We start from the raw sequence: 144179 nt of genomic DNA, 5'->3' as shown, positions 1-144179 counted from the left end.
ACCCATGACTCCAGCTGCATATGTAGCAGAAGATGGCCTTATCTGGCATCAATGGGAGGGGAATCCCTTGGTCCTGTGAAGGCTCGATGCCTCAGTGTAGGAAAATGCTCGGGTGCTGAAGCGAGAGGGGATGGGTGAGTGAAGGAGCACCCTCATAGAAGTAGGGGACACTGGGGATGATTGGGGGGGCAGGATAGGGGGTTTAACTGGGAAAGATAACATTTGAAATGTAAATAAGCAAAATAACCAATAAAATTTTTAAAATGCTAAACAAGACGTAAACTGGATCACCTACCCCCAGTAAGAGTGGAGAAGGACACAAAGTATCAACCTCAGAAACACAAGAGGGAAACTGAAGGGCAGCGCACATAATCCTAACACCTGAGAGGCAGAAACAGGAGGATCACAAGTTCAGGGCCAGTTTCTGATGTTGGAAAACCTTGTCTCAGAAGCAACAACAACAAACCAAAGCAAAGGGGAAGAAAAGCATGAAGAGGAATCCAGCACTACTACGACCCCACAGACAACTGAAGCTCCTGAGTGTTAAAAACAACCCGAGATACACACATCTAGTCACCCTTTCGGAAACACGAATTCTTTTGAAAACCCCATGCTACTAAAATCCATTTCAATTGAAGTAGGCAGCCTGAATATTCCTGCAACCAGAGAGTCTGGATTGACAGTGTAACATTCTCCAGGAGAAAAGCCTAGGCATCGAACATTTCACAACAGAATGATCCCCAGTGTTTAAAGGAACAACCGCCCTCTCTTGGGAACACAGAATTCCTCAGCACATGGAGATCCCTGGTTGTGCCAACTGGACTGACAGCTCATTCCCCTCCCCATGCCGCACCTCATACAGTAGTGTTTCCTGGGCCCCTCCTGCTGTGCAAGTGTTCTGCTCAGTGCCCTGGTCTTTCCCTCTCTAGCTCCTTCACTGCTTTGCTCTCTTGCTTCCTCCCTTCCTCCCTCTCTCCCTCCTTCCCAACCTCCCTCCCTATTAAGTTTGCACCTACAAACCTGTAAGTTCCTCTGCAGGCTACTAGCAAATAAGATCCAAGCAAAGAAAAAGACACGTAACCAATTGAGACATGCTCAAATTTTAAAGTTGTCATGGGAATTTACTGCATTTATAAGGTTAAGGAAGAAACAAATATGTTTATTATCAGTTGATGTAGAAAAAACATCTGACAACATTCAACATCTATTCATGATGAAAACTCAATGCATGTGCATACAAGAACTTCTTCCACCTGTGAAGGGCTTCTACAAAAAGCCTACCAATTGTGTATGTGCATGTGTGTGTGTATGTATGTATGTATATATGTATGTATGTACCACAGGTAAGATAGTCATATTTCATAAAGCTGATAAAAGTAACAGATGCTCATATTTTATAAAACTGAAATAAAGCTTTTTGGACCCGATGAATTGTGTGGATCAGGCATTTTCAAATTAATACAATACTCACTTCCTTTTTCCCAAAATACTATAATATTGTCTTCTAACAACCATGGTTTTTGGTTTAAAAAGAATGTCAAGTTTCAAAGTACAGTTTGTTCTACTTTTTTTTTTTTTTTTTTTTTTTTTTTTTTTTGAGACAGGGTTTCTCTGTAGCCCTGGCTGTCCTGGAACTCACTCTGTAGACCAGGCTGGCCTCGAACTCAGAAACCCACCTGCCTCTGCCTCCCAAGTGCTGGGGTTAAAGGCGTGCACCACCACTGCCCTTTAAACTCCTTTCTAGTTACAAAATAACAGCTCATTAACAGCATGGCTCTCAATGCAGTTAATTACAAAGAAAGCAACGTCCTGGAAAGCTGCTTCAGAGTTTTACTGTAAGCATATGTAATATGCCACATCCCAAGTCACTTTGTAACTTATGAGTATACGGAAAGATCCTATAACTGTGTTACTTTTGAATGAAATAACACATGCATTTTAGACATGCTTTCTTTATTAAATGCAGTGTCAGTGAAAAACATTTATTTCTCAAAGAATCCTACTTATTTATGTGGGACATTTGGGAGATGGAGGCTCAGTTTATCTCACCAGCCTCTCTTAATTCAACACACACAGCAATGACTAAATTACCAGCACCACGCAAAATTTTCCAAACAAATACAAGAAAAACAATGCTTTTATTTCTTATCTCTTTTTAAAAATGATATATTTTCTCTTTCTTTTAGAATATAAACTTACTAAGAGTCAAAATTATAAGAACAATATAAAGAATTGATATCGATTCTATTTTGACCTTTCTGAAAATGTTGATGTTTACTATCTTAGAGTCAAAGTGTGGAGGTGGTGTTTTCTTTTAGATAGAATTTAAATATATAGCTCAGCCTATTCAGAATCCACCTGCTGATATTACAGGTATATCTCATATTGTACCATCTTTCATACTCCTGAGATAAGGCCTTTTAAAAGTAATTAAAATAAGGTTATATGGGGGAATCCTAATTAAATATGACCTGGATTCTCATAAGGAAATTTAAAATAGACATGTGGGTACACAGAAGACAAGGTGTAGTCATGAGAAAATGACCTTTGTTTTGTTATGGTAACCATCACAAGAGAATACAGGGAGTTTTTAGCTTTATCTTTAATGAGGATTAAAAACCACTTAAAGTATAGTCGACACTAAGGAGAAGACGGGCACTTAAGTATTTGTTTCATTTGTTAGAACACTCAACATTAAGCCTGGTATGATGATACACATGAGAGACAGAGGCAGGCGAATCAGGAGGTAGAGATTTGTGACTGGTTGTGAGTTAGTATGTGAATCCTAGGAACCCAGCGCCCGTCTCCTCTGCAAGAACAAGTGTTCTTAACCACTGAGCCACCTCTCTGGGCCCAATAAGTACAATCTTACAATGTGTGTTCAGTAAATCTTGTGGAATGACTCAAACATTGACACATGTAATTAGTGAATGTGATATGAACCTATGATGTATAAACTTCCTGAAAAGGTTATCACACAGTTTTCACATCTTGGGAATATTTCTTAATGCTACGAATATGTCTGTAAATCTGCCCTTGTTCCTTTGTGATAAAAACCAATTGATTTCCAGAAGGAGCTTTATGAAAATGCTTATTGGGTGTTCATCAGAGGATAAACTCCACCAATGGGCTGATGTGATCAGAACCAGGAACTCGGTGATGAGGGAGGAAAAAAGAGTGACGTCTCATATTACCAGTGTTCAGCACCTCAGGTTAATTATTTATTTCTAACTTACAGTGGTGCATTATCAACTTCATAGTGATACCATATTAAGAATGTATGAGAAGACAATGTAGTAAGTGCTCAAATGTGAGGCGAACTTTCAATTATTCAGTAACAGAAATGAGTAATGCAGATAAGTGGGTAGGAATGCATTATACAGCTTGCACGGGATCTACAAAGATCAGGTAAAATACTGGCTAATTAACATTTCTTCAGCTAAATAATTGCCTGGATATTTTCAAAGTGGGAAAAAAAAACTCTGCAAATTCTAAAACTTTAATGGGGAGAAATTACTCCCCAGAACAATTATAAGTTTAAAAAAGAGTCTTGGTCTGTGAGACAGAGACAGGCTGATGTTTCACAGATAGGATGTTAGCTCCTTCGGTTTATCATTCTCTTCTCCACTGACCTTGAGACAACAGCTCTCTGACTTCAAGTTATAAATTTGCTATCACCCATTGGGGAATTTTGGGGCATTCCAGTTCAATGTAGGATCAGTTTCAAAACTTCTACCTCTGCATTTCTCATGGTTCCAGTGCAGTTGAGCTAGGAAAATTAGTTTCCATTAATACCTTCTCTGGCAGTAAACATTTATCTCTTGAATATACTTCAAGCAGACATTGTGAATCTATTTTAGACATATAAAGTGACAACTCAAATTTGTTTTCTGTTTAATAAAGACTATATGAAAATATATTTCTACATCCACTTCTGCTTATTATAAATATAATCTTCAGCCTTCCTAATTTTGTAGATCAGGCTGGCCTTGAACTTGTAGAGATGCCTGCCTCTGCCTCTCTAGAGCTAGGATTAAAGAAGTGTACTACTACATCGGACATGAACTTTGGGTTTGTTGTCGATTGATTATTACAATGCTTCTGCAGGCAAGCAGGGCTTCAATCACCCTATAGCTAAGATTCACAAATCTAGTTCCAGAGGATCTGATGCCCTCTTCTGACCTCCACAGGTACCAGTCATGGACATGGCGCATTTATATACGTGCAGGCAAAACACCCATACACATATAATTAATCAATTAAATACTTTGTTTTTCAGAAAGGAAGAGAGAGAGTAAGTATTGGCTACCATTGGCTGACATGTTGACGTTGGGTGAAGGACTGGGGCAGCATGGTTGTGTAATGATTAGCTGAGAAGGAAGAGGAAGAAGAAAGGGGAATGCTTAGAGAGAACACAGTCTCACGGGGTTACTGTGTTTAGTAGTGTGTAACAGACAACTGCTTTCCTTAGGAGAAAGGGTGAAACCAGTTACTGAATAGCAGTTGTACCACTCAAAGGTGTGGCTGCTTTGGTTTTCTGTTGTATTCTGAGCAAGTGAGCAGTGTGTCTAGAATAAGAACACCTTTCTAAAAAGTGTTTGTGTGTGTAACAGTGGAGAGGGGTGGTAGTAGTGCGAGCTTGCCCCAACATATGGAGGTCACTTTTTCTTCTACCTGTGGGTCCCAGGGATTGAATTTTGGTTATCTGGGTTGGTGGCAAATACCTTTCCTACAACAAAATTCCCAACCAGCTATGGGATGGCCAAACGTGCTAAGCCAGCATGGCAGGGCACCAACAATACCCACAGCTTCCCTGGATTATACAGTCATGACCAACTGGTCATTGAGAAGTATGAAGCAGATTACAGATAACATAAGAAGTCACCATTCACTTTCCACCCAGGGTTTGGATACAGTGGTAGCAGAAACCTAATTTGGCATAATCAGAACGAAATCACAGTTGTGACATCTGGCAAATACAACTTTATTATGGTCCGATTCCTATTCACTACCAGACACTTAGCTTTTGGCTAGTATATCAGTAGCAGAAACCTTCTCTCCAGTCTCCATACCCTCCCTCACTTTAAAAAAGAAAAACCTGCTAACATGTTTTGGGTCCAAGAATTATATTAGAAAAGAATCAGCTATTCAAAAACAAAACAAAAAACAAAACAAAACAAAACCAGGTAACTAGATGAATTCATCTTGCAGTGAATATCAGAAGAGATCAATACCAAAATGTAGATGAGAATGCAAAAAAGAAGAAAAAAGGTTTTAAACTAGAAACAGCAAATGAGAAGTGAGAGATCAATTTCTTCCTATTTTAAACAATGAGGCAGGAAAACCCCAGACTGGAAAGATGCCCAGAAACAAGAGAGCTGGAAGAGCAGTCTTATCGCCATTTGTTAGAGCAGCATTAAATATAAACACCACATTTACAAGGAAGAATCATGAAGGACACCGAACTGTGATTCTATTGTCACGTCATTTGAGTTGACATAACAAATGAGGAATTTCCCTTCGATTGCCTTCTATGTATGTTTATTCAGTCATAAGGCTTCTGTAGTAATTAATACCAGGCACAGAATGTGAGGGTCAGAAAATCTGTTTACTTTAAGAAGCTCTTACCCTGGGGTCCTTAGACAAATTCAGAGGATCTTGGAACTTGTTTGGGTGAAAAACATTACATAATTGTTTTCAGTAACAGTTGGCTGAAATTCAGATACTCCTTTCCGTATGAATATTGGCAAATATCTTAGTCTCTTTGACTTTGCCACCATAGAAATCACAGATGTTTTCATATTATGGTGAATGCATTGGAGATATCTCAAAGCATTATTTAATTTTGTCACCCAGTCGGAAACACTCTGTATTTAATCTCCCCCTCCTGTTTGCTATAGATTCACGCAAACATGGTGGATGGCTAAGCAAAGAGGGACACAGGGCCACCAGATGGTCATTCTGTAAAACTTCATCATACAATTTTAACTCAAACAGATTTAGGGGATTTGGATACTTACATCTCGTGCCACCCAATTCGTATGCTGAAATTCTACTTCCTGGAAGTGAGGATAGAGGACCAGTAAGATGGCTCAGCATGAATGGCCCCACGGGTGCATATGTGTGAATGCTTAGTTACCAGGGAATGGCACTATGTGTTGGAAGAAGTGACTCTTTATGGGTGGGCTTTGGGGCTCCAAAAGCTCAAGTCAATACCCCAGCTTTGGAGTTCCAGCCAGTACCCCATCTCTCTTCTCTCCCCCTACATCCTTTTTCTCAGCTATGAATTCAGCACCTTGCTTACTGCCATGCTCCCTACCATGATGATAATCAACTAAGTCTCTGAAACTCTATGCAGGCCTTCCATTAAATGCTTCATTTCCTAAGAGTTGCCTCAGTCTTAGTGTCTCTTCACAGCAGTACAACAGTGACTAAGACACCATGCATGACTGATGACCTGGGTTTGACCCCCCAGAATCCACAGTTGGAGAAGAGAACTGACTCCCTCAAGTTGGCCTCTGAACTCAGCACATCTGTACCTGCGCGGGCACGCACACGCGCGCACACACACACACACACACACACACACACACACACACACACATTTTTAAATGACTTTTCCTCTTTATTCAATCCCCTCAATCCCCACAATCCCCACATACAGCGACATATAGGAAATATATATGATAGGGGATTCTTATTGTGGCAACTTAGCCATTTGGCAACCTGATCTGAAAGTTCCAGCCTCTAAAACTGCATTCCCCACAGTTCTAAACACTCAGCATAGATGAATTTCTTATGGCTTCCCAAACTAACTAAACAGTATTCTTTGAGAGAATTTATCCATTTCTTATGCAAACTTTAATTACATCTATGATAATATATCTTTAAGATATATTATCATATATATATGCACTCTAATCTGGGAGACATTCCTGAAACATCCTGCCCCAACACCCTCCTCCCCCACAGGCCAGGACCCCAGCAAGCCCAGCAACCATGAGCTCTGCCCCACCCTATTGGCCTTCCATCTTCTTTCCAGCCCACACCTCCACCTGCAGTCAGGAATCTACCTTTCCTACTACAGAAAGCCCTAGATATCCTAACACATCTGAAGAGCATATTATAGCTTTAAATCTCATCTCATGAAGATGATAGAGACCTTTAAAGAGGATACAAATAAATCCTTTAAAGAAATACAGAGCACTGCAGCACCGGGGTCCCTGGCCCGGGGGAGTCTCCGGACACCTGCAAGAACCCACACAGGATCCGCCACGGGATCCTAAGACCTCTGGTGAGTGGAACACAGCTCCTGCTCCAATCCAATCGCACAGGACCTGAGACTGCATTAATTAATGAAGCAGGTAACCCGGCCTGATACGGGGCACAAGTCCCTTCTGGCCAGCCCACTGCAGCACCGGGGTCCCTGGCCCGGGGGAGTCTCCGGATACCCGCAAGGACCCACACAGGATCCGCCATGGGATCCTAAGTCCTCTGGTGAGTGGAACACAACTACTGCCAGGAGGCAGGTTCAAACACCAGATATCTGGGCCCCTTCCCTGCAAGAGGAGAGCTTGCATGCAGAGAGTACTCTGACCACTGAAACTAAGGATAGAGCTAGTCTCCCAGGTCTGCTGATAGAGGCTAACATAATCACCTGAGGAACAAGCTCTAACCAGAGACAACTATAACAACTAGCTCCAGAGAATACAAGATGGCAAAAGGCAAACGTAAGAATCCTACTAACAGAAATCAAGACCGCTCACCATCATCAGAACGCAGCACTCCCACGCCACCTAGTCCTGGGCACCCCAACACAACTAAAAAGCTAGACCAGGATTTAAAAGCATATCTCATGATGATGGTAGAGGACATCAAGAAGGACTTTAATAACTCAAAGAAATACAGGAGAACACTGCTAAAGAGTTACAAGTCCTTAAAGAAAAACAGGAAAACACAACCAAACAGGTAGAAGTCCTTATAGAAAAACAGGAAAACACATCCAAACAGGTGATGGAAATGAACAAAACCATACTAGACATAAAAAGGGAAGTAGACACAATAAAGAAAACCCAAAGTGAGGCAATGCTGGAGATAGAAACCCTAAGGAAAGAAATCTGGGACCATAGATGCAAGCATCAGCAACAGAATACAAGAGATGGAAGAGAGAATCTCAGGTGCAGAAGATTCCATAGAGAACATCGGCACAACAATCAAAGATAATACAAAACGCAAAAAGATTCTAACTCAAAATATCCAGGAAATCCAGGACACAATGAGAAGACCAAACCTACGGATAATAGGAGTTGATGAGAATGAAGATTTTCAACTTAAAGGGCCGGCAACTATCTTCAACAAAATTATAGAAGAAAACTTCCTAAACCTAAAGAATGACATGCCCATGAACATACAAGAAGCCTACAGAACTCCAAATAGACTGGACCAAAAAAGAAATTCCTCCCGACACATAATAATCAGAACAACAAATGCACTAAATAAAGAGAGAATATTAAAAGCAGTAAGGGAGAAAGGTCAAGTAACATATAAAGGCAGACCTATCAGAATTACACCAGATTTTTCATCAGAGACTATGAAAGCCAGAAGAGCCTGGACAGATGTTATACAGACACTAAGAGAACACAAATGCCAGCCAAGGCTACTATACCTGGCCAAACTCTCAATTACCATAGATGGAGAAACCAAAGTATTCCAAGACAAAACCAAATTCACACATTATCTTTCCATGAATCCAGCCCTTCAAAGGATAATAACAGAAAAGAAGCAATACAAGGACGGAAATCACGCCCTAGAACAAGCAAGAAAGTAATCCCTCAACAAACCAAAAAGAAGAGAGCCACAAGAACAGAATGCCAACTCTAACAACAAAAATAAAAAGAAGCAACAATTACTTTTCCTTAATATCTCTTAATATCAATGGACTCAATTCCCCAATAAAAAGACAGAGACTAACAGACTGGCTGCACAAACAGGACCCAACATTCTGCTGCTTACAGGAAACCCATCTCAGGGAAAAAGACAGACACTACCTCAGAGTAAAAGGCTGGAAAACAATTTTCCAAGCAAATGGTCTGAAGAAACAAGCTGAAGTAGCCATTCTAATATCGGATAAAATCGACTTCCAACCCAAAGTTATCAAAAAAGACAAAGAGGGACACTTCATACTCATCAAAGGTAAAATCCTCCAAGAGGAACTCTCAATTCTGAATATCTACACTCCAAATGCAAGGGCAGCCACATTCATTAAAGACACTTTAGTAAAGCTCAAAGCACATATTGCACCTCACACAATAATAGTGGGAGACTTCAACACACCACTTTCATCAATGGACAGATCGTGGAAACAGAAACTAAACAGGGACACAGTGAAACTAACAGAAGTTATGAAACAAATAGATCTGACAGATATCTACAGAACATTTTATCCTAAAACAAAAGGATATACCTTCTTCTCAGCACCTCACAGGACCTTCTCCAAAATTGACCATATAATTGGTCAAAAAACAGGCCTCAACAGATACAAAAATATTGAAATTGTCCCATGCATCCTATCAGACCACCATGGCCTAAGGCTGATCTTCAATAACATAAATAATGGAAAGCCAACATTCACGTGGAAACTGAACAATACTCTTCTCAATGATACCTTGGTCAAGGAAGGAATAAAGAAAGAAATTAAAGACTTTTTAGAGTTTAATGAAAATGAAGCCACAACATACCCAAACCTATGGGACACAATGAAAGCATTTCTAAGAGGGAAACTCATAGCTCTGAGTGCCTCCAAGAAGAAACAGGAGAGAGCACATACTAGCAGCTTGACAACACATCTAAAAGCTCTAGAAAAAAAGGAAGCAAATTCACCCAAGAGGAGTAGACGGCAGGAAATAATCAAACTCAGGGGTGAAATCAACCAAGTGGAAACAAGAAGAACTATTCAAAGAATTAACCAAACGAGGAGTTGGTTCTTTGAGAAAATCAACAAGATAGATAAACCCTTAGCTAGACTCACTAGAGGGCACAGGGACAAAATCCTAATTAACAAAATCAGAAATGAAAAGGGAGACATAACAACAGATCCTGAAGAAATCCAAAACACCATCAGATCCTTCTACAAAAGGCTATACTCAACAAAATTGAAAAACCTGGATGAAATGGACAAATTTCTGGACAGATACCAGGTACCAAAGTTGAATCAGGATCAAGTTGACCATCTAAACAGTCCCATATCCCCTAAAGAAATAGAAGCAGTTATTAATAGTCTCCCAGCCAAAAAAAGCCCAGGACCAGACGGGTTTAGTGCAGAGTTCTATCAGACCTTCAAAGAAGATCTAATTCCAGTTCTGCACAAACTTTTTCACAAGATAGAGGTAGAAGGTACTCTACCCAACTCATTTTATGAAGCCACTATTACTCTGATACCTAAACCACAGAAAGATCCAACAAAGATAGAGAACTTCAGACCAATTTCTCTCATGAATATCAATGCAAAAATCCTCAATAAAATTCTCGCTAACCGAATCCAAGAACACATTAAAGCAATCATCCATCCTGACCAAGTAGGTTTTATTCCAGGGATGCAGGGATGGTTTAATATACGAAAATCCATCAATGTAATCCAAAAAACCACATGATCATCTTGTTAGATGCGGAAAAAGCATTCGACAAGATCCAACACCCATTCATAATAAAAGTCTTGGAAAGATCAGGAAATCAAGGCCCATACCTAAACATGATAAAAGCAATCTACAGCAAACCAGTAGCCAACATCAAAGTAAATTCTGAGAAGCTTGAAGCAATCCCACTAAAATCAGGGACTAGACAAGGCTGCCCACTTTCTCCCTACCTCTTCAACATAGTACTTGAAGTCCTAGCCAGAGCAACTCGACAACAAAAGGAGATCAAGGGGATACAAATTGGAAAAGATAAAGTCAAAATAGCACTTTTTGCAGATGATATGATAGCATATATACGTGACCCTAAAAATTCCACCAGAGAACTCCTAAGCCTGATAAACAGCTTCGGTGAAGTAGCTGGATATAAAATTAACTCAAACAAGCCAATGGCCTTTCTCTACACAAAGAATAAACAGGCTGAGAAAGAAATTAGGGAAACAACACCTTTCTCAAAAGTCACAAATAATATAAAATATTTCCGCGTGACTCTAACTAAGGAAGTGAAAGATCTGTATGATAAAAACTTCATGTCCCTGAAGAAAGAAATTAAAGAAAATCTCAGAAGATGGAAAGATCTCCCATGCTCATGGATTGGCAGGATCACAATTGTAAAAATGGCTATCTTGCCAAAAGCAATCTACAGATTCAACGCAATCCCCATTGTTGGGAGCCGCGCCCACATTCGCCGTTACAAGATGGCGCTGACAGCTGTGTTCTAAGTGGTAAACAAATAATCTGCGCATGTGCCGAGGGTGGTTCTCCACTCCATGTGCTCTGCCTTCCCCGTGACGTCAACTCGGCCGATGGGCTGCAGCCAATCAGGGAGTGACACGTCCTAGGCGAAGGATAATTCTCCTTAATAGGGACGGGGTTTCGTTTTCTCTCGCTCTTGCTTCTTACACTCTTGCTCCTGAAGATGTAAGCAATAAAGTTTTGCCGCAGAAGATTCTGGTTTGCCGTGTTCTTCCTGGCCGGGCGTGAGAACGCGTTTAATAAGAATTGGTGCTGAAATCCGGGACGAGAAATTCCGGGACGAGAAAAAATCCGGGAAGAAAAAACCCGGGAGGAAACTCGGGACGGGAGTTTCACTGGCGCAAGGAAGATCCCTCATTCCAGAACCAGAACTGCGGGTCGCGGTAATAAAGGTTCCCGTAAAGCAGACTGTTAAGAAGGATTCAACTGTATGAATTCAGAACTTTTCAGCTGGGGAACGAGAGTACCAGTGAGTACAGCTTTACGAGGTAAGTCTGATCTTGAACTTTCTAAGGAAATTCAAGACAGTCTATCAGAAGTAAAGTGGAATATGTTTGGCCTTGAATTTTTTCTGGTGTTAGGAGCCCTTTTGTTCCTTTTCACATGTTATCAAGTGATTAAGATAGGGCTGAAAATTCTAGAGGAAATTCAGGACAAGCTATCAGAAGTAAAGCGGGGAGAGAGAGTAGGAACAAAGAGGAAATATGGTACACAAAATAAGTATACAGGCCTTTCCAAGGGTCTTGAACCCGAGGAAAAGTTAAGGTTAGGTAGGAATACCTGGAGAGAGATTAGAAGAAAAAGAGGAAAAAGGGAAAAGAAGAAAGATCAATTAGCGGAGGTCTCTAGGAAAAGGAGCCTGTGCTCATCGCTGGATGGGCTCGGGGAGCCAGCTCTTGGTAGCTCTGAATCAGATGATGAATTCTCCTCTGAAGAAACAGACTGGGAGGAAGAAGCAGCTCATTATGAGAAAAAAGGGTACCAGCCAGGTAAAGTGCTAGCTAATCAGTTAAGGAAGCCAAAAGCGGCTGGCGAAGGCCAGTTTGCTGATTGGCCTCAGGGCAGTCGGCTTCAAGGTCCGCCCTATGCGGAGTCCCCGCCCTGCGTAGTGCGTCAGCCCTGCGCAGAGAGGCAGTGCGCAGAGAGGCAGTGCGCAGACTCATTCATTCCCAGAGAGGAACAAAGGAAAATACAACAGGCATTTCCGGTCTTTGAAGGAGCCGAGGGTGGGCGTGTCCACGCTCCGGTAGAATACTTACAAATTAAAGAAATTGCCGAGTCGGTCCGTAAATACGGAACCAATGCTAATTTTATCTTGGTGCAGTTAGACAGGCTCGCCGGCATGGCACTAACTCCTGCCGACTGGCAAACGGTTGTAAAAGCCGCTCTCCCTAGTATGGGCAAATATATGGAATGGAGAGCTCTTTGGCATGAAACTGCACAAGCGCAGGCCCGAGCAAACGCAGCTGCTTTGACTCCAGAGCAGAGAGATTGGACTTTTGACTTGTTAACGGGTCAGGGAGCTTATTCTGCTGATCAAACAAACTACCATTGGGGAGCTTATGCCCAAGTTTCCTCCACGGCTATTAGGGCCTGGAAGGCGCTCTCCCGAGCAGGTGAAACCACTGGTCAATTAACAAAAGTTGTCCAGGGACCTCAGGAATCCTTCTCAGATTTTGTGGCCAGAATGACAGAGGCAACAGAGCGTATTTTTGGAGATTCAGAGCAAGCCGCGCCTCTGGTAGAACAGCTAATCTATGAGCAAGCCACAAAGGAGTGCCGAGCGGCCATAGCCCCAAGAAAGAACAAAGGCTTACAAGACTGGCTCAGGGTCTGTCGAGAGCTTGGGGGACCTCTCACCAATGCAGGCTTAGCGGCCGCCATCCTCCAATCTCAGAACCGCTCCATGAGCAGAAATGATCAGAGGACATGTTTTAATTGCGGAAAGCCTGGGCATTTTAAGAAAGATTGCAGAGCTCCAGATAAACAGGGGGGGACTCTCACTCTTTGCTCTAAGTGTGGCAAGGGTTATCATAGAGCTGACCAGTGTCGCTCTGTGAGGGATATAAAGGGCAGAGTCCTTCCCCCACCTGATAGTCAATCAGCTTATGTGCCAAAAAACGGGTCATCGGGCCCTCGGTCCCAGGGCCCTCAAAGATATGGGAACCGGTTTGTCAGGACCCAGGAAGCAGTCAGAGAGGCGACCCAGGAAGACCCACAAGGGTGGACCTGCGTGCCGCCTCCGACTTCCTACTAATGCCTCAAATGAGTATTCAGCCGGTGCCGGTGGAGCCTATACCATCCTTGCCCCCGGGAAACATGGGCCTTATTCTCGGCCGGGGTTCACTCACCTTGCAGGGCTTAGTAGTCCACCCTGGAGTTATGGATTGTCAACATTCCCCTGAAATACAGGTCCTGTGCTCAAGCCCTAAAGGCGTTTTTTCTATTAGTAAAGGAGATAGGATAGCTCAGCTGCTGCTCCTCCCTGATAATACCAGGGAGAAATCTGCAGGACCTGAGATAAAGAAAATGGGCTCCTCAGGAAATGATTCTGCCTATTTGGTTGTATCTTTAAATGATAGACCTAAGCTCCGCCTTAAGATTAACGGAAAAGAGTTTGAAGGCATCCTTGATACCGGAGCAGATAAAAGTATAATCTCTACACATTGGTGGCCCAAAGCATGGCCCACCACAGAGTCATCTCATTCATTACAGGGCCTAGGATATCAATCATGTCCCACTATAAGCTCCATTGCCTTGACGTGGGAATCCTCTGAAGGACAGCAAGGGAAATTCATACCTTATGTGCTCCCACTCCCGGTTAACCTCTGGGGAAGGGATATTATGCAGCATTTGGGCCTTATTTTGTCCAATGAAAACGCCCCATCGGGAGGGTATTCAGCTAAAGCAAAAAATATCATGGCAAAGATGGGTTATAAAGAAGGAAAAGGGTTAGGACATCAAGAACAGGGAATGTCCAATAGTCCTACTATGTGTCAACTTTATGTGCAAGAAGCTCTTTTGCCAGTGAGGGAACAATTCCCCTCTTTAATTTTGCTCCTTTACATGGATGACATCCTCCTGTGCCATAAAGACCTTACCATGCTACAAAAGGCATATCCTTTTCTACTTAAAACTTTAAGTCAGTGGGGTTTACAGATAGCCACAGAAAAGGTCCAAATTTCTGATACAGGACAATTCTTGGGCTCTGTGGTGTCCCCAGATAAGATTGTGCCCCAAAAGGTAGAGATAAGAAGAGATCACCTCCATACCTTAAATGATTTTCAAAAGCTGTTGGGAGATATTAATTGGCTCAGACCTTTTTTAAAGATTCCTTCCGCTGAGTTAAGGCCTTTGTTTGGTATTTTAGAAGGAGATCCTCATATCTCCTCCCCTAGGACTCTTACTCTAGCTGCTAACCAGGCCTTACAAAAAGTGGAAAAAGCCTTACAGAATGCACAATTACAACGTATTGAGGATTCGCAGCCTTTCAGTTTGTGTGTCTTTAAGACAGCACAATTGCCAACCGCAGTTTTGTGGCAGAATGGGCCATTGTTGTGGATCCATCCAAACGTATCCCCAGCTAAAATAATAGATTGGTATCCTGATGCAATTGCACAGCTTGCCCTTAAAGGTCTAAAAGCAGCAATCACCCACTTTGGGCGAAGTCCATATCTTTTAATTGTACCTTATACCGCTGCACAGGTTCAAACCTTGGCAGCCACATCTAATGATTGGGCAGTTTTAGTTACCTCCTTTTCAGGAAAAATAGATAACCATTATCCAAAACATCCAATCTTACAGTTTGCCCAAAATCAATCTGTTGTGTTTCCACAAATAACAGTAAGAAACCCACTTAAAAATGGGATTGTGGTATATACTGATGGATCAAAAACTGGCATAGGTGCCTATGTGGCTAATGGTAAAGTGGTATCCAAACAGTATAATGAAATTTCACCTCAAGTGGTAGAATGTTTAGTGGTTTTAGAAGTTTTAAAAACCTTTTTAGAACCCCTTAATATTGTGTCAGATTCCTGTTATGTGGTTAATGCAGTAAATCTTTTAGAAGTGGCTGGAGTGATTAAGCCTTCCAGTAGAGTTGCCAATATTTTTCAGCAGATACAATTAGTTTTGTTATCTAGAAGATCTCCTGTTTATATTACTCATGTTAGAGCCCATTCAGGCCTACCTGGCCCCATGGCTCTGGGAAATGATTTGGCAGATAAGGCCACTAAAGTGGTGGCTGCTGCCCTATCATCCCCGGTAGAGGCTGCAAGAAATTTTCATAACAATTTTCATGTGACGGCTGAAACATTACGCAGTCGTTTCTCCTTGACAAGAAAAGAAGCCCGTGACATTGTTACTCAATGTCAAAGCTGCTGTGAGTTCTTGCCAGTTCCTCATGTGGGAATTAACCCACGCGGTATTCGACCTCTACAGGTCTGGCAAATGGATGTTACACATGTTTCTTCCTTTGGAAAACTTCAATATCTCCATGTGTCCATTGACACATGTTCTGGCATCATGTTTGCTTCTCCGTTAACCGGAGAAAAAGCCTCACATGTGATTCAACATTGTCTTGAGGCATGGAGTGCTTGGGGGAAACCCAGACTCCTTAAGACTGATAATGGACCAGCTTATACATCTCAAAAATTCCAGCAGTTCTGCCGTCAGATGGATGTGACCCACCTGACTGGACTTCCATACAACCCTCAAGGACAGGGTATTGTTGAGCGTGCGCATCGCACCCTCAAATCCTATCTATTAAAACAGAAGAGGGGAATTGAAGAGATTTTACCCCGAGCACCAAGAGTGTCTGTGTCTTTGGCACTCTTTACACTCAATTTTTTAAATATTGATGCTCATGGCCATACTGCGGCTGAACGTCATTGTTCAGAGCCAGATAGGCCCAATGAGATGGTTAAATGGAAAAATGTCCTTGATAATAAATGGTATGGCCCGGATCCTATTTTGATAAGATCCAGGGGAGCGGTCTGTGTTTTCCCACAGAATGAAGACAACCCATTTTGGATACCAGAAAGACTCACCCGAAAAATCCAGACTGACCAAGGGAATACTGATGTCCCTCGTCTTGGTGATGTCCAGGGCGTCAATAATAAAAAGAGAGCAGCGTTGGGGGATAATGTCGACATTTCCACTCCCAATGACGGTGATGTATAATGCTCAAGTATTCTCTTGCTTTTTTACCACTAACTAGGAACTGGGTTTAGCCTTAATTCAGACAGCCTTGGCTCTGTCTGGACAGGTCCAGACGACTGACACCATTAACACTTTGTCAGCCTCAGTGACTACAGTCATAGATAAACAGGCCTCAGCTAATGTCAAGATACAGAGAGGTCTCATGCTGGTTAATCAACTCATAGATCTTGTCCAGATACAACTAGATGTATTATGACAAATAACTCAGCTGGGATGTGAACAAAAGTTTCCGGGATTGTGTGTTATTTCCATTCAGTATGTTAAATTTACTAGGGCAGCTAATTTGTCAAAAAGTCTTTTTCAGTATATGTTACAGAATTGGATGGCTGAATTTGAACAGATCCCTTCGGGAATTGAGACTTCAGGTCAACTCCACGCGCTTGGACCTGTCCCTGACCAAAGGATTACCCAATTGGATCTCCTCAGCATTTTCTTTCTTTAAAAAATGGGTGGGATTAATATTATTTGGAGATACACTTTGCTGTGGATTAGTGTTGCTTCTTTGATTGGTCTGTAAGCTTAAGGCCCAAACTAGGAGAGACAAGGTGGTTATTGCCCAGGCGCTTGCAGGACTAGAACATGGAGCTTCCCCTGATATATCTATGCTTAGGCAATAGGTCGCTGGCCACTCAGCTCTTATATCCCATGAGGCTAGTCTCATTGCACGGGATAGAGTGAGTGTGCTTCAGCAGCCCGAGAGAGTTGCACGGCTAAGCACTGCAGTAGAAAGGCTCTGCGGCATATATGAGCCTATTCTAGGGAGACATGTCATCTTTCAAGAAGGTTGAGTGTCCAAGTGTCCTTCTCTCCAGGCAAAACGACACGGGAGCAGGTCAGGGTTGCTCTGGGTAAAAGCCTGTGAGCCTAAGAGCTAATCCTGTACATGGCTCCTTTACCTACACACTGGGGATTTGACCTCTATCTCCACTCTCATTAATATGGGTGGCCTATTTGCTCTTATTAAAAGGAAAGGGGGAGATGTTGGGAGCCGCGCCCACATTCGCCGTTACAAGATGGCGCTGACAGCTGTGTTCTAAGTGGTAAACAAATAATCTGCGCATGTGCCGAGGGTGGTTCTCCACTCCATGTGCTCTGCCTTCCCCGTGACGTCAACTCGGCCGATGGGCTGCAGCCAATCAGGGAGTGACACGACCTAGGCGAAGGATAATTCTCCTTAATAGGGACGGGGTTTCGTTTTCTCTCGCTCTTGCTTCTTACACTCTTGCTCCTGAAGATGTAAGCAATAAAGTTTTGCCGCAGAAGATTCTGGTTTGCCGTGTTCTTCCTGGCCGGGCGTGAGAACGCGTTTAATAACACCCCATCAAAATTCCAACTCAATTCTTCAACGAATTAGAAAGAGCAATCCTCAAATTCGTCTGGAATGACAAAAAACCTAGGATAGCAAAAACTCTTCTCAAGGATAAAAGAACCTCTGGTGGAATCAGCATGCCTGACCTAAAGCTGTACTACAGAGCAATTGTGATTAAAAACTGCATGGTACTGGTATAGTGACAGACAAGTAGACCAATGGAATAGAATTGAAGACCCAGAAATGAACCCACACACCTATGGTCACTTGATCTTCGACAAGGGAGCTAAAACCATCCAGTGGAAGAAAGACAGCATTTTCAACAAATGGTGCTGGTACAACTGGCGGTTATCATGTAGAAGAATGCGAATTGATCCATTCCTATCTCCTTTTGCTAAGGTCAAATCTAAGTGGATCAAGGAACTCCACATAAAACCAGAGACACTGAAACTTATAGAGGAGAAAGTGGGGAAAAGCCTTGAAGATATGGGCACAGGGGAAAAATTCCTGAATAGAGCAGCAATGGCTTGTGCTGTAAGATCGAGGATTGACAAATGGGACCTCATGAAACTGCAAAGCTTCTGCAAGGCAAAAGGCACCGTCAATAAGACAAAAAGGCCACCAACAGATTGGGAAAGGATCTTTACCTATCCTAAATCAGATAGGGGACTAATATCCAATATATATATATATAAAGAACTCAAGAAGGTAGACTCCAGAAAATCAAATAACCCCATTAAAAATGGGGCTCAGAGCTAAACAAAGAATTCTCACCTGAGGAATACTGAATGCCTGAGAAGCACCTGAAAAAATGTTCAGCATCCTTAACCATCAGGGAAATGCAAATCAAAACAACCCTGAGATTCCATCTCACACCAGTCAGAATGGCTAAGATCAAAAATTCAGGTGACAGCAGATGCTGTCGAGGATGTGGAGAAAGAGAAACACTCCTCCATTGTTGGTTGGATTGCAAGCTTGTACAACCACTCTGGAAATCAGTCTGGCAGTTCCTCAGAAAATTGGACATAGTACTACCAGAGGATCCTGCAATACCTCTCCTGGGCATATATCCAGAAGATGTCCCAACTGGTAAGAAGGACACATGCTCCACTATGTTCATAGCAGCCTTATTTATAATAGCCAGAAGCTGGAAAGAACCTAGATGTCCCTCAACAGAGGAATGGATACAAAAAATGTGGTACATCTACACAATGGAGTACTACTCAGCTATTAAAAAGAATGAATTTATGAAATTCCTAGGCAAATGGTTGGACCTGGAGGGCATCATCCTGAGTGAGGTAACCCAATCACAAAAGAACTCAAATGAAATGTATTCACTGATAAGTGGATATTAGCCCAGAAACTTAGTATAGCGAGATATAAGGTACAATATGCAAAACACATGAAACTGAAGAAGAACGAAGACCAAAGTGTGGACACTTTGCTCCTTCTTAGAATTGGAAACAATCACCCATGTAAAGAGTTACAGAGACAAAGTTTGGAGCTGAGACAAAAGGATGGTCCATCTAGAGACCGTCATATCCAGGGATCCATCCCATAATTATCCTCCAAGCGATGACACCATTGCATACACTAGCAAGCCTTTGTTGCAAGGACGGTGATATAGCTGTCTCTTGTGAGACTAGGCCGGGGCCTAGCAAACACAGAAGTGGATGCTCACAGTCAACTATTGGATGGATCACAGGGCCCCCAATGGAGGAGCCAGAGAAAGTACCCAAGGAGCTAAAGGGATCTGCAACCCTACAGGTGGAACAACTTTATGATCTAACCAGTACCCCAGAGCTCTTGACTCTAGCTGCATATGTATCAAAAGATGGCCTAGTCGGCCATCACTGGAAAGAGTCCCATTGGTCAGGCAAACTTTATATGCCCCAGTACAGGGGAACGCCAGGGCCAAAAAATGGGAATGGGTGGGTAGGGGAGGGGGGTGGGGGGGACTTTTGGGATAGCATTGGAAATGTAATTGAGGAAAATACGTAATAAAAAAAGAAGAAATACAGAAAAATACAACTAAGCAGGTGAAGAAAATGAATAAAACAGTGCAAGATCTAAAACAAAAAAAAAAAAAAATAGAAATAGAAACAATTTAAAAAAGAAAACAGAAGCAATCCTGGAGATGGAAAACCTAGGAACCAGAACAGGAACTACACATGCAAGCATCACCAACAGAACACAAGAGATGGAAAAGAGAATTTCAGACATAGAAGATACCACAGAAGATGCTAATACAAAGAAAACACCAAATATAAAACATTTCTAACTCATAACATCCAGGAAAATTCAGGACACTAGAAAAAGACAAAGCCTAAGAATAATAGGAATGGAAGAGGGTGAAGATTCCTTGTTCAAAGAGCCAGAAAACATCTTTGACAAAGTCATAGAAGAAAACTTCTCTATCATAAAGAAAGAGGTGGCTGTAAACATACAGGAAGCTTACAGAACACCAGATAGACTGGGCCAGAAAAGAAATAATAATCTCTCACATAATAATCAAAACACTAAATGTACAGAAGAAATAAAGAATATTAAAACCCAAGGGGAAGTGGCTAAGAATCACATAAAGGCAGACCTTTCAGAATTAACCCTGATGTCTCAACAGAGACTCTAAAAGCTAGAAGATCCTAAACAGGTCTTGCAGACCCGAAGAGACCACAGATGCCAGCCCAGGATGCTATACCCAGCAAAACTTTCAATCACCATAGATGGAGAAACCAAGATATTCCATAACAAAGCCAAGTTTAAACAATACCTTTGTACTAATTCACCCCTGCAAGGATACTGGAAGGAAAACTGCAACAAAAGAGGATAATTACATCCAAGAAAACACAAGGAATTAATCATCTCACAGCAAGCCAAAAGAAGAGAATCATATACACATACTATCACCATCAACACCAAAATAACAGTGTGCTGGCTGGTTTCGTATGTCAACCTGACACAGCTGGAATTATCACAGAGAAAGGAGCTTCAGTTGAGGAAGTGCCTCCATGAGATCCAGCTGTAAGGCATTTTCTCAATTAGTGATCAAGGGGAAAAGACCCCTTGTAGGTGGGACCATCTCTGGGCTGGCAGTCTTGGGTTCTGTAAGAGAGCAGGCTGAGCAAGCCAGGGGAAGCAAGCCAGTAAAGGACATCCCTCCATGGCCTCTGCATCAGCTCCTGCTTTCTGACCTGCTTGAGGTCCAGTCCTGACTTCCTTGATGATGAACAGCAGTATGGAAGTGTAGGCCGAATAAACCCTTTCCTCCCCAACTTGCTTCTTGGTCATGATGTTTGTGCAGGAATAGAAACCCTGACTAAGACAAACAGAAACTAACAATCATTGGATATTAATATCTCTCAATGTCAATGGACTCAATTCCCCCAATAAAATGACATAGGCTAACAGACTGGATACATAAACAAGATCCATCATTCTGCTACATAAAAGAAACACACGTCAGTAACAAGGCTCAGAGTAAAGGGCTAGAAAAAGGTTTTCCAAGTAAACAGACCCAAGAAACAAACTGGAGTAGCCATTCTAATATCTAGTAAAATAGACTTTAAACCAAAAGTAACCATAAGAGATGAGGAAGGACACCTCAAACTCAAAGGAAAAACCCACCAGGAGGAAGTCTTAATTCTGAACATCTATGCCTCAAGTGCAAGGGCACCTACATTCACGAAACATTTCTAAAGCTCAAGTCACACACTGAATCCAACACAATAATACTGGGTAAAAGTGGTCTTTCCGCTTTTACCAGTAGACAGGTCATCAAAACAGAACCTAAGTAGAAAAACAATGAAACTAACATGTTATTAACTAAATCGATCTAACAGATATCTACAGAACCTTTCACCTTTTACATAAACGTTCTCTCAGCACCACATGAAACCCCCAAAATTGACCATATAATCAGGCACAAAGCAAGCCTCAACAGATACAAATAGATTGAAATAACACTGCGCGTATTATCAGATCATCATGGATTAAGGCTGGACTTAAAAAACAAAACAGAAACAACCAAAAGCCAGCACACTCATGGAAACTGAACAACTCCCTACTCAATGATCATTTGGTCAGGGAAGAAATAAAGAGATTGGGGCTGGAGAGATGGCTCAGTAGTTAGGAGCACTGACTACTCTTCCAAAGAGCCTGAGTTCAATTCTCAGCAACCACATGGTGGCTCTCAACCATCTGTAATGGGATCGGATTCCCTTTTCTGGTGTGTCCAAAGACAACTACTGTGTACTTATATACATAAAATAAATAAGTATTTTAAAAAGGAAAAGGAAATCAAAGACTTTCTAGAATTCAATGAAAATGAAGGTACAACCTACCCAAACTTATGGGACACAATGAAAGCAGTTTAAGAGGAAAGTTTATTAAGGCATTAAGTGCCTTCATGAAGAAATTGGAAAGATCTCATTGTATTAGGGTTCTCTAGAGTCATAGAACTTATGGATAGTCTCTATATAGTAATTTATTGATGACTGACAGTCTGCAGCCCAATTCCCAACAATGGTTCAGTAGTAGCTGTGAATGGAAGTCCAAGGATCTAGCAGTTACTCAGTCTCACACAGCAAGCAGGCGAAGGAGCAAGAGCAAGACTCCCTTCTTCCAATGTCCTTATATTGTCTCCAGCAGAAGGTGTAGCCCAGTTTAAAGGTGTGTTCCACCACACCTTTAATCCCAGATGACCTTGAACTCGGAGATTTAATCTTCTGGAATCCATAGCCACTATGCCTCAAGATCTCCATACCAAGATCCAGATCAGAAACTTCTATCTCCCAGCCTCCAGATAAGAGTCACTGGTGAGCCTTCCAATTCTGGATTGTAGTTCATTCCAAATATAGTCAAGTTGACAACCAGGAATAGCCACTACACTCCTACTAGCAACATAACAACACAGCTGAAAGCTCTAGAACAAAAAGAAGCAAACATACCCAAGAGGAGTAGATGGTGGGAAATAATAAACTTGGGGCTGAAATCAGTCAATTAGAAACAAAGAGAAGGACACAAAGAATCAACAAAACCAAGAGCTGGTCCTTTATGGAAAAGTCAACAGATAGAGAAATCCTTAGCCAAACTAACTAAAAAGAACAGACAGGATCCAAAGATTTGCAAAACCAGAAATGAAAAGGGAGAAACAACAACACACTGAGAAAAAAAAATCATCAGATCCTACTACAAAAGGTTATATTCCACAAAATTGGAAAATCTAAACAAAATGGATGATTTTCTAAACAGAGACCACTTACCAAAGTTAAATCAAAATCAGGAAAACTATCTAAACAGTTCTGTAACCCCCTAAGGAAATAGAAGCAGTCATTAAAGTCTCCCAACCAAAAACAAAAAAAAACAAGAAAAAAAAAACAAACCCTGGATTGGATGCCCACCCCCCACCCCCACCCCCACCCCCCGGGGCCTACTGATACATAATGTATCAAAGGTCTGACTATGTGCTTCATACTTAGAATCAGTGTTTTTTTTTTTTCCTCCAATTTTTTATTAGGTATTTACTTCATTTACATTTCAAATGCTATCCTGAAAGTCCCCTATACCCTCTCCCCCACCCCCTTACCCACCCACTCCCACTTCTTGGCCCTGGTGTTTACCCTGTACAGAGGCATTTAAAGTTTGCAAGACCAAGGGCCCTCTCTTCCCAATGATGGTGGACTAGGCCATCTTCTGCTAAAAATGCAGCTAGGGTCACGAGCTCTGGGGGTACTAGTTAGTTCATATTGTTGTTCCAACTATAGGGTTGCAGATCCCTTCAGCTCCTTGAGTACTTTCTCTAGCTCCTCCATTGGGGGCCCTGTGTTCCATCTGATAGCTGACTGTGAGCATCCACTTCTGTGTTTGCCAGGCACTGTTTGTGTTTGCCTCACAAGAGACAGCTATATCAGGGTCCCTTCAGCAAAATCTTGCTGGCGTATGCAATAGTGTCTGCGTTTGGTGGCTGATTATGGGATGGATCCCTGGGTGGGGCAGTACTTGGATGGTCCATGGGTTGGATGGTTTTAGTGCATAATTCTATCAAATTTTCAAAGAAGGCCTAGTACCAGCACTCCACAAACTAAGTCAACAAAATAGAAATAGAAAGAGCACCTAATTCATTCTGAGGCCACAGTCACCTGGATACCTAAGCCACACAAAGACCCAACAAAGAAAGAGAACTTTAAACCAACTTCATTTATGAACATAGATGCAAAAATACTCAATAAAATTCTCACAAACTGAATCTAAGAACACATCAAAAACATCATTCACCATAAAGTTGGCTTCAGGGATGCAGGGATGGTTTAATATAGGGAAATCTATCAATGTAATCAACTATATAAACAAACTAAAAAAAAAAAATCACATGTCCCTCAACTGAAGAATTAATACAGAAATTGTGGTTCACAATGGAATACTATTCAGCTATTAAAAACAAGAACATCATGAATTTTGCAGGGAAATGATGGAACTAGAAAATATCCTGGAGTTTGATCCCCAGCACCCATGTAAATGCTGGGCCTGGTGGCGGCGCACGGGGCAGCAGAGACAGATACCGATGGCAACGGATACATCAGCTACAATGAGCTGCGTCACTTGTTCAAGGCCGCCTGCTGGCCTCTGCCTGGGTACCGAGTGAGAGAAATTGCAGAAACCTGATGGCCACAGGTGATCTGGACCAAGATAGAAAGATAAAGCTTTGATGAGTTTATCAAGGTCTTCCATGGCTTAAAAAGCACCGAGGTTGCCAAAACCTTCCAAAAAAGCTATCAACAAGAAAAAAGATCTGTGCAATTGGCGGCACCTCTGAGCAGTCTAGTGTTGGTACCCAGCACTCTTATTCAGAGGAAGAAAAGTATGCCTTAGTCAACTGGATAAACAAAGCCCTGGAGAATGATCTCGACTGCCGGCACGTCATCCCCATGAACCCCAACACCGACGATCTCTTCAATGCTGTAGGCGTTGGCATAGTTCTTTGTAAAATGATCAACCTGTCCGTGCCAGACACAATTGACGAGAGAACGATCAACAAGAAAAAGCTCACACCGTTCACCATTCGGGAAAACTTGAACTTGACTCTGAACTCTGCCTTGGCCATCGGGTGCCACGTGGTTAATATAGGGGCCGAGGACCTGAAGGAGGGCAAGCCTTACCTGGTCCTGGGACTTCTGTGGCAAGTCATCAAGATTGGGTTGTTTGTTGACATTGAACTCAGCAGAAATGAAGCTCTGATTGCTCTTTTGAGAGAAGGAGAGAGCCTAGAGGATTTGATGAAGTTGTCTCCTGAAGAATTCCTGCTGCAGTGGGCTAACTACCACCTAGAAAACGCAGGCTGCACCAAAATCACCAACTTCAGCACGACATCAAGGACTCCAAAGCTTATTACCACCTGCTCGAGCAAGTGGCTCCAAAAGGAGATGAAGAAGGGATCCCGGCTGTTGTGATTGACACATCAGGACTGAAGAAGGATGACATCCAGAGTGCAGAGCGCATGCTGCAACAGGCGGAGAGGCTGGGCTGCCGGCAGTTTGTCACAGCTACTGATGTTGTCCGAGGGAACCCCAAGTTGAACCTGGTCTTCATTGCCAACCTCTTTAACAAATACCCTGCCTTACATAAACCAGAGAACCAGGACATTGACTGGGGGGCTCTCGAAGAGCGGACGTTGAGGAACTGGGAGTTAACCCTCAAGTCAATCATTTGTACAGCGACTTATCAGATGCCTTAGACATCTTCCAGCTCTATGAAAAGATCAAAGTCCCTGCTGACTAGAACAGAGTAAACAAGCCTCCATACCCCAAGCTGGGGGGCAATGTGAAAAAGCTGGAGAACTGTAATTAATTATGCAGTGGGATCTGGTGAAGAATCAAGCTAAATTCTCCCTGGTTGGCATCGCAGGACAAGACCTCAATGAAGGAAACCACACTCTCACGCTGGTATTGGTTTGGCAGCTCATGAGAAGGTACACACTGGATATCCTGGAAGATATCGGAAGTGGTCAGAAGGTCAATGATGACATTGTCAACTGGGTGAATACGACCTTGAAGGAGGCGCAGAAAAGCTCGTCCATTGATAGCTTCAAGGACCCAAAGATCAGTACCAGCCTCCTGGTTCTGGATCTCATTGATGCCATTCAGCCAGGTTCCATAAACTATGACCTTCTAAAGACAGAAAACCTGGATGATGAAGAGAAACTCAACAATGCAAAGTATGCCATCTCTATGGCCAGAAAAATCGGAGCAAGGGTGTATGCCCTCCCAGAAGACCTGGTTGAAGTGAACCCCAAAATGGTCATGACAGTGTTTGCCTGCCTCATGGGGATGAAGAGAGTGTAAGTCCCAGAGGAGTAAGCCAGAAATCAACACAGACAAGCCTGAGGGGTCAGCACATGGTGCTCCCAGTATGCAGAGGACCATTCAAGCCATTGCAAAGTCCTGAACCTTGAAGTCATTATTTGAAATTCACATATTTCTTCAACCAAGTAGCTTCTGCTATAATTAGTAATACATGCTTCTCTTTTGTTGTTTTTTTTTTTCCAGAAGATGTACTTGCCTACAGATTATTTTTTTTATTCTTTGAAACTCTACCAGGAAAAAAAAAAAAAGAGTTAAAAAGAAGTTATTTCCAGATGCTCCCCCCTCCCCTCCCCCCTTGCTTTCACTGGTAGTCAAGGATATAAACTACAGTGTTCTTAAGGGTTGCCTGATCTCTTGAGCCAGCTTGATCTAGCTGCTCTTGGCCTTGTTCAGACTGAGGACCTAGAAGAGATCATCAAACTTGCCTTAAATAAACCCTCTCAACTAGAGGTCAACACTGGGTGGGCACAGCCCGTCCTTGCATCTCCTTCTACCAGTCTGTGTCCCTGGGAGTTTGCTCCATTCCCCTCAGAACCGTTATACCTGCTCTGTGGTCCCCGGTTTTGTTTTGTTTTGTTTTTTGCCAGCCTTGTCTCTAGGCTACCGGAGTATCTGACAAATAGTCAAGAGTCTCTCTGGGAGACTGCAACACTGGGGACTCAAGGAAAGTGTAATAGAGAGTAGAACCACTAGGGGGCAGCATGGTGGGACCACGAAGCATCTACCTTTCTGAGTGCCTTTAACCCCACTTGTTAGAGAGCTGCTTATCTTGGTGTTGACAAAATGCCTGATGATTGTTGGAAGCAATCCTGCTCAACTTCATTTGCTTTTAGACATCGGCATATCTGATTGCTGTCCAGCCATATTACCAAGTCTCACTTTGCTGGTACTACGGAAGCTTTTTGCCACCCTAAAATTCCTGGAATTGGGGCATTGATATGTGCCAATAATCTATGTCCCTGCCTCACCCAAATGCTTACACGGGCCCATACACACATGTAGCTGGATGTCGAGAGTAGAATGTTGACGAGGAACTGGCTGGAATTTAGAACAAAGAGGACAGTATGAATTTGAATAGCTCCCACTAGATAAGCAATTTCCACGAAAACCTACCAAAAGCTAAAAAGCCACAGAGCTTCGTGAATCAAAACGAGACTCCCTCTACATTAGTGAAAGGCTTACCGCCATAGCCTCTTCCTTAGGGGTGGAAGGATGTAATGGAACATTGTTGTCTTCCAAAGACAAATGCAGGGCCTCTCAGCTCCCTTCCCTAACAGTGGGCTCAGGAAACCAATAGATGACTGTTTCCAGCTCCCAAGCAGTATTCCTGCTGCATCGGATGCTAGGTGTTTGGCTGTGACTTTAGTCTGAACTTCGTGTAGCCTTGGATGATGTTTGTCCATCTGCCTCCACGAAAGAGGGATGTTATTATTGCTTTAATGGAAAATGAAAATAAATCATGTTTAAAAAAATCTTTCCGAATAAAATGTCCCCAATTCTGGTTGTTAAAAAAAAAAGAAGAAGAAGAGGAAGAAAGAAAAAGAAAAAAAATATATCATCCTGGTTTAGGTAACCCAGACCCAAAAAGACATCCACGGAATGTACTCACTGATAAGTGGATATTAGCCATAAAAGTACAAGTTACCAATGATAGACCCCACAGACCCAAAGAAGTTAAACAAGAAGAAAGGCCTAAGCAAGGATGCTTGAATCACACTTAGAAGGGAAAATAACATAGTCATAGAGGCAGATGGAGGGAGGGAACTGGGTGTGAGTGGAGATGGGGCATGGAGAGGTCAGGATCAGGTGTGGAGAGAGGGCCAGAGGGCCAGGAGAATGAATGAAAATCTGGGTGGCAGGATGGTGGAAGTCTCTAAGAAGCACCAGAGACCTGGGATGGGGGAGGCTCCCAGGAGTCAATGTGGGTGACCCGAGCTGAGATATCTAACAGTGGAGACATGAAACCAGGAGAGGCCACCCCCCTGTAGCCAGGCAGGACCTCCAGTGGAGAGACAGGGATACCTATCCACCCACAAAACTTTCCACCCTAAATTTGTCCTGTCTAAAAGTAATAGAGGGACAAAGATGGAGCTGAGACTGAATATTGGCCAACCAATAACTGGCTGAACTTAAGGCCCATTCCATGGACAAGCACCAGTCCCTGACATTATTAATAATATTCTGTTATGCTTGCACACAGAAGCCTCTCATAAGTGTGCCCTGAGAGGCTCTACCCAGCAGTTGACTGAGACAGATGCAAGGACCCTCAGCCAAACACTGGATAGAGGTTGGGGACTCTTATGGAAGAGTTGGGGGAAGTATTGAAGGCCAACAAAGTCTTAGGAGCCCTCAGAGACTGATCCACCAACCAAAAGAGCATACATGGGCTGGACTTAGCCTCACATCCCTCCCCTCCCCCGCCCCCTGTTCTGTGTTCCAGCACATAGGGCTCAAGTGGAAGAGGATGTGCCTAACCCTGCAGAGACTTGATGTGCCAGGGTGGGGGCGGACACACAGGGAGTTTCTCACCCTCTCAGAGGAGAAGGGGATGGGGAATGGAGGGATGGACTCTAGGAGGAGGGACAGAGGCCAGGGCAGTCATCATGGGGAGTGGGGCGCAGGGAGAGAAATAGAGAAAGGTTGCTCAAAGAAAGAAGAGATGGAGAAGGAGAGAACAGAGACCAAAATGTCTGGATTATATAGGGAAGAGTCTCTGGGGAAAGGAAGTCTAGACTCTGGGCTGGAAAGTTCAGGGTGGAGGGCAGGGTATATCTGGCAGGGACTGAGGAATCTGGGAGAACCTGGAGCCCAGGTGTACTGGCTGGTTTTGTGTCAACTTGACACAGCTGGAGTTATCACAGAGAAAGGAGCTTCAGTTGAGGAAATGCCTCCATGAGATCCAACTGTAACACATTGTCTCAATTAGTGATCAAGGGGGAAAGGCCCCTTGTGGGTGGTGCCATCTCTGGGCTGGTAGTCTTGGTTCTATAAGAGAGCAGGTTGAGCAAGCCAGGGGAGGCAAGCCAGTAAGGAACATCCCTCCATGGCCACTGCATCAGCTCCTGCTTCCTGACCTGCTTGAGTTCTAGTCCTGCATCCTTTGATAAGCTGAATAAACCCTTTTCTCTCCAACCTGCTTCTTGGTCATGATGTTTATGCAGGAATAGAAACCCTGACTAAGACACCAGGTCTGCTTTGATATATAAAATATGCACCCCAGTTCTCTTGTCCAAGGGTCTGAAACCAATCAATTACCTTTAACAAGGTCCCCTACTTCATATGACATAACATTTACCATTTCTTACATAAACTTCAGTAATTTTTAATATTGCATCAAATGCAACCAGCTATCACCATAAGTCACCTTTTCCTCCTCATGGGTATCGCTGTTTTTAACTGTTAGGAATATAAAGTGCACAGAGACCACCACCTTACTCCTGTGGTATACCCAAAGCTGTGCCCACAGCTTGTAACTGGAATCTGATCAGAAACAAGCAGGAAAACCTACATTTGAGGGTCACACCTTTAAAATAATTGTCCCATACACTTCAATGTCAGCTTTTACGGACTATAATAAAGTTCTTGGCTCTCCTTAATATAAGAAAGAAAATTGACTTGAAAGATGAACATACATGATCGTGACTTTCTTTGGCTGTATTTGCCACTGTCAGAACCATCAGTGAAATCTGCAGCAAGGTTGTTCATATGTGGTAGTTCTGTATCGGTGTTGATCACAACGCTTTTATAAGAGTGATGTAGTTACAGAAGAAGCTGTCCTTGGTTTTAGCAAATGTCCACTGAGCCAGGTAGCAGTGAAAAAGCATCATATCTACAATTTTCTCTTAAATGGTTCTTAGATATGTACGCGCACACACACACACACTCACACACACAGAGGGAGAGAGAGGTGAGAGAAAGAAAATGAATGAATGCAAGAAAAACAAAGAAGTCTGCAAATGCAACAAAAGTTACCATTGGGAATCTAGGAGAAGCTATTCTAAAGTCTTTCTCCTGGTCTTGAAACGTTTCATAAACGCAGAATTGTGTTAAATGTGAGGAGCAGTGCCTAGTCTTGAATGTCCTCACTGCCATACCAAACACTCAAACTCTCACACGCAAACTTCTACGTCATCATCAGTTTTTAGTTACTGGTAAATTTTCTATATAGATTTATCCCCCCCCCCATCCCACTTTTTCATCTCAGGATTTGTGTTCCTCTTCTCCTTAATGTGTGCTATTTCCCTAGGGCAGATGATGCTCATTTTTAAACATATGGCGATATTCACTTTCTGCCAATCACTTACAAAAATACAGCAAAATAGACCAGTCCTTGCAATAAGCTAAAATAAGCTATGAAAACAAGGATGAGTCATGGGTTTTAGGAGCCAGCAGCTTTGGTTGGTCACTCATTCAATGCACGACCTTGGGCAGGGCAGGGGACTCATTAGCTGTGTCCTAGTCTCCTCATGATTGATCCCACAGGGCTTATGTTGCAGCGTTCAAAGGGTAAATGTGCGTGTGTGTCTCTTTGACTCTCTGTGATTTAGGTTTTAAAGAAGTTACCTCCAATAAGCATCCTTATAAATAGCACTCTCCTGCAAAAGCCCCCTCTTGGCATTTTGCCTGCAGATTTAGAACTGCACGTGCTTTTCATGAAGCTCAAAACAGGTCCAGGATTGGGCTGCTGAGTGCTTCCTCTCTGTGGACACTGCCAACAAATATTACTAAAGGAAATGAGATATTATCAAAGTGGTTCAATAAGCCATTAGTATTTTCCCTTTACATTTCTAGGCTGGAAATACCTTTTCCCCCCATTTAAGGTTTTACCCTCTCTATCAAACACTATCTTTGTCTGCCTGGCATCTGTTATTCTCTGGCACCATAGAGCAACCTTCCTTCTGGGAACTGCCACCCTCAGCTTAACTCACAGGACTTGGATGCAGTTGCCTTCAGAGGATGGAGTCTATGACGTAAATAAGACATGGCTGAGTCTACAGTGATCAGCTCATCCCTGTTTCCCACCTATCATCCAAAAATGCGGAGGAATATCAACTTAGTGTTATTCTTATTATAGTGTATTTCACATTTGTTCAGTCAAACTTAGCCAGAGTTCCAACGCCCTACGTAAAATTCAACTAGAAAGTTACCTACCAAGTACTAATTAGCATTATAAAGTCAGAGCCTACTGCTCCAGGCTTTTCAGTTAGTTGTTTACTAAGATAAGAAAGGACAGTCTTAGCCAGATACAGTTTACCATAAGAAAAGTTAAGAAATCCCACGAAAGCAAGTTTTTTCTTTAGCCCTAGATTCAAGGCAGAACTATTGAGCATAGATAATTTTCCCCCCTCAGGCCAGCTTTTTCTTTTTTTAAATTTTGTTAATAAAAGGGAGGAGATGTAGTCTCCCCTCCCCCAGCCTGAAACCTGCTTGCTCAGGGGTGGAGCTTCCTGCTCATTCATTCTGCCACGCCCACTGCTAGAACCTGCGGAGCCACACACGTGCACCTTTCTACTGGACCAGAGATTATTCGGCGGGAATCGGGTCCCCTCCCCCTTCCTTCATAACTAGTGTCGCAACAATAAAATTTGAGCCTTGATCAGAGTAACTGTCTTGGCTACATTCCTTTCTCTCGCCACCTAGCCCCTCTTCTCTTCCAGGTTTCCAAAATGCCTTTCCAGGCTAGAACCCAGGTTGTGGTCTGCTGGCCAGACACAACAGCTCAGGAATGGGCGTCTAATACCAAAGACCACCAGTGCCTCTCATGTCTCGCAGCAACATTACTAAGAAATAGGGGCCTTTTCCACTGCAATTGCTAACACATGAGAAAGGAAGGTTGGTTTGCTACAATTATCTTGCTACTCAGAGGAAAGAACATTTTAATTTTTTATTTTTCTAAAGATTTTTTATTTTATGTATTTGAGTACACTGTAGCTGACATCAGACACATCAGAAGAGGCATCAGATCCCATTACAGATGGTTGTGAGCCACCATGTGGTTGCTGAGAATTGAACTCACGACCTCTGGAAGAGCACTCAGTGCCCTTAACCACTGAGCCATCTCTCTAGCCCCGGGAAAGAACATTTTAAAGTGTATTTTCATCCCAAGTAGATGGAAGGACGGAGAGAAAAGTCAGTTTCCAAATAACCGTTTAATCAACACAACTGAGTGTGCCTGCAAACACATACTGACACTTAGGTATGTGGGTCATAGATTTACCTTTCTTCCTCTTTCATCTTTTCTCCTCCCCCCCACACATCACTTATTGTCTTCTTAAATTGGCTGAGAAGGCTATAAGTCATTTGGTGTGTCTGATAGTCAGCTGGCTGCTTATTTTAGGTCTATTTTATTTAACATATTTCTATTTATTCAGTTTATTCAAGGGCCAGTGTTCCCAGCTGAAACTATGCACTTCTCATCTTTCTGTATGAATGGGCATGTCCACACAGCTGACCAAGGGGGTATCAGCAAAGGTGGTGTCTTAGCCAGGGATTCTATTCCTGCACAAACATCATGACCAAGAAGCAGTTGAGAAGGAAAGGGTTTATTCAGCTTACACTTCCATACTGCTGTTCATCACCAAAGGATGCAGGACTGGAACTCAAGCAGGTCAGGAAGCAGGAGCTGATACAGAGGCCATGGAGGGATGTTCTTTACTGGCTTGCTTCCCCTGGCTTGCTCAGCCTGCTCTATTATAGAACCAAGACTACCAGCCCAGAGATGGTCCCACCCACAAGGGGCCTTTCCCCCATGATCACTAATTGAGAAAATGTGTTACAGTTGGATCTCATGGAGGCATTTCCTCAACTGAAGCTCCTTTCTCTGTGATAATTCCAGCTGTGTCAAGTTGACACAAAACTAGCCAGTACAGTTGGTAAGATGGGTTTCCTCAGATGTTTGGTTTTTTTTTATTTATTTACCTTTTGAAATAGATTCTCTCTATGTAGCCTTTACTGTCCAGGAACTCACTATGTAGACCAAACTGATCTCAAACTCACAGGGATCCTCTGCCCTCCAAGTGCTGGAATTAAAAGTGTATGCCATCACAACCAGCTAGGTGTTTGTATTAATGGAGAGTTTATGTGAGTTCATCTGTTTCCTGCTTCCCTGTTTTGCTTGAATGCACACATGATGGCTATAATCCTAGTGACAGAAACCGAAACCCATGTACCAAATGCTCAGCCGTGAAATATAAATCAAGAGACAGGTAGCATGCAAACTGAGCAGGTTTTATCTCTATATTTAGGAACACAAACACACACATCTGCAAAATGTGCGTGTACACGTAACAATAATTTGTAAATACTTTTTTTTTTTGAGACAGGGTTTGTCTGTATAGCCCTGGCTGTCCTGGAACTCACTTTGTAGACCAGGCTGGCCTCGAACTCAGAAATCCACCTGCCTCTGTCTCCAGAGTGCTGGGATTAAAGGCGTGTGCCACCACCGCCCGGCCCAACAGTGATTTTTAAAAGAGAAAAATAACTATGAATTTGAACGAAAGCAAATGAGTTCATTAGAACGGTCAGAGAGAAGAAAGGGAACAGGAAAATTTTGTAATCATATTGTAACATAAAAACTTGAGATTATAATAAAAAAGAAATTGCTATTGGCTGGACATGGCAGTGCTCACTTTTAATCCTAGCATTCTGGAAGCAGAGGCAGGCAGATCTCTATGACTTTAAGGCAGCCTGGTCTCCATAGTGAATTCTAGGCAGAGCTATGTACATAGTGAGACCCTGTCTCAAAACACATATGCACGCACGCACACACACACACACACCCACCTCTAAGATATTTGACCAAAAGTTTACTTGAATAGGCAGACAACGCTGTTTCCAAAGATTAATAACTGAAAATCTTACTGCCAAGTATCAGATACTTCCTTACAAGTTATTGGTTAGGAGATGTCAGAAGCACAAAACAAAACAAAAACAAAACCGCACAGTTGTCTTAGTTAGCTTTCTATCACTTTGATAAAACACAATCAGAATACAACACACGAAACCAGCACCTTGGAGATGAAAGGGCTTGTTTCAGCTTAACACGCTCAGGTCCCACTATCTCGCTGTCTCGATGAAGGAAGTCAGTGCAGGACGTCAAGGCAAGAGCCTGGCGGCAGGATCCTCGGGAAGCGAAAAGGCAATGGAGGAGTGTTGCTTACTGGCTTGCTCTTCATGGCTTCGTCATCCTGATTCTTATAGAAGCCAGAACCACCTACTCACCTATTCTTCCACTTCAATCACGTAATGAAGAAAATGCACCACAGGTTTGCCCATAGGCCAATCTAGTCCAGGCGTTTTGGTTCAGGTGAAGTTCCCTCTTTTCAAAGCCTGGGTCAGCCTGATGTAAGCCAACAACAGGGTTATTGGCATTGTGTTTGCTTGCCTGCCATAGGTAAGGACTGATGACTTATGATGACTTCTACATATTTGTGCTTATATCAATTGATTTGTGTTGCTGTCAACTTTGGTCAGAGTAGCTCCTTTTTCCAGTAAGTAGTGGTTTGTTCAGCTATCCTCATTCGTCAAAATGTCAAGTGTAAGTAACTCTACGTGCTTAAGTGACTTCTGGACTTGTCGTGGCTGTTGCACACAGCGACTTAAGTCATCTATAGCTAGCTGTACAGTATCAAGCCAGCCCAAATCTCAGCCTGGAATGCACCCTAAGGCCTCATACTTACAGGAGGAGCTACAGTCAGGTGATAGATGAAGAAGGGAATGAGGTTCACCTGCTCCAATAGATGGCACCAACCCATGTGCAAATGGGCAGCACTCACCAGAATCAGGGTTGTTAATAGCAACAAAAAAGAACAATGAATTGGGTGAAAGATGGAACATGAGTCACTAGGGAAACTTGGATGAAGGTAGTGGTACACACATATAATTGAAATACGTTATATATGTATAGGAAATGATGGAAAAATAAATAATATTTTTGAAAAGGTAGAGGAAGCAAGCCAAGCACTAGCAAACGTGCATTAAGAGGTGAACTCTTTTCTCAATGATGGCGGTAATGTTACCAGTTCTCTCCAGCTCCTGCAGCTGTGACATCATTGCCATGATGAACTGTGATCTGGAGTTGTGAGCCAAATAAACCCTTTGTCCTGCACGATGCTTTTGCTTGGATCGTTTTTCACAGCAACAGGCAATGAAGATATCTGGGTTTACGTTGTGTGGATGTATTACAGAGAGCAAAGGGGGTAAGGCTAGGTTTGCTTAGACGGTAACATGCATGACAAACAAACAAAATCATGCAAGCCCTCTTCATCTGTGCCTCATTTCTGAACTTTGTGTGAAGAGCAACCAACACCGTGGGCTTCAGCTACCTCAACTCCTCTCTCACCTTCCCCACACAGGAGAACATTTTGGATGGGTCAACTGCAGTACTTCGGACTCACAAGGCTTTGCCAATGTGAGTGTACAAGTACTGTCAGCTTTGTGCCTTCATTTTATTGTTACTATGATGCTCCATTTTAGGCCATTATCAATCTACTGCTTGGAACTTTATGCTTCTGATTTTGGTTCATTCAATACAGATCTCTGCACTGGCATCATTGATACACTCAGGATTAAAAGAACAACAATAGCTACCTGAATTAACTAGAGAGCAATCAAAACCTGCATAGAAGTTGCAATGATGGGAATGAGAAAGGCCCCTGTAGTCTCCTGTATTTGAACACTTGGTCCCCACTTGGAGGTAGTGTTTGGGGAAAGCTAGGAGGTGTGATTTTGTCTGAGGAAATTGGACTCTGGGGGTGGATGCTGAGGTTTCAAAAACCTGGTGTCATTCTCATCGCTCTCTCTCTCTCTCTCTCTCTCTCTCTCTCGCTTCCTCCTCACTTCCTCTTCCATCTCCCCACCTCTTCTCTAGGTCTGTCTCTTTGTTTCTCTCTGTTTGTCTGCCGCTCCTCGTGGTGTTTGCCATGTAAATGTGTGCTTCAGCATTCTGCTCCAGGCTCCATGCTTACCTGCTACCTCTGTTCTGCCATTATGGACTCTAACCCTGGACCAGGGAACTGAAGTGAACCTATTCTTCTCTGAGTGGTCTTAGTCCTGGTGTTTTATCATTGCTAGAGACAAGTAATTAATACAGCAGTCAACCCTTGAAGGAAAATAATAGTAAGAGATGAGGAGTAAGTTATAAAGAAATGATCTGTGGAGCATTGAAAAGACACAGAGGGGCTTTGATGTTGCCCCATTTTGTTTTGTTTTGTTTTATTTTTATGGGTGGTGGGCATAAGACACAGCTGAATGACAGGCAACAACTGTTACAGGTTATTTGAACCTGTTTCCAGTTCAGGTGTGGCTTAGCCTTTAGCATACGTCTTTAATTTTTCTGGCTGGAATACAGACCTGCCCTTAGTACTCTCCTTTAATCCCAAACAATGAAGGTAAAGTTAGTTTGTGGAAATAAGCACCCATGTTTGAAAGTGATGTCTAATTGGTGGCAGAAAAAGTGACGAATCAGAGAAAGATTTGACAGAACAGGATATGCCCAACACTCACAAGAAGGGAAGGAAGAGAAGCTATTTAAGGGAGAGACAGAGATCAGCAGAGTTCATGGAGAGCAGGACAGTAGAGTTGAGAGAAAGAGTGACGTTTCTGTCTGTGCCCGGAGCTGATCCTGTTCCACAGTGCTCCAAACCCAAATACTGCCGGGAGAGAGCTGGTCTCCTAGGAGTGCAGACGCACCTGTGAGCACAGGTAAGACCACCACTTCTGTTCAAATTCCTGGCCCAAGAGGGGCCAGCCCAGAGCCATCAGAACACAGGAACCAAAGAACAGCAAGGGACAGGATCCTTCCGGTTTCTGTCTGCACCTTGGAACTGACCCTGTGCCATAGCTCTCCGTATCCAAATTCCTCCCTGAGAGAACTGGTGTCCCAGGAGTACTGATACACAGGCTAGCAGGAGGGAAAAACCACAGTCAAAGAAAGCAAGATCAACTAACACCAGAGATAACCAGATGGCAAGAGTCAAGGGCAAGGACATAAGCAACAGAAACCAAGGCTACTTGGCATCATCAGAACCCAGTTCTCCCACTACCGTGAGCATGGGATACCCAAACACATCAGTAAAGCACAACTTTGATTTAAAATCGCATCTCATGATGATGATAGAGGACTTGAAGAAGGACATAAATAACTCCCTTAAAAAAAAAATACAGGAGAACACAGGTAAACAGGTAAAAGCCCTTAAAGAGGAAACACAAAAATCCCTGAAAGAATTACAGGAAAACACAACCAAACAGTTGAAGGATTGAACAAAACCATCCAGGATCTAAAAATGGAAATAGAAACAATAAAGAAATCACAAAGGGAGACAGCACTGGAGATAGAAAACCTAGGAAAGAGATCAGGAGCCATAGAGGGAAGCATCAGCAACAGAATACAAGAGATACAAGAGAGAATCTCAGGTGCAGAAGATGCCACAGAAAACATTGACACAACAGTCCAAGAAAATGCAAAATGCAAAGACCTCCTAACCCAAAACATCCAGGAAATCCAGAACACAATGAGAAGCAAAACCTAAGGATAATAGGTATAGAAGAGAGGGAAGATTCCCAACTTAAAGAGCCAGTAAATATCTTCAATAAAATTATAGAAGAAAACTTCCCTAACCTAAAGACAGAGATGCCCATGAACATACAAGAAGATTACAGAACTGGAAATAGACTAGACCAGAGAAGACATTCCTCCTGTCATATAATAGTCAAAACACCAAATGCACAAAACAAAGAAAAATATTAAAAGCAGTAAGGGAAAAAGATCAAGTAACATATAAAGGGAGACCTATCAGAATTACACCAGACTTCTCACCAGAGACTATGAAAGCCAGAAGATCCTCGGCAGATGTTATACAGACCCTAAGAGAACACAAATGCCAAGACAGGCTACTATACCCAGCCAAACTCTCAATTACCATAAACGGAGAAACCAAGCTTTTCCATGACAAAACCAAATTTACACAACATCTTTCCATAAATCCAGTCCTACAAAGGATAATAAATGGAAAACACCAATACAAGGAGGGAAACTACACCCTAGAAAAAGCAAGAAAGTAATCTTCTTTCAACAAACCCAAAAGAAGATAGCCACACACACATAATTCCACCTCTGACAACAAAAATAACAGGAAGCAACAATCACTATTCCTTAATATCTCTTAACCTCAATGGACTCAGTTCCCCCATAAAAAGACACAGACTAATAGACTGCATATGTAAACAGGACACAGCATTTTGCTGCATACAGGAAATGCACCTCAGTGACAAAGACAGACACTACCTCAGAGTAAAAAGTTGGAAAACAATTTTCAAAGCAAGTGTTCCAAGAAACAAGCTGGAGTAGCCGTTCTAATATTGAATAAAATCGGCTTTCAACCAAAAGTTATCAAAAAAGTTAAGGAAGGACACAGCATACTCATCGAAGGAAAAATTTGCCAAGAACTCTCAATTCTGAACATCTATGCTCCAAATGCAAGGGCACCCACATTCATAAAAGAAACTTTACTAAATCTCAAAGCACACATTGTACCCAAAACAACAATACTAGGAGACTTCAACACTCCACTCTCATCAATGGACAGATCATGGAAACACAAACCACACAGAGACACAGTAAACTAACAGAAGTTATGAACCAAATGGATTTAACATATCTATATTATATTTCATCCTAAAACAAAAGAATATACCTTCTTCTTAGCACCCCATGGTACCTTCTCCAAAATTGACCGTATAATTAGTCACAAAAGAGGCCTCAACAGATACAAGAAGATTGAAATAATCCCATACATCCTATCAGATCACCACGGACTAAGGCTGGTCTTCAATAGCAACAAAGGCAACAGAAACATACTCATGGAAGCTGAACAACATCCTACTCAACGATAGCTTGGTTAAGGAAGAAATAAAGAAAGAAATGAAAGACTTTAGAATTTAATGAAAATGAAAGCACAATATACCCAAATTTATGGGACACAATGAAAGCCTTGCTAAGAGGAAAACTCATAGTTCCGAGTACCTCCAAAAAGAAACTGGAGAGAGCATACACTACCAGCTTAACAGCACACCTGAAAGCTCTAGAATAAAAAGAAGCAAATACACCCAAGAGGATTAGGCAGCAGGAAATAATCAAATGCAGGGCTGAAATCAACTAAGCAGAAACAAAAAGAACTACACAAAGAGGGAGAGTGGAGCAGCACAGAAGGGGAGGGAGGCAGTTTTACTGGGAGAGTTTTACTGAAACATATCGAAGAGAGGAAAACAAAGACAGAGGCAAAGACAGAATGAACAAGAGAATGAGAAAGAGCCAGAAGATTAGATAAGATTGCTAAAGTTGGTTTGAGGCCAAGCAGAACAATTCAGAGAAGCTGAGAGAAGCCAGATTGAGTCATTCAGCTTGGAGAGGACTTTTCGACAGAGCAGCTGAGTTGAACCAGTCAGCCAGAGTTCAGAAAGAGCTAGAAAGCGTGAGTTTATTCAGTAGTAAGTCTCAGAGGCTGAAAACTCACTAGACCTAAATGAGATTGTGTGGAAGCTAGAACTTCCAGGAGTAGGCCTAGGATAGAAGATGGAGGCTGTAAGCCTCCCAGACAATTACCACAGGAGAATAAAAGCTACGTTTACGAAGAACTTCATTTATACTCTTGACCCTTAAATGCATACTGCTCAGTGAGAGAAACTAGTATAAAGAGACTAATATTATACTTAGCGCTATAAGCACTATATTCATCTTGGAAAGGGCAAAGTTGTGAAGTCAGCAAGAAATATTTAAATGAATGTGATTAATTTTATGTATAAGATTCAAATTTAAGTTGACTTATTTAACACATATTATCTAGCATGTTTTATGCTTATAGCTGGAAATTTCTTTTTAACTACTCTGTAAATCTAGTAGTCTCAGCATATGTTAAAAATATATGTATATACAGATATACATATATATTATGTATGTAAATATGTGTGTATGTACATATGGAAAATAAATTGAAAGCATGTAATTTTAAAATAACTTCTAAATAAAAATAAGGAATATTAACATATTTTTTGCACTTCAACAATTTTCACAATAACCAAGAGTACGATTTTTTGTTTACTACTCTATTTTTATTGTATCAATAATAATGTCATTCTAAGTTCAGTAACTTTTAAAGCAGGAAATTTTCTTTACTAACTTAACAAAAATATGTGGGCTCCCTCTACTGGATCTATGGTAGCATAACCAAATGTACATTTGTGTGTATGTGTGTACGTGTGTTTGTGTGTGTGTGTGTGTGTGTGTGTGTACAGACAAGAACATGATTCATGCCATGAATTCACTCTGCTAATGTAAAAGAACGATTTTATGCCTCATGTTACACTGTTCTACAACTATACAAACATTAACATTTCACTCTAAATGTTGAAGTTTTAATTATGATTGAATGATTTGATATTCCCCCCAAAGTAGTATCTCTTACATATTTCTTAATAGAAAATTTCTCCACATGTATACAATATATATGAGAGGTTTTTTTTGTTTTTTTTTTTTTAGTTTTTAAATTTATTGTGACTTTCAAATTTCAGGAAAGAGAAAGCCTATATGCTGTATCCCTATATTGATGATTCATTGACTAAGTACATCAATAATAATAATGGCATTCTGTACTATGACATTCCATATACAGGAGCAAAGAGGAATATAAAATGTTTGTAGAGTTAAGCAATGGCTCCTGGGACTCTGAGTATTGCGAATGAAACTTTCTGGAGAGAAATTGCGCCTAACATTGAACCTTCTGTAAGGATGATTAACTGATGAGAACTTCAAAGATGGGAATGGGTGGTCCTCCAGTTCATATCCCAGAGTCCCTTGTACTCACTTCCTTTGTGACTCCAGGTACTCAAGACGTAGAAATGAAGATGTGGTGGATCCTCTGGAGCAAAATTCCAGATTTCCCAGGGTCTCCCAGAATCAAAGCATGGCTGAGCAGACTTCCTGATGCTGAGTGGGCAACATGGTAATAGCCACAGGTAAGAAAGTCAAACCAAGCTGGTGGTGGTGGCACAGGCCTTTGAGGCCAACCTGGTCTACAGAGTGAATTCCAGAGCAGTCAGGGCTGCACAGAGAAAAGAAAGTTATATTGAGGATCAGATGGGTGCTTCTTTATTCTGAAGATAAGTCAGGGGTCATAGTAAACAAGAAAGGTGAGATGAAAGGTTTTGCTATCACAGGTCTGGTGTGCAGACTTGTGGCCTAGGATTGCATCCAATGTAGGCAGCATTGCATGGTTCTCCAGTATATGTGTAAAACAGATTCATTGAAAAGTCTTCCTTCTGTATCTGGTCTCATCAGTTGCTGGATTAAGTCTGACTCTATTGCCTACTTGTGGGTCCCTTTTCCTTCTCCTGAGTTGCCTGGTCCAGCCTTGATGTGATAGTATGTGCCTAGTGTTACTGTGATGTTTGATTGATGTCCCTGGGAGAGCTGCTTTTTTCTAAGGGGAGGGAAGTGAGTGTGGGAGGAGTGGAGTGGTGGAAGGCTGTTGCTGGGGGTTGGGGAGGAGAGGAGGAGAAACTGTGATGAGAATGTAAGGTATGAGAGAAGAATAAAGTTAAAAAAGATTCAAAGATTGTCTAGAGGTTGGAATATGCATGTCCAGAGCCCAACTGTGATTGATCTTGGGCTACCTTAGCCCCTTACTAGGCTTTCCTTGTCTATCTCTGTGTCTCCTCTAATATCTTCAATGCTATCAGATGAAACCTTTTAGATTGTATTAGCTTAGATTACCAGATTCAACCGAACCAAAAGCTAAGAATATCATTAGATAGCGTCTGTCTTAGTTAGGGTTTTATTGCTGTGAATAGATATCATGACCATGGCAACTCTTATAAAGAATAACATTTAATTGGGGCTGGCTTACAGTTTAAGATGTTTTGTCCATTATCATCATGGAGAGAAGCATGAGAGCAAACAGGCAGACCTGGTGCTGGAGAAGAAGCTGAGAGTTCTACAAGTTGGTCCTTTCCAGCAGGGAAGTGTGTGCCACACTGAACATAGCTTGAGCATAGGAGACCTCAAAGCCCACTCCCATATTGACATTTCTTCTGACAAGGCCACACCTCCTATTAGTGCCACTTCCTCTGGTTCCCATAGGCTCATATGTTTGAATGCTTGGTACCAGTTGGTAAAGTTAACAGTGGGAAAGATTAGGATTGTGGCCTTGTTGGAGCAAGTGGGTCACTAGGGATGGGCTCTGAGGTTTTGAAAGTCTGCACCAGGCCTAGTCTGTCTCTTTCTGCCTGCAATTTGCTGATCAGATGGAAGCTCTCAGTGCCATGCTGGCTTGCCTGTCACCCTCACTTCCTGCCACGGTGTTCATGGACTAACTCTCTGAAACCGTAAGCAGTTTCAACTAAACACTTCCTCTTATAAGAGTTGTCTCTGTCATGGTGTCTTTTCACAGCAACTGAACAAGACTAAGACAAACATGATCATGTTTCATTGTATCCATGCACGAAATTACCAGAGAATAAATTTAAAGACTGCACTTGGAATTGAGACATCTTTGGGAACAATAGCTGGAGGCAGAAGCCATCTCTGAGCTTCCCTTATGTGCTTAAAGTGGCTCTTTTTCAAAGGGAACACAAAGAGGAGTGGAGCCTCCTATCAGAAATCTCACCTGCCGGTGAAAACTAACTTGGGTCACAGAAGGCCCACCTCATGTTGTGGTTACGCCCCCAATCAGAGAGTTGTTTTTGTTGCTACTCCTTAATGGTACTTTTGCTACTGTTATGAATCATAATGTGAATATAAGATGTGCAGGAGATCTGAGATGGGGTACCTGGGAAAGAGTCCTTCAACACTCCCCAGGGGGTCTCTACTCACAGGTTGGGAACCTGGATTAGAGGCTGGTAACACATGTGCATAGTCACTTATTCTTCCAAAGGTCAGTGAGGAAGAATTTTTTCTGACCTGAGTGACCTTTCACCTGTCTAACAAGACACCTTTTATTCTAACTCTCCATAATTTTCTTTTAGTTGCTGTTCTTATTAGCTTCTGCTGCTGCCGCCACCAGTAGCCCCAGAACTCCATTTCTTTCTTGCAATTCAGGATGCTATGTAAGCTTTAATCATCTGATTGTACTGTAAGTTTGTTTTGTGGGGTGCCTGTGCATACACACATGAATGTTGCGTTCCTGTTAATCCATACTATGTTAACCTGAAGAACTTTAGTGAGCGCAGTGTATTTTAAAATTGATGTTTACCACAGTTGATACTATTTTGCCACATTACCAGCGCTCAGTGGTCATACATTGTTGATAGCTATGATAGAAGACTGTGCATCCTTCAAACTGAATGCATGCTGTTGCATGGGGGGATTGGATTAAGCCAATGTCTCCCTGCTGTTGTTTTTCTCTTCTTCAGATTCTGGTCTTCAAAATGATGGCCTTGAATTTCAAAAGCCTTAATTTAGGTTCTACATCATTACCTCTGTAGCAGACAGTTCTGTCCTAAGGTTAATGGAAACCACGAATAGCCTGTGGAGGTGAACTGACTTCTGACTTCAAAAGAATATTTAATTATTCCCCCCATTGGAGTTAGGATGGAAGGAAGGGAAAGGGAGGGCAGGGTAAAAGATGAACTTATTTACGTATTTATTCACTTATTTAGACTATTGTTGGCTTAGAGCATGGAGACACTGCACCATAGTTACTCATTGACAAAGAAGAAGGAAAGGAAGTGACAGAGACTCCCTAGACAGGGATTTGGGCCAGTCTGCAAATGGCTGCTTGTCATGGCATCCCCAAGGCAGAAGTTTGTGTTTGGTTTTGATTTTGGGAATAAAGCCTTTTGTCTTTTTTGAGAATTTTTTTTTCTTTTTTCTTTTTTCTAAAAACAGGCTCACTGTGTAGCTTGGAACTACTTTCACAATCAAGGCCTCCCATGTGCTGGAGTTATAGGCATGAACCACCCACCATGCTGGACTGAAGTATTTAAGATATACAGTGGGGTGCTGGAGAGATGGCTCAATGTTTAAGAGTGCTCTCTGCTTTTCAGAGGGCCCGAGTTAGGTTCTCAGTACCCAAGCCAGGCAGATCATAGCTTCGAGGGGGAAATGGTAGTTTGTGTTCTGATCCCAATTTACCTCGTCAGCAAGTGGTGAAGTACTTTCTTCTGCGTTACTTATGCTTGCCACAGGAAACATTGCTTGTCTTTGCAAGTAGCCCTTAGTCTGGTTAAGAAAATATATTTCTGTATATACACAGACAGACACACACTCACACACACACACACTCTCTCTCTCTCTCTCAATGGCAGTTAGTACAAATAATCGGCATGGATTTGAAGAAGGCAGTATTGCGTTATAAGAGGTATAGAGGGATGAAAGGGAAGGGAAATGTGGCACTTAAAATATAATATCAAAATTAAAATGAAAGGAAAAAGAAAAACATATTCTTTATTAATGTACCCTAGATATTATTCAAAAATCTAGTATTCTTATGCCAAAGAACAGTTTGCCTGTTTTCTGGTTTTATTTTGAAATTCTCAGATGCAAGCACTGAGCAGGGGGCACAGGCCATCCTCATGACTGTAATTTACCTTGCTCTACAGAAAATCCTTCAATAGTTTCGCTCCATATCCTGGTCCAAGGAAAACTTAAGTTGCCCTTTCTAACCTCAAAACTGACCATAGCCATTCTCCTCCTCCACCCAACGTCACACTTTCCCACTTCCCACACCTTTTTAAAGGTCGTGCCTTTTATCTGTATCAGGAACATTCTGCAAGCTATCCTACAAGCCTGAAATGTTCCGGTCTGTATTTTGTTTCACATGGCTAATTTTTGTAACTATTCACTTTTCCTAATCATCTAAAATAATTATGTCCTTAAAGAAGCCATGCTTGAACCTGCATTGCTGTAATAGTCTACCCTCTCTATTGTGCTTCATAAAGCCTGGTGGCTAAATGTTTGGAGGGTCAAAGGTTCTCATTTAGCCAGGTTTAATTTGAAAAGGCAACATAGAGAAGAGGTATTAACACAACAGTACATACATCAACACGGTACTGGTGTAGTCATAGACAAACAGGCCCACTGAAATGGAGGTCATAACCCGATTATGTATATAAATGGGAATATAACGTATGGTAATAATATCTCACACCGTGGAAATGATAGGCTTCTGAGGGGCAGGCTGGAGGAAAACTAATTCAGCAGCTGGAGATAAAAAGGAGGCTGATTGCTCTGAAACCACTCCTGAGAGTAGTAAGACTAGACTCATCTACTAAGAGAGAGAGCTGAAAGAGCAATAGTTAAAGCTCACCAGGGAGAATGCTCCTCCGGGGCAGGGCAATGGAAAGATAGCGCAATGGAAAGACTGCGAAATGCCAGACTAGAAGGCACAAAAAGATACAAGTTTGTAGAAATGTATCATTATCACTGCCAGCTGAAACAGTTTCTCTTCCTTAGGCTTCTTTCCTACTGAAAGTGGAACAAATAGCCTTTAACATTTTTTTTTCATTGTTTCAGATATTATGCTAAGTCAAGAATCATAAAAGGGAATGAATTTACCCAGCATATTTGGAGGTAAGAAAGATTAGAAAACTAAAAGAAAAATTGAACTTCTACGTTTAGAAACCGAAAGACTAGTAAAGCCATTGTCTAGGCTGTCAATGAGAAAATGGAATGTGAGCAATCGGGAATGTTACTCTGTGCAAACGGAGGAACACTAACGGCAAACGGGGTCTTGAAAAATCAACATATGCCGGGCATTGGTGGCCCACGCCTTTAATCCCAGCACTTGGGAGGCAGAGGCAGGCAGATTTCTGAGTTCGAGACCAGCCTGGTTTACAGAGTGAGCTCCCTCACCCACCAAAAAAGAAAGACCAACATATGTTGGAAATTGTAAGGTAAAAACATGCCAAATACTTAAATGTTCGTGCTGGCAGTAGTTAGCCTTCTCCAACTTGTACTGTTGACTGCAGTAGTCAAATTTCTATCTTTGAAAAAAGGTCTAAGGAAAACGAAGTGATGAGGAGGTACAGACTGAATAACAAAGGCTAAGGAAGAAAAGCTTGGGGGGGGGGGCGGGGCGGGGTGTGACTGACTGTTGATTGGCTGCTGACTGGTAACAAGCTCTGTGCAGTGGAAGGAGGGAGGGACCGCTATCACTCAGTGGTCTTAGTCTTTCAGAATACAGCTAGTCCTTACTACTTACAGATTCTATAGTCATGAGTTTTCTCACTCTTTAGACTCTCTGTAACCCCCAAACCCAATACTTGTGGCGGTTTTATAGTTCACTGTGGCCATACGCTGAGCGGCTAACAATTTAAGTCCAACGCTGCGTATGTTCTCAGCTGAAGTTGAACAAGGGGATATCTTCATTTTTTTTTTTTTTTCAGTTCTCACAATGGAAATAAGGACCCATTTGGTGGCCCATTTGGGGTTATGTTTTACTTTCTTCATTTATGAGATTGTTTTTTCTTGGTGATTTAAAATACCCCCGTTCTCCATACGCAACAGTGGAGTGCTTTCTATGGTTCCCACATATAAGAAGGCCATGATGTATTTTACAGAGAAAAGCACATGGACTATACGGGCTTTGTTTAAACATGTGCTACAGTGCCCGGGAACAGGAGTCAATATTGATTCATCGACAATATTGGGTATGGTGCCTTTAAACAGAAACACGCGATTCTCAATAGTATATTATTTATACATTCTATATGTAACCTAAAGTTTACCATTTTAATAATTGTATGTGTACAACTTCATGGCATTAGATGTATAGTCAAACTGTTCAGTCACCAACTGTTTCAGAACTCTTATCATTCCAAACTGAAACTCTGCATCACTGAGACGTAATTCTCAAGATCCCCCTTTGCCTCCTGGCAACCACCATTCTGCATTCGGTCACTCCTGGGACTCTAGCAACCTCTAGAAATGGAATTCTAAATATTTTGTCTTTTCATATCTGCGGTATTTCAGTTAGCTAAATCATCTTAATTAATATCTTAATTCTTCATTAGCTTAAATCTAATTAACGTCTCACTCATGGCATCATATTTTAGAGCAAACGTCTAGCTTTGTATTTTATAACCTTTTTAGTTAATGCTTAAAGGACACTCCACTCCAGCATATTGCAAATTCTGTCGCATCAAGACTTTCTTTATGGTTCACCGACCGTGTCTTTAGACTCGTGGACTACTTTTTCATTCCATTTGTCCATTCCACTATTTTTTCATTCCATTGTGGCCCATTGCCTACTAGTCTTTGGTAGTCTCCTAATAATATAATAGAACCAAACTTGCGGGACCACCTATGATGTATATAGGATGCTGGTTTGAATGCTCTTCTTTAGTACATTGTAATTTCTTGGAGAAAAGTTGAAACTTTTCTAAATGAACAGAATTTAAAATGTAACAAAACTGTTTTTTTTTTTTTTTTTTTTTTTTTTTTTCTCTTGTAGGTTGGAAATCAACAAGGTATCTTTGGTTTGGGGCATCCATAGGTCATTAGACCTTGGCCAAAAAGTCCTGTACTTTGGGATAAGAACACTAATCCTCTGGAGGTCTCGGTGGGTTAGATTAGACCAGTGTGTGTTTACCCATCGTGTGCACGGGGCAGCACACACAGAAGATGGTACTGGAGGATGCTGTGACACCGAGGGCAGGTCGCACAGTGCAGGACCCCTGCAAACACTGCTGGCCGTCTTCTTATGGAGAGCTCCCATCTTCTAGGTTCACTCGTGCTGACAAGCACAATCCTCTCAGAGGACAAGGCCTGGGAGCCCGCGGCCACTCCATCCTGGTGAAGTAAGACGGCGCTTGTGCTTATTCACCACGAAGGCCGATGGATAAAAGGGGACCGAGGCCTCAACCCTTGCGATTGGTCAATCCTCGATCCACTACTGGATTTGCCCAGCTCTCACCCGGCCGAACTTGCGTCTCTTCCCAGCATGCTCCGGGCCGCACCGCGAGACTCGCACTCATTCTCGCGAGATTTACCGGCAGCCATCTTCTTGGGGGTGCTGGAAGCCGGGAAGACCCCCGAACCGTTCCCATTGAGCCGCCCTTCGTTGTCGCTTTTCTTCACGTCTGCTCTGCCGCGTGGCCACCAACCAAGCACCTAATCCCAAAGCTGAGAGGAGAGCCCGGGTCGGAGCGCGTTCGGCTCCCCTTCGGGAAGATTCACTGGGGGAGCGGGGCAGGGGGGAGGGCCCGGCCGGCAAACGGTTGCTGCCTCAGCCCGGGCCAGGGTCCGCCGAGGGGAGAAGCTCCGGGGACCCGGTGGGCGCGTGGCCTGCGGCGGCCCCCGCCGAGGTGCTCGCCGACCCGCGGCTCGCGGGGACCTGCCACCGGCACCTCCCACCGCTGCCCACGCGGACGGCGCGCGGAGGAGGGGGCGGCGGCGGCGACCTGGGCGAGCGCAGGAGCGAGGCCGGCCTCGGGGCCGCGGTGGATGGTTTCTAAGATGATCATCGAAAACTTCGAGGCGCTCAAGTCCTGGCTCAGCAAGACCCTCGAGCCCATGTGAGTAACCCCCGGGGGAGCAGTGCTCGCTCGCAGGGATGGCGGTGGTGGACAGGCGGGCGCCCCGATCGGGGCAGTTTACTCAGTGGTGGAGGCCGAAGCGAAGAACCGGGAGGTGGGGAGTCCCCCCAAGGCTCTGCTTTCTCTGTTCGCCCACCTTCCCGTCCAGGCTCAACATAGCCAAAGCTGGAGCTGGGCTTGATTGTAATGGTCGAGCTGATCTTTGAACCGGTGTGCCCTGCTTTGCTTTCCCCTTTCCCGTTATAGGCAGACCGATGGCAAACTTCCCCGTACACCTGTGTGTGTCTTCCGAGGCCCTCCACATCGGCTTCTCGGCTCCTCCCGAGTGCTAGCTTCTCCTCCCGGTGGTAGATAGTTCCACAGTGCTTCTTAAGACGAAGTGCATGGCTTTTTCTTAGGGATCAGGGAAGTTCGAGTTTAAAAACCTAAGGTTTCGCTTACAGTCCCTTAAAGAAAGGCCACGTCTTCCATGTGGTGTGTGGCTCATACGCACCTCTCTTAACTGATTGAAGATGTAACAGGTGCTAAGCCCAGGAAGCCCCAGACCCCTTGCCACCTACATCCTATTACTTTGAAGAAGGGGGAAAAAAACCAACAAACCCAAATCTCTATCCGTATGGAATATTTGGCATTTAAGGAGAAATTGAGTAGTTTGTGCGACTGTTGAAATATTGAAAGATTTTAGGAATATTTTATGTATTTATTTAATGCAAAATACATCATAGGTTGTTTTCTGCATCGTTGATTTACAATAGCAACTTGAAATGCAGTGGCAGGTAATTCACTTATTTAATGCATGCGTTAAGTTTTTACCATATACTGTGGGGAGCTTTGGGACAGGACTTTAACATTCTCCTGGGTTGATAAGCTGCAATAAGATACACTTCAGCTATGCCCAGTTATGGCCATTATGATAGTAGAGGACCATGTAACCGTGGTTTGAATGGGGTCTGCTGCTTCAGGGTTGTTGGTCAGTGAAACTGTCTGAGCAAGGAATAGTTAATAAAACTTAAAAGAGGAGAAAAGGCCCCACTATTTCCGAGGAATGATGCATTTTCAGAATGAAGAATAGCTGAAAGGCCTAGTAGAGGACATACGTGATCAATGTGGTTTGTTCAAAAAAGAGTAAGAATAGGGAAGAGAGAGGAAAGACATGGAATCAGTAGACAGGGGCCAGCTTTAGGTCCAGGCTGGGAATTAAGATCTTATTAACACACACTTGGAACAGAGGTTATTTAAAGCAGGCCAGGACTGATTTGACTTCAAGTAAGGGTGGTTTGTGGAGACTGAAGGTGGTAAGATTTAAATGAAGGGACACTCCGTTGAACGTACTGTAGGCTGAGACTGCGATTGGATGATGGTGGAGATGGAACCACATGTACTTCACAAGTAGGTCTGCTAGAACTTCCCGATACAGTGATGTGGAGGAAAGGAAGGGAAAGGAAGGGAAAGGAAAGGAAAAATCAAGTGTGAAGCCTCAAAGTTAGCTTTAACAGCTGGATGGATGATGTAAAAGGTGGAGGGCAATCCAGGAGGGGAAGGGAATGGCTGCTGACATGCTGTGATGATGATGTGTGAGGTACTAGTTATTCTTCTTAAGGAAAGTTGGATGCTCTAGAAAGTGGGCCAGGACTAGAGAGATACAATGTCATGCTACTAGGATTTGAAGCTAGAAAATTGTGGGAGGGTTCTTGGGAACAATGTGTAGATATGGAATAGACAGGATTGAGGTAGGGGGTATGGCAAAAGCAGGGGCTGTTAAACTGGTGGGATTCTACAGACTGATGCATGCAGTAAGTTCAAAGCTCTTAGATTTGACAAAGTGGCCAGCCATTGGTGGTCTTAGCAAAGTAGTTGACTAGAGTGGAGTAGAGGATTCTCTTTCAGAGATCTGGAGGGTATAGCCTAGTGCATATGAGGCATGCAAGGCCCAGATGAAATCTTCAGTACCTTCCACTTCTAAGTAAACAACAACAACAACAAAACCCCCCATTTTCTTTCTTTAGATTGGAAAGTCAGTGCTAACATATGTAACAGGTGAGGCAGAGAACCCCAGGGCCTAATGACTAGTTCTGAATGGTGCTATAGTAACTCATCTACAAGTTATATAATATTGGAAAAGTCACTTAACTCAATGCCTGGGTTTCCATCTGTAAAGTGGGGAAAATAATGAAAAACAAAATTCCTAGAATACTACCCAGTGTAATTAGCACCTTTCAAATCAACTGTACTACCATTTCATGTTCTTTTCAATAACTTAAAACATATATACTTAGTGTGTATGCGTTTAGTTTTTCTTTAATTCAAACAAAGCACATTATTGTAGCAACTATTCAGATGTCTAACAGTTAACTGCTAGTAGCGTCTACACTGTATCCCTTTCTAATGTACATTGTTGTTAAATTTAGCTCCTATTCTTGTTTCTTTTTTTTTTTTTTTTTTTCTCTTTTTTTTCCTTTGGAGACAGGGTTTCTCTGTGTAGCCCTGGCTGCCCTGGAACTCACTTTGTAGACCAGGCTGGCCTGGAACTCAGAAATCCGCCTGCCTCTGCCTCCCAAGTGCAGGGATTAAAGGCGTGCTCCACCACTGCCCAGTCTCTTGCTTTTTAAATTTAAATTTAAATTTGCATGTGTTCTTTATTATTCTTCTAGTTGATGACTTACAAAAGCTTAATTATTTACCATCTTTGGTTTTTAATGTTTTTTTTTTTTATGTAAAGTTTTTTTTTTTTTGCATAGTTTTGACATGTAATTAAAAAATTCATACTGTTTGCGGAAGGACTGTAAGTACATTATGTGGAGTTAAGCAAGGCTGCTTTGAAATGGCAACAGTAGATCTCAGCGTGGAAGGATGAAGAGGAGCTTCCTAGGCTTTGGAGAACATATTTTATGAATGTCGAGCAGAGGAAGAGAAGACTAGCAATGGTTAGTGATGCCAGAGGCGCTGGAGATCGCACAGGACTTTGCTGAGTGAAGTTAATCATGTTGTGTGTTGTTGAAGCTTTTTGTAGAAGCTAGCAAAGGGCTTAGGGTAGCTGAGTTTTGAGAGTGATGGAGAATGAGGTAGGATAGGAAAGACAGGTTGCATTTTTAGCCCTAAGGACAAATATGTGGGTCTGTTTACTCAGTTATAAGTTCTGTAGTTGTAGCAGAATTCTGTTCTTTTTTTTTCTTTCTTTCACAAATCATTAAACATTTAGGTATTGAAATTTTCTCTCAATACTTAGAATTGATGTCTTTTGATTTTTAACCCGTTTGCTTAGTCAGTCTTTTGCATGCATTTTTGGTAATGTGAAATCCTAATCAGAAAACCAGTATTTTTGTCATGGTGATTCAACCTTAAATTTTGGTTGTTAGCATGTAAAGTCATGGGTTTTATTATGGCCTTTGCATATATTTATGCCATTGTACTTTGTTTTTATTTACCCTTCTCACTGATGGTGGCCTTGACCTCACTCTTCCCATATTGCTTTCTCATTTTCTCCTCTTAGTAGTCTTCCCTTCTGTGTTCATGTCATGTGTTTCATTACTCTTTGCTTTCATCATTTCTCCTCCATAAGATCTCTCTCACACGGTCCATTGGTCTCTGTCTCTCAGACGCACAGGACACATTTGCGCTTAGGTTCTGCCAGTGAGAGAAAACAAACAGTTTCTTATTCCGAGTCTGGCCCAGTTCACTAAATACAGTAATCCCCCGTTCCATCTATTTTTGTGTACATGCCATGATTTTATACTTTATAACTGAAAAGATTCCTCTGTGTAAATGCACCACATTTTCTTTATTCATCCATCTGTTGGATATCTAGCTGGTTCTCTTTCTGAACTGTTTTGACAGTAAAGCAATAAACGTGCATGTACAAATGTTTCTGTCTTATGTTGAGTTACAGTCCTTTTTGTGTGTATACGCATGGTACCATTAGGCTTTTGAGGAACTTGACACTGACTTTCATAGGGGCTGCACCAATTTATATTTGTACCACCACTGAATAAGACTTAGCACTTCACGTCCTCACCAGCTTCTGGTTTCATTTGTTTCCTTCATCCTGACCATTCTGCTTGGGGTGAGCCAGAACCTGGAAGCCAACAGTTCATATAAACACTTTCCTTATCTGCTGTACACGTTCTGTTTTGAGAGAAAGCCTCTCACTGGACCTGGAGTTCCTTGATTTGGCCAGGCCAGCTGGCCAGTGAGCTCTAGGATCCACCTGTCCAATCTCATTCCGCAGGCTCCAGCTTACATCTGCAGACTCCAGGCAGGCATTTTACTGAGCTCTCCAGCCTCCTGAAAGAATTTAACTTGCCTCTCTCTGATGGCTAAGGTTATCTATTGGCCATTTGTATTTCTTTTCTTCTCTCTCCTCCTCCTCTTCTCTTTTTGAGAACCATCTTCAAGTGTTTGACCTGCTATCCAAGGTTTCATTTTTTTTGTTTTTAAATAGAAGTTTTCTTTACTATTTATTTATTTTTTTGGGGGGAGTGGGCTTATTACCACATGTGTTAATTTAATAAAATCGGGGGGTTTTTTGATATGAAGGAATTCCTCAAGATATTACAATCAAATCCTTTAATTTTTCAGGAATTAAGATTGACAGCCTCAGGACTTTGGAGTTTAATTGTAAAGATGAGAATGTTATAGTTTTTGCTTCTGCAGCTATGCATTGCTGTGAAGATAGGTTACATAGAGGAATGAAAGCAAACTTCTTTTTTTTTCCATACGTCAGTATTCAAATTTCAGTTCTGCCATTCAGTTAGCTTAGTGATCTATGCAAGCGAACCTTTCTTTCTTTAGTAGTATAATTAGGGAGAATTATTTGTTTCCTTGTATAGTTAGAAGAGAATGAGACATTCAGTAGTCTGCAGTTGTCCCTCCTTCCTACTGCTTGATGAATAGCTTACTTGGCTACTACTGCTATCGCCAACATTAGCATGGATCGCTGGTGTTTTCTATCCCCTTTTACTTGATGAGTGTTATTTCTGTGAAGTGTGAAGTTAAAATACTACCTCACAGTTATTTAAATTCAAGCCTTATTTATTATACACTAGAGCAGTAGTACTCACCTTTCACAGGGGTTGCTTAGGACCATTGGAAAGCACACATACTTACAATTCATAATAGTAGAAAAATTAGAGTTAAGAAGTACCAATGAGCCGGGCGGTGGTGGCTTATGCCTTTAATCCCAGCACTTGGGAGGCAGAGGCAGGTGGATTTCTGAGTTCGAGGCCAGCCTGGTCTACAAAGTGTGAGTTCCAGGACAGCCAGGGCTACACAGAGAAATCCTGTCTTGGAAAAAAAGAAGAAGAAGGAGGAGGAGGAGGAGGACGACGACCAGTGAAAATGATTTTATGTTTGGGGGTCACCACAACATGAATAATAAAGGATTGCACCATTAGGAAGGTTAAGACCCACTGCTCCAGAGTCAATGCATGTTTTAAGTATGTTATTGCATTGTAGTGTGGATAGTGTATTGTTTTCATTATGGTATACATTTCCTATTAAACCATTAGACTTTGATTTGCAGTAACCCTTTTAAAAAGGAACAAGGTTCTAAAAGCATTATACTCAGTTTGAAGGATACCTTCTTTTTGTTTGCTTATATTTGCTACTAAAATGTATTTTTTAAAAATTGCATTAAAATTTATTTTTTATTGTGAATTATGAAAAATTTCTGTGTTGTGTGCGCGCACAGGTGCATGTGTGCTTGCACAGTGATCTTTTTTACCCCTGAACCTTGATTTGAATTCTCTTGCTGCTGAGTAGCTGCTTTGGCATAAGTCAGTTTGCAACCCTGAATAGAGACTAAACAGAAATAGCAAAAAGCAAAAACTGTACCCATGCTTTTCTTACAAGTGCATTCTTGCTAGTTTCCACCTATAGCCTGTTGCTTTTTATGTGCATTTTAATTTATGTGAAGTTAAACTTTCTTTGTAATTCTCTGCCATATTGTTTATATTGGTCCCCTCTCTTCAATTTTAAGAAGTGAAAATGAACTGACAGCTTATTCTGTGCTGATCATTGAGGCTTTATTGAATGTGAACTAAGTTCTGTTAAAGACAAAATAGACTCTTAGGGCCATGTAGTAGCACTCCTTCCTGGCTATGAATATACTTCCATTATTTTATAACTTTTGATAAATGACTCTCAAGACCATATTCTGTGGCTGCAATTTTATATGCACATAGCCAGTAAATGATGGTGACAATCTCCAAAGATGTTTACTTCTGAAGCCTTGTGTATGGTGGTGCTTCCTGACTTTTGTATGCATAGCTTTTATATGTTTAAGTGTTAATGTCAGTACTAAAATATAGACCTGGCATGGTCCATTTCTCCCAGGAACTTAACCGGGAGTAGTAGTGACTCTTTCCAACATAACTCCTAAATTACTCTTTAACATAATGACACGCATCACAGGCAAAATACATGTGTTAGCTGTTAGTTGTCTTAGCATCATTGTTGGAGTCTGGCAGTTGAAAGCAGGCTTTGTCTCTTAGAGTTTAACGGTGTTCCTGTTCTATGTAGCACCTAGTACAATGTGTGTGACACAGACTTCATTCAGTATGAAATATATTAGTTGAAATTTCTACTCTGTTTACTGAAAAATCTGAGTGGGAAGCTCATTTGGATAAAACTAAACTTACCACACTGTGCTACCTTAATCTTCAGAGTAGCCCAATTGGACAGCACTAGAAAGAGATTCTTGGGGTTTGTTTCTCTTATTATTTCAATACTTACTGTTTATTTTGTTTTGTTTTTGTTTGTTTGTTTTTGAGTTTTTCTGTGTAGCCTTGGAACTCACCCTGTAGACAAAGCTGGCCTTGAGCTCAGATCTGTCTCTGCCATCCTAGTGCTGCCGTTAAAGGCATGTGCCACCACAGTTGAGCTTATTTAAATTTTTTAAAACATCAGTTTATGTGTGTGCGCAGGCACTGGCACCTGGTGGTTAGAGGACAGCTTGTAGGCGAAGATTCTTTACCTCCGTGTGGATTCTGGGTATTGAACTCAGGTGGCAAGCACACTCTGAGCTGCCTAGCCATCACACTAGTACTCTATTTCATAGCACCTTCAGAAGTAGAACTCTTTCTTTTTTTCCTCTCTCTTTTTTTTAATTGGGTATTTATTTCATTTACATTTCCAGTGCTATTCCAAAAGTCCCCCACCACTCCCCCACCCACCCACTCCCACTTCTTGGCCCTGTCGTTCCCCTGTACTGAGGCATATAAAATTTGCACGACCAATGGGCCTCTCTTTCCACTGATGGCCGACTAGGCCATCTTCTGATTCATATGTCGCTAGAGACACGAGCTTGGGGGGGAGGCCGTACTGCTTAGTTCATATTGTTGTTCCACCTATAGGGTTGCAGATCCCTTTAGCTCCTTGGGTACTTTCTCTAGCTCCTCCATTGGGGGCCCTGTGATCCATCCAATAGCTGACTGTGACCATCCACTTATGTGTTTGCTAGGCCCCGACATAGTCTCACAAGAGCCAGCTCTATCTGGGTCCTTTCAGCAAAATCTTGCTAGTGTATGCAATGGTGTCGGCATTTGGAAGCTGATTATGGGATGGATCCCCGGATATGGCAGTCGCTAGATGGTCCATCCTTTCGTCTCACCTCCAAACTTTGTCTCTGTAACTCCTTCCATGGGTGTTTTGTTCCCAATTCTAAGAAGGGGCAAAGTGTCCACACTTTGGTCTTCGTTCTTCTTGAGTTTCATGCGTTTAGCAAATTGTATCTTATATCTTGGGTATCCTAAGTTTCTGGGCTAATATCCACTTATCAGTGAGTACATATTGTGTGAGTTCCTTTGTGATTGGGTTACCTCACTCAGGATGATGCCCTCCAGGTCCATCCATTTTCCTAGGAATTTCATAAATTCATTCCTTTTAATAGCTGAGTAGTACTCCATTGTGTAAATGTACCACATTTTCTGTATCCATTCCTCTGTTGAGGGGCATCTGGGTTCTTTCCAGCTTCTGGCTATTATAAATAAGGCTGCTATGAACATAGTGGAGCATGTGTCCTTCTTACCGGTTGGGACATCTTCTGGATATATGCCCAGGAGAGGTACTGTGGGATCCTCCAGTAGTACTATGCCCAATTTTCTGAGGAACCGCCAGACTGATTTCCAGAGTGGTTGTACAAGCTTGCAATCCCACCAACAATGGAGGAGTGTTCCTCTTTCTCCACATCCTTGCCAGCATCTACTGTCACCTGAATTTTTGATCTTAGCCATTCTGACTGGTGTGAGGCGGAATCTCAGGGTTGTTTTGATTTGCATTTCCCTGATGATTAAGGATGCTGAACATTTTTTCAGGTGCTTCTCAGGCATTCGGTATTCCTCAGGTGAGAATTCTTTGTTTAGCTCTGAGCCCCATTTTTTTAATGGGGTTATTTGATTTTCTGGAGTCCACCTTTCTTTTTATTCTGAGACAAAGTTTCGCGTTGTATCCTAGTAGGTTGGTAGATTTTGTTTTGAAACAAAGTTTCACTTTGTAGCCTTGCCGGCTGGCCTCACTCTTTCAATGTGCTGGGATTTACTCGTATTTGCTTCTGTGCCAGACTAAGATTAGAAATTTAAAGTTTAAATTTAGTTAAAATAGTTTAGTAATTTTTTTGAGGGTGAGCACTGAAAAGTTCATGTTTATTTAAGAAAATGTTACGCGTTTCTGTGTGCAAGTCAGCTCTATTCATGGAGCCGGACAAAAAATGATTCTAATTTGATTAATTTTAGTTGGTGAAAGAATTAATATTGTGTAATTAGTTATTGGCTCAATCTGTATGTTAAATACTTTTTTTGTGTTCTTTACTTGCTAAATGCTTCTCATGACCATATGTTATCCTTGCAATCCTACTTGAAGTTTCCATTTGAATTCTGAGTAACTAAATTTAGCAGTTTTTTTTTTTTTTTTGGTTATATTTTAAATTTGTTTTAACATTTTGGCTGGATTACGGTGCTTCTCAAATAAAATTATTTCACCCATAAACTACAAAAAAAAAAAAAAAAAGGAATAGATTGGGAGCAAAATAGATATATTATTACCTTGTTTGGTGTATGCATGTTGAAAATGGCTAAGTCAAGCTTGAACAAATTTCCCAAGTTTTTTCTTCCTCCTTTTGTTCCAGAGAGAATAAATGTGTGACATGGGTAATGATAAGCTTTCCTTATCAAATTTTTATCCCTTCACTACCTTCTGTCTGTGAGGAGAAAAACTGTGTTTAGTGTATACTTTAGTTAGGGTTACTGTTGCTGTGATGAAACACTATGACCAAAACCAAGTTAGGGAGGAAAGGACTTATTTCACTTCAATGTCCTGAATCCATTGAGGGAAGGAAGCCAAGGCAGGAACTCAAGCTGGCTGAGAACCTGGAGCCAGGAGCTGATAGATGCCCAGGCCTGGAGGAGCGCTTCCTGGCCTGATCTGCTTACTTGCAGGTAGAATCCAGTTCAAGTGGGTGGGGGAGTCCCAGCCAACAATGGCTTGGGTCCCTCTCATTAATCACTAATTAAGAAAATGCCCTACAGGCTTGCTTGCTTTCACCCAGATCTACTTCTGTCCTGTTTACATTAAACAGGACAGTGTACAAGTAAGTGATCATTTCTGGACCAAAGAAAAGCTTATTTAAAATTTGATTTCTGTTTGTAAGCAGTGGAATCAGTTTGAGATTTCTTATTGCACTTTTCTGAGATATTTTGCTTACATACAAGCAATTTTTTATAGTTTTCTCTGGTGAGGTTTTTTTCCCCCATGTCTTATAACTAGCATTTAAAAATTTTCAGTTTGTAGAGCTGGGTGTGGTGGCGGCGCACACCTTTGATCCCAGTGCTCGGGAGGCAGAAGCAGGCAGATTTCTGAATTCGAGGCCAGCCTGGTCTACAGAGTGAGTTCCAGGACAGCCAGGACTATACATAGAAACCCTTTAAAAAAATTGCTTGTAATTTGGATTGTAATTCCAATTTGTTTTCTTAGAAGAAATTAAAGATTAATATCCTTAGTCTATTTTTTTGAGCTGAAAAATACCTGTGGTTTTTAAATTAAATTCAAACATTATTACTGTATGCATACAGCTGTTTATCTGCATGTATGTTTTTGCCACTACCATGTGTGTGCAGGGACATTGGAAGTGAGAAGAGAACTCTAGAGCTATCGATGGCCTGTGACTGGTGATGTGGGTACTGTCAATTGAACCCTAGTCTTCTAGGAGAAGAACAAGTGCTTTTAACTGTTGAGTCATTTTTCTAGCCCTAAAACCCTTTTTTTTTTTTTGCTTTTTAAATTACACTTTGTGTGTGTGTGTGTTTGTGTGTGTTCGAGTTAGAGGACATCATGTGGGAGTAAGTTATTTCCATGTGTTTTTCAGGAATTTAATCCATAAGTAGGCGTCAATGAAAGTGTCCTTATCTGGTATACATCTGGCTGGTACCAATTGAAGTGAAAATATTTTCAGAATGATTTTGGAAGCAGTATTCGAAAACTTGGGGGTCAGTGTTTTGGACAGGATCTCGTCATTGCTCAGGCTGGTTAGGAGGAAGATGGCTTTGAATTTGTCTTCCTTCTCCCCTCCCCCTTCTCCTCCCCCTTCCCCTCCCCCTCCCTCACTCCCTCCCCGAAGTTCTTTGACTTAGGTGTCTTACATGCCCAGCAAGCAGGCTACAAACTGAGCTTTTTTTTGTTTTATCTCTAGTGCTTGTCTTTTTCTGTTTTAGTCCACAGAGCCGGTCCCCTTGGATGATTGTGCCTTTTCTTCTTGACTTGACAAAATGCTCCCTAGCCCTTTCTCTTCTCTCCTTTTAGTTCTTGAAAAGACTGGATTACCTCTTACTTTTTTGTAGTTAAGTAGAAGGTAAGTGAACTGGTGGCCTAAGGGAAACACTCTTCTTAGTGTGTGAATTGGGATAAAAGCTAATATACCTAGAAATGGAGCTTTGCTTTTGGCTTGCTGTGGTTTCAAGGATTCGGAGTTGTGGCCTTGTTGGAGAGAAGTGTCACTGTAAGTGGGTTTTGATTTTTCAAAAGCTTTGCACCGTTGCTATTGTATAAGTTTTATGGTGAGCTTCAGCAATGAGTAGATTCAGTGAAAGCTGTAAAACATTGAATACGTTAAAGACAATAGAAGATAAAAAGTCCTTGAGTTATAGATGGGGCAATGTTATTGTAAAAATAGACAAAAAGTAAAGTTCCCATTTAATATAATAGCCATCAAAATTCCATTAACATGTCTTGTAGAAGAAGAAAACCCACAGTTCATATGGAAGCAAAAAAGATTCTGACTGTCAGAGCAACTTGAGGTAAAAGGAAAAATGGACGTATACTACTGCCTCATTTAAAATTCTACCCAGAGCCACAGTCAGCAACAAAGCCAGTGTGGTGTATACAGAGGTCAGCCGACGGCTGGGGCCATCTTATTTCTAACAAAGGTGTTAAAAGCATTTGGCTTAAAAAAAAAAAAGACAGCCTTTTCAATATAGGGAAAGCTGATTATCCATGTGAATAAAACAAAGAGGCAAAACTTAGAAATACTAGAGAAAAACACAGGGAAATTATTTCAAGGTCTAGGCAAGGTCTAGGCATAGGCAACAATTTTCTGAGAAGGATAAGCTCAGGAAAAATTGATGCCACTTGTATCTGTGGGATTAATATACTGAGTATATAAAGAACTCAGACCACCAAACAACAGAAGAATAAATAATCCAGTCAGTAATTGGACAAGTGAATTGAACAGTTCATAAAAGAAGTGCAGACTTCCTGGTTCACTGAGACGTTAGCAAGCAGCTGCTTCCTGCTTTTGAGAGAACTGTCTACCACTATGCCCTCCCCACCATAGTACACTGTGTCCTTAAACCAGGGGCCAGACTTAACATCTGCTTTACATTTCTTCTTTTTGGATATTTAGTCACAGGAACGAGAACGTAACTTAGTAGAAAATGAGTATTGAGAAGTGGGGTTGTTGCTATAAGGAATCGTATCCTGAGATTCGTAAACCTCGTGTGCAAATGCTAAGTTATTTAGCAATAAGATGAACAAATTTAAATCATTTGCTGGAACATGGGCGGGACTGAAGAACATGTATTAGGTGAAGTAAACTGAACCCTGGAAGAAATTACCTTTCCATATGATTCAGAATCTACATTTAAAAACCAAGCATGAAAGTAAGAGGGCAATATCTGGGAAAAGGGAGGAGACTAGAAAGTGTGTGAGGGAGGGAAGTGGAGTAAATATACTCAAATTATACAGTAGACAAACTTGAAAGCATTGTAGTGAAATCTACAATTAATACATCTAAAAAGTAGATTTTGATGGTTATCTAAACTATGTTTTATAATCTTATTTTGTAATGCAGGTGCTTCATAATTCTTAACAAATAGCCTTTATTGTAAGTTAATTATATACAAATATTTTTACTTTTTAAATTGAATAATAGGTATAATAAGCTATAGTAATTAAATTTCATACTCAATGTGTTATGTCTTTAGCAATGAAATTTGTGTTTTGAAAGATTCTAAGTATAGAATATAGAATTATGACTTGCTGCCAATTAGATATTTTTCATGAATATAAAATAAAAAATTGGTCAGAATAGATGTGTTTTTATATCTATGCCGTAAGCTATTGAGTTACTATATTTAAGTTTTAATCTCTAGTTCAGGTAACCTCCAGTTTCTCTTTGAAGATTATTGAAAATGGAAGCTTGGGTTAAATTCCTCCATTAGCAGTCTTCCACTAAATTCTAAAAGGGCCAGGATAGTTGAACAGACAAGTATCTTAAAAAAATATTGTAGTGGAACACAGTTTTCTGTACTGTCATGCCATTTTGAAAATCCTACATCATAAGTTAAAATACAAATATAAGCATTTTAGAGGATTGCTTGCAGCTTTTAGGCTCAGCCTGATTCAAGTTTAAATTATTAAGACATTAAAGAATTGTATGAAATTTCTCCGTTTCTTTTAATCTCTCACTTGATGTATACGGCTTTCTCTCTACCTATCTAGAAGAGATTACTGCTCTTAATAGCTAACCCTATGCTTTCTTTTTACATTTTTCAAAATGCTTATTATTTTGTGTACATGTGTATGCATAACATTTGCTATGTACATGTGGCAGTCAGAGAACCACTTGAGTTATCTTTACACATACCACCCGTGGGCCTTTCTAACTCCACTATTAGTAAAAATAAAAACATTGTTGTATTAAGGCATATTCAGATATTGATGAAGTTTTAGTTTTAGGCTGTTAAGTAATTTTGTAAATGACTATATTAATCTAGATAATTTGTCAAAGTCACTGAAGCTATTACTCTCAAGGGAAATTCAGATTTTCTGTTTTTTAACTGTGGTTTTCTTCTTTTTCTTTTTTTAAAGATTTATTTATTTTATTTACTCTCTCTCTCTCTCTCTCTCTCTCTCTCTCTCTCTCTCTCTCTCTCTCTCTCTGTAGCTGTGTTCAGACACACCATAGGAGGACATCAGATCCCATTACAGATGGTTGTGAGCCACCATGTGATTGCTGGGAATTGAACTCAGGACCTCTGGAAGAGCAGTCAGTGCTCTTAACCACTGAGCCATCTCTCCAGCTCCAAAAATCAGATATTTTATGCTCATTTGCTCCATTTCACTGGAATCTTTCTTTGGTACCAGCTATTTTCCCACCATGGGCTCTTTCTGTTGGACTCTCCTGGCTTGGGCTATCTTTTCTCCATATAGTCATGAACTATGCTTGCTCACAGTTCTGAGCCTTGCAAGAGGTCAGCCACCATGTGGGAAATAGAAATCAGTCTGTGACCCTCTGGAAGAATGGCCAGTGCTCTTAACCACAGACCTATTTCTCTAACCTAAACTAAGTTTTGAAAGGAAGTTTTCATATAGTTTCTCATGTACTATTAAAATGCCCCCACATTCAGATTGCAACTAACTTAAAGTCTTTGTTAGAAACGGAAGTAGTTTTATGGGAAATATTGATTTATTGTAATTGAGTAGCAAGTTATTCAGGAACTAGGAACAAAGCAGGCATTTATAATCTCAGTTTTATAGGTCAGGTATTTAGGATTAGGTTAGTTGGATATTTCTGTCTTCTCATTGAATTGTGAGCAGGACCTTTGTTGAAGATAAAATGTAGGTTCTCTTGGGACTTCAGGAATTGCTTGGAGGCTTATTACATGTACTGTTAGCAAGTTTGCAAGAACCAGTAGTTCCCTGCTAGCCACTTCCTTGCATTCTCATTTAATTGTCCTAGGATATTCTCCATGATACTGCTTAGGTGACCCTTGGCATTGCATAGGATTTCTCTGAAACGGTGAATGTAAAAAGCAAGGGATGCCACGGTGCCTGTTTCACCCCAGTGTTTTGCTTTGCTTTAGCTGTTACTGTCTCTGTTTATTGTGTGGGTGCTGGAATCTGAAGTCAGTTCTTCACGCTTGTGCAACAGGCACTTTGCAGTTTTGGTTGGTTTGGAGACAGAGTTCTCTCTAGGTAGTTTTGTCTGTCTTGGAAATGTAAATTATATATATATGTTTGTGTGTGTGTGTGTGTGTGTGTGTGTGTGTGTGTGTGTATGTATGTATATGTATAGCTAGCCTAGGCTGACTTTGAATTCAGAGATCCACCTGCCTTTGCCTTCTGAGTGCTGGCATTAAAGGGTTGCACCACCATGCCTAGCTAATCTCCTTGTTACTTTGATCCCTTAATATTATATGTATTTAAAAGTTATTTTAAATTTTTGTATTGTCAGGATCTTTAAAGATGGTCTTCCTATGAATTAAGTAGTTGTTTTTGTACCAAGCCTTCACATTAAATTTAAGCTAGGTGTCTGTCTGTTTCTCGGTATTTCGTTGAGTGGATATTAAAAGGGTTCTGGAAGCAAAGGCATGGGTGTGGGAGTCTGAGGAATTTAGGGGCTTTGTGAAATAGTGGTCTGTGAAAATAAGCTAGTAAGGGTAGAGTGCAGGATGTGAGCTAAGGGATCTGCCTTGGGTTGCAGCTAAGGCTATCCAGAGGTAAAGCCACAGAGGGCTTTTACAGAAAATAGTCTGGGAGATGAAATTTGTGGTTGTAACACTAGGCATTTAGGGAAATGAATGGATTATCTGGTTTCTGGGCATTTCATTGCGAAGGGGCATCCTTCTCAGTTTCTGCCTCACCACTAGAGTGTCTGAAAGCCACTGATTTGCCACTTGGGAGGCAAAACACAGTCTAGGATGGAGGTCCCAGCCCATGTTTCTCTGGTGACAAACAGCAGGGTGGGGATTGGGGTGGGGGAAGATGGGGTTGTAAGGGAGGCTGTGTGGTTCTCAAACTTCTGTGTACCCAGGGAACCATGAGAACTTGGGAAGAGAGTTTGGGGTGGGGGTCCAGCTTAGCTCTGAGTGAGTGTTAGGAGTACAGAGGGGCCTTTCTGACCTGGTCTCTCCTTTACTTGGGTCCTGCTATCATTTCCTCATCCAAGATACCATAATTATTAGGTTATACTTATGTATATATATGGTTTATTTGTAACAGTCCATGTATATAATCTCTTCATTACTATACCTTGCTCTTTAAATGTAAAAAGTTGCTTTTTTAAAGTATATTCTTTTTTGAGTACCTTGTTTTCTGTCATTCCCATATGTGCAGTTAATATAATTATTTTTTTCAGTTTTCTTTAAATGGACATTTCTCCCTAACCCCCTGCCTCCGTTACAGAGTTGGTCTTAGTTATAGAAACTTAGTGCTAGGAGTTTTCAACATGTGGGTTGCGACCTCTCTGGGGGTTGAATGACCCTTTCACAGGGGTCACATATCAGATTATTTTGCATATCAGATTTTTACATCAAGATTCATAACAGTAGCAAAATTACAGTTATGAAGTAGCAATGAAATAGTTCTATAATTGGAGGTCACCATAGCATTAGGAACTGTACTAAAGGGGTGCAGCATTCAGAAGGTTGAGGGCCAGTGCTGTAGCTATTGACCTTTTTGTCCTAGTTGCCTTGATTCTTTTCATTCTGAAGGCTGTGCTTTATACAGTGGTATTATTCTTTCCTGACAAGACTTTTATGTTGTCTTTCATTTTTCTCTAATGCCAGTGATTTTCAGTAGTAGGTTCATGGTTTTAGTTTCATATTTAATGTGATGTTTATGAATCTGAGTGTTCACTCAGTATTATTTTCTTTTTCTTTAGCTGTGATGCAGATCCATCAGCCCTAGCAAAATATGTTTTGGCTCTGGTAAAGAAAGACAAAAGTGAAAAAGAATTAAAGGCGTTATGCATTGATCAGCTTGATGTATTTCTTCAGAAAGGTAATACCTTTGGTTTTAAAATTATTTGAGTAAATTATGTATAGACTTAAAAAATTAAAAGTCTAGTTGTAACAAAGCTTTTAGCTGTAACAAAGTTGAATACACTTATTCTTAATTATATGCTTTCTCATTATGTTTTGTGCTCATTTTATTAACATACTATGAAAGTGACCAGCTAATTAAGACAGTGCTAAGGAAACTTCTTAGAATGTTGTATAGGACATGTTTTCAACTTTGGTTTGTTGTACTTTTCCCACATGTAGAAATGGCTAGTATTTGTGTCTGTGTAGTGCACGTGCTGTCACTCATTCATTACAGAGCAGTCTCAGATGGAAGCAGCCGGCTGCCAGGCTTTTGTTGTTCTCTTGAAACTGAATGAATGCTTATCATGGAGCTTGTATATTATATACTGCTTGGCAGGCTCTTGGTCAGGGTAGTAAGAAGCTTGATGGGTACAACTGGGGAGTTAAGATCTTAGTAAATATCTTTTGATCTATGAATCTCTTGGTTTTATTTTTAGAGACACAAATATTTGTTGAAAAACTTTTTGATGCTGTGAATACAAAGAGTTATCTACCTCCTCCAGAGCAGCCATCGTCAGGAAGCCTGAAGGTAGACTTTCTTCAGCACCAAGAAAAAGATATAAAAAAAGAAGAGGTAAGAATTTGTTGTACTGTGTTGGTTCCTTAATTTCCCAGAAGAAATCATCAGTTGAGTTTTCTTTTCTGAATTTTTCTATTAGGTGTCCTAAATCCCTGTTCCTAAGTTCAGGGACTTTTCTAGGAGTACATACGGAACTCAGAATTTAGTTATAATCATGGCTATGATCTACTAATGCAAAAGAATTTAAAGTTAACAAAGAAAAATGGTTTAAGAGAGGAAATCTGGTGGAAAACAAGTGCAAATGTCTAGATTCAGTGAGGTCACATGGAATGTGCTTAATTGCCCTGAAATGAGTTGTAGCAGCTATATATGTGTGTGTGTGTGTGTGTGTGTGTGTGTATGTGTGTATTTTAAGATTTATTTATTTTTATTATATATAAGTACACTGTAGTTGTCTTTAGACACTCCAGAAGAGGGAGACAGATCTCAACCATGTGGTTGCTGGGATTTGAACTTCGGACCTTCGGAAGAGCAGTTGGGTGCTCTTACCCACTGAGCCATCTCACCAGCCCCGCAATGTATATTTTAAGGAAGAAGTCAGAGACTTGGTTGCTGGGGTCCAGCCCTGGCAGCTCTTCCTTTTTGTTTAGTTCTTCCTGAGGCAGCAGAGGGGGAAGAACATATTTAGGGCTGCTGTATAATAAAAAGTTTACCTAGCTAAGTCTTAAGTCACTTTGCTTCAGTAGCTGACCTGTCTCTGAGTCAAGAAACTGTTTAGCATCTCATCATAAAGCAGCATGGGATTAAGTAAAGGGGAGTCAAGGTCTTTAAGAAAAAAGGGGATCAGCGCTTTCTCCTCTCTTTATCCTTAGCGCTTATACCTCTTTCAGAATACATGACCACATGGTGAAAAGTTCATACATAAATTCAAACCATAAATTGAGTAAAAAGTTTACAACAGAGAATGTTTACATGCAAATCCATTAGGAGTAATCATCTGGCTAAACATTTATCATCTCACAGGTTCATGTAGAGTCAAAAACCATAACTTTTGGGACTAAGGTATTAGTCAAGTTTTGCATAGATAAATCCAGTTAATATTTTATCTTCTGTCCTTGTAACTTTAGTAAATCGTTACTCCCCTTTTTATGACCTTTGGTTAATGGTTTTATAACCTCTTGGAATGTGCTCTAAGTTGCAGAATGCTTGCTTACTATCCCAGAAGCAGTTAACTCGAGACACTAGAAGACTGGCAGAGTTCTTGCAGTTTTGATTATCACTGAGAACTTAATAGCAGTCCCACTATAAAAGAGCTTAATAATTGCTAATTTAATTTTAGGAATTCTTACAGAATCATCATTAAGAATTAAGAAGTCATCTGTTTGTCTATATAGCATCACATGCATGAAAGTACATCTTCCTTGTTCTGCAGAGAGCTCAAAGAATCACTAACTAGGCTAATACCTAGTGATTGTTATATGTATTTAATACTAACAGGAAAAGCTTATTATAGCAGGTATCTTTCCTAAAATGAAATTCTCCTGGGCCTTGCCTACAGGAGCAAATCTATCATAGATTTTAATCCACGGCAAACCTATCTCAGGAAGATCACCTGCTAGTTTTTAGCTTCTCCCTGATGGCTTTTGACAGTTGGTGCTCCCTTCTTTTGTATTAAAAAAATAAAGATTATTTCATTCTGTTTATGGGTGTTTTGCCTGGGTGTTTATGCACCATTTGGGTGCCTAGTGCACACAAGTTAAAAGAGACTCTCAAATTGCCTGCAAGTGCAGTTACAGATGGTTGTGAGCCATCATGTAGGTGCTGGGAATTGAACCCAAGACCTCTGGAAGAGCAGCAGTGCCCAGTCTTTATTTGGAGCAGACGTCTTCTACCTAATATAAAACACAATTCCAGACTCCCCATAAGCAAGTGTTGGCATAAGCCAAAATTACAAGCAGTTCAGTGCGCTATTCTTACTGGGAAATGGGGACACTATAGATACCAAGGTTTTCAGAAGGTAGCTGTGGACCAATCTTGTAAGTTGGCCCCTCTGAGGCTTAGCATTTTAACTGTTTTGTATGCTGCCTGTGGACAGTAAATTTATTTGTATCTGTCTGTTATATGTTTAGTCAGACAATATTTTTAAGGTAGTCCAACACAGGGATGTTCACAATGTGTAGTAGAAATGACCATACTTAAGACTGTTTGAAAGTTTTTAATTGTATTTTATAATCTGTATTTATATTTGCTTAATAACCTTAATAATTTAGATTTTTCTCTTTGTTAAAAATCAAGGTGACTGAGGACAGTTGTGCCAATGAAGACAATTGCTGGCCTTTACACTATAACATTTTCTTTTCAGATAGTTTTAGTTTAAATAAGTCTTGGTTTTGATTTTCTTTAGAAAAGGACTATGTATTCTAGCTTGATTGGAACTTGGAGTGTAGACTAAGGTGACCTCTGGCTTGCTGAGAAATCTTTTGGCTCTGCCTCCTCATGCAGGTGAAAGTCACTAACACCTGGCCCAGCCCATCCTTTTACAAATTTTATTGTTTTTAATGCTATTGACGCTTGTATGTCTGTGTGAGAATTTGCACGTCAGTGCTGGTGTTCAGGAACAGATCTCCTGAAGTTGTAGGTGGTCCTGAGCTGCCTGACATGGTGCTGGAGCCAGGCTCAGGATCTCTAGAAGACCAGTGTGTGCTCGTAACCCCTCAACCACCTCTCTAGCCTTCCATACCAATCTTTACTAGAACTTTTGCTCTCTATGTAACCACTCCATGGTATTGAAAATATTAATTTAAAAGTTTTATATAGCTGTGAAAGGAAAATGTTACAGGATTATAGTGAGGAACAAGTGAAATGTATATATAAAATTGGTCTACTGCTTGGCACATGGCACGTTGTTAGTAAATGATAGTGTCATTACTATTGTAAGATCCTTGTTATTGGAGAAGTGGGTGTGACTCATGATTTTTCTCCTTCCTCATAGTCTGTTCTCAGAGTATATAAGCAATACAACTTACTGTATAATGTGTAATAATTATCAAAATTATTTTTATCTGAATGTATATATTTGTATGCACATGCTTATATACCATCCACTTTAGTTTTATATGCAGGAGAGGATCATAAATATACTTGTATAACCTTTGTAATACTTGAAAGTGTAGTAAATACAATATAAGGAGGATACTATTGTATTGATCAACACTTTGCCCACGTGGAGGAGACACAAGATGATTAAAATTTTACCTACTGGTAGAAGTTTAGGTTGCTTGCAGTTAAATTTATGTGTGTATTTATTAAAAATATTTATAAGTATTTACATATACACATACATATGGAAGGAGAGTGTATATATGAGGGTGCGGTCAACCAGCACATGAGGTGACATCCTATGTCAGCTTCTGGAATAGCTAAAAGTATAGGCATGTCACTATATCTAGATTTCAATTCTATTTTAATTCTCAAAAACTCTTGGGTCAACTCTGGGCCCTGCTCCATTGCCTGGTGATGACCACAAAGGCCTAGTATCCTGTCTCTTGCTAAAGTAATCCTTTATTACAGTTTTTTGACAAGTTGTTGAAGCATTTTGAATTATCAAAATGTCACAGAGCATGGACATTTGTACAATCCCTCTCCCCATCAATTGTTTTTCTCTTCATACCCACTTCAAATTCTCTTGTCAAGTTTCTCTTGTCAAATTCTTGTCAAATTCTCTTTGACAAGTTGTTGAGCTTTTTGAATTATCAAAATGTCACAGAGCATGGAAGTACTGAAAGTTTCTGTCTCGGCATGTATTATGGACTGCTGCACTCTGTGTGTGTGTCTAATATGCTGCTGTGTATGTTTGTAGGATGGAATGTTAACAGCATGTTTGCTTGAAAGAATACATTGTGACAAATGGAAGGGGGGATGCACTAGGAGATGGAAAGTTTATGATAGCAGCCCTGGAAGCTGAGTTAGAAGGGTTCTAAAGTCCAAGTCCTAAGTAAAACTGCAGCAGAGAGATTTTGTTAGTACTAGGTTTTCCTATGGATTGACAAGAGAATTTGAAGTGGGTATGAAGAGAAAAACAACTGATGGGGAGAGGGATTGTACAAATTGTTGAAAGAAATATTTCTCCGAGTTAAGACTTTTCATAGGTTTCTATTTCATTAATTCATATGGTGTTTATTTCATATCTGTGGGTGTTTTGTTTTGTTTTTGTAGATGCTGGGGGAAGGCTGACATAAACTTGGATATGTGTACTTATAGATTGTCTGCATCAGAATTTTTTTGTTCTTTAAGTACACACTCTTCAAAGCCCTGGCATATTACAGAATCTGTTAACAATATCTGGAATTTCTTGAACTTCTAAATTATTTCTAAAGATATATTCATGTCCTATGCAATCAGTCTTGTGGAACATATTTGGATAGTGTAACAATGACTAAAGGCATATGCTTGTAGTTGCTTTTTAATAGCTATAAATCAGGAATAGAGGCCTCTAGGAAATAGTATGTAGTTGACAGAGAGCTGTTTGATTTTGTATAGTATTTTTTTGTGTATTTTCTTTTTTAAATCACTTGATTAGTATTAGTATGCTTTCTGATCTGTGATGTGAGATCAAATCCAGAAAACAGTGTGAAAATATATTAGGCTTTTGAAACAAGGAATAAAATTGGCTTTTATATGTAAAAACAAAGACATTTAACTTAAAATATCTTCTTGTTACTATTATCTGAAGTAAGGGTCTCTGACTTTATTACTCAGCTTAAGTTCGCCAGTTACAGCTACAGGGTTGTATTTGGCAGAGAAATTAGTTTTGCTTGAATATTTGTGATGATAATTTTGTGTCTATTATAAATTAAGCTTAGTATTAACTGAAATAGTAACGTAACAGAGAATGACTGCTGGTAAAGTTGTCCAATTTTTTTTTTTATATATATATATTAGCTCACAAAGGAGGAAGAGCGAGAGAAGAAGTTTTCCAGAAGGTTGAATCACAGCCCTCCCCAGTCAAGCTCCCGATACAGAGATAATAGGTGATTTGTTGAAACATCCTTAAAGATTGTAGTTTTATTATTTAGACTGACTATATTTTCCAAAGGAGCAAGTAATATTTACATTTGCTTTGTCCTTTTGGATTTTGGGGTTGGGGTAACTTTGCCAGTTGGGTAGCATACAACTTCTGGCAGATCCTGCTTCTGCCTCCTGAGTGCTAGGATCCCATTGCAGGTACAGTACTCTTTCATAACACTCAGCTCTGCTACTCTTTGATTGGTCTAGGGAAGTAGAGCTAGTAGGTCCTTTATGTGCTGCGAGTGATATTTTTAGAACAGTGCTTTTTATATTAATTGCTATTACTGCTTTTCCTAATTTCAGATATCGTGCCTCTTAGTGAAAATTTTTATTTTGGGCTTTTCTTTTTTATAACTTTTATGAAGTTACATTTTTATATCATAGAGAATGTCGTTTATATACAAAGATATAAAGTGTTACCAATTCAAATAATGACTCTAGAAGGAATGTTTGGGGAGGAGGGGAGAGATGAATGTCCATATTGAAATCAGAAAAGGGTAATATAATTCCAGTAAGTTAGAGCACAGTAAATATATGTACATGTTTATAAGTAAACCCAGTATATGATAACAAGTAACAAGAATATGGTAATAATAATAAAAATAGGGCTGGGTATGGTGGCAACCGTTTTTAAATCCCAGCACTCAGGAGGCAGAGGCAGTGGGTCTCTGGGTTAAAGGCCAACCTTGGCTACAAAGCAAGTTACAGATCAGTCTAGGCTATATAGTAAGATCTGTCTCAAATAATAACAAAATAATAAAAATATGTTAACAACAAGGCAAATGTTAGGCCTTTGTTTTTTGAGTTTTTGTTTTTGTTGTTGTTGGGGGCTTGCAGTTTCCCTTTAATGTGAGTGAAGTATTTTTCTTCCCATTATGCTTTCAGAGTGTTCAGAGTATGATACAGGTGATATATGCAAATGTGGTTGAGTGTATAGACTATTTGTAATATAAGATGTGTGTAAATGTATGTGTAGGTATATATAGTTGTATAGATATTGTACATGAGACTTAAGAATTAAGAGATAAGTTCGATTTTCTTTTTAAAAGCTTTTAGAATAAGTATAAGTAAACATAGAGGTTTCGGGTTTTGGAGTTGCCTTTGTTCTAATTATGATAGTAACATGACTTACATACTTGGAGCTTTTACATTTACTTCAGCATTATTCACATAAATGTTATATATTTTTTAGAAGCCGTGATGAGAGGAAAAAAGATGATCGTTCTCGAAAAAGAGATTATGATCGAAACCCTCCTCGAAGAGATTCATATAGAGACCGGTATAACAGAAGGCGAGGGAGAAGTCGCAGTTACAGCAGGAGTCGAAGTCGAAGCTGGAGTAAAGAGAGGCTTCGTGACAGGGATAGAGATAGGAGCAGAACGAGGAGCAGAAGCAGGACGCGGAGCAGGGGTTGGTGGTCTACTCACTTGTGATGTGGTTGCAGGTCTTTACTGGGAAACCTTCTGTGCTGCTTGATGTATTATTGTCTTTTATAGTTCTTATTATTTTTGAGAATGTCTTTTTTTCTTTCTTTTGGAGACAGGTTCTCAGTGGTTGTCCTAGAACTGGCTCTATGCACCAGGGTATCCTCGACCATCCAGAAATTTGCACATTTTAGCCTGAGTACTGGGATTAAAGACATGGTCCTCTTGCATTCTGTGAATGCTTTGTTTTAAAGATTTTATTATTTATTTTCAAGACATGGTCTCACTATATATAGCTCTGTTTGTCCTGGAATTCACTACATAAGCCAAGTTATATGTGCACGAATCTAGCTCACCATCCACTGTAGCAGAGTCAACATAACATAGGCCACACTATTGAAGTAAACTAACACTTGCTGCTTCTGTAGCAATCAGCAGTGGTGGGTCTCCTCCCAACTCCTTCTCTCTCTATGCTGCAATATCGGTAACTGACTTGATTTGTAGGCCAGAAGTCTTATGAATGCAATGGACTTATCCTGTCCAGAGGACAGTTTTCATCAGGCATCCCTTATTTTTGGCTCTTAATAGTCTTGAATTTTGACTCCTACAACCTTTCTGCCTCCAATGTTCTTGAATCTTTTGGAGCATGGCTGTGATGTAATTGTCCCAAGAAAGACCGACCACTTCACAGTCACTTACTTTCTGCACTTTGATCAGTGAGCTATGAAGTAACTTTTAAAAGGAGAATATTTGTGCAACGTTTGTACTGTTGTTTTTTTTTGTTTTGTTTTGATTTTGTTTTTTTCTTTTAAGAAACATTTTTACAAGTTATTTCTATTTTATTGCAGAAAGGGACCTGGTGAAACCTAAATATGACCTGGATAGAACAGATCCGTTAGAAAATAATTATACACCAGTTTCTTCAGTATCTAATATTTCATCTGGCCACTATCCTGTACCTACTTTGAGCAGCACCATTACCGTCATTGCTCCTACTCATCACGGTAATAACACTACCGAAAGTTGGTCTGAATTTCATGAAGACCAGGTGGATCACAACTCTTATGTAAGGCCACCAATGCCAAAGAAACGGTGTAGAGATTATGATGGTAAGTCACATACCTGTTTTTATGATGTATGTTTCTTCTAATTTTGCCTAATTTATTTTGTATGTATGTATTTTATACATATGTTTTGTACTAGTTCCATCCTAAAGTATTTGTTTAGATTGTGTAATTATTCATAAGGAGTTTAACCTATGATATTGGAAAGGAGAGATTACTTTGAATTCCACTGCTATTAACAGTTTAGATTGTGTTTATAATATTGTTGGACTAAAAGAGTCAATACCATCTAAGTTACTTTTCAAAGACTCTGCTTACTTAAATATTCTTGATTAAATCGTTCTTTAGAAATCAGTGATTATTGAAATATATTTAGGACCCATGTTAAGAATTTTTCAAAGAGAATCAAAGATCTTTAAGGATTTACTATAAGAGATATGTTTAATACTGAAATCATAGTTGCAGTATGGTTTTTAGTATTAAATGAGATAGTTTAGTAATTGGTGTATTATATAATGAGGCATATTTGCCAAAAGTTTTATGAATTTTGTTATTTTACTTACTGAGTATACATATTTCAGTTTTCTTTTTGTGTATGTTAAGAATATTAGTTGATAATAGCTTATATTATTGAGAATGAAGAGAGTTCTTATAAAATGTAAATTATAATTTTACCCAATACTAAATATAATCTTATTTTTGATATCATTTGTTAGCTCAGAGATAGTTTATATTTCCAGAGTCTTTTGCATTTATTTCTAATGATATTTACTTACAGAAAAGGGGTTCTGTATGAGAGGAGACATGTGTCCTTTTGATCATGGAAGCGACCCAGTAGTTGTAGAAGATGTGAATCTGCCAGGCATGCTGCCTTTCCCAGCTCAGCCACCTGTTGTTGAAGGACCACCTCCTCCCGGGCTGCCTCCACCTCCTCCGATCCTTACACCGCCACCTGTGAATCTTAGACCCCCTGTGCCACCTCCCGGTCCATTACCACCCAGTCTGCCACCTGTCACAGGTCAGAAGATAGATTTGTTTCCCACTATTCATTATTTGTTCACCTAAAGTCTTTTTGTTCATGCTCATCTTTTTATGCAGTTTGTAAAGAAGGCCGGTACATGCCTGGTAGAAACCAAGTGTACCCCCTTTTGCAATATCATGTATGACTTCAGCCTTTGGTAAACTAGTTACTGTGCTTTGTAAGAGCCTGTGAATTATATACATCCTGATAATAGCCCCTGCCTTTAGTCCTTCCTAGTTCATATCAAACCTGTTTTGTAATACATTTAAAAGAAGATTTACTATAAAAAAGCTAGCTTACTTGTTAAGAGGTTGTTCTTTGTAGAAAACATTTTAGCTTGATAAAAGAATATCAGGTTTGAATGTATAATAATTTATTTTGTTTGTTTGCTTTCAGATGATATTTCTTATTCTTTGGTTTTGACAGGACCTCCTCCTCCACTTCCTCCTTTGCAGCCGTCTGGCATGGATGCGCCACCTAACTCTGCGACCAGCTCTGTCCCTACTGTAGTAACAACTGGCATTCATCACCAGCCTCCTCCTGCTCCACCCTCTCTCTTTACTGCAGGTGCAGTTTTGGCCTCCTCTGAATTTCATAATGCAGTTTTAGAGCAAAGCTTTAAAAAATACCTAGTGAGTTAAAAATCAGGAAAACAATTCTCACTAAAATGACACAGTGAAAGCTGGAATGGAGGAATTAATACTAAATCACCCAAGGACGAGGATGTTTTGGAAGACATCGATTGGCTTTGTTTTTTGTTTATTTGCTTTGCTTTGTTTTTTATAGAACTATATGCTTAAAACACATTAGTTGTATGTTGTTTATTAATAATTATATTGCTTGCTTTTTCTATTATCAATGTTTAAAAGTCACCAAGTGGTTTTTTATAATTGTTGTTTAATTACAGTTTTTGTGTTACCAGATACATACGATACAGATGGCTACAATCCTGAAGCCCCAAGCATAACAAACACTTCCAGACCTATGTATAGACACAGAGTCCATGCACAAAGGCCCAACTTGATAGGACTAACATCAGGTGACATGGATTTACCACCCAGAGGTATTAACAATCTTTTCTTATTTTCACAAAAGCAGGATGGGGTGTAGTTTAGAAGTAGAATGTTTGCTTATCATGTACAAAGCCTTGGGTTGATCTCTATTGAAATAAACACACACAAAAAAACAAACAAACAAAAAAACAGAGAAAGGAGGAAAGCATTAAGAATGGATGATGATCTTGCTCACTTGATTATTTAGTTTGTCATGAGTATCATATTTATGAAATTCTCTGATAATTATATATTTCCTAGATAACTTATTTGTTTCTTATGTTTTATTTGTGATCTTACTAGTTCACCTAAAATTGGAAATTAACCTGTGGGTCATGACCCCTTTGGCAAATTCCCATCTCTAAAAATATTTACATTACAATTCATAACAGTAAAAAACCCTTCCAGTGGTAACAAGAAAATAATTTTAAATGGTTAGGTTCATCACAACATAGGGAAGTATATTAAAGGGACACTGCATTAGGAAGATTGAGAACCACTGATGAGAGTAATGGTGAGAAGATTCTTAAAGCTTGGATAGAGAACTTGTCTAAACCTCAAGCTGTGTGTGCGACTTTGTGTACTCTTGAGATCTTAAAATTTGACACATACATTTTTTAAGTAAAATGAAATAGGGGCTTGTAATTGACTCATCTTTTAAATTCTAGGGGAGACAGACTTTTTAAATAGTTTTAAAATGTTAAAAACTAAAGTTTAGATTTGAGCCAGGGCAGCAGAAGTTTTTTACTAGTATCAAACTTTGGCTAGAGTTCCCATCAGTTTGAAACAGTGTAGCAGTTACAGGTACAGATTTTGATGAAAGGAGATGGAGGATTGTTAGACAAAATATTATGGAGGCAGAACTAGGTCTTTTATTCTTAATCATGCTATTTGAAACTATCTTGCACCGCAGTTTTCCCTCTGCTGTCTTTAGAGAGACTAGAAACATCGAGACTCTGGAGTTACGTATCAGTGTCCAACTTAAGTGGCAGTGCCCATTGTGGATTGCTAAATCTAGGACTACTTAGAATTTGAAGTTTTGTTATGTTATCTGTTGGAGTCTGTCCGATTCTGAATGTCTTCCTATATATGTGAAAAGCATGTTGTAGCAGGGTATGAGGAACATTTTAATTCAAATTTATACCCTCTTTGAGGTGTCACAGGATCTCTTCAAATGTATTCTTTTCTGTAGACTTTTACATTCTCCCTAAGGTAATTTAATAATTATCATCCATAGTAGCAGGAAAGGAAGCTTTCTTTTGTACTTTCTTCTATACGTGAGACACATTGCCTGTAATGGAAAAGTAGCCCCTTAAGATTATAGCTGTTTGTAATGTTTATTTATTTTCTGAATTTCTCTCCCATACTGGTTAGTTTACAAACATCTTTCTTTGGGTCACTTTCGCACTTATAAAAAAATTTTTTTTTTTAGTTATGCATTTGTGTGTGAGTGAGTGTGTGAGTGTGAGTGTGTTTGTGAGTAGAGGTGCCCGAGCAGTCAGCCACAGGCGTTTATATTAGTTCCTTTGGTGCTAGAGTTAATGGAGGTTGTGAGCTGCCTGATGTAGGCACTGGGTGCTGAACTCTGGTAGCAAGAATAGTATCCCTTTTAACAGCTGAGATACCCCAATTTTTTTTTTTTTTAAAGTCTTATTCCCTACTTTTACTGGTAACTCCTACAGTAGCATCTGAAGAACACTATTCCTGGAGGGCTTCCCACACCAAGTCAGCTTAGTAGTGTCTACAGTAGATTGGGGCTATCAGCGCCTAAGAGTCAGAAATCAGCAGTGTGTTTCCTTACTCTGTTGCCAGGGGCACATTTGTAGGCTTTGCTTCAACGGAGATCCCATATTTGTGCAAAGTGTTTATCAAAATCTCACTCTTGCTTTGCTTTTTTGGATTGGCAAAAATGAATTCTGCTACTCTGTAATAATATTTCTAAACCCAGTCCAGTGTCAGACTAATTTCTAGTTATGATTGAGAGAAGGAAGAGAGATCACATCTTTGTATGTAAATTTTATCACATAGCCATTTGCATTATGATAATTTCAGCTCTTTGTGAATGTTGCAAGAAGTGCTTCCTATAGAGAGATAAATGTACACTTATTTAGAAATATGAGTGCCTTTTAATACCATTTAGATAGACTGTATATTTTTGTGTGATGCTTTAGACATTCATTTCACCTAATAACCTTGTTTTTTGTTAGTTGATTAGGCACCCACTTCAGTGGTGAGTACCAGGTCTCCTTCCAGTCTTCTCTTTCATCCCCACATGTTCTTATCAGTCTCCTTGTTAGGCTTCAAATTTCTCGCTCTAGATTATGACAGATGCATAAAAAGCTACAGTGTAATTATGTAACTATACATTTCTGGTAGTCTGACCATGGGGCTTTTATCAAGTTTATCATGGGGCTTCATATGTTAAATTTTAGTATGGGGCAGTCATAAAATGAAAGCATTTTAGACCCTTTCCATTTAGACTATGGAGTGCTAATAAATGACCCTTTTGCCCTCATAATACTTGTTTTTTTTAACTTGATTTTTTTCGTGTGAATTTCACACCATGCACCCCAACCCCACTCATTTCCCCATCTCTTCATATTTACCCTTGCCCTTGCAACCTCCCCCCAAAATAAAATAAAAAATAAAAAGCAACAACAAAAAAAGCCCATTTCTTCATGGAAGCAGTAGTAAGTCACATTGTATTCCACAGCACACTCTTTTGTCCACACATCTTCACTTCTGAATGTGCATTGCAATGAGTCATTGGTCTGATTTGAGAGCCTTGGCTCCTGTTATACTATAATACTGGAGCCTCACGAGGATTCCTCTCAGATATCCTGTTGCTACTCTATGACGTGGAGATCCTGCTGGTTTGGTTATGTAGGACTGGCCTCTTTATGCATTCCAGTAGTTCATAAGTGAGGTCGATGTTGCGGTGGGCCAACTCAGAGCCCTGGGTCTGGACCTGGGTGACCTGAACTGGTCATCCTGCCAGCTCTCCCACATCCACATCACCAGGATGAGTTCTCCAGCACTGCTCTGCTAGTTCACCCAATGTGTTCCCAGTCTCATGCTGCAGTGGCAAGGTAGACGAGAAGATGAAGGGCATCTGTCCTTTGCCCATGACACTGCCCAGCAGATGAATGGCATGGCCAACTCTCCCAGTTTAGCAGTGCTCCTGCCATCAGTGTCAGCTCCACTCTGCTGCCTGGGTGAGGTGCAGGGCCTGCTTTCCTCTCTTCCGGGAGCTGTAACATGTAAAGGCTGGGGCCCTTTCTGTACAGCCTTTGGACATCAACATAAACCCAAGCCATCAACACGGACCAAGACGTGGCCCTCAGTGGCAGCATGGGTCAAGACTTCACCATGGACTCACATCAGGTGCTCCAGGCTTGCGTCTTCCGTTCTGCCTGCCTCTCTTCCTCAAACCATTCTGCTTCTCTTTCTCTCCCATCTCCCCACCCCATAGTTGTACATCGTAGTGGCTCCTGCTGCAGGCCGTTTATGCAGTGGACAGGCATCCAGGTCTGCTGCCTGCTCAGCATGGTGGCTGGTGGTCCAGTCTGAGCCATACTCCCAGCTCCATTGTGCCACAGCTCCCATAATTCATTTTATATTTCTAAGGAAGAATACTGGATAGATGTTCCCACAGGAGGATATAGGCAAGAAGAGTTTAAGCTTAAGGAAACTAAATATTCAGTGCTGTCAATTTTATTCAGAAAAACAGTATAGAAAGGGCAATATTGGTGGGGAGTGGTACATGTAGCTATTAGATACATTTGCTAATTGTTTATCATGAAGCACTATTTTTAATATTTTTCTCAAGTAAGTCTGAATGAGAAATAGAGATGCAATAAATGCTAGGTGAAAACACCTTTTCGGGTTTCTTAGCTTTCAGATAACAAAAGTATGTTAAAGTGGAAAAGGACAACAGAAAGCTCAGAGTCTTCTTAAAAGCCAGTGAGCTAAGTATGGGTAACAGGAATAAAACTAAGTCCTGTTGGAGCACTGCGAGTGCTCTGCTACCACGGACACAGCTTGCACACTGACATCACTAATGCCAGTGCCATCTTCTCCCACTGTTGTGCTGTAGAAGTGTAGGGTAAGTCAGTCAGCCAGCCAGAGAAAGGGGATAGCTAAAGCATACACAACACCTCAACTTCTTGTCTCAAAAGGAAGAAAGAGGTATAGGCGTTCACAGGACAATTTTAAAGTAAGTCTAGAGCTGATGTAGGATAACAGCACTGGGAACTGAGATTTATATTTAACAGACTTGACTACATGATTCACTAAACGTGGTGCTTAGAAGAAAATAATGTAAAGGCTAAATCAAATACAAGTTTCTGTGTTGGTAATTAGTAAAGGATAATACCACTTTCTGTAAAAAGAACAGACTGGTAGAAAAATATGTTTAATTTTTTTTAGTTTGGTTGTTATATGTGTAAGTCATCCGATTAGAAATATTTAAATTTAAAGTCTGAGCTCCATGAAGACAGCTGACTAGAAATTACTTATTCTATTCTTATTTGAAACTATAAATATGGAGATGAAGAATGATAGCATGAAGCACACTGAGTCCTGCATGGTGACTAACACAGGATCAAATAGCCTTTCTTGTTCCTTCTCAGTTAAACCCCCCATCCTCCTGTTCCCCAGACTCCCGAGAAGCACTGGGAACGGTGAATGACAGTAGATAAGGGAGGACATAAGGGTTATGGAGTGTATGAGGGAGCCACCTGGCTGGAGGAGTCACATGGGTGACTGAAAACGCAGAGCTGGTGAGAGCTCAGAGAAGCAGCAGTAAACAACAGCGAGTGTCTCTTGGAGGCCGGTTAAGAACAGAGAAGTAGACTGGACAGGTGACTGAGGTGTTAACAGCACATATGGAAGGCTCTTGCAGGAGACAGGTCTGATTCCAGACCAGCAGCCACATGGGAGCTCACATTTGATCCCAACTGCAGGCACCAGGCATATACATAGTACACATACATGCAGGCAAAGTATACATACACATAAATAAAAATCCCTGCGTATTCATAGGTTTAAGTATCAAATAGTTTCCTCAATAACTTATTTTCTCTCATGAGCCAGTTAAGTGTAATGGGGACAGCTGCCAACTTTCAGAGGATGTATGGGTGTGGTAAATCAAAAGTAGATATCTCTTAGGGACTAGCTGTGGGATGTGAAGAGAGAAAATGGAGTCGTGACAGGAGAAACTTTAGATATCTCTTAGGGACTAGCTGTGGGATATGAAGAGAGAAAATGGAGTCGTGACAGGAGAAACTTTCGGAGGTTTCCTTTGTAAATATGGAGTACTGTGATCTGTAATATTAAGGGTTGCTGGGATGTCCCAGTGTCACAGGAGAGCTAGAAAATGGAAGAAAACAGGGAGCCTCTGTCTTTATGTTTAAATAGGTGGCCAGAGAAATCTGGAGGTAGAAGTCCAGTTAAGACAACAGGTTAAATAAAAAGTAAGACAAGCTTGTCCTAAGATTGCTTTAGCATAATGGGTGTAAAATAGCAAGTAGGAAATGTTTATAATTCTCGGACACTACATTTCAATCTTGAATATTTCTTTTAAAATGTATTTCAATTATGTTAATATATTGCTATTTTAAGCAGTACTTTTATAATTTGCTAATTTGCAGTGGTAGTTTGATAGTCTCAGGTTTACTTATTTTTATTGGAGGAGTGGCATAGAATTTTTTAATCTTTAAACAAGTAGCCTACATTATCACATATTAATTTAGCACAAAAAATTTATTGAATTTTAGAGTTAAGTGTGAAATTAAAAAGTGTACCTGAAAAGACTAAAATTCTCCTGGACTTCTGTATTTGACTATATATTTGGTTCTTTTGCCTATAAGATACATTTATTTTGATAGAAAACCTAGATATTTTCATAGGAATTGAAGTAGCTGAGATAAACACAAAAATATTAAATATATACTTTCTTTTGTTTTGACACAGAAAAGCCTCCTAATAAAAGCAGTATGAGGATAGTAGTGGATTCAGAATCCAGAAAAAGAACTATTGGGTCTGGGGAACCTGGAGTTTCTACAAAGAAGACATGGTTTGATAAGTAAGTTGACAGGGACTATTGAAGAATTTTGTTGTACATTGATTACTGCTATATTATTAGATTAGAGACTATGTAATCTCTTAAAGTTATGCGGACCCATAGACTGTTCTCATTTGCAATCTTGGTTGCTTTCTAGAAATGTATAAGTTTGCTTTGGCACTACAAAGCTGTGTTCTTATAAAAGTGATGTGATGGGGGCACAGCTTTTCCTTTTTCCACTTCCAGCTCTAAAAGAAGCGGCCCTTCATACATGTTAGATGTGCTACTGCATAGCTTCATACATGTTAGATGTGCTACTGCATAGCTTCATACATGTTAGATGTGCTACTGCATAGCTTCATACATGTTAGATGTGCTACTGCATAGGAGCTGCTTACGGGGTAGTTATGAGCCCTGCACCTTAGGAGGAAAGGATGGAGAGGGTCTGGGGGGAGACTTGTTTGAAGGCCCTTCCTGTCAGGAACTGCAAAGGGCTTTTCCCAGCTGGAGAGGCTGAAGAGGTTTTGAGTTAGTTGGTTAAGAAGAACTTTGGAGAAAGGGAGAAAATATTAGAGGTATGGTAGCACATTTATACATTTTTCATGTATGAAGGGAAGTTAGGGCTACAATGAGTAGTTTAGAAAGAATAGTTTCTATATCTGGTATTGTGAATAAATTTGTGACTTAAAGGAAAAGGAAAAAGATGAATTCATTGGATCACAGGTATTATATTTTTCATGTACCAAAAGTATTATGTATTTCTCTGGTTGGGTGGTGGTGACTCACACCTTTAATCCTAGTACTGGGGAGGCAGAGGCAGGTAGATCATTTAGTTCAAGCCCAACCTGATCTTCATAGTGAGTTCTAGGACACCGAGAGCTACACAGAGAAATCCTGTCTCGAAAAAAAACAGAAACAAAAAAGAATCTCAAAACTGATAACAGGTTCAGGTGTCATCTTTATATTAATAAGTAAAATTAACAAAAGTCTTAAAATGAAATACCTTTCAATAAGCTGATTTCTAGAATAGAACACGATTTGTATGTATATTTTTGCTAAGTGTAGATAGTAGTGCCTTTTTTGATGAAAATAACAGAAAACGAAAAGTGTAGAAATAAAAAGGGATGTAGTGAACCTTCTCAGGTGGCTTCCATGAAAGATGCCAACACTACTAATTTGGAAACTGTTGTTTCAAGGAAAACTTTAAATTTTTTCATTGACTAGTACTTCCAGTTTTGGGGAGAAATTGATTAAATTAAAGACATCCATTTTACTGTAAAATGTTATTCTTTTGTAGTAATTGGGATCAGTTTTATAAATATATTGATCGACTTGGTTTTTGTTTACAGACCAAATTTTAATAGGACAAACAGCCCAGGTTTCCAGAAGAAGGTTCAGTTTGGAAATGAAAATACTAAACTTGAACTTCGGAAGGTTCCTCCAGAATTAAATAACATCAGCAAACTCAATGAACATTTTAGTCGATTTGGAACATTGGTTAACTTACAGGTAAGAGTTTTGGAATAATATTGTCAGTAATTATTTAAAGAACTCTGAGAAAACATTCATAGTGAAATAGAAAATCTGTTCAGAGAGACAGGCAGATTTCTGAGTTCGAGGTCAGCCTGTTCTACAAAGTGAGTTCCAGGACAGCCAGAGCTATACAGAGAAACCCTGTCTCGAATAAAACAAAACAAAATGACAACAACAACAAAGATTGGGAAGTTGGACATTGCGTTAGCATTGTATCTGTTACTATAATGAAATCCCTGAAGACGGCTAACTTATACTGGAAAAGAGATACTAACAATGAAGTGATGCTGTTTGTTTGGCTTCTGACTAAAGACTGCTGGTGGTCAGAGATGAATGACTTCAGTGGTCAGACTGACTCCCAAACAGTTTTCTCTCAAGGGAGCTCAGGGCTCCATGAGAACGTGCGTCTTATTTAGGGTTATTGTTGTGATGAAATAACATGACCAAAAACTACACTTCATGAGGAAATGGTTTCATTGTCAGAGGAAGTCAGGACAGGAACTCAAGCAGAGCAGGAATCTGGAAGCAGGAGCTGATGCAGAGGTGATCTTTATGGGCTTGCTCCTCGTGGCTTCATCAACCTGATTTCTTATAGAACTTAGGGCCACCAACCCAGGCATGGGACCACCCACAAAGGGCTAGGCCCTTTTCTGTCAACCACTACTTAACAAAAATGCCTATTGGCTTGTGCACAGCCAGATTTTATGGAGATATTTTCTTAATTGATGTTCCTTTCTCTGAGATAACTTTAGTTTGTTGTCAAGTTGACGTAAAACCACCTACCACAACTTTAAGGGCAGTTCTTCTAAATGATCTCATAACCTACCACTAGAACCTCATTTCTTAAAAAAGTCACAATATTTAACTAGCACTGCTGGCACAGATAACATGCCTTGACCTGTATTTCTTTGTTCTGTAAAAGTGAAAAAATGTCAAGAAACTGCTTCTACATTGAAACCAAAATAAGTGTTTTCAAGCCATGGTTACAAAGATCTGGTCCCAGAATAAACTTTTCCCTTATTTCATTAAACAAGCAAGCAAATAAGCAGACAGGCAAAAAACAAAAAAAAACAAAAAAACCAAAAAAAAACAAAAAACAAACAAAAAAGCAAAACCAAAGAACTTTGTTAGGCTCTTTGGAAACACTGAAAATGACAAGATTGGCGTGGTGTACAAAGAACAAAAGTATAAGGAGCTTGATAATAAGATCTTACTTGAAGGACTAAAATCCTGAGATCTTAAGATATTGACTGTAAAGGTATGCATTCCTTTAATAGTAAACTGTTCTCAATATGTTAAATCTTAGGTTGCCTATAATGGTGATCCTGAAGGTGCCCTTATTCAATTCGCAACTTATGAAGAAGCAAAGAAAGCAATCTCAAGTACAGAAGCAGTGTTAAATAATCGTTTTATTAAGGTTTATTGGCACAGAGAAGGAACTACTCAGCAGTTACAAACTACTTCACCAAAGGTAAGAGAGAAATGTATGTGAAGTCGAATGTTTCTTGGGGTCCTTTACCCTATTAAAACAGGCTTTTGAGTCATGTGACACTTGGCTTTGCTACAGTTAATAACAGGCTAGAGAAAGTTACTTCTCTTAACTAATCTTTTATTAGCTTGTGAGGTTAATCTTAGTTTAGGGATTATAAGATGGTATGTGTAAAGTATCTAGAACAATAGTCACTGAAGTAATCACTCATTAAGTGGTGGCTACCTATTGCATAAGTTTATCACTACATAGTCCTCTTAGACATTCATTTTTCCTTCCCTCCCTTCTACAATTCTCCCTAGAGAATATACTAGCTGGTTTGGAGAGGTATTATAGAGTAATCTGGTTTTTGATTGTTAAACAATGATGAATTTAATTTTTTTATACTTTATAATTCATTCCTTGCAAAGAAAATGAATACATTGAAAAACTGAAACACTTTGAGTTTGATTATAAATTACATTTTAAACTTTCTTTTTTTCTTTTTTTTTTTGGTTTGGTTTTTCGAGACAGGGTTTCTCTGTGTAGCCCTGGCTGTCCTAGAACTCACTCTGTAGACCTTGAACTCAGAAATCTGCCTGCCTCTGCCTCCAAGTGCTGGGATTAAAGGCGTGCGTCACCACTGCCCGGCTTAAACTTTCTTTATATTGATACAGGAGTATTAAAATCCTGGTTATGCTTCATGTTCCATTGCTAATTAGTTCGCTTTAACTTTTCCTTTTGTTTTGAGGTAATACAGCCTTTAGTCCAGCAGCCCATTTTACCTGTTGTGAAGCAGTCAGTCAAAGAGCGGCTGGGTCCTGTACCATCAGCTACAACAGAGCCAGCAGAAGCCCAGAGTGCTACTTCAGAACTTCCCCAGGTAAACAGCAGCTTTGATCAGCAGCTCTGTCAGGTAGCTTCTCCATCAGTTAATTCTCCTTGGTAGCTAGAATTATAGTTAATGTTGAATGTTCTACACAGAAATATGGTATTTATATTTTTGACTATCTATAAGTTAGTTTTATCATCACTCTGTCTTTTTACTCTTAAATTCATTTTCCTAGTTAATGCTCATGAGAAAGACCCTTTTTACTTTGTGGAGATGTATTTAAACAAATTTGCCTGAGCGTGAAGTTCAGTACACTAAATTTTATTTTTTTCTGTTATCTTTTTACTTAGAGTTGTATCTCCTGATAATTATGCAGTAGAGTGAACAGAGAACTTTTGAGAAGGGAAGACTTAAGCCATCAGGTCACATGTGCTTGATTGATGATGTGTTGTTTGAAGTACTCACTTGCCCTGCTTAGTACTTTGCATCACTTCCTATGGACTGGGACTCTTTTCTCCATATGGTGTTTCTTTCCACTTCCATACTTGATTGGTAGTTTCTTGTTTCTATACTCTCAGTCTCAAAAATTTAGCTTCCCTTTTTCTCTAGACGTTTCAAGGTATGCTGTGCAGAATTGGGTTAGGGTGTAGCGACCTAGTTAAATGATGCCACGTTAGCTTTCGGGTCATTAATTCCTCATGCGTAGAATAAGGTAATGAGGTTCTCTATGAAGGTTCAGAATGCAAAATGATGTACTGCTATTTTTAAATTATCATACCTAGATAATCACTAATTACAATGTATTTACTTATAAACATATTTTAGGAATGAACAATACTTAATTTTCAGCTTATGAAACAGGCTTATATTTTAATTATTCAGGTCTTTTAAAATACGCAGTTTCTACTTGTTAATATAAAATTATAGGAAGAAATTTAGGAACCTATTTGAGGACTGTTTTGACATTGTAAGTTTTTATAGTTAATATTAAAAGACCTTTTGTTTTTCCACACATATTTCTCCTTATCCTCTCTTTTCCTTTCCCCTTCCTCTCCCATTTTTTTTTTTAAAGGCCCAGGTTTCTATGGCTAGTATTGCTATGCTCAAACTCAATATATATTAGTAGAATCAGGATGTTCAAAATCCCAACAGACTTAATATATGTTTGGGCAAACACTGAATATGTCCATTTTAATTTTTTTAGAATGTAACTAAGTTATCTGTGAAGGACAGGTTGGGTTTTGTATCAAAGCCATCTGTTTCAGCAACTGAAAAGGTAAGAATAGCATGATGTGTTTGTCTTGGCTGTATAAATGTTTTCCAGGTGGCATCCTCATTTTTTTTTTTTTTTTTTTTTTTTTTTTTACTCATAGCTCCAAACTTCTGCTTCTTAATAGTATTGGTAGCTCCTTACTTGTACCTGTTTGCTGAAAAAGAAAAATCTTAGCCTAGCTCCACCTTTTTACATCAACATTTTAATACTTGCTTCTGTTATTTCTGTGCGCTCCATTCTTTTTTTTTTTTTTAATTACATTTATTTTCTTTATAGACATTGTGCATTTTAGACTGAAAACTCTGGTAGTATAGTAGAAAGGATCATGAGCCAGGACTGTTACATAAATATGATCTCTAGCTCTTTGTTACTAACTGCATGGTAACTGGGTAGTGCACTTAACCTTTCTGAATCTTCTTTCTTACTGGTAGACTGCTAGATGGTAATATTTATTTTGCTTTACTTACTTATATAGTCTGTAAATGGGAAGAATGATATAAATAATTTTATTATCGGCGGTTTAAGTTTATTGCTGAGAGTTTTTCATTTAAGGCTTTACAACACTTCCTTCTTTTTTTAAATAAGAGGGTGAATGAAGATTGTTGAGGCTGTTTGGGTCTTCTGAATAGATGTGTGCTGTTTTCATGCTTAGGTGTCTGAGACTACTCTGGTAACATCTTTTTTTTTTTTTTTTTTTTTTTTTTTTTTTTTAATTTGAATTATATGAAACTATAGAATACTAGCAAAACACAAAAGATTTGTGTTTCTCTGGTTTCTCGTCCCTGTTCTTTCTAGACTGAAGATTACGGAGGAAATTCCTGTAGAAAGTGAATCAAGCATCTAGCTGACCTGCCATCATTTGTTCTTTAGAGTACTGTTTGATTTATTACTTACTTTGTTAAACTTTGGCATTGATGGAAATTCAAAACTCTGTCTGTATCAGACTTTCCTCTTAGACATATTAGTGCCAAAAATGAGCCATTTTCCACATAGAAGTTAATGTTCATTTTTAGACCTCACCACTAGGAGTGATCGTCTAAGTAGAACAGTCTTGAAGCCTTAACGCTGTTGTACATGTATTCCTAGTCTGCCACTTTTTCTCCACTGCCTTCAGTTCTCTGGCTCTTTGACGCCTTACTTAGCTGGTGTCTTGTCATTTTCCTCTGTAAGCTTTATTTTGTTGCTATTCTGTCAGTACTGTTTTAATGTTTGAAAATTTGAATTTATTGGCTACAGTTACTTTGTTTGGTTCACAGTCCATATCCCCCACACTCCAGAATGGTTGCGGTTCTGTTGCTTTTGCTGTGCAGTGTACTTTTTTCTCTTGAGGAGTACCTTTCTGTGTCTTGTGTCTGTCCTCTGTCTCCCGAGGTTTCTGTCTTGTTCTCTCTCTGTCCCTTTATTTATGCTAACCTCTCTGTCTAGCTCTGGCTTCTTTGTGGTGCTTCTCGGAGTGCGGTTACCCTGTCAATCAAATGTCCTGCTGCCTAGCGTACCAGCTTTACATACGAAGTTTATCATAGGGTGTTCGTTTGTTAAAGTGTTTTTAAATCACATATATACATACACACACACACACAAAACTCTTAATAATGATAATATTTGCATTTGACGTTTTTTAAATGGGAGATCGTCTGGTAAAATTGAGCTACATTTGATTCACAGACTTCAGTTTTTATTTAACCATTGGAGATGCCATTGAGCAAGCTTGCTTGACTATAAAATAGAGATGCCAATAGCCTTTTGACTTTAAACTTTGGTTTGATGTACAGTTTTGGCAATATAAAGAGATTAAGAGAATATGTGAACCTTTTCTAACCCCCTTTTAGTGGTCATTTATTTATTCATTTATTTTAGTACATACTGCTCCTTTGAAGACCCTGAAGTGTTTTGTTTGTTTATTTGTTTGTTTTTTGAGACAGGGTTTCTCTGTGTAGCCCTGGCTGTCCTGGAACTCACTCTGTAGACTAGGCTGGCCTCGAACTCAGAAATCCGCCTGCCTCTGCCTCCCGAGTGCTGGGACTAAAGGCGTGTGCCACCACGCCCGGCCTGAGTTGTTTTTTTATTACAAGAAAAATTGACTTATTTAAAATATCGGCTACACTTTCTGGGAACTAGGGCTTGTAGCAAAAATTGATTATAGATTATAAGTAGTTTTTCTTTGATATTTGTTTAAAATGTTTCTCTGTAAGGTCGTTAATTCCTTATATGTGGAAGATTACAAAGTTGACCTCATGGAGCAGAGTAAATGATGGTTACCAGGAGCCCAGGGTGAGGAGTTATGAAGATAATGGCTAACGGTTGTAAGATAATTCAGAACAAAAGTACAACATGGTAACCTCAAATAATAATCATGATTTTAAGTGTTCTCATAGCCAAAATGGGAGGCAGTGCCAAATACTGGGTCAATTTAGCCGTTTTACAAGACAGACAGACACACACAGTGGCAAAGGTAATTTTTACTATTGGTTAAGTGATGTTTTTTTAAAGTACTTAATATTCTTGAGAAGAGTCTTTAAAATACTTTCTAAATAAAGCTTTAGATCTTATTCTTCTCTCCAGAGTTTCCCATTTGCCCTGTGTAATGCATATCTATGTGCTCTTTTTTTAAATAATTTATTTTATGTATATAGAGTACACTGTAGTTGTGAGTCTTCATGTGCTTGTTGAGAATTGGACCTCTGCTCGCTCTGGTCTCAGCCCTGCTCCCTTAGGCCCAAAGACTTATTATTATAAATAAGTACACTGTAGCTGTCTTCAGATTCACTAGAGAGGGTGGCGTCATATGGGTGGTTGTGAGCCACCATGTGGTTGCTGGGATTTGAACTAAGGACCCTCAGAAGAGCAGTCAGTGCTCCTCCCCGCTGAGCCTTCTCACCTGCACCACCTATGTGCTTTTAAACAATATTTTAAACTAACATTCGGATTTACTGAATATATATTTACTTGATTAAAGAAATTGATCATATTAATTTTCTTATACATAACTTTAGATACTTAAAATGAGTTTCTCTTTTCTGTTTTAAATACCTGTTAGACGTATTAACGTTAATTAATTAATTATTATTTAAAATAAATATTTAGTTTATTAAGAGATCTATTATTATAATAGAACTAATATTAAATCATGTTAAATTTCAGTTTGAGCTAGTTATTTTAAAAATGAAACTTTAGATGGCTTCATAGTAATCCTATATAGGGCTTTTTTTTACACTTAGTAATACTTATGGTATAGTTAGTAATGGTTATGGATGGTAATATTTTACATAAGAAATAAAGATGTGGGAACTAGAGAGATGGTTCTGCAGTTTGAGAGCACTTGCTGACTCTGGTAGAGGGCACAGGTTTGCTTCCCTGAACCCACATAGTAGTTCACAACCATTCTAAGTTCAGATGGTGTAGGGGATTCATTGTTCCTTTTTTGAGCTCTTTGGGCACTAGGCATGCCCATGGTGCATATATATAACATGCAGGCAAAACACTAATACATATAAAATCAATTTAAAGGAAAAAAGAAAAAGGTATCATTGGAGCATAACCTCTTACCAGTTTGGAAAAATTAACTTTTGTCTTTGTCATAGGAGATAATAGTAAAATCATAGCACATTAGTGGCCTTTTAACTCATCTTCTGGGTTTATAGTTGCTATAAAAACCTAGCCAAGGATACTACAAAACAGTAAAATTGCTGGCTAACACCTCTTATAAACATAGACACAAATACTCCAAAGGAAATATTAGCAATTTCCAGTGATATGTAAAATACATACTACATCATGGCCAGAACAGATTTAGTCCAGAAATTCAAGCTGATTTAACATTAGGAAGTCTAACTGACCACATTAGCTTTGTAAGGCGAAAGGGAGAACCTTCCATGACTATCTTGTTAGAAAAATATTTGGTAAAATACTTAGCACTTTGCAGAGTAGGAACTTTCCTACCTTGTTGAAGAATGTTTCCACCTCTCCCACCAGAACTAACATTAAATGTAATGGTGAGATATAATGAATATCCCCCACTGTTAATATCAGGAATGAGACAAGATCTTCATTTAGTCACTTTCTTTCAGCTTTTTATCCCCCCCCCCCCGCCCCCGAGTCTAACCAATACAACAAAGTGATAAAATGAAACAAACCATTATAAAGATTAGAAAAAAGGAAAGAAATCTGTTTATATGTGGATGGCATGATTATTACATATGTAGAGAATTTAAAATAAACTTGCAAGCGGTTGAGACGATAGGTGAGTGGAGTCAGATCATCAGAAGTTAAGCTAATATGTTGCCATATGAAATTACAGCACATAAAGACAATTAGAAAATAAACGTGCTCTGTTTACTTGTAATGACCTCTGTCTATATTTTGTGTTCTTACGATTTGTTAACCTTGATATGCTGGATTCACCTGCTGTTTTCACTTTAAATATATTTGTTAATTTATTTATTTATTGACAGTGGTAGAGGTCAAATCCAGGGCCTTGACCATGTACTTCAGTGTAATATGTAGCTAAGGCTGGTTTTGAATGTACCGATCCTATTGCTTCCCGCTCTCAAGTACTGCGATGGCAGGCCACACCAGCCTGCCTGGGTACATTTTAAATCTTGAAAAGGGTGGGGATTCTCACTGTCCTAGTATTTAAATCTAGAATCAAACAGATTCAAATATAAAGCAGTCTGTAACCCTACAGTTATTATTTCCAAGCACGTTTTACTTTTACATCTTGGCACCTTTGAAATAGGGCTGCATTTCACCACTGTTGGAAGGAAGTGCAGTTTTAAGTACTTTACTGTTGTTTCTCAGTTGCTTCATTTTACGTAGGAGTCCTTGAGATTGAGGCTTCGTGGAATATTTTTATCATATATCTTGGAGATCACTGGATAGGGATATGGATATGGTTATGAGACAGCTTGTAGAAACAGGGAAGTGTTCTGGTCTCATCACAAACTCCCTTTAGTCAGCACTCATTAGTCTGATATTAAATGCTAAGATGGTTTGAAAAGGTTTGTGTGTTCCTTATTGACTAAAGTGGGAAAAATGCTAGGTTAAACAAATAATTCTATAATATGTATTTGTTGCTGGAAAATAGCATTGTGATACTCAAAATCCCAAGTTATTTATTCTGTAGATAGCTTTTAATTTGTTAGGGAATTCTCATGTAGAAACAGTATACTCAGACTTAAAAGTAGGCTGTCTTGTGTTTCTCATGTTACAACCTCTCTGAATATAGCTTAGCAATTGTGACGTAGTAAAGTAGCATTGAAGAAATTTTCCAGAATTATTCCAGAAGAATTACTGAAGTTAGACTATACAGATTTCTGTATTTTGATTTCTAATGAAATCAAGTATTTCTTAGTTAGTTTTTCATGTTTATTAGTAATATTTGGCAGGTTTTATTTTGAAGAAAATTACCTGTGAAATTTTGGTACATGTAGAATATTATTTTCTTTTGTTTTTAAAGATTTATTTATTATTGTATGAAAGTACACTGCAGCTGACTTGAGACACACCAGAAGAGGGCGTCAGATCTCATTACGGATGGTTGTGAGCCACCATGTGGTTGCTGGGATTTGAACTCAGGACCTTTGGAAGAGCAGTCAGTGCTCTTAACTGCAAGCCATCTCTCCAGCCCAAATATTATTTTCCTTTACTTTTTAAATATAAGTTGTGCTCTGTGCAGCTAGAATAATGATAGTTTTATGTCTTTTAGATTCTGAGACAGAGAAGAAGTATTAAGAGTAATAAGTTGCCTTTTTTTTTTATCTTCTGATTTTTACAATGAAAGACCTGAAAGTAGTCTCCAGATTTCTGCTTTTATGCTACATCAGATGTTAATATATTAGTAGCTAAAAAATAGGATAATATTTTTATTTACAGTCTACCATCTTTCTGAATCATATTTTAGCTCAGGAACTCCTAAGATGTTAGAAGCAGTAATATTTTCTCTGGGGAATCATGGTGCAGGGTTACTTGCTTAGGTTTTAAAGAATCTGTTGATACTTTCAGAAGAACCAGTCATCTCATGGGACTTAGTGACAGAAGTAAAAAGTAGCCTGGCAGCGCTGTCTATATTATATTACTTTATTATTGTTGTTCTTGTTGTTCTTATTAAACCTTACGTTTTAAAGGGTTTTTCACTTCAACCTATAATCATCTGCTTACTTTTAGTGTAAAAATATTATCTATCATGTGATTATAGTGTTTTAGATACTAAAAGTATTGTGATAAAACAAAAGGAGAGAGCTTTAAGTTTGTGTTTTGGATTGTCTCAAGATGAGCCCCCCCAATTGTATAGCTGAGCACATTGAGGATACCCCACCTCTCAAGTTTACTTTAACCAGTGTCATAATTCTGTATTAAAAAGACTTAGGTTCAAAAACCACAAAGAAGAGAAAGACTAGATCTTTGTTTCCAGGGCCTTGTAGTGTAGATAGGAAGGAAGACATCAGGTTCTTTTGGTTTCGTTATATTTTTTTATTAAGTAGTTAATATCACCTAACAAATTCAATGGTGTTTTTATGTCATAGCTGAAGGAATAAAAATCTGTAAGTATTGGAAAAAAAAGAAAAATGATTAGTGCTTTAGCTTGTACTACATCTCAGATTAAGATCACTTGAAGGAGGAAGGGTGGCTTGTAGGGAATGGAGAATAAGTGCTTTATTTATTTTGGAACTACAGATTACAGTGATCATACTAAAATGTTTGTAGGATGACATTCAGTTTCTTCTTATGCTTTACTCACAAATATAATAATGACAGTCTTTTCCCTCTGATTTCCTGTTTTACATATTTGGCTTTGCTTTTTTTGTTGTTTGTTTTCTGTTATAGGTATTAAGTCACTAGGAGTTTGTTTGTTGTATGGTTTATTACTCATGAAATGAACACCATTCATTTCAAAACATGATATGTGATTTAGTTATTATAACTATATAATACATATAGTTCAACATTTAATTTTAGGCAGAAATGCTTTAAAGTTGGAGTTTCTTAAAAAGCAAGACTTAATTATTAGTAATTCTTATTAATAATTAAGAAATTATTGATATGATTGATAACACTCTTTTTTTTAAGAAATTGAATTTGTGTTGGTAGGTGTTGTCTACATCTACTGGTCTCACAAAAACGGTGTATAATCCAGCTGCTTTGAAGGCTGCACAGAAAACCTTATCAGTTTCTACCCCTGCAGTTGATAATAATGAAGCACAGAAAAAGAAACAGGTAAGCACAGATAGTATAACATAAATTTTCATATAGGAATTCCTCTCCATTTGGTATGTGCATGCCTGTTTGTGTGTCTGTTAAGGTGGTTACCACAAGGTCAAACTGGAAGGTTCGATCTTCCTTCTGTCACAGTAATTATTTTACACTTTTTTTGTGAAGGGAAGTTTCCTCTGGTTTATCTTTGAAACTTGTATGTATGGGCTAAGCTTTACAGACATAAACGTTGTTATTGCTTTTGTTGCCATGCTTCAGTTAAAATTGCTTTTCTCTTGTATTGTTTTTTCTATCTTTAGTTATACTCAAATGATTTGATTCTTTTAGGAGGCACTGAAACTTCAGCAGGATGTAAGAAAAAGGAAGCAAGAAATTTTAGAAAAGCACATTGAAACACAGAAGGTAAAATAGTAAAATTAAATTTGACAGAATTATCGGGGTGGTTATTTTTAGTGAATTTGATCTATTTAATTCCCAGCGAGAAGCACATTAGTTGTAATTAGTAGTGGTAAAAGTGACAGAGTTATTAAATTTATCAGCAATATGGTGTATTCCTTAGTATTGGAGCTGGAGACACAAAGTGATGGGTATAGTTAGGTGGAACTGGCTAGAATCACGAAATAAGTTGTTAGCTCTCTTACTGTGTAATAGTATTTTGGTCAGTACATAATGAAATGAAATCATTTTCTCATTGTTGATATGTACTTCACGAATTTGGACCCTCTACTCGTGTGTTAAACAACAGTCAAAAGCTGCATCTGGAAGGTGTCTAGTCCAAATTGAGGGGAAAATGTTAATTACACCACAGATGGTTTGTTGGTTTACAGTGGTGCCTTAACCATAATCTCAGTACCTGGGGAGGCTGAAGCTGTCAAGTTGCTTCATTTGTGCCCAGCTTAGGTTACAGAGTAAGAGTCTAAAAAACCTACTTTAAGTTGAGAAATATGGCCTTTTCTTATTTTGACTATACCTTTATTAAACCACAATGCTTTATGTAAAAAGCTGAAGCTGATGTAACTAGGAGAACATAATTTTGTGTGATCTCCCATTCCGCTTTTCTGGTCCAGAACTTACGTTCTCAGAGAGCAGGAGTAGTAAAGTTCCTCCTAAAGTGAACTGATGCAGCTGAGCTGCTGCCAGCATTACCAGGTCTGTGGTTCTATCTTCAGATGCTAAGAGTCTGTCAGTGTTGTTGAGAAAGAACACATAAATTAAACATAATAGTTATTTGTTTTAACTATTTTACTGTAGTTGTTTCTTTTTTTTTTTTTTTCTTGTGGTTTTTCGAGACAGGGTTTCTCTGTATAGCCCTGGCTGTCCTGGAGCTCACTTTGTAGACCAGGCTGGGCTCAAACTCAGAAATCCGCCTGCCTCTGCCTCCTGAGTGCTGGAATTAAAGGTGTGCGCCACCACGCCCGGCTGTAGTTGTTTTCTTATCAATAGTAGGACTAAGTCTCTTAAATTTCTGTTTTAAAATTTGCCAGATGCTAATTTCAAAACTAGAGAAAAACAAAACCATGAAGTCTGAAGATAAAGCAGAAATAATGAAAACATTGGAGATTTTGACAAAAAATATTACCAAGTTAAAAGATGAGGTTAAATCTACATCTCCTGGACGCTGTCTTCCCAAAAGTATAAAAACAAAGACTCAGGTATTGTGGTTTGTTGTTCACATGACTACTTACTAAGGATATCGAAGATGAGTTTGACTCCCTCACTTGGTAGCTAACGTCTGTCTGTAACTCCAGTTCAAGAGGATCTGACGCCTTCTTTTGGCCCCCAAGTACACTGAACACACATGGTGCACAGATGTGCATGCAGGCAAAATACATTTATTAATACAAATAAATCTTTAAAAGAGAGAATTTAAAATTAAAATATCAAAAGTTATTGTTTTCAGGGTATATTTTAAGAATCTGATTATTCACAACTGTCTTAGTTCTTATAGGTGTGAAGTCAGCTATTAGAAAATGATTATGGATAATTTTGGGAAAGTAGTTTGAGGACAAAATGACATGGTTGCTTGACTGTGTGGCCAAGAATTATGTATTGGAATTGGTGATATAAGAGACCAGTAACCTTGAATCACTGCCCAGAATGGGTTTTATTTGCAAAGAGAAAATCTAGGTGTTTTAATCTAGATGATACAATAAATGACCGTAATATTTTCAGATGGAATGAATGACAGAATGATAGAATGTGGTACAGTGTTTATATATATCTGTATATATATGAAACCATGTTGATTTTTCTAATTTTAATGTGAATTACATGTTTATTCTTTTTTAAAACTCATATTCCATTGCCAATTTCCATAATGACAACTTGGTCTCATAACATAAATCTATTTATTCATTCAAGTAGACTCACAATCCATTCAGAATAGTTCTACAGTTGTTGCAGTACTGTTTCCAACATTTAAGCTTGATTCAAACTTTATTTACATCCCTTACAAACTAATTCCATTAAAGATTAAATCAGATTATGATGTTGGTTAATTTTATTTCGTTTAGTGCTACCTATTAGATAAAGTTAGGTCTATTTCAGTTAGTTTTCAGCTTTAGATTCTTTCTCCTGGCCTTATTCTTACTGGTTTAGTTTAACTTTTTAATTTTTTAAATAACTTACATTAACAGGGTTTAAAAGTACATAAAAGATAAACATAGGATTCTCTCCCACCTCAAACCACAACTCCTGATACCCTGTCCATCCCTAACCCTACCTGTTGTATGAAGCCACCATCATCCGTTTGTGCTTTATCCTCCAGTATAGTCAAGATGGATGTGTTTACCTCCGTAAGGGACATAGTAGATATTGCTCACTAGCCCCATTTTTTCCCCCAAAATTATCACATTGTTATTTCATGAATTCACATGTTGGCTGTAGTTTAGACAGTGAATTTTAGGGAAATCAATGAGAATAAAAGGAATAAGGAAGCTTACAAACTAGAGAAATAGTATTGGCAATAGAAACAAACGTTGCTTGCCATGGTGACACATATCTAAAATCCTGGCTTTTTTGAGGCCAACACAGGAGAATCTTGACTGTATAACTAACTAGCTTGTGCCCCCCCCAAAAAACCCCAAACAACCCCAAAAATGGGGGTGGGGGAAATGGTACGGGGTACAGAAATGAATATGAGAAAAGATATTTTAGAAAAATGTTAACTTAAGCTCAGAGTATTAATTGTTATTTGAAACATTAATGACTTTCAGATGCAGAAAGAATTGCTTGACACAGAATTGGATTTATATAAGAAGATGCAGGCTGGAGAAGAAGTCACTGAACTTAGGAGAAAATATACAGAATTACAGCTGGAAGTATGTTTTAACACAGCTACACAGTTCACTTGAAAAAAGGAGATACAATTGTGCTTAACGTGAAATGTGTTTTTTGGTTCTAGTTAACAATTACTGTCTACTTTAAGTATTCTCTCTCTCTCTGTCTCTCTGTCTCTGTCTCTCTCTCTGTCTCTCTGTCTCTCTCTCTGTCTCTCTGTCTCTCTCTCTCTCTCTCTTTCTCTCTCTCTCTCTCTCGTGTGTGTGTGTGTGTGTGTGTGTGTGTGTGTGTGTGTTAGGATAGAGAGGAAAGAGGCTAGTTGATTTATGAATGCCAGAGGACAGTTTATGGGGATGGGTTCTCTCCTTTTAGTGTGTTGTCTGTCTCAGGGATTGAATTTGGAACTTTGGCCCTCTGAGACTTTGTGCTGGCCTGAGAAACAGGTATTTGCTGACACACTGTCTCTGCGTGAACACCCTGGTGCCTCTGTTTCTACTAAACTTTAGTCCTCTTTCTGGTTTTGTTCTTGTTTTTTGTTGCCTCCCACCCCCCGGGGTTAAATATAATTAAGGGTGTTATAGGTATTTGTATGGAAAGAGTCTTTGTATATGTAAAGTCATACAGGCATGTTGTGCTGAATTGCCAAAAATCAGCATTGTAAATCTGTTGAAAACATGCTTATTTAAGTTTTGCCTATAGATGGTGCTGTGGGTGTTTTAAAAGAGAAAATAAACTGACTTATAATTTAGTTATTAAATGAGAAACTTCTAGTGGAATTGATCTCTTATAAACCATGGATGTTTGACATTTAGCAAAAATCTTATATAAGAAAATATTAAAGTGGATTAATGTCTGTATTCACTATTACCTGATATAATTTAAGGTCGTTTTTTTGTTTGTTTGTTTTTTTACATATTTTTGGTTATTTGGCTTAATTTGAGTATACTTTTATTTTTATTTATTTACCTTTTTGAGACAAGGTTTCTCTGTAGTCCTGGCTGTCCTGGAGTTAGCCTCAAACTTAGATCTGTCTGCCTCTGCCTCCCAAGGGCTAGGATCACCATGCCCGGTGAGTATATATTTCTTAAAAGTTTGTTGACACTCCCCCTCCCCCCCTACTTTACAATACAGTAGAAGTCTGTTTAGTGCTGTTTAAGTATTAACAATTTAACTTTTGGTACCTCCTGGACATGTCCTAGGCTCCATCCTATCTGAGAGTTAGAAAAAGCTGTGAAATGCTGGCCTAACCCTGCACTGAGTTCCCTTAACATATGTTTTGTCTATATGTGCAACCCAAGAAATAAATTTTAAATTTTATATTATTTTTAAAATTATATTAATTTTATAAAATTATATTAATTTTAAAATTGGTTTCTCAGTATGAATATTCCATGCCATTGGTGTTATAAAAAATGAAATATCATTGTAAAATTTTTGATATAACTTAGTAAGTAAATAACATAAAAATTACTGTTCCATGTTTTGCTTGTTGTAATTCAACCAAAGATAGAATAGTATTTTCCACTCTTTTATGATGATTCACGTTTGATTTACAGTCAGTACTCATGCAGTAATACAGTAGATGCCAGAATATGCTCATCACATTAATTTTTCTATTTTTTTAATAGAGATTAGTGAGCAAAGATTTTAAGGTCAAATACATTCTGAAAGGTCATATTGAATATGCTGCTTGGCTATAGGATTTCTTGGAGGCTTTTGGTTTAAACTCCAAATTATAGGTGGTTGAAGCTTGCTCTTCAGGGAGCATCTGTTTTGTTTAATATGTTTAATCTTATGCCCTCACAACTTTTTTTCCAAGACAGGGTTACTCTGGGTAGCCCTGACTGTACTGGAACTTGCTCTGTAGACCAGACTGGCCTGGAAATACAGAGCTCCCTTTGACTCCCCCTTTCAAGCGCTCGTTCCAGCGCTCTACCACCACCACCGCACCGCCTGGTTAACCTTTTTTTTTTAATCTTTTATTTTGTTTATTTTAAAATTTTTGTCTGTGTATGCTATACAACATATTTCAGTATACATCTGTATCTCATGGAATGAATTATCAGAGTAATCTATTTATCATCTCACATACTTAAGTTCTTGTGAAAATACATTTAAAAATTTCCTTTTCTTGTTCTTTTTGTACTTCCCACGCTGTACAGCGGTTGGTACAGCTTATTCTGTTGTGCATTTTCACCAATATCTCTCCACTTCCCACACCAGCACAGCTCTTACTAATAGCCATCCTTCATTATTATTTGACTTTATATTTACTTTTGATAAAATTAAGATTTAATATTCTTACTTGGATGTCATATACCCTCATCAGCATGTTCATCATTGTGTTTATATGACTTCTAAAGTTTGAATATATAGTTTTCCAAACTAGAAATGTGCAAGGAGTTTTGTGTGAGTCTACCCTTTGTTTACACTTCACTTCCAGCTAATTGCCAAATTACAGATGAGTTACTCCCACAGTTTATTTATTTTTTTCAATGAAAGTTTGCCAGTATGCATGTTTGTTTGTGTACTATATGCATGGATTGCTTCCATGGAGGCCAGAAGAGGATATTGGATCCCCTGGGACTGTGAAGTACCGTGTGGGTGCTTGAAACTGAACCCAAGTCCTGTGAAAGAACCCCTTTCAGTAATTGACTCGTCTAGGAATGGAGCTGGTGTGTTTGGCATTTATGTATTTGTATGTACGTTGCACGTGCGGGCAGATGCTAATGCATGTGTGGAGGATAGAGGGCAGAAGTTAATGTTGTGTGTATCCCTCAAGCTCCATTTTGGAGGGGGGGTGGTCAAGTGTTCACTGAGTCTGCAGCTCACTGATTTAGTCAGTCTGAGTGGCTGGCCAGCAGGGCCCGGGAATCTCCCTGTGTCTCCTCAGCTGTGAGATTACAGATGTGCGTCATGACTTTGCGTTGTAGGTGTTTGGGGTTGACCTTAGGTTCTCATGCTTACATGATAAGCACCTTTATACTGTGCTAATTGCACAAACTGAAATTGTACTTGAGTCCAGGGCTACGAGCACAGGTGTTTAGAGAATGTTTGTGGAATGAAGGAATGGTGTACTACACAAAGAAATTATGTGGCAGAGTATTCTGTATTTCTTCTATGGTGTGATAAAATAATGCATTTGGGGAAACAACATTCGCTGAGTCAACAGATAATAAGCTAGAAGCATTTATTTGAAAATCAGATAGTCTAGTTCAGTGTAAAAAATGTTTATTATATCTGTAGGTTATGTTGCAATCTGTATTAACTTGACTTTTGAAGTGATGTCCACCCTTCTGTGTTATTAAGAGATCCAGAGTTACCTACCAGGCTTTTTGTCATATGTGATGTCTTAGAGTATGAACTTAGTTTGAGAGGGAAGAAGGGTAAGGTGGCAAGTTGGCTTGGTGTAAAGTTGCCTGCTGACAGATCTAATGACTTGAATTTGTTCCCTGGAACCTATATGGTAGAAGGAGACACAAAATAATGTAATGGAATTGTAAATAGGTTTTTAAAGTTGTTATATTTTAAATACATTCAGGGTACATTTAGTAATTTTAGAATTTTTAATGTTATATGATTATCTAAATGCTATCTCAGACAGCATAAACGTTTGGATCATTTTCTAAGACATAACACTTGGCTTGAGTTAACACAGTTGTGGTATTTCTAATTTGAAACTTGGTGTGCTCAACAAGTAAAATCAATGAAATATTTCAAACTTTGATACTCTAAACTCAGAAACAGTGTTGGGCATTTCAGATTAGAGGTCTCAATGCCTAGTTACCACATTGTGTAACCTGTGTTTTTTTTCTCTTCTAGGCTGCTAAAAGAGGAATTCTTTCATCTGGCCGAGGTAGAGGAATTCATACAAGAGGTCGAGGTACAGCTCACGGCCGGGGCAGGGGTAGAGGCCGAGGCCGAGGTGTGCCTGGGCATGCTGTAGTGGATCACCGACCCCGAGCACTGGAGATTTCTGCATTTACAGAGAGTGATAGAGAAGATCTTCTTCCTCATTTTGCGGTACTTTCTTACCACCTAGCAAAATACTAATTGTTGCTCAGGTTAATGGATGCAAGTAAAGAGAAAGTTAAGAGAATGACATATGTAATTTAAATTCAGTGATACACAGGTTTTCCTTAATCTATAGTAGTGTTTCATTTTTAGTTACAAAATAGAAGCAGGTTTTTTGTTTGTTTGGGAGAAATGTTATAATTCATATTCTCTCTCTCTCTCTCTCTGTCTCTCTCTCTGCTGGCCTCAGATTCACTGACCAGCATAAATGTCATAATTCTTTTTTTTTTTTCCGAGACAGGGTTTCTCTGCGTAGCCCTGGCTGTCCTGGAACTCACTCTATAGACCAGGCTGTCCTCGAACTCAGAAATCCGCCTGCCTCTGCCTCCCAAGTGCTGGGATTAAAGGCGTGCGCCACAACTGCCCAGGAAATGTTATAATTCTTAAACTAGATATGCCTTCAAATATAAAGTTCATGATTTAAACTTCATTGTTTTAGAGAGGGACCTCAAGAGTAGGTTTATGTTGATAATTTAAGGAAAAATTGGCATTTTTCTATAAAACATTTAGATTTTTAAATATGAAACTGTTTAAAAATAAAGTTTTTTTAATATTACACTCTTGATAGAGTTGAATAGGACTAAAGCAAGGTCTCCTTTTGATGCATGGTGTAAAAGTTCCCAAGGATACATTTAAGGGAGTTTATCCAATGGCAATAGAGTGGCTTGGAAGAGTAGCAGATTCTAGCCCCTAATCACCTATTGTTTATTTAGACTTCTGGGCTTTAATGTGCAGAGTAGAGATAGACGCACCGGACCCTTTCATCTCACCTGTTGCGGTTTGTAGGGTTTTCCTAACCTTAGGTTCCTGAGCATCAGTATTACCGTGGCTGTCCTGGTCTCCTTCAGAGAGAGGACGAATCAGATCTTGTTGAACCTCCCTCACTCATCTCTGTATCATATGCCAGGGGTAAACATCCTCCTTTGAATCCTGAATCCCTGAGCTGTGTGTTTAATAAGCTATAGTTTATCTTAATTGATTTGTGTCAAACCAATGTATCTCCAAGAAGTGAGAGTAAACCCGAAATGGGGAACTAGAAGAATAGGTGAACTTGTAAGTGGTATAAGGCGAATTTTAGTGTTTGACACTCACTCCCAGCTAATAGTTAATGCTCTTATCTGAATATAAGGAAGTTATAAAAGAAATGATTGATGTGCAAGAAGTAACTAAAGTGATTAATATCTACCCGGTGGGGAGTCTGGAGAGTGCTGTGCTTGTTGGATTCCTAGGGCTAGAGAGTGAGAACTAGCTAGGTGCTTGGAGATAGCTCAGCTCTCCCTGGCTCTGTCCCCAGTTCTGCAAAGGAGATGAGACCCAGACAGTTAAGTGCCCCGCATACAGGCACTTAGCTACTTAGGGGTAGCAATCAGTTGGAAAAATAATCCAAACAAGGTGTGTTCATTTTAATCATGTTTTGCTGAAACTAAGAGACTTGAGAAGTAAATATACAGAAACTTAGGGTAGAAATACTTTCATAAGTGGAGAGTTTGAGTTCTACTCAAAGTTAGTAGTTGAAATTTATACATGAAAAATACTACTCTTAAACAAGAGCACACATTTCAGAGTTCAGCTTTTTTAATCCTTTTATCTCTGAGCACAGGAGGTTAGAACAACTGTGATTATTATCAAAATGCCTTTAAATTTTTGTCTAGGGAGACCAGTCATAATAATAATAAAAACAGCTAAAACTTAAAGGGGATATTAGGAATAATTTAAATTAACACTGACTTGGTGGGGCTTCTCTAGAGGAACAGAACTTATGATTTTTTTGTATGCGCGTGCACACACACACACACACACACACACACACACACACGGAGGGAGGGAGGGAGGGAGGGAGAGGAGAGGAGATTTATTAGAATGTTCCAGCTAGGCCAACAATGATTGCTTATACCAACGAACCGTCCAGGATTCTAGTAGTAGTTCAGTTCACAATGCTGGATATCTCAGCTGGTCTTTAGAATACACCAGAATCCTAAACAAATAGACTATTCATGCCAGAAAAGGAGAGTGATCGCCACTAGGCAGAGAGAGATAGAAAGCTAGCTTCCTTCTTTATGTCCTTTATATAGCCTGACAGCAGAACATGTAGTACAGATTAAAGGTGTATCTTTGTACAAAATAGCTGGGTTAAAGATGTATATTCCCACCTCAAAGATCCAGATCCCAATAAATGGTTATTCTCGCTTCAAATAAATTTAATTACTAATTTCCTCACAGGTGTAACCAGCCATTGGGTTTTAGTTAATTTCAGATGTAGTCAAATTGACACCAAGAATAACCTTTATTGTGCCCATTTTATAGATGCAGAAATAAAAACTTTATTGTGCCCATTTTATAGATGAGGAAATAAAATCTTGAAGAAATTAAATAATTTGTTCAAGTTTAAATTTGTTCATAAAAATTTGTTTTGATTAGTGTATGGTTATAGTTATAGAATGAGAAGAAAAATATTAATGTATAAAAGACTAATTATTGTGCAGTAAAATTGCTGTTTACAAAAATCTTTATGTGGGAAAAAAAGCAATAAATTTTGATCAGCCATAATGCCATATACTTAGTATTTAAGTAAAATTTAAGTTCTAAATTTTGTTTGCCTTAGTGTAAATGCATACATAGTAAGTGAACCCATTTATTATTATTATTATTATATTATTATATTATTATTATTTTACTTTATTTTTACTTTTTGTTTTTTTCAAGACAGGGTTTTGCTATCCTGGAACTCACTCTGTAGAGCAGGCTGACCTTGAACTCAGAAATCCACCTGCCTCTGCCTCCCAAGTGCTGGGATTAAAGGCGTGCACCACCACTGCCTGGCAAGAGATTTTTTTATTTTGTTTTTGTTTAGTTTTGGTTTAGTTTTGATTTTTCCTGCTCCCTCCAGGTCCCACTTGCCCTGGCCCATAGATTCTTTATTTGTTCTCATTATGGATGGTTGTGAGCCACTATGTGGTTGCTGGGATTTGAATTTATGATCTCTGGAAGAGCAGTGCTCTTAACCACTGAGCTATGCCACCAGCCCAAGTGAACCCATTTTAGTCAAAGTTAAACTTGTAAAGTAAAGGTCCTGTATCTTCATTTTGGTAATTTGCTAGACTCATTGGAAAAATTGCTTAAATTCTCTGAATCTTTTCCTCCTTTTATTGGAAATGATTCTAGAATTTCATAGTTTGTTCTGATGGTTGAGTATGCTGTTTAAGAACAAATTTACCTTGTCATGAGGTGGGAGTAATAAGACTTTAATCATTGTTTTATTCATTATAACTCAAGTAGAGTTGAATGTTGCTAATTCTGGAAAGTATAGGACTAGAGCTGAGATGGGCAGATAGGACTAAATGTAATGTTATATTGCTCTCTTCATATGGATTATTATGAATTCTAGATTGTGATTATTTTCTAATGCCATTAGGGGTTTTAGATGTTTGAAAACACTTTTAGGAAATAATTTGTTATTTTACAGCAATATGGGGAAATTGAGGACTGTCAGATTGATGACGCTTCACTCCATGCAATAATCACATTCAAGACAAGAGCAGAAGCAGAAGCAGTAAGTATAAAAGTAATTTGTTAAAACTTCAGGTTTAATTGGTTAATGTTTTCATAAGTTTTAAAATAAGTTAAACTGTACTTTGACAGAACGTAGACTATTTTAGGTGCAAGTTTGTGTCCACAAAAATATTCTTATTTTCTTAGGAAATCTGTATATAATATAAACATAATATTATGTGTATAAAATTTGACACCAAGTTGACTTTAAGACATATTAATTTGAACTTGTTATATGTTCTTTGTACAGAGGTTAAAGAGCTGGTCTTTGCTACTTTGTAGGTTATTCTTTCTCCACCCTTTCCCCCAGTTTTACCCCCTATCACTATATGGGAGAGAAGGATTGTGGAAAGAGAGACACGGATAGCGAGATCCCTGAATCTAATATCGTTCCTTTTGTTTCTTCTTTGAGCACAACTACTAACAAACCACAACCAACCCCCTGCACAACCACCAACCACCAACCCCACCTTTTTGGTACTAGCATTTATACATGCTCTGATAAGGTCCCAGAATTCCAAATGTCACACAATTGCAGAGACCATCTGCAGCTGGCAGAATCCTGCCCCTGCTAGAGCATGAGGCACATCATAATCAGCTGCTTCGGACAGTCTCATATTGTCACACCCAGGATTAAAATGAAAACATATTCTTATTTCAGTATTTTTTAAAGAGGCCAAAATTCCAAAATTGTCACTACATAGGATCAACACTCTTTCTACTGTTCTCTATTTTATCTGACCCATAACAAAGTATGAATTAGTAGAATGAGTGGTAAAAGTTACCTAAGGTAGATGTAGAGAAAGATAGTTCTGTTGCCCACCGCTTTTATTTACCCTGTACCTACTCGTTGCAGTCCCAGCAGGATGGTTCTAGAGAAGCATCTCTATCTTAGCAAACTCCTGACTAGACTGTTGTTATGTGTCTATGCGATGCTATGAGACTTAAAGTCTTTGATTCTCAGCACTTTGACCAGTTACTAACTGCTCAGCGTTGCCAAAAGAAGCTTTTCTGACTAGGGTGGAGAGCAGCCCCGCTCTGCGAGTATAAGCAAAATATTTAGGATGCAATCTGACAACCCGACCATTGAACAAACTTAACAGTAGGCTCTATCCAAGGACCTCTGACTTTCCCAGTCATGGGCTTTTGTTCAGTTTACAGTACCAGCCATGAGATTCCCACCTGTAGAGTAGCCTGAAATTCAACTGGATAGAGGGTAATTACCCTGGGATAGTCTTCCCACTATTTCACCAGTGGGCATATCTTTCCCGACTGTCAGAATTAGCATGCAGAGTCCAGTGGTGAGGAAGACCTCGATGTCTTCTGTTCCTCAGCAGCCCGCACAGTGTCTTTTCAGCATCCTGCCGGCCATCAGGGCGGCAGCTTGTGGATCAGTCTCCCTGCTCTGCAGTCAAAGTGTGTGGTCATCTTCAGCAAGAGAGTCTTACGGACTTAGTGGACGCAAACCAAGAGTCATGGCGTGATCGTGTTTTCAAGACCTTCTGATCCTCCCTCCACTTTAAAAAGAAATTAAAACTATAGTAAAAGTTTACAAATTTGAAATGTGCATTGAATATAGAGATGGATAAAATTAGGTCATTAGAAATATTTGCCAGTAAGCTGTTATTGTACAGTGTAGTGTTACACAGTTATATTGCTACTGAGTAGGAGGCTGAAACAGGAGGATTGTGAGTTAAAGGCTAGGTAGGGCGTACACCACAAAGACCCATTTGAAGAAACAAAAACAACTCCACACCCAGATTTACTGTAGATATTGCTGGTCACAGTTTTGTTCTTTTTACATTTCCTTTTTTTGAATAAATAGGAAAAAAGTTTTATAGATATTTTGCATGTGACATGTGTCATTTCTTAACAGTAGTGATTTCAGCTTCAGTGTGTGCTTAAACTGTGTGACTTATGATTAAGCATGCATTAAAAACTCAAGCTGAATTTTAATAAGCATGAAATCTTAAATTTATCATAAATTTATATGTACAGATTTAAAATTGGTACATGGGAGTATTAATGCCTCACATAGCTCATGTGCAGATGTTACTAATATGTAACAGTTTCTTCATTTCATATTATTCTGTACTTTTGAGTATAGAATAATCTTGGGACCAAGAGTTACTTTAAGATGTTACTAACACTGATGCATCTGCACTCATGTTACTTTAAATGTGGTATTTTTCAGAGCAGCTACTGACTAGGCTTGACCGTTCTTTGAGTTCAACTGTAATCAGTTATCAAGTGTTTTTTATAGGAAATACTGTACTTTTCTGTAGAAAAGCTCAGAGTTCTTACTTTTCCTTTTCATTAAGGTGTTTATATTATTTTGCAGTAGTTATACATTGTTTTGTGGTGATTTTGAAAATAATGTGACTTTTTTCTTTTTTTATTAGATATTTTCTTCATTTACATTTCAAATGTTATCCTGAAAGTTCCCCATACCCTCCCCCCGCCCCGCTCACCTACCCACCCACTCCCACTTCTTGGCCCTGGCATTCCCTTGTACTGGGGCATATAAAGTTTGCAAGACCAAGGGCCTCTCTTTCCACTGATGGCCGACTAGGCCATCTTCTGCTATATATGCAGCTACATACGAGCTCCGGGGGTACTGGTTAGTTCATATTGTTCCATCTGTAGGGTTGCAGACCCCTAAGCTCCTAGGGTACTTTCTCTAGCTCCTCCATTGGGGGCCCTGTGTTCCATTCTATAGATGACTGTGAGCAACCACTTCTGTATTTGCCAGGCACTGGCATAGCCTCACAGGAGACAGCTATATCAGGGCCTTTCAGCAAAATCTTGCTGGCATATGCAATAGTGTCTGTGTTTGGTGGCTGGTTATGGGATGGACCCCCGGGTGGGGCAGTCTCTGGATGGTCCATCCTTTCGTCTTAGCTCCAAACTTTGTCTCTTCAACTCCTTCCATGGATATTTTATTCCCTATTCTAGGGAGGAATGAAGTATCCACTCATTGGTCTTCCTTCTTGAATTTCTTGTGTTTTGGAAATTGTATCTTGGGTTTCTAGGTTTCTGGGCTAATATCCACTTATCAGTGAGTATATATCATGTGAGTTCTTTTGTGACTGGGTTACCTCAGTCAGGATGATATCCTCCATATCCATCCATTTGCCTAAGAATTTCATAAATTCATTCTTTTTAATAGCTGAGTAGTACTCCATTGTGTAAATGTACCACATTTTCTGTATCCATTCCTCTGTTGAGGGACATCTGGGTTCTTTCCAGCTTCTGGCTATTATAAATAGGGCTGCTATGAACATAGTGGAGCATGTGTCCTTATTACTGGTTGGAACATCTTCTGCGTATATGCCCAGGAGAGGTGTTGCTGAATCTACCGGTAGTACTATGTTCAGTTTTCTGAGGAACCGCCAGACTGACTTCCAGAGTGGTTGTATTAATGTGACATTTTATATGCAAATTTGTTTTTGTAGGTTTCTAGTTAATAGTTACTATATAGCATGTAAAATTCAATTGCTCTGTTTATCTTAAAATAAATAATGGTTTAGAAGATAGAGCCAAAATCTTGATGTATATTGGGATTGTTATCTAAATAGTACTTACCAGTAAATTGTAATTTACTATAAATTTATAAACATTTTTTTTTTTTACTCAGATTTTGGCCAGGAGTGAAATGATAGTTGATTATGAGAAATTGTTGTTTACTCTTGAAAATGTACATCACTAGTATGATTTTTAAGAAGTAAATAACTATAAAGTAGTAATTATAATAGTAAATTGAGAATAAATGACCAAATAGCAAATGAAAAAGTTCCTGTCTTTGAGTTTAGTTCTTTAACTATCAGACATTAAGAACTTAAATTGTTAATGTTCTTCACTCCCATTTTCATAATTGTTCTAGGCTGCAATTCACGGCGCTCGCTTCAAAGGGCAGGATTTGAAGCTGGCCTGGAACAAACCAATAGCTAACATGTCAGCTGTGGACACTGAAGAAGCTGAACCTGATGAAGAGGAAGTAGGTTTTTTTTTTTTTTCACTTGTTTTCCCATCATTATTCATAGTTCTTTTATAAAAGGTGATTTTCTTTTAAATGGCTGTGATTTTAACATAATACTTTTATTCCTAAACCATATTCCAGACAGGGGAGATCAGATAAATGCAGACAACTTATATTTTCTGGATTAATGAGAAGAATTGTTGAAAAAATAGCATGTGATATATCAATTTTCAATTACTGTAGAAGATAATAATTATTCATTAGATTTTTATCCACAGGAAATCTTGTAATAATATGTTAAGTTCTAGGGTATTTATTTTACTTAATTGCTGTATCAACATTTCAGCCTTCTTTTAAAATTCATATTGCTTTAGTTCATTAGAGTGACTACCTGCTATGTGGTAGATTTTGTGATAGGCACAAAAATGAATAAGACACGGTCCCTATCATCAAGGAGCTTATAATCTGGAAAGGAGGGTGGTGGCAGAGACAGAAGACATAATGACAGCGGATAGGCATACTGATGTGCCAAATGCAGATTTGAACAACATGCTATGGGAACCCCCAGGAAGGAATGATTGTGTCTGTCCATAATAATCTTAAAGGTCTATTACCAGTAGAGCCAAGCCCTGAAAGATAAAATAGTGTTCTGTACCTATGTGCTGGGGCTAAGAAAGTAAAAGGCATTTTCAGAAGAGTTCTAGCACCAGGATAAGTATGGCAGAGTGCAATGTTTCCAAGTAACACTAGCCACTAGGATAAAAGGTATGGCAGGATAAGAAGGGATAGCGAATTTAAAAAGCCCTCGAGACAAAGACTTAAAGAATTCTGTTTTGTTTAATCATGAAAACAGTTATAGAAAAAAAAAATTGAAGAAGTTAATAAAGGTAAGGTAAAGAAATTAAAAGATTGTTTCACATTTGTTAGATTTCCATAATGCTGCTTCACTTTGTTTGCAGAGCATTTCAAATCTGTTACGCATATCCATAGTCAAATGCAAGAATAAATGTGTATTTGAAACTCATGTACATGATTTGTCATTTTATATTTTAGATTATACCTATGTCCTTCCATGAGTTTGAATTGAATGGGGAGAAAAGCAGGCGAGCTCCTGGTATTAGGTATTTTGAAAAGTTTGGGAAAGCAGCCTGAGAAGCTTTTGTGAAGGGAATGGGAAAAGACAAGGTTTTTGCTTTTGTTTTTCAATTTCTTTGTTTAAAAAAGATATTTACATATAGCAAAAAAATTGTGGTAGGATTTTCATAAGTTGGTGAGTGTTGAGAGTTAGGGTAAATCAGTGAAATGTATTCCTTTTAAAAGGAGCACTGAGCAGTGTTCTGAGTATAGCAGGCGGCATGATTTGTTAGTGAGGAGGAGTGGCATGCATTGAACCTCACTTTGATGTTTATTGCTCACTTCATGTGTGCAGTGAACCAGGTACTGTAGAGAGGTGAAATGGACAAGGCTGCTTTACTTTGTTCTCTTAAGTGTTCTAGCTGTAGAAATAACCGTTTGTGTTCAACTCTTGAGAGTGAACAGTGTTTAAAAGTGTTACTTTTTGTTTCTTTTCTTTTTTTTTTCTTTTTTTTTTTTTGGTTTTGTTTCTTTTCTTTTTTCTTTTTCTTTTTTCTTTTTTCTTTCTTTGTTTCTTTGTTTCTTTTTTTTTTTTTTTTTTTTTTTTTTTTGGGTAAATTCCTAAATACATCTTAACCTAAAGTTTCAGGAAGAGTCTTTGGTGGATGACTCATTACTTCAAGATGATGACGAAGAAGAAGAGGACAATGAATCTCGTTCTTGGAGAAGATGATTTGACTGATCATTGATCTGCATATGCTAGAGCTCTACCTGTGTTTCATTAGTATTATCTAATGGACTGTTACATATTTGTAAAAACAATTTTTGGTAAAATATGATGACGATGGATTTCACAAATAGATAAAAGAAGAAAACTACCTTCTGATCTTGTATTTTGAAGATTGATGTTTGCATTTTATTTCAGTAAACAATTGCTAAAGACATCTCAATAGGACATATGCAATGTTTTTATTACATACTTCTATTGAACATTACAGAATTCTTTGGGTTATTTGTAAATTAATGAATAGATTTGAATACTTATGACCCAATACTTGTTATAACATAGAGGATTTTGTTTTACTCCAAATAAGGAATGAATTTGCATTTAAAATCTTAATGAATGTTTTCAAAATGAGTAGATGACATAGTATGCTAACTAACGTCTCCAAGTTATGTATTCATAATACTGCACAGTAGTATGCTTAGGCTTTACTATGTATTAGCCGTTTGTTGGATTTGTGTATGTATTTTATCACATGGGTGTTAATGATAATGGTGTATGACTGCTTTACATATGAGTCCTATGCATCTGGATGCTAAAAATAAAGTGGAATGGTCTCTTAAAAGAAAAAAGAAAAGAAAAAAAAAAGCAATGACAAAAAAAAATTCATGACAATGTTCCTTGATTTAAAAAAGAAAAAAGAAAAAAGAAAAAGAAAAAAAGAAAAAAAAAGAAAAAAAAGAGAAAATGAAACAGACCATTCCAGATGGTGATCTGCTTACCCCCTATCAAAAAGAGTTATAATCACTAAATAATAATGGTTACTGGTACCTTTACAATAATGTGCAATCCAATGTTTAAAATTTATACCACTTCAGTTTGGCTTGATCATATAAATTTTCAACAGATGTCTTAAAATTTAAAAGCAGGCTGATTAGTTTGGAACCAGACTTCAAGTAGCGCTAACATTTGGTGAATAAGACAACTTCATATTACATTTTGGATGTATGAAAGAAAACTTGACCATTTGAAGATGTATGAATAAAGAAATGTACTATAGATACTACTTTAGGAAAACCCTGTTTGGTAAGTGTCCCAGTCTGATATTTTAAGTGTGCATTTACTTTTATAAAAATCTTTCACATTTGCAACAATACTGTGATTTTTTTTTTAAAGTGGATTCTCTAGCACGTGAATATAATTATTGAAAGTTAACTCTTTTCAAGAAATATATTCTTTGTAGAACAAGGGTAGGAGATTGCTAGGTTACTGTATCTTTTCAAATCTTTATATTCAAGTATCTCTGCTTCTCAAGATTATAGTGATTTTTTTTTTTTCTTTTAAACCACATTTTAACAAAAATACTTTCTTCCATTTGGGGACCAACACAACCAAAAACTAATCTCACCAGTACCAGTCTTTGACCATAATATAGCTTGTGTCTTTTCCCCCTTACACTTGGGGTTATAGTTGTGTTTTTTATGCCAATACTATTTTATAGAAATGTTTGATTTGCAATTAGTACACATTTATATTTAAAATTTCAAGCTCAGATTCCATTTGCTAAAATAATGACTTTAAGTTTACTTAGACTGTGGTATATTTTTATGTAGTTTCTTGTATGTTTACTATGTGCTATTCTGATTCATTAGGTAAGTTTGTTTTCTTTTCTTTTTAGTAGTCGTGAAAGATGCCAAATTGGCAGAGGCTCACGTTTCTTCTCTTTACACCAAACAGGTATTATAAAGAAAGTAAATCTTTCCAAGGCCAGTTAAATCTCCATTCTATTTTTGGCTTTATGGTTTGATGATAGTTTCAAAATTTATTATAAATTTCCCTAGAAATGTAACTGAAATTACCAATTCTATTCAGTTAAGCTCATAAATGCTTATCAATTTCTTTAGCCTAAAATTGCATAATAACTTAAGAATTTCAGTATTTTAAGTTGTGCTTTGAATGAATCAGAAGACCAAATCTGACTGTTTGGTCCTCTCGTGTGAGGACTGCATCCTCCAGGATTCACTAGATTCACAGTTGTGCTTTATAAGCACTAATCTGCATTTCGTTATAGATGTTAGGGGTGTGTGGCTATTGAGTTTTAATTCATGAGTGTGTTTCTGAATACTAGTATTTTATGTACACATATTTCTTCATTTAAAACATAAGATACCTTTTAAAAGTAGATGGTAGTTCTTGTTTTTCTAATAAGAAAACAGACTGTTAGAAATGAAGTGGTTTACCTAAAGTCATAGTGACCAAGTGGAAGTACTGTATTCTTAGTATAAGCATTGTGATTTCAGTACCAACTTTATAAAAGAAAAAAAAATTGCAGAACTCTGCTGCTGTGTCCTTCCTAATTATTGATCAACCATGATATTGTGATAACCATGGTAGTCTTTACCTCAAAATCCTACAAAGAATTAGCAGACTCCTTGGTCTTCAGGCAGTTCATGTTTACCCTTTTAAAAAGCACTTTGTTCATATCTCTGTTATAATATTCAATGTTGTACTATAATTTATCTGGTTTATATGTCTGTCTTCCCCCACTAGATTGCAAGCTCCTCCAGGAAGGGGACCATGTCTTATTCATCTTTTTATCTCTAGTGCTTATAGTAAACCTGGCTCATGTGAGCACTTAGATGTTTGTTGGATGAAATAATGAATGAATGGATATTTACATTTATAATAATGAGGTTGACAATTACCTCCCTTGTTAATTCTTATCAATTTTCTAAAAATCTGATAGTCTCCTCAGTCACTGGGGCCATTTTATAAAATGATAGTGTTATGTGTCTCTTCACAGGGGTTACAGGTAGCGATGGAGGTAGATACCTAGAATCAAATCTGACATTTTTCCAGCTCAGGCCTCTAGATTGTGTAATATTAAGTAAGTACTATAGTCATTTCCAGGAGTTAATTTATCTTTTCTTTTTATAAATTAGAGTACTTGGTTAGAAATGCTGAGAACATCAATCTAGACCATCTTACTAAATTGGTGCCTAGGTGACATAGCATAGAGAACTGAACAGGGATTAATAGATTTAGCTTTTGTTCTCATCTCTGTGCTTAACTCTATAGCCTTAGATAGGTCTCTTGCCTTATACAGAGTTTGTTCCTTATTCATAAAATGAAAAGAGATGGACTGAATGATCTCTCTGTTACATCTCATGTCCCATTTGATTCTAAAACAGTTTTATATATAAGCCAGTTACTCCTATCTAATGTTTTTCTCATCAGCGGTAACAACTTAGATTTAATTACAATAGTTCATACATTACCTCTTGCTAAAGTTTTGTATATATGTCTCCAAATGCTTGCATTTGCCAGCACAAGTTGCATTTATCCTATAACATGCAAGTAAGCATTTGTATTTACGTATTCTTCCTATTCCCATTTATAGCTTTTCTCTTTGCTTACAAACATGGTTTTTAAAAAAGTATTGACCTATTTCCTTTTTTTCAACAAATCAAGATTTATATCTTTTTTTTCCATCTCCATTCTTCCACAGTATTCTACCTAAAAGTAGAACCCCTTTTAATTCTACAGCTGTTCTGATCAGTTGGCTGCTTTATCGTACACACATGGTTATCTGGTTGTACAAGTAGAGTTGGGAGTGGGAGAAAGACTAAAGGCGATGTAGGCTGGGGAAATTATATATTTCTGGTTAAAAGATTGATTAGGATTACCTCAAGGGATGGTTGTCACATTGCATATTTTTTTAATCTCTAAACAATGTTTTAAATGTTATTGGATAACTGAAACTCTTTTTTTTTTTTAAACAAATAAGTAACTGTTGCCCAGACATTTAATGAAAACTTGTTGCAGGAAATAAAAGTGTTCCATGGTTCTGTTTTATTGTAATATGATCAAATGTAACAAAGCAGTAGTTACTATGAAGATAAGAAAGATGTCACTGTTTTAGCTGGTTACTTGTAGCGAGTATGGGCTAAGCTTCATTGAAGAAAGTATCTTGCTAGCAGAACTGTTTCCTGGGGTAGGAAGAGGGAGGAGGGGCTGTCTTCCATTTTATTGGCAACATTAACCATTGGGACTAATGACACAAGAAAGAAATCAAACGTTTACCTGTTTGATTTGTTGAAATATTAGTGGCTGAATCACAGAACTATGCGGATTTTATCAAAATACATCCCCCCCATACTGAATATAGGCTCGTTACAGAAAAATCGCTTTAGCTAATTAGTTTAACATTTCTATAGCTATCTGTAAGTCCCAGAACCCTCAAAGTCAGTGAAGCCTTCAAAACAGAATTGTTCTTAGCGATGTTCTGGGGTACTCAAACTCTGATTATTTTCTTCCAGGACTGTTTTTTTTTTCCTTCTAAAATTCAATAACTAAAAATTGTCATTTACTAACATAGATTTTAAACCACCAGTATACTACCCAGTATAAAATCCCGATAAGTCAAAAAGAAGACATACTTCTCTGAGATAGTAGAAACTCAGTTTTATCTATCCCTTGAATTAAAGAGCAATATGGATCTAGTCTCGTAGAAAAGAGTAGTATTATTTTTTGTCTCATCATACATATACTTAGGTGGAACACAACCTTTTAAATAGATGCCCAATTTTCTTAGAAAAGAAAAAAAATTGCTGGACGTGATTGCTTCTATCAGCTATTTCTAGTGAAAATAGACATGTTTAGTAGAAAAATATTGAATGTGATAATAACCTTTAGGTAGTCTGTTAGGGTTTTTGTGCTTGTTACTAAATAAATAAAGTATTTTCTTTTTCTTTTATATCAACTTTATATTTGATCTTTTCTAAATTTCACCTCTGTTTCTTTATTTCATCCACTCATCTGACCCATCTAAAGTTAGTCCTCCTCCGTACGCCAGGCACTGTCTCATTATATGTTCTTTTTGAGATTTTTGTTGTTGCACTTGGTGCTTGGTGTAGAATTTTATGTCACATAGGATGATTAAAATACTAAACGATCATTGTTTGGAGCTTAAGAAAATAAGGCATCCTTGTTATTATCGTTGGGACACTTTAAGAAATTTGGTTTTGGTTCATTTATAGTGATTTGAGGCTTGTACATGATTTTTAAAAATTTCTTTGCCTACTCACAGTTCTATGTAAAAATACCACCTGACCAATTAGTAAATTTTCTCAACCCCGAATTTTAATAATTGCTGATTTATAGTGCTGTGATTTCAACACTTAATGTTTTCAAAAGGCATGATACAGAGGGGTTTTGTTAAAACCACTTTAGCCTAAAGGTAATCTTTGATAAAAACTTGTCTGTAACTTTCATTTTGATTCTTTTCATGTAGATTTTTAAAAATGTTTTATTAAGTTAGAGATAGTTCAATACTGTGATTTGAATTTTGGATTCTTTTTATTAATATATATTTTTTTAATAAGTGTTTTCTTTTTCCACCAGAGAGAGAACATCACTGCCTGAATTTAGCTTTGTGACTACATGAGCAAGCCCTCTTTGTCCTGTCTGGAGACGACTGTTAATAATAGCATCTTGTCATTTGGTTTGCTCTCTATCAATCTGAATAGATGTTTACATGGACCGTGATGACCATTTTATCTTTACAGTTCTGTACAAGTCCATCTGAGTCCAGACGTGTATCAAATGTGTGAGGTTTATGACCTTATTTAGAAATGTTTTCTTCCCTTCATAGCAATTTAATTTGTAAAACACCTTTAAGGAACAAGGCCTTTTAGTTTCCTTATGAGATGTATTATGTCTCAGGCAAACTGAGAGATATGTTTGGGAAATCTATAAAGCCATGAGAGCATTAATTGAACAATTTAGAATGAAGAAAATGAATTAAAAAGTTAAACATAAGTTTGGCTTTAATTTTTTTTTTTATTTTTAATTAGGATAGCCACTAAAAATTTTGGGCCGACTGTAAAGTACTTGTTACACACTGTGATTAACTTGTCTATTTCTTGTGAGTGTGTTGATTTGATGGAACTGCCAGGGCCACTGACTCCAGTGCACAAGGAAAATAATTTCATTTCTTTTCAACTAATAAATGATAACCTATGGGTTCTAAAATTGAAAAACATCTATTAAATTTGTCTAATTTATATAGTTTTCATCACTGTAATCAAGACATCAAAGACAGTCCTATAAGCAAGGGGAAATAGTGTTGTTACATGTTTGTTTTTAAGGAATAGTTTTCATTATTTATAAGCAATATAGCTTAAGCTTTACAAAGTATAAAATTAAAGTTTTCATTCTAAATATTAACAAAGTTCTTTTTATAGCATACCCAAAATAGTTTTTCACTAAGTTCTTTTGAGTATTCCTTCGTAGATTATTAGGGGTATTTGAGAAGCCTAATGTGACAGCCACTCTTACTTCGAAAGATCAAAATTATATTGATTCTGATTTTTTTTTCTATTTCCTTTAAGTTCTACTCAGTCACACTTTCTTCTACAAAGCTGATACCTGCAAACACTTTTTCCCTCTTGAGTATGCATTGTGATTGTCTTCATGAAAAACAAGATGTGACAAACTCATAGTCGTATATAAGTGATCTGTCTTGATCCACATTGATTATACATGCATGGTTAAAGGAAAAGCATGTATATTAGGTAATTAATCATTTAAATAATAATTTGGATAGCCAACAAGGTATTTTTGTTTGGTTGTGCCCCACCACATGCCCACTTTTTGTGTGTGTGTGTTTTTTTTTTCTTACAAATTGGCAGAGAGCCATGAAGTATTCATAAATGTTTAATCAGACTAGTTGATACTTTTTTATTTTCAAAAAAGACTTTACAGTAGTAGTGTTATAGCTGCTTAATTTAGAGCCAAAGGACATTGTCTGAAGAGACCATACCTGCCAGTGACTCTTTTGATTTGTTCATAGATGAATGCTACACACTGTCACCTTAACTAATCTTGCCATTGCTTTTTACTTTGCTCTTGAATTAAAAACAAAGCAAACCAACGTAGAATATGCCCTTGGGAATCAAAGGTCGTGTTGATTTCTCCTTAAGATCATTGCCCTTTTTTTTTTTTAATTGTTGGTAGATTCAGTTGGTCAGTTATATTTAAGTCCCTATAAATCAGCTAATTAGAGATTCTCTTTTAAATTTTTTCTTGAATAGACTTGTCATGGAGCTACGTGTACATAACTGTACAAAATCATTTTTGTGTCATTGAATGGAGCAGTTTACCTCTGCATGATTGCATTATGGAAGCCTTTTATATATCTTTATATTTTTCAATATACTTAGATTTTACAATATTGGTCGCTCTAGTCATGCTATATTTGTTTTTTTTAATAGAATTTATAAATATTTATGCTCAAAATACAGATCAACTAAATATTTTTGGTCTTGTTTACAAGATAATACTTTAAAGTGATACAGGCCCCTCAAGTGTCTTAGGAAACAGTCATTGGTGCTATAAAACCTTTCAGTGTCATTGAGTCTGTTGTTTAGTCTTTGCTAGGCTTTAATCTACTATCGCTTACACTTTAGCTAGCAGCAGAATTATAAAGAGGTATTTGTTAGCGCTGGGGTAAGAGCGCAACCCCATTAGAGAACACCTAATAATTTAAGAAAATGATGCAGAATGACTGTATCCTTATTTGTGCCCAGCTTCTCCCAAAAGAAAATAGTTTATTTTGATAAGAGGGAGGCTATTAATTTGAGTAGCATTTAAAAATGATATGCTCAAGCATGTTTTCCCCTCATATTTGAAATGGAAAACTTTTCTAGTCCTAAAATTATGAAATTTTACTTTGCTTTAAACTCTCATCTGTCCTTCCCTCAACTGAAGGCAGAGTATTTCGTACAGGTATTTACAGAATATTTGCTGAGTTATAAAGAAAAGAGTTATTACATTGTACTCATTGTACTAGTTTTCCATTCCTGTGTATTTGTCGTCCTGCCCCCAGATTTGATTCCAGCACTTAGTGGATGTTGGTGAGACACAGGGAAGCGTCAGCAGAGCATCCTCCTCTATGCTTTCTTTTGATTCTCAGAATCCAAAACCTGCTTTGAGTGTGATGATACTTCAGAACATACTGTCTGGCACAAGATTTCCTTTAATAAGTCATTTATTTTAACTCAGTTTCTATGAACTGTTATTGAATCTGAAAACACCAAAGGAGTCTTTTCTTGTCTGAAGACTGGGTTGTTCCAGTGGTTAGCACCTGTGCCCATGATTATCCCATTTCATGAATGCGTTGTTGGCATGGGGGTTCCCTGCTCTTTGAGAGGAGCAAAAGTAACTGGTTAAGCTGTAGCAGCTTATTTTTAAAAGTGATGATAAAACTTGAACTGAAAAAGGTAAAACTTGAACTAGAAAACTACTCTTGTATGCAAAGAATGTTTATAGTGAATGTGTTTATGTGGGTTGTCAACACTTCTATTATTTATAGTTGAATTATGTTGTTTATTAAATATCCATGTTTATTATTTTTATATTTTGAAATTTAAAAATAAAATAGTCTTAATAAAAACAGTTGTTAATGTTTTAAAATTATGGTATCTCTTATAACAGTTATATTTACATGCTTAAGGTTTAGATTCACCATGCACACACAGTGGAGACTTCTGACACTGTTAGTGAAGAAATAGCCAAATGTTTCCTCTTTCACGCTCTACCCTCTTCCCACTTGAGTTCTTCAAGGTCAACCATGGTTCCAATGTATTATCAGCCCAGTGCCTTTGCCCATGCATGTGCAAACCTTAGTCTCTCCGGCTTCTATACTTCTGATTTTCTCTTTCTTTTTGTCTGGTAGCCAAAAAGTTCTTCCTATGTTGAGTGATAAGGATAAAAATACTATAGTGATGACTAAGAGTAACTGCCATAGAGTCTGAAGGTGAAAGTATATATTAAATGTGTTCAGTAGTTCCTCTGATGGTGATACAGACCCTTTCCCTCCTTGTCTCATGTAGTTTCTTTCCCCCACAGTCAGCATCTTGTTTTCATAGTTAATTTTCTTACAATGATTACATAGTTTTGTGTTTTATTATTATCTACGCATCTGCCACCTAGAAAAAGCTCCATGGTAACCTGTTTACTTGTGACAAATTCTGGGGATTAAAAGTACATCTTTATCTCAAAGGGCATAAACTTTGATGATCTATATAGAGGTTAGTTTTTCTTTTTTTCTTTTTTTGTTAGATATTTTCTTTATTTACATTTCAAATGTTATCCCCTTTCCTGGTTTTCCCTCCAAAAATGCCCTATCCTCTCCCCGTTGCCCCTGCTCACTAACCCACCCACTCCTGCTTCCTGGTCCTGGCATTCCCCTACCCTGGGGCATAGAACCTTCACAGGACCAAGGGCCTCTCCTCCCACTGATGACCGACTAGGCCATCCTCTGCTACATATGCAGCTAGAGCCATGGGTTCCACCATGTGTTTCTTTGGTTGGTAGTTTAGTCCCAGAGAGCTCTGGGGGTACTGGTTAGTTCATGTTGTTCCTCCTCCTATGGGGCTGCTAACTCCTTCAGCTCCTTGGGTCCTTTCTCTAGCTCCTTCATTGGGGACCCTGTGCTCCGTCTAATGGATGACTGTGAGCATCCACTTCTGTATTTGTCAAACACTGGCAAAGTAGAGGTTAGTCTTTAAATAGTAAAAATTCTTAATAAAAATGGTGCTTAGTAAAATTATTAGAATTTGCAGCTACATACATGTAAACACCCACATGTACGTATACACAAATATATATCCAGTCTTGTTAGTATTTTTAAATTATGTAACTTCCCATTTTACCCAAAAGTATTTCTTTACAAGAATGGACTTTTAGCCAATTTCTCTTTAGTCTTTTTCAAAATTACATGTAATTGTATATTGTAGAGAAGTTAGTTTAAAATTTGAATTATGTAATTTGTACTTTTTTTTGGCTTGTTTAGCAATTTAATCCCTCAACTATGAATTAGAATGAAGTAATTTTTATTTGGGTTTCATAGTGCAAGCAGAACACCCTTCTGATTATTTCTCTGTGATATATTCTCAGCTGCTTAAATATACCAGTTTCTGAACCTAGAGATATATTTTACATTTGATCTTTTATGAAGTATGGGCATGTAGGTTTTTTGTTGTTTTTTTTATTATAATTAATCATTTTATTTGTTTTCATTTCAGATGTTATTCCCCTTCCCGGTCTCCCCTCCGCAAACCCCTCACCCCCTCCGCTTTAGGGGTCAAGACATAGTTTCTTTGCATTTCATTGGGACTCATTAAATTCACTTGTTGACTTTACAATAGTAAGCACATTTTTTTTTTCTGTACCTTAGATCTTATTCAGTGAAACTATATTTTACACGACATATAGTTGCCAAGATTTTTCATTTTCTTGGAGTTGGCAATTCCTAATAATTTTATGATCTTAAACAGTTACTGAAAGATATGGTAAATACTCATTTTTATTCAAATAAGTGATAAAATCCAGCTTGGAATTTCTATTTCTAAACCATATTGTTTTCAGGAGTACACATCTGCCAAATAAAAATTTGTTACTAAATTTAAAAATTTTTAAATCTTACAATCTACTTTAATTTAGAAAAAAGTTGTGTTTTTACTGACGTCTGTGCCGATACACACACAGCATGAAGCGGTGAGAGAGGAAACTAGTAGATGCGCTGCGTAGCAGTCTGGTTTGATCTTCTGTTATCAAAAGAAAAGGCTGTTTTGTATTGGTGTTTCTAGAGATGAAACGCAGGGCCTTGGACATGCTAGGCCACTGCCCCACTACTGAGCTATATTTCCAACACCAGAGGAAGCAGTTTAAAATAACTTTATAATGTAATTTATTTGGAAGAAATTTTCTTGAAAAATCCTATTTTCCTTGGTAACTACATGATGGTAATGTTTTTATTTAACCAGAAATGGGAAAACTAGCATGTAGTATTGTATGACTGTGGTTTGGGTAACTGAGGGTTTGTGTTGTTTTACATTCTCTTTCTGATCCATGGTATGTTTTAAATGTGCGTTATTGGGGTGTAATTGCGATTGCTAGCAGTTTTGAGTAGGATGGCAGCATAGTTGTATATATCCAAGGCTGATACAGAATTTGGTAGGACTTGTTATGTTATCTATCAATGGGAGACAAGTTGCTGGACATCAAGCTCAGGGGTTATGCCTGCTATGAAAGGCTACCAGCAATTGAGCCGCATCCCAGTCTGTCTGTGTGTCTTGTCTTGTCTTTTTCTTCCTTCCTTCCTTCCTTCCTTCCTTCCTTCCTTCCTTCCTTCCTTCCTTCCTTCCTTCCTTCCTTCCTCTCTCTCTCTCTCTCTCTCTCTCTCTCTCTCTCTCTCTCTCTTTTTTTTTTCTTTTGGTTTTTTGAGACAGGGTTTTTCTGTGTAGCCCTGGCTGTCCTGGAACTCACTTTGTAGAACAGGCTGACCTCGAACTCAGAAATCTGCCTGCCTCTGCCTCCTTAGTGCTGGGATTAAAGGGCGCCACCACCGCCCGGCTATCCCTGTCTTTCTTGATTGCGAGATTTAGAACATGGGCTTAATGAAGAAGTTGCTTAGTGAGATAAGGTACAAGTTATATTTTTAAAATTAAATTTATAAAACTACATAATACTTTTGAAATCATTTAATGTTCAAATATTTTTATTCCTTATATCTCATTTAAAGAAGTATCACACAGAAAAGCTTAAAATTATACATGAGATTGCTATAATAGAGTGTATGAGCTGTAGCAATTTCAATAAAACAGATGCTTGAAAAATTATGTAATGACTGACCTTACTAATTGTCATAAACTTCACATGTCACTTGTAATAGGGCAAAAACTGCCTCTATTAAGTGTTTTATAGAAACCTGCTTTATTGCATTTTAGTTACAGGAATAATTCTTTTGTTGGGATACAACCTCCACTTTGTCCTCTGGAAGAGTAGAGACCTTGTTAGATGTTCAGGATAAGAAGAAAGATACGAGATATATAAACTGTATTGTGAAAGCTCTGTTTTAGATTGAAAGCTGCCTGGAAATAGGTACTACAGTTTTGTTTTTTCAACTTATAAGCTTATTAAAAATTCACGAAAAGGAGTGTACAAGACACACATCTATCTAGGATCCTTTTTTTTCTTCCTGGGACACATTCAAGAGAGAGCAGTGGGTTCTGAAGTGCCATTTGGTTTTGCATTGCCTTTATTTTTGGTCTAGCCGCACTGTTGCCCAGACTTGTCTTGAACTCATGGACTGAAGCCATCACTCTGCCTCAGCCTCTTAGGTGCATACATGGTCACCTGGCGCTTCTTACCGTCTCTGCTACAAGAGTACTTGCACATATAATTTATATTGTTACAGTAAGGCATTAATGCAGTCAGACCTGTTGCTAAGGGTCAGGGTTCCAGAATCTTACTTGTGCTAAATTAATGTGTGTTGGTTGGTTAGCTGGCTGGCTGGCTGTTGTTGAATTTGTATCAACCTTAGTGCTGAAATTACAAATGTGTCATCACATCGACTTAACCTAATATAATTGTTTTTGCCCAGTTAGACTATTCATTTTCCAAAGTCCACTTAAGGACTTTGTTGTGTATGGTTCTAGGTAGCTTGCCACAGTATCCCTCCCTCCAGATTCTAGTCATGAGGGAGCTTCCTGCTGGTTGTTGCTGCACTGCATATCAGTTTCTTTTGACAGAAGAGGTCTACAGCTTTTTACAATACTTTGATAATTTGAACTATATTTGCATCCCTACATTTTACAGGTGTGTTTGCTACAGACCCTTTGTCAGTTTCAGCATCAATTGTTTTTCTAAAAAGTGTAGTCTTAGTTTAATGAACTTGAATTTGTAAGATTTATATAATGTATATATATCCTTTGAATCTTTGATTTACTGTCTTCTATTGATTATATCTATTCTTATTAGTCCCTCTGGACCCTTTTCTTATCATGGCCACCTCCCAACTTTATCTCCTCCTCAAAGTAGTTTTTATAAGAATTTGTGTATGAAAAAGAGGCAGAGAAGATATAAATATGCCATGTGTACCCACAGAGGCATTGGATCTTCCTACTTACGGGCATTGTGAGCCACCTGATGAGGCTACTGGGAATAGAACTTGTGTTCTCTGGAAGAGTGGCAAATGCCATGGAATCTTCTCCAGCCCCCTTTCCTTTTTTTTTTTTTTTCTTTTCTCCTCTTGCCTATGGCTTTGTTTTTGTTGTGGGGGAGTGGGGATCTTTATCTTTACTTTTGTAAAGTGTTTATAAAAACCCATCAGCATTTTTCCTACTCTTGCTTCCCTCTTTAAAACTTAATAAATTTTTTGAGAATTTCATGCCATATTTACATAATTTTCATCTCTGCCCTCTGCAATTCTAAGTCTCTCCCTCAATTTCACGATGTTCTTTTTAATTATTGTTATGTACACACATACTTACATACAGAGAGAGGTAGAGAGCCCTTGGGATTGGATAACTTATCAGAGGACTCATCCCTGATGAGCATGTTGTGTTTATGGATTGACGATTCAAAGTACAGCTAGATGACCTAGGCTCATGTACAAGATTCAGGCCATTCCTGGCATAATCCCCACAGAATTATTCTTTGTAGGGAAAAGATAATCCTTGTGTGAAAAGACAAGGGAACTGGAATCAGAACAATTTTTGGGAAACAATTGGAATTAAATAGAACACTCAATTTGAAAACTTGGATTTACCAACATTATGGTCTTGGGAATGATCATGACGGAGGGGTGGACACATGTTGATTGGAAAGATTACAGAACCTGCACACATGTCCAGTTGACTTGTGAGGGACAAAAGCAGTTGGAGAAAATGATCTTGTCCTACAAAAATGGTACTGGGAAAATTGGAAAGTAAGAACAGAAGTGTGTTAAACACCCTACACCCTGTTCAACTAAAATAGGTGTTGAGCTTAGACATGAACGAAGTATGAACCAATAGAACAATTAAAAGAACAATAACAGCTTGGGGTTTAGAGATAAACAAATTCTTAGATTTGATTCTTAAAAAGCTCCATAAATTGATCTGTTTTACAAACATTTGCAGAACATGTTAAATGTTTGAAAAATATCCTGAATTGAATGTATTTACAAATAATGTATTTGTCAAAGCACTATTAGAATGTGCACCCACACCCCCTAAGGTAAAAAGACTAGCCTTTAATTAAAGAATATATATAAAGAAGGTATGTTCAGCACCAGTTAGCATTCATGGGATAGCAACTCAAGTTTACTACATAGCAGAATTACTGTAAGGAAAGTGAAACACTCTAGAATTGCCACAAAGCAGAGACTGCTTGTGGACATGTAACTCACAATACTGGAAAATCTGAGAACGATCTTAAATAAAATGTGTATCTTATCAATGAGAAGTGTTCTGGACATTTAGTACTAATGCCTGTATACAGATGTTCACCAGAGCTTTATTCAGGAGTTAAAGCTTGGGAGTAAGGTGTGCTTTCAGTGAGTATTTATAAACTCTTCACTCCATGAGATAATACTCCACAATAAAAATACAGGCACAACCTAAACAAATCTACAGATGCAACGCTTAGTGAGGAAAGACAATTTTGAAAGATTGTGTATAATTCTTTAAATGTGCAAGAGGTGAACAGGTTGATCTTTTCTATAGGTTCTTGGCATGCTAAAAGTAGGAGGGTACTAAACGTGACTAATGCACAGGAATCACCCGTTAAGGACAGAACTTTGTCTTGCCATTGTCAGCATCCTGGTTGGGGCCTTGTATTACAGTTTTACTATACAATTGGAGCAAATTTAGTTGTTTTTAAAAAATCATTGTGAAATCTCTGCTTTTGTTTGTTTGTAGACTGGTTCTCGCTAGCCTTTGTGTGGAACTTGGTACACAGACCAGGCTGGCCTTGCACTCAAATATCTACCTTCCTCTACCTACTGACTGCTAGGAATAAAGTTGTACACTATCCTGCCGTGTGTGTGTGTGTGTGTGTGTGTGTGTGTGTGTGTCTGGCCTTGCACTCAAATATCTACCTTCCTCTACCTACTGACTGCTAGGAATAAAGTTGTACACTATCCTGCCGTGTGTGTGTGTGTGTGTGTGTGTGTGTGTGTGTGTGTGTGTGTGTGTGTGTGTGTGTGTGTGTGTGTACGCGCGCGCGCGCGTGTGCCTGGGTGTATGTTTGTATACTGCGTTCTTATATCGTTCACGGAGGCCAGAAGAGGACACTGGATCGATCTCCTGGAGCTAAAGTTAAAAGGCTCTGAAGTTATGTGCTAGTAACTGAACCTCGGTCATGTAAAGGAGCATCAAATGCTCTTAACCCCTGAACCATATCTCTTGTCCTGGATTCCTGTTCCTTTACGTTTGTTTGTAATTCAAATTAGGTTTGATTTAGAAAAAATACTCAAAGTTAGAGCAACATCTTCACTACATCTTGAAAATTAAGAATTTGGAGAAATATCTTGGAAAGAAATGTGCCACCCATAAAGGATGAGTACTTGCAAGAAGAATTTGAGTACACCCTCCTGGCATAGCTAAGGGTTCTATGGAAAAAACAAATGGAAAAAAATGAATGGAAAGATACTAAGAGTCACAAATAGACCAAATGGAGTAATATGTCTGGATACAGAACCTAGTTGTGCTTACAGTATCTAAATGAAGTGACTATGCTGTTGTCTACTTTTCGTTACTGTTGTTTCTTACAGCTGTTAGACTGAGGAATGGCAGAGGGTGATCATTAAGCTAGTGAATCCTTGCTTTGCCTTACTAGTCCTTACTTTAGCTCTGGAGAGTTGAAGCCATCCAAAATTGGGAGAGACAAGCAAAAATACACTTGCAACTTAAAAGCTGGAAAGAATGAAACAGGGCTCTTGAGGTGTAAGGCACTAGGGAGTTAAACTGGGGTGGTGTCAAAAGGCTTCCCATAGGAAGTTCAGAAAATAGCAATAGAAGAAAACATTCTTGTAAACATTATTAGTCTATGGTCTAACATAATAGGTCTCATTTGGTTTTATACACGGATGTTTTTAGTATACCCATGCTCATCCTTTCTTTGTTCCCTTCCACTGATATCTGCTGCTTTTCCCTTGCCCCACCTTCCTACTTTCATGTCCTATAAGTATATATGTTCACATATGCATGCATAGGTAGCCAAATAATTTAGGTAGCGCGGCCTCTAGCAACCATTAAGCAGCCCGTAGATACTCAGTGCCAGAGCCTCCCGAGCCCATCCCGTATCCACAGTGCACAGAGTGGTGCCTGACCCAATCCCGTGCAAGTAATCACTACTGCTGAGAGCTCAAAGCTTCAGTGGCCACGCCATACTTAAAAGACAACATTCTATCCTTTTTTCACTTCTTCCTACCTACTGTATTCCCTGAATTTTGTGTGTATGGGTTTGGGGTAAAATACAGGTCCCTTTTAGGGCTGAACATTGAATAATCACAGACTTAGCAGTGTGACTAATTGGGAATTGCTGTAGGAATGGATTCCCTACTTTGGTCTCCCTTGAGCTTAGGGGATAACATTTGAAATGTAAATAAAGAAAATATCTAATTTTTTTTTAAAAAAAGGAATGGGTTCCCATTGGAAAGGAAGCTTCTCTGAAGTGGATAGCAGCACTAACCTATCAGCATAAAAATACGTAGGAAGCAATTGATGTGCACAATATGCCTGTTTTAACAAATAACAGTCACTTCTGCACTATATACCACTCCAGCCATGGGCTTTTTATCATACTTGCAGTACCAGGCATGGATTCCCTCCTGTGGGAGGGATCCTGTCCTCAGATCCAATGAGGGCTGGTTACCTTCATAACTCAAGCCACAGTTGAACTTGTGTGTGCAGATCTTACCTAGCAGTCAGTAGTGAAGCACGCAACAACCATAGCCAAGTAAAACTGGACGGTTACTCTCCTCCCAGGGTCAATAGTACCTTCCGACACACACACACGTGCATGTAGGGAGCAAGCCAGTAGCTCAGTTCTAACTTGATCAAGTCTTGCAACAACAACAAAATACATCGTCGGCAAGAAGGCATTACCATTTAGTTCTGGTGGGTAACCAACAGCAATTTAGAAGCACTTGATAGCTTCTCTGACCAATAGCCCACCCCTGACAGTGGGGGACTTTCATTTAATAACCAATGGTTTCTGGAAGAACCTCTAGCCACTTACAGAACATATATTTTTGGGTTCCGTTTCTTAAAAAAGTATAAGGGGAACAAATTCAGGGCATTTTAACACGGAAAGAAAACCTCTGTGACTACATTGTAAATATGTAAGCTAAGTTTCAGGTGAGAGTCTGGAGGCTATGGATATAAGGAGCTCTCCATTTAATCTAGTAGGATAGTAGATAGAATTAGCAGATAGAAAATATATTTTAAGGTGTTTTTGGTTTTTTTGTTTGTTTTAATATCACAGAAAAGACTTTTTTTTTTAAATTAAATTTGTTCCCTTTATAACCCAATATCAGCCCTTCTCCCAGTATGCCCTCACAGCTCCTTTCTCCATTCCTTCTTCCCCTTCTCTGGTTGTGAATACTCCCTCTCCCACACACATTAAGTCGCTTCAGGACTAGGTACATCCTCTCTCACTGAGGCCAGACAAAACTGTCCATTTAAGGGTGAGCATCTACAGGCAGGCAGGCAGGCAACAGGCTCAGGGACAGCCCCTACTCCATTTGTTTGGGGGCCCTGCATGAAGACCAAGCTGTTCATCTGCTGCATATATGCAGGGGAACAAGGTCTAGCCCATGCTCACTCTTTGGTTGGTGGTTCAGTCTCTGGGAGCTTCCAAGGGTGCAGGTTAGTTAACTCTGTTGGTCTTCTTGTGGATACCCTGTCCTATTTGGGTCCCTCAATCTTTCTCCCAACTCTTAAGACTCCCTGAAGTCGATCTAATGTTCGGGTGTGAGTCTCTGCATCTCTTTCCATTGGCTGGTGGATGAAACTTCTCAGAGGACTGTTAATGTGAGGTTTCTGTCTGCAAGCATAATGCAGTATCATTAATAACAGTGTCAGGAAATGGATCTTGCCCATGGGGTGGGTCTCAATTTGCGGCATTCATTGGCCATTCCTTCGTCTATGCTTTTTGTCTCCACATTTTGTAGGCAGGACACATTTTGGGTCTAAGGCTTTATGAGTGGGTTGCTGTCTTTATCCTTCCACTGAGAACCCTTCCTACAGGAAGTGTCCACTTCAGAATCTATATCCCTCATTGCTAGGAACCTCAGCTGGATTTATTCCCTTGGGCCCTCTGTGGCCTCTCGCCATCTCAGATCTCTGGCACATTCTAGAGATTGCCACCACCAGTCTATCTCCCTTCTCTCTTCTGTTCTCCCTAAAAATGATCTTCCCACCCCACCCTTCTCCCCATCCTTTCTTCACCCAGTCCCCTGGCTGAAGCTCCGATATCTATTTTGTTTCCCCTTCTGAGAAAGATGCAAATGTCTTCCCTTCTGCCCTCCTTGTTATGTGACTTCTTTGGGTCTTTGATTAGAGCACAGTTATCCTGTACTTCATCCACTGATATCCATACCATGCATGTCCTTTTTCAGTCTTGGTTACCATACTCAGGATAATATTTTCTAGTTCCATCCATTTGCCTGTGAAATTCATGAGGTCCTTGTTTTTAATGTTTGAGTAGTATTCCATTGGGTAGATATACCACATTTTCTGTATCCACTCTTCAGATGAGAGACATCTAGGTTGTTTCTAGTTTCTGGCTATTGCAAATAAACCTGTAATGAACATAATCCTTGCGGTATGGTGGAGCATAATATGCTCAGGAGTGGTATCCTGAGTCTTGAGGTAGAACTATTCCCATTTTCTGAGAAACTGCCAAATTGATTGGTTGTATAAGTTTGCGATCCCACCAGCAGGGGGGGGAGTGTTCCCTTTCTTGCTTCACAACCTCCCTAGCATGTGCTGTCCTTTTGACCGTAGCTATTCTGATAAAATCTCATTTTGATTTGTATTTTCCCAATGACTAAAGACTTTTAATATTTTGGTGCTTCTCTGCCATTCAAGATTCCTCTGTTTAGAAATCTGTTTAATTCTACATACTTTTTTTTTTTTTAAGATTAACTTAGGTATATGAGTACACTGTACTAGAAGAAGGCACCAACATTGGATTCCATTACAGATGGTTGTGAGCTACCATGTAGTTGTTGAGAATTGAACTCAGGACCCCTGGAAGAGCAGTGTTCTTAACCACTGAGCAATTTCTCCAGCCCCTTTACCCTATTTTAAAAATTGGGATATTTGGATTGTCAGTGACTAACTTCTTGAGCTTTTTTTTGGGGGGGGGGGGAGATTAGTCCTCTGTTGGATGTAGGGCTAGTGAAGATCTTTTGCCAATCTGTAGGCTATCATTTTGTCCTGGTGATGGTGTCCCTTGACTTACAGAAATTTTTCAGTTTCATGAGGTCCCATTTATTAATTCCCGACCTTAGTGCCTGAGCCATTGGTGTTCTGTTTGAGAAGTTGTCTCCTGTATTGACAAGTTCAAGGCTATTTCCCATTTTCTGTTTTATTAGATTAAGTATATCTGGTTTTACGTTGAGGTCTTTCATCCTTTTGGACTTGAGTTTTGTGTAAGGTGATAGTATGGATCTATTTGCACTTGGAGACATCTAGTTAGACCAGCACCATTTGTTGAAGATGTGCTCCATTTTCTATTGTATGGTTTTGGCTTCTTTGTCAAAAATCAGGAGGTTTTTTTTTTTTTTTTTTTTTTTTTTAAGTCTTGTGTTGCCTAGGCTGCCCTTAAACTCTGAGACTCGAGTGGTCCTGTACATGGATCTTCTACATAACTAAGACTACAGGTATGTACCATTGAAGATAGATTTCTTTGGGATTTTTTTCAATTTTTTTATTAGATATTTTCTACATTTACATTTCAAGTGCTATTCTGAAAGTCCCTATACCCTCCCCCCTGCTCTGTTCCCCTATCTACTCACTCCCACTTGTTGGCCCTGGCATTCCCCTGTACTGGGGCACATAAAATTTGCAAGACCAAGGGGCGCCTCTTCCCAATGATGGCCGACTAGGCCATCTTCTGCTACATATGCAGCTAGAGACACAAGCTCTGGGGGTACTGGTTAGTTCATATTGTTGTTCCACCTATACAGACCCCTTCAGCTCCTTGGGTACTTTCTCTAGCTACTCCATTAGGGGCCCTGTGTTCCATCCAATAGCTGACTGTGAGCATCCACTTCTGTATTTGCCAGGTACTGGCATAGCCTCACAAGAGACAGCTATATCAGGGTCCTTTCAGCAAAATCTTGCTGGCATGTGCAATAGTGTCTGTGTTTGATGGCTGATTATGGGATGGATTCCCGGGTGGGGAAACAAAGGGGAACTAGAGACTTAATCAGTAGCACAAACCTTGAAAGAGTAACCAACCACTCTCGAATTCAATTTATTCTACAAGATGGAATACATTTCTGACACTGCTCAGGTGGCCAAGAAACTAAGACTGGATGGATAGAACATGGATTTATGAGAAAATCAAGTAATATTCTAAAGCAGTGGTTCTCAACCTTCCTCACACTACAACCTTTTAATATAGTTCCTCATATTGTGGTGACCCCAATCATAGAATTATTTTTATTGCTACTTTATAGATTCTTTTGCTACTGTTATTAATTTTAACATAAATATATGATAAGCTGGATATCTGATATGTGACCCCTGTGAAAGGGTTGTTCCACCCTAAAGGGGTGACAAACCACAGGTCAATAACTCCCATGCTAAAGGAACATAGCAATAAAATGGCTCCTAATGACATTCGGCTATACCCATAGATCTGTGCAGTGCTCAGCATCATCAGAGAACCACCTTTTTGCAGAGAACCACAACTGAGCAACTGAAATTTGGAACACTCAATCATAAATAGGATTTTGTCCCTTCTCTCAGGGCTCAGGGAGCTATATGGAAGAGGAAACTGGAAGATTATAGGAGTTAGAGGGGATGGATGCCTCCCAGGAAGCAGTGTCTTCCACACACAGTAGGACTGATGCACACATGGGCTCAGAGACTGGTAGTAAGCAGTGCCTGCACAGGTACAAACCGAGCCAGATGCCAGCAGTGAAAGGGGAAGTGTACAGGGGATCCCACCTTGATCAAGAAGCTATATGCAATTGACATCCACTTTGTTGGATAGTTTTATGCCACCTTGACACAAGCTGTAGTCATCTGGGAATAAGGAACCTCAAGAATATACCTCAGTAAGATGGTGGTGTAACAAGCCCATAGGGCATTTTCTTAATTAGCAATTGATGGAAGAGGGCTGAGTCCATTGTGGGTGGTGCCACCATTGAGCTGGTGGTCCTGCGTTTTATAAGAAAGCAGACTGAGCAAGCCATGGGGAACGAGCTAGTAAGCAGGGCCCCTCCATGGCTCCTATCTCCACTTATTTCCAGGTTCCTGCCCTGTTTGAGTTCCTGTCCTGACTTCCTTCCATGATGAACAGGAATATGGAGGTGCAAGCCAAAGTTTGCAAGTGGCTGCTTAATCAAGTAAGATGCCAAATCTTGTCAAGACAGCCAGGGCCTATAGATCTGGAAATTTGTAGGTTCCATAGAAGGCAGAGTGATGTAGAATGAAGAATAATGTGGAGAGGGTGAGAATAAAAGTAGGAAATGATATGCACAGTGAAGAGAACCCAATATTTAGTGTAGTGGCTCAGTGATGGTTTTTAAAAAAGTAGTTTTTTAGCATGATACAGTTGAATAGACATGATTTTTTTCTTAAAGACTGAAGGGAAAGAGATGGACAGAGGTATGCTGACTGAATTGGTTTTGTTTATCATTGATAATTCATGTTTTATTGTGAAAAGGGATGTCAGACAAGAAACATAAAAACAGCTATAAAAGAAAGGTCGCTAAAGCCACCATCTTTTAAGACATGTCCAGACATGATTGACTGGTTTCTTACTGCTTGAGTAATGAAAATTTCCAGGTCAAGAATTCAGTTATGCCAGTGGGTTCTTAACAGAACAAGTGGGCAGTCCTTGCATTAGGATATGCAAATGAATTTAATTATCAGTTACCACAGTTCCTGTAACTAGTACCAGCCCCTCCCCCATCATGTTAGTTTTTGTTTTAAAGTCTGTCAGTTATTGATCATGAGCCCCCTTACTCAATTTATACACACCTTACACACATACACACACCACAAAACATGTAGTTGTATTGCTCTCTTGTCTCCCAAAGATCAACTCCTGAAATATTTTATCAAACTAGACAATTAAAATTAAGTGCTATGACAGCTTAGAGATGTAGCAAGAGAGTTGCTGCTTTTTGGGGGCCAAGAGCAGCTGTTGATCCCAGAAGAGGAACAACTAAAACAGTTGCTACTTGTACTCTCCTTTCCTTCTTGGCCTCCACTTTAGAGTCTACCATAGTCTCTTAATCTGGAAACATGTTCTCAAGCCTGAGAGAAAGGTTTCAGAAACCCAGTGCTGTTGGTTAGAGAAGAAAAGTTGGTCCTTTCTTCCATCTCAGCTCCAAACTTTGTAACTCCTTCCATGGGTATTTTGTTCCCCATTGTAAGGAGGGACGACGTATCCACACTTTGGTCTTCCTTCTTGAGTTTCATGTGTTTTGCAAATTGTATCTTGGGTATTCTAAGTTTCTGGGTATTCTAAACTTATTCCACTTATCAGTGAGTGCATATCATGCGAGTTCTTTTGTGATTGGGTTATCTCATTCAGGATGATACCCTCCAGATCCATTTGCCTAAGAATTTCATAAATTCATTGTTTTTAATAGATGAGTAGTATTCCATTGTGTAAATGTACCACATTTTCTGTATCCATTCCTCTGTTGAGGGACATCTGGGTTCTTTCCAGTTTCTGGCTATTATAAATAAGGCTGCTATGAACATAGCGGAGCATGTATTCTTATTAGCAGTTGGAACATCTTCTGGATATATGCCCAGGAGAGGTATTGCTGGATCCTCTAGTAATTTGGGGATCCATACCATAATTAACCACCAAATGCAGACACTATTGCATATGCCAGCAATATTTTGCTGACAGGACCCTGATATAGCTGACTCTTGTGAGACTATGACAGTGCCTGGCAAATACAGAAGTGGGATGCTCACAGTCATCTATTGGATGGAACACATGGCCCCCCCAATGAAGGAGCTAGAGAAAGTGGAGCTGAAGTGGTCTGTAACCCTATAGGAGGAACAGCAATATGAACTAACCAGTACCCCCTGAGATCATGTCTCTAGCTGCATATGTATCAGAAGATGGCCTAATTGGCCATCATTGGGAGGAGAGGCCCTTGGTCTTGCAAACTTTATATGCCCCAGTACAAGGGAATACCAGGGCCAGGAATTGGGAGTGGGTGGGTTGGGGAGCAGGGTGGGGGGAGGGTATAAGGGACTTTCAAGATAGCATTTGAATTGTAAATGAAGAAAATATCTAATAAAAATTGTTTTTTTTTTTTTTAAAGAAAAGAAAAGTTGGAAAGGTTGGCCTGAGAGGCAGTAGGTAAATATGTGCCGTAATTGCTACCAGCATCCCTCCCTGTGATTGGAACTCACCCCATTCTGCAAAGGCTCATTTCCAGGGCCACTGTTATAAGACAACTACACAGATAGAACTCAGTCATACAGGTGAACACACGGGGCCCAAGTGTTTGGGTTTTATTGCTGTGAAAAGACACCATGACCATGGCAACTATTATGAAGGAGAACATTTAATTGGGGCTGACTTCCAGTTTCAGAGGCTTAGTCCATGATTGTCATGGCGGGGAACTTGGCATGCAGGCAGACATGCTGGAGAAGTAGCTGAGAGCTCTACATCTGGATCCACAGACAGCAGGAAGCTGTGTACCACACTAGGTGTAGCTTAATCATAGGAGACCTCAAAGCCTACCCCCACAGTGGCACACTTCTTCCAAAAGGCCACACCTCCTAATAGTGCCACTCCTATGGCCAAACGTTCAAATACATGAGTCTATGGGGGCTGTACCTATTCAAATTGCCATACCAAGTAGTAAAACCAGAAATCAGTGGCAACTACTCTTTACTTCACAAAAATCAGCCATTTTCTTTCCGAAGCTAGCATGACTATTTTCTAATAGTGTATTTCATTCCTTTTCCTCGGGTGACTAACCTCTGTGTAGCTCTGTGTCCACAATCTTTCTCTTGTCCTCTTTTGTCTATTTGCAGGCAGTGGGACTGCTTTTCTTTGTCTTTGGTCTCATTTGTCTTTTTATTTCTGGTAATGAGGTATCCTGGGTGTTACTTCTTGGAGAGTGTTTTTCTACATCTCTTCTCAAAGAAAAGGAGGTTAAGGAATACGCTATTTTATTTCAACTCCTGTGTTTTCTTTTTTTTTTCCCCCTCACTCCCTGTTGACTGACTTGGAAGAAGCAAGTCTACTCCTCTGGAGAGTTTTAAGTTTGTGCTGAAACAGAAAACAGTAGCTTATTACTTTTTGGTAATCTCGTTTTCTTTGGCATACATTCTTTTACATGTGCACATTTGTGCATTGTACAGTTGGGTATCTATAGGATTTGAATGCATTGAAATAGCACTAAAACTGTTCTCAGCCTCCAATTTCCCTTTAAAAGAGGATCAGTGCTTGCTTCATGAAAATTGAAACTAAGTTACTGCATCAATAGTAATGGACAAAAACACACTATAAGATTACTTATTTTAATATTCATATCCTTTTTCTTATCTGTGTCTTAAATATGCTAAGAAGATAAAGATTATATGAATCAATTTATTTTTATTTGATTTCTCTCTTTTTAAAAATATTTTCTAGTAAATTGTTTTTGTTTTATGTACATGACTGTTTTGCCTGAATTTATTTATGTGTACCACATTGTGTCTGGTGCCTATGGAAGCCAAAAGGGCTTTGGATCTTTGAAGTTACAGGTAGCTGTGAACCTCTGTGTGGAATGAGCCTGGGTCCTCTGTAAGAGAAGCAAGTACTCTTAACTACTAAACCATCTCTTCAACCAATATTTTATCATTTTTTAATGACATGCTTTCAAAAGTACTTTTGATTAAAATGTAGACCATATAGAATAATAATGGATATACCATATAACATAGTAGCATATGCACACACATAAATCTGTAAATCTGGTTTAAAAAGGCAAATTGTCATTGAAGATGTTATTTTTGTGTAGTATATGCACATATATATATATACATATATATATGCACATTATTAATGAGATATAGAGTTACAAAGTATATTCTAGTAGTTATAGTTTATAGGAGACTGGGTTATCTGGGTTCTAGTCCAGGATCTGAACACTAAACAGCTCTATGTCTGAAAGAGTAATTAATTTTCCCAGAGACTCACTTGGTTTATCTGCAGCAAGAGTAAAGGAAGTAGATCAATTGTGTCATGGAGGATTCATCTTGAGAACCAACTCTTGAAAGTAGCCTGCCGAGTGTAAATTCTAAGGCAAGTCAAGCCTTCATGAGAAAGCACCCATCAATGAGCACTGTGTGCCTTGGGTTTAGGAGGTGAAGAACAGGCCGTATGTGCCATATGATAGCTGTTTCCTTAGGCTACATTGCCTTCAAGGCTGCTTGCACTCTGCTAGAGCATTCAATTCACTTGCCTTCTAAATTGAAATTTATAAACGTAAAACAAACTGGAAGAACAAATTTTGAAGTTCCTTGATCTGAGTATGGAATTTGGAAAAACACACGTTTTCTTAGAAGTAAGAAATTTAAAAAGTAGTTTCTGCCAAAACTTTTGGGGAAGTATTTTAAGATAATGTAAATTTATCTTCACCCTTTCATTCTCTCATGAAATATGTATTAACTGCTAACTTTGAAATTGACATAGTGCTGGGTATTGAATATTTGCTGAGTTGAATTGAAATGGGGATAGAAAGGTGAATAAGATGCAGTCCTTGCTCTTGTGGAGTTCATGGCCCAGTGGGGAAGGCGGCCGTCCTGGAAGGCAATTATAATACAAAGTATTAAATGCTGTGATAGTCTTGTGAAGCTCAGACAATGGAGTGACTATCTTGTCTTGAGGAATCCCTGGTGGATTCCTCAGAGGCAGTGACACCCAGGCTCAAAATGAATAACCATGATCCCTTCCGAGGGGTAGCTTATGTATTTTGACACTAATCATAATAGACTCTCTTCCTACAAATATTTGCATTATGGGGGGGGTTATTTTGATAAGGATTGATTCTAGAAAATTGAAGCATCATTGTTAGTAATTGTTTCGGTAATTGTTGAGGCCAGATGATGGGAGCCTGGAAATGGGATTTATCAAATCACATCCTTTACCTCCAGAGGTTTCAGATATACTTATATTACACATCCGTGGATGATGGCTTTGGGAGACCATTCAGAAGAGAACTCACAGAGGCATGAACCGAAACGGGAAGCTCAGAGAGAAGGGAGGAATATGGACTGGCTGAGAAGGGAAACAGTAACCAAAACAAAGGGCCTCTCAGACCACTGAGCTTCTGCAGGGATACGAAGATAGAAACAGCATCATATTCTGGAGTGCAACAGTAAGGCTCAGTATGAGTGACACCAGCAGGATGCTGCCTTCAGAGAAGTGGCCATGGTGAGGCGATGCAGCAACCAGTCCATTGCGAACCAGCAGCTGAAAATATCAACATTAACGTGTGTGACAAAGATGACATAAAGAAGAAAGAACAGAACACTGTCTACTATGTACATTGTATTGTGACCTCCAGAGAAGTGTGAAAATTCCCAGAGCAAGGGCCTTCTAAGAAGGAAGAGATCCGTATGTGTGTCCTCCCTTGAGCCAATGTAAACTAAAGGGACCAGAAGAAGCCACTGTTCTGATCATCCCCAGATGCTAGTTTTGTCTGTTTGACACTATCATATGATTGGACTTAGAAGACTAAAAAAGGATATCCAATATGAATGGCTAACTATATCAGGTAGACAGTCGCAGATATGAATGTTTGCTTGGCTTGATTCTTTTTTTTATTATTATTAAGAAGATGCAGTTCATCCAGAAAGTAATATTTCTAATTAATACATACATTGTTTCTAACCAAAGGTCTGAGTTTGGAGCAAGTGTCTGCAGGCCTGTAGGTGACACATAGCTGGATTTGCTTTGTACATGGTTTATATCCATTTTGGCTACAGATGACCTGCACAGGGCCATGGTGATTTATGTAGCTGCCTGGTTCCTCTCTCCTCTGAGCAGCCAGTCCATCTAGCCTACTGGTGAAATCACTGAAAGTGTAGCAGGTGTTTTGCTTTCTGGAAAGAGAAAAAGAGATGTGTTAAAGGAGTGACTTGTAGCTCGTATTCCAGATGGCATGGCATGGATGTTGTGTCTGCCTCATGAGGCTTACAGGTATGTAGTCTACTTTTAAGCTGAGCATACTTTGGAAGCTGCTCAATGAGTAATTTTTTTCTAATCCAGTTGATGAATTCCTTCTGTAGGTTATATCAGAGATCAGAGGTGATAGCCAAGACAGTACCCCCCCCCCCTTTTTTTGAATTGTAACCAATTACGCAGGACTAGATGAAGTCAATTTAAGCTTTTGATTTAGACACATTCATTTCACTTGAGAGTTTTTGTGTGTGAGATGTATGTTTAATTTTGGCCATTTTCTTGCCTTTTTTGTTTTATAATCTAAAAGAAAATTCTACAGAGGATAGTGAGTTTCCTTTATTATATAAGGAATGCTTTATCTCACTGCAGAAAAGGGTTAGAGAGAAACTACTGAAGCTATAAACTCAGATTAGAAAATAAGTATAAATTCAAAGACCTAGCAATCCAACTCCAAGGTATATAATCCTCCACAGAAATAAAATATATACTTACCCAAGTAATGTACAAGCAGAATGCATCACAGAGTAAACTATAAGTAAATAGCTCAAACCAGAATATAATTCCTATGCTAATAAATGGCAGAATGTTCTAGATATATAAGTCTATTACATAACAAAAAAGAATAAGTTACCATTTATACAACATTATGAATAAATTCAGCAAATGTTCATTTAAAACAGTTATGTCTTACCACAAAAAGAAGACAGGAGACCACACACAATGTGCAGATTTTATGATTCAGGCTCAGCGGAGGTGTGCACATGGAATGCTGAAGACGGCTGCTGTTTTGAGGGGTTGGGTGGGCGGCACTGCTCAGGGATTCCATGTGCATATTTCCTTCTTGATGTGGCTGGTGGGTATGCAGCTGCGTTTGTTTTGTACACTTCACATATAGAACAATGATGACTGTGCACTGTAAATATTTGTCCCCTTTTCTCATCTTTTTATGGTCATGGTGATTGAGTCTGAGGCCTCACACAAGCTAGGTAAGCATGCTACTACAGAGCTACATCCCAGCTCCCCCCACCGCCACACACAACTAAAAATGGTAAGTAGCAAACATATTCAAGCCCCGCAAAAATGAGTTTCATAATTCTTTATCATAAGCACAAGATATTAAGGACTTTTGCACAAGGGATTAACACTTGCACCCACTCCCCCCTTTCTACTTATTTTGAGATGGAATCTTACAATGTAGCGCAGGGTATCCTTTGTCTCATTGTATAGTCAGCCCAGCCTCAAACTCAGTTTTCTTCTGCCTCAGCTTCCAGAGTGCTGAACTGCAGGTGTGTGTTAACATACTCAGCAACAATGATACGTTTTACTAAATGTTAATAAATCATGTCCAGGCTTTGTACATAATGAGAAAAATCATTATTAGCTGATAAAATCCAACCAAAGGAAAATATAACATTTCTGTCTTTATTTTATTGGATGTGGGTGCTCCTCAACTCATTGAAACATGGTTTGCCTTTCTCCTATCTCTGCCATCCGGTTGTCTTCATATTGAATTATTTATTTATTTATTTATTTATTTATTTATTTATTTATTTATTTATTTATTTTTGGTAAAAGGATTTAAGCTCATGTCTTCCCTTTATGAATATAGCTATAAAATTCAGGTATTGTTTGTGGGTGTGTATATGCATGCATGCATGTGCATGTGTGTGTATATATGTGTATGTGTGTGTGTGTCCGTCCATGTGTGTGTGTCTGTGCTGACAAAGGCATGAGCTCAAGCTGTAGGATGGCTCAGTGGGCAAGATCACTTGCTGCATAGGCATGAAGACCTGAGCTCAGATGCCCAGAACACATAGAAAGCAGAAAAAGGAGGCAGAGACAAGAGGATTTCGGGAAGGGGGGTTGGGGGTAGAAAGCTTGCTAGCTGTCAGCTTAACTCCAGACTTAGAAGATTCTGTCTCAAGGGAAAAAGGCAGGGAGAGATAGAGGAGGACACTGAATAGCCTCACTTAGCTTCTACATATCAGAAATGGACACACACACACACACACACACTGTGGGGGGCAGTGGGGAGATATTGTAATTATAAAGTTATGTTAAAAAGAACTGAGAACAATGGTTCGGGCCACTGATTAGAGCTTGACTCCTTAAGAAACAGCACTACAGATTATTCTACTAAGAACTTAAGAGGTGCAGTGGCACCACACTATGTAAGGGAAACACACTAGAACAGCCTCTGCTCCAGTCACTGTATTTGACAACCAACCACTGAGTGTTAGAGCTAGGTGAGAGTGAAGATGAACAGCAGACATTCAGGAGAACGGTTCTTCGAGTTTCCAAGGTGCTGGCCCTCATGTGCCCAGGCTGTATGAACAAAGGAAATGTCCCCTCCTCACCCACGTTACACCCTCTTTATATAATGGAGTAAGGATGCACTTAAAGATACCTGGCTGTGCCTGTTTCATGAAGGGACCGTGTCCTGCTAGACACTTGAGATGCCCGGAATTCCTTTCTATAGTACGTCACCTGCAAATCTCCAGCCTTCCTCTGTCCCTAAGGCTGGCAGTCCTTGGGGCTCAGCTTTAGTGTTAGGTCCTTTCCAGTGCAGGATAAACATACTGGGCTTAGATAAATTATGAATTCTGATAATATTCATTTGGTACAATTTATATTTTTCTTTTATCTTTTTATTTCTTGACAGTTTAGGCTGGGGCATAAAGCATAATTATATTCTTAGCATCCTCCCTTAGAAGTTTTAAATCAGTTCATGAGGCTTTCGGGGAGGCTGCTGCCATTTATCCATCAGCATCCAGTCCATTTAATCCGGACTCTCAGCCCAGCAGCCCTAGCCCCTGTTGTGAGTGATTGGCCCGCTCCAGCGCTCCCAGCTTCTCCTGTCACATCGCATTTGCATAAAAGAGGACAGATAACCAAATTTGAGCACACAAATGAAAATGCTAAGCGCTAAAGCTGTCACAGTTGTTGTTCAACTAATTGTGAAAAATTTGATTTCCTCGCCATTCACTGTTTGTCATGTGGACCCCCTTCTCAAATGCACCTTGGCTCCAGCCTCTGCCTGTGTAGTTTTGAACTCTCAAGTGCAAGCAGCCCACCCTGGGGGTTACTTACCTCTCCTACCGGCTTTTAATGTTGGCTCATCTTCTGGACTAAATTAGGTCACCATGGCAAACAAACACATAATTAAAAGAGGAAGAAAGACAAGTGCACTTACACTTCTTAAATCTATTTCCATAATGCCAGTGAATGCCTCCATGGGCTTCTATTTCACAAGGTTATTTCTTTATATAACCTTTCGGTAGGAGGAATTTAAGGATGGGTGTTGTCGCAAGCCTTATATGATTTTAAAACTTATGTGCCATTTTGTTTCTTATTTTGTGTTCCTTAAATAACAAAAAAAAGTGTATAATGGGGTCCTAAAAAGCATATTCCGATTCCTTAATACCTGAGCTGACATAACGGTATACATTTTTAATCAAGGTTTAAAATGATTCCATTTGAAATCGTATTAGAAACAATGGATACAGTTCCTTCGCTGCCGACACTCAATCACAACAGCCGGGTTTAAATGGTACTCGCAAACATGAGCGTTTTGAAAATTTGTGCTTCTGATACACACACTTTGTCTCAGGATGTGTTACAAAGATGCCTTAGCTAATTGCTTGTTATGAGCATTAGCTTGGTAATTTCCTGATTGCTCGTTAAAACAATACACGTGGTGTGTGTGTAGTCAGTACTCATTTTTCCAGAGTCACACAAGACAATGTCCCTCCTGTTTGAAACGGTCTGCCTCCTCCTTTTGCTGCACTACTTCGTCCCCATTGTTTTAAACATGCAAGTTCAGGCATCGAGATGGCATTAAGTGCAGTTGGAATGCTCTAAGGTTGAATGTGCCTTGAATTGCCTTTGAGAATTGGAGGACGATGAACTTGAGATTGGGCTAAGATGAGATGTGACATCACAGTGACAGTTGGCCTGCAAAACTTGAGTGTGCCACCATTTATTGCACTGTTCCTTTGGGGATTTCAGTAGGTCATGAGAAGTGGGTTAATGGAAAAAAAATATATAAATATACACACACACACACACACACACACACACACACACACACGTATGTATGAAGAGTATTGAGTTACAAAACTGTCTCAAGGACCCAAAGAAAACAACACATTGAACTTCTTGCCAGAACTCGTGAATGCTGAAAATTTAGGTATCCACGATTACCTTAAAAGTGTCACCTCAGTTTAGATCAAAGGACCTAGACTACAGTTAGAAGCTTCCTACTTTCAAATATAAATGGCAAACTTGAGAGTTGAGTTTGCATTCTCTGTGACAAAGCTGAGGGATGATTCTGCTGCTCACAACTGTTTTTGTCATTATGGTTTCTAATTATGACAGAGTCTCATGGGATGGCTACATACAAATTCAAGGGGCTACATAGGAACAGCAGCAGTCAACGTTAAATTGGGGGTTGTCTTTTTGTTTTGTTTTCTTTTTTTTGGATATTTTCTTTATTTACATTTCAAATGTTTCACCAAGAGGTGAAATACTATGCTCTGGCATGTCCTGCTTGCTGTGATAGATTGAGATTTCAAACTGTGAACTAAAATAAATTCTTAAGCTGTCTTGCTCGAGCACTGGGTCCCAGAAGTAACTGCCACCAATCTAATTGCCCAATGACTGCACCCCATAGGCAATCCTGTCTCTGCTGTTACCTCACCACGAAGTACTTTTGCTTTGACTAACCTCTGGTTTCTAAGCAGTGGCATTTAGCATTTTATTCCTATTAGATGGTGTCCCCTAGTTTATCTAATAGTTTCCCAAATACTTTTATCAATAGTTTTTCCTTTTCCAATTGTGTGTGTGATGATATCCTGAGAATCAAACCCAGAGCCTCAAACACTTTGCCCATTTTTCTACCATTGAGCTAGATTCACAGCCCCTTTCCTTCGTAAGTCATTGCACCTGTCTCTCTCTTTATTCTTTAAGGCTCCCTTCCCTCCCATCCCCACTTTTTTTCTTAGTTTTCAAAGTTTCCAGAGGTGAGCATTGTGACACATACAACAAATACTTCATTTGGATGCACATTTTCCTTTAAAATCTTGGTTACATTTATTTTACTTTGTATGTGTCTTTCTTGGTGGGGTGTACACATGCCACAATGCATGTGTGGAAGTCTTCTGGAAATGAGTTCTCTTCCACCATGAGGGTCCTGGGGATTGAAGTCTTGTCAGGCTTAGCAGCAAGTAGATCTACCTAACTTAGGCATCTTGCTGGTCCACTTTTTATCTTTTAAAAACTAGTTTATAGAATTAGCACATAAGTAATGAGTTTTTGGATAGCACTGTATACATATCAATGTCTTGTGTTCCACTCCCTCCTTCCCCTTTGCCCTCTTGCTCTTCTCTAATGGTTCCATGCCTTACCGCAGATAGTCCCTCTTCCTTTACGCCTTTGTTTGTCTAGAAAGTAATATTGCAAGGTGGTTGTCCTCACAGACAGATTCCCTGACCTCAGCCCACCTGGTGTTGCCTTTCCAGCACTTCCTGCCTTTGTGTCTGCCAGGGAAGAGGCCAGTGAGAACTCTCTGAAGCACCAGTGTGGCCTTGCAGTCCCATGCAACGACAGCTGTGCCGTTCTTCTTGTGACATTGTTCATCTTATGACATTTTTAGAACTATGCTCCAGTGGTTTGGTTCTTGATAAATAGCATTACAAATTTTATAACTTCAACATTATTAACATTTGTGCCTACCAAGGCATTTTCTGTTCCTTTTTTAGGAGAGGCTGTGGCCTGATCCCAGGGAAGCAGGCTTTTCACTCAAATCCTGATGCTGATACCTACAAGGTCGTGTGCCCTCAGATAGCCTCTATGAACCTCAGTTTCTCATCTCTTGGATGAAGGCAGCTGTGCCACAGCTGCATGGCCGCTGGAGCAGGAGCCATGGACCACGGTCTCTGAGATTAAGCATTCAATGGGCAGCAGCCTGCTTACTCCATCAGCCTCTGCAACATGCAAATTCTTGCTCTGTTCAAAATATTATTTGCAAATACTCTTCCTTTACCATCTGTAAAACATTACGAATGTCCAAGATGCTCCTGTCCTCCTTCTGCTGAATTTAATGTTTTATTCTTCGGGATAGTTTTTGCATATTGATCCTACCTGCTCAACAACATCTTTGTGATTTTATCATATCCAAGATTACTGTTCTTACACACATAGATTTTAAAAAAGAATTTAGCCTAAAATGTGATAAAATATTGAAGTAATCCATCCATATGGAAGTATGAGTTCTTAGTTCAGAGGAAAGACAGGAAAAGAGAAAAAAAATGTTTATAGGACCATTTCTCTTCCCTAGAGAAAAACACAATTTCTAGACTTGAGTGGTTCTTTGATACATTTATGGCCTTTATATGGGTAGGAAATACGGCAAGAAAATCAGTTTCTAAAGCTCTTTGCCTACTTATGTTTATAGAATACTTTATAATCTCCTTGCTCTGCCTGAGGTTTTCATTGTATAAAACATTTCTCTGACCTTAGGAAACTTTCAAGTTAGTTAAGAAAAGTAT

General features: G+C 39.1%; 1 protein-coding gene and 1 pseudogene across 26 annotated transcripts; both read left to right on the top strand.

The window, feature by feature from the left end:
- Gm6201 (predicted gene 6201) lies at window positions 24193–26523 on the top strand (annotated as a pseudogene).
- Window positions 44579–118867, top strand: Rbm26 (RNA binding motif protein 26). Of its 26 annotated transcripts, none has more exons than XM_030248062.1 (25): window positions 44579–48836; window positions 65005–65123; window positions 65644–65780; window positions 70668–70756; window positions 71986–72203; window positions 73066–73326; window positions 74060–74299; window positions 74699–74869; window positions 75210–75365; window positions 81328–81439; window positions 82768–82927; window positions 84258–84422; window positions 85171–85302; window positions 86456–86527; window positions 93611–93736; window positions 94061–94135; window positions 95218–95385; window positions 96949–97053; window positions 100835–101035; window positions 104550–104636; window positions 108519–108632; window positions 110332–111498; window positions 112094–112149; window positions 113216–113299; window positions 115816–118867. In XM_030248062.1, exons 1-22 carry the CDS (start codon window positions 48157–48159, stop codon window positions 110419–110421), a joined length of 3678 nt encoding a protein of 1225 aa, XP_030103922.1. In that variant the 5' UTR covers window positions 44579–48156; the 3' UTR covers window positions 110422–111498; window positions 112094–112149; window positions 113216–113299; window positions 115816–118867. The 26 variants fall into 26 exon arrangements, 25 of the variants coding, with proteins under 25 accessions (XP_030103922.1, XP_030103920.1, XP_030103929.1 ...); XM_030248060.1 differs by having other exon boundaries at window positions 112091–112149; XM_030248069.1 differs by lacking the exon at window positions 113216–113299 and having other exon boundaries at window positions 74729–74869; window positions 75225–75365.
- The last annotated feature ends 25312 nt before the right edge of the window (window positions 118868–144179 follow it).

Source organism: Mus musculus, chromosome 14, assembly GCF_000001635.26.
Source record: "Mus musculus strain C57BL/6J chromosome 14, GRCm38.p6 C57BL/6J".
NCBI lineage: Eukaryota > Metazoa > Chordata > Mammalia > Rodentia > Muridae > Mus > Mus musculus.
Note: the sequence above shows the minus strand (reverse complement) of the source record. Positions and strands in the feature narration are given on the sequence as shown.

Coding starts and splice junctions, on each gene's coding strand:
- Rbm26 (XM_030248061.1), top strand. CDS start 48,157: ATGGATAAAAGGGGACCGAGGCCTCAACCCTTGCGATTGGTCAATCCT. Junction 73,327..74,059: donor ACGGTGTAGAGATTATGATG/GTAAGTCACATA, acceptor ATTTACTTACAG/AAAAGGGGTTCTGTATGAGA. Junction 82,928..84,257: donor GAACATTGGTTAACTTACAG/GTAAGAGTTTTG, acceptor GTTAAATCTTAG/GTTGCCTATAATGGTGATCC.